This window comes from Aptenodytes patagonicus, chromosome 5 (assembly GCF_965638725.1).
Source record: "Aptenodytes patagonicus chromosome 5, bAptPat1.pri.cur, whole genome shotgun sequence".
NCBI lineage: Eukaryota > Metazoa > Chordata > Aves > Sphenisciformes > Spheniscidae > Aptenodytes > Aptenodytes patagonicus.
The window spans coordinates 13,200,145-13,341,007 of record NC_134953.1 but is presented as its reverse complement, the minus strand read 5'-3'; the positions used below and the strand labels follow the sequence as shown (position 1 = coordinate 13,341,007).

At 42.8% G+C, this 140,863-nt stretch overlaps 8 protein-coding genes across 20 annotated transcripts in view; 2 read left to right on the top strand and 6 right to left on the bottom strand.

Moving 5' to 3' along the window:
- Window positions 1-8,917, bottom strand: part of FAS (Fas cell surface death receptor) — a 14,777-nt gene extending 5,860 nt beyond the window's left edge. For both annotated transcript variants that reach the window (XM_076338723.1, XM_076338724.1), the window contains exons 1-3: window positions 8,847-8,917; window positions 782-947; window positions 72-206 (exon numbers count right to left, since the gene is read on the bottom strand). In XM_076338723.1, the coding sequence (XP_076194838.1) occupies window positions 72-206; window positions 782-947; window positions 8,847-8,876 (331 nt within the window). In that variant the 5' untranslated portion in view covers window positions 8,877-8,917. The remainder of the gene's footprint in view (window positions 1-71; window positions 207-781; window positions 948-8,846) is intronic.
- Window positions 8,918-24,374: 15,457 nt separating this feature from the next.
- ACTA2 (actin alpha 2, smooth muscle) lies at window positions 24,375-35,199 on the top strand. Its single transcript, XM_076338722.1, has 9 exons — window positions 24,375-24,448; window positions 27,068-27,239; window positions 28,943-29,071; window positions 30,432-30,542; window positions 31,039-31,123; window positions 31,216-31,377; window positions 31,652-31,843; window positions 32,814-32,995; window positions 33,795-35,199. Exons 2-9 carry the CDS (start codon window positions 27,111-27,113, stop codon window positions 33,936-33,938), a joined length of 1,134 nt encoding a protein of 377 aa, XP_076194837.1. The 5' UTR covers window positions 24,375-24,448; window positions 27,068-27,110; the 3' UTR covers window positions 33,939-35,199.
- STAMBPL1 (STAM binding protein like 1) lies at window positions 32,989-59,017 on the bottom strand. 8 transcript variants are annotated; one of them, XM_076338719.1, is made up of 13 exons: window positions 58,961-59,017; window positions 50,301-50,439; window positions 48,280-48,375; window positions 47,610-47,801; window positions 46,479-46,696; window positions 45,013-45,088; window positions 43,488-43,583; window positions 41,796-42,150; window positions 41,082-41,206; window positions 40,057-40,194; window positions 39,312-39,424; window positions 37,636-37,735; window positions 32,989-33,339 (listed from the first exon to the last, which is right to left on the bottom strand). In XM_076338719.1, the coding sequence occupies exons 4-13, from the start codon at window positions 47,688-47,690 to the stop codon at window positions 33,283-33,285; spliced, it is 1,359 nt and encodes a 452-aa protein (XP_076194834.1). In that variant the 5' UTR covers window positions 47,691-47,801; window positions 48,280-48,375; window positions 50,301-50,439; window positions 58,961-59,017; the 3' UTR covers window positions 32,989-33,282. The 8 variants fall into 8 exon arrangements, with proteins under 8 accessions (XP_076194834.1, XP_076194828.1, XP_076194835.1 ...); XM_076338713.1 differs by lacking the exon at window positions 32,989-33,339 and adding an exon at window positions 35,667-35,980; XM_076338720.1 differs by lacking the exon at window positions 32,989-33,339 and adding an exon at window positions 35,667-35,980 and having other exon boundaries at window positions 41,124-41,206.
- Window positions 59,018-61,839: 2,822 nt separating this feature from the next.
- LOC143160680 (lysosomal acid lipase/cholesteryl ester hydrolase-like) lies at window positions 61,840-74,939 on the bottom strand. The gene is made up of 10 exons (XM_076338710.1): window positions 74,856-74,939; window positions 72,300-72,438; window positions 70,658-70,772; window positions 70,201-70,399; window positions 69,301-69,410; window positions 67,634-67,770; window positions 66,530-66,670; window positions 65,861-65,932; window positions 64,448-64,516; window positions 61,840-62,926 (listed from the first exon to the last, which is right to left on the bottom strand). Exons 2-10 carry the CDS (start codon window positions 72,429-72,431, stop codon window positions 62,693-62,695), a joined length of 1,209 nt encoding a protein of 402 aa, XP_076194825.1. The 5' UTR covers window positions 72,432-72,438; window positions 74,856-74,939; the 3' UTR covers window positions 61,840-62,692.
- A 5,201-nt stretch (window positions 74,940-80,140) lies between these two features.
- ANKRD22 (ankyrin repeat domain 22) lies at window positions 80,141-91,151 on the top strand. Of its 2 annotated transcripts, XM_076338712.1 has the most exons (6): window positions 80,141-80,341; window positions 86,499-86,690; window positions 88,496-88,603; window positions 88,941-89,018; window positions 89,896-89,994; window positions 90,759-91,151. In XM_076338712.1, exons 1-6 carry the CDS (start codon window positions 80,321-80,323, stop codon window positions 90,834-90,836), a joined length of 576 nt encoding a protein of 191 aa, XP_076194827.1. In that variant the 5' UTR covers window positions 80,141-80,320; the 3' UTR covers window positions 90,837-91,151. The 2 variants fall into 2 exon arrangements, with proteins under 2 accessions (XP_076194827.1, XP_076194826.1); XM_076338711.1 differs by lacking the exon at window positions 80,141-80,341 and having other exon boundaries at window positions 86,259-86,690.
- A 1,636-nt stretch (window positions 91,152-92,787) lies between these two features.
- On the bottom strand, window positions 92,788-107,647 carry LOC143160679 (lysosomal acid lipase/cholesteryl ester hydrolase-like). Its single transcript, XM_076338709.1, has 10 exons — window positions 107,564-107,647; window positions 103,692-103,830; window positions 102,050-102,164; window positions 100,770-100,968; window positions 100,038-100,147; window positions 98,562-98,698; window positions 97,841-97,981; window positions 96,345-96,416; window positions 94,452-94,520; window positions 92,788-93,449 (listed from the first exon to the last, which is right to left on the bottom strand). Exons 2-10 carry the CDS (start codon window positions 103,821-103,823, stop codon window positions 93,216-93,218), a joined length of 1,209 nt encoding a protein of 402 aa, XP_076194824.1. The 5' UTR covers window positions 103,824-103,830; window positions 107,564-107,647; the 3' UTR covers window positions 92,788-93,215.
- Window positions 107,648-110,738: 3,091 nt separating this feature from the next.
- On the bottom strand, window positions 110,739-121,101 carry LOC143160363 (lipase member M-like). The gene is made up of 10 exons (XM_076338085.1): window positions 121,085-121,101; window positions 119,540-119,651; window positions 118,251-118,368; window positions 117,344-117,542; window positions 116,507-116,616; window positions 115,651-115,787; window positions 114,946-115,092; window positions 113,802-113,873; window positions 112,162-112,233; window positions 110,739-110,972 (listed from the first exon to the last, which is right to left on the bottom strand). The coding sequence occupies exons 1-10, from the start codon at window positions 121,099-121,101 to the stop codon at window positions 110,739-110,741; spliced, it is 1,218 nt and encodes a 405-aa protein (XP_076194200.1).
- Window positions 121,102-137,921: 16,820 nt separating this feature from the next.
- Window positions 137,922-140,863, bottom strand: part of TMEM72 (transmembrane protein 72) — an 8,469-nt gene continuing 5,527 nt past the window's right edge. For all 4 annotated transcript variants that reach the window (XM_076338705.1, XM_076338706.1, XM_076338707.1 and 1 more), the window contains 2 exons: window positions 140,096-140,235; window positions 137,922-139,905 (listed from right to left, as the gene is read on the bottom strand). In XM_076338705.1, coding sequence (XP_076194820.1) covers window positions 139,445-139,905; window positions 140,096-140,235 — 601 coding nt within the window. In that variant the 3' untranslated portion in view covers window positions 137,922-139,444. The remainder of the gene's footprint in view (window positions 139,906-140,095; window positions 140,236-140,863) is intronic.

Sequence of the window (140,863 nt, the reverse complement as noted above, 5' to 3'; positions counted from 1 at the left end):
TTGTGGAGACTTTTCAGTCAAATCCTGTATCAAAAGAGTCATTGCTCGAGTTGCTATTTCTACAGACATACCGAATACGCTGTCACATGAAGAGCATCTCAAACACTTGTCCAAATCATTTTTGTGATCTATGTACTCCTTTCCATTTTCACATGGAACACAGTGTTTGCTTTTATCTGTTGGGCAGTTGGTATTTTTAATAAGACCTGTAGAGACAGAAAAACAAGAATTAAGATTTGCAATACCTTTGGACAGAAGCCATCAGCTCTAAGACCTATGTCAGACTTTCTTTTTAATCCCTAATACTTTTTGATTTACAAATATGGACAGGATCTATGTTCTTTACGCATACATATATGCTCTTCAGGAATGTAGTATACATAAGATCTGATTATCCCCCCTCTTCCTCCAGTTTAGGACTGAAGGAGAACACCACAAACAAAACTTGGAAAACCCATGAATATATGGAGCCTTGTAGGCAAAAGCCTGTGGCTGCACTTTTTTCACCTCTTTCAAAGATGTGTATGTAATTCTTGGCTCTTTTGTGACAAGCATGTTATATGAGAACTACTATCTGTAGTGAAAAGTTACTGGTGCACTGAGCTCAAGAAATACTTTTGAAATGTCTGGTGTCCTGTAATAGAGAAAGATACAGCTAGAATGAAGCATTGCATCCAGGAAACCACAGCATGCCACTTAGCTATCCCAGCAGAAAGCAATTGTGCATGTTGTGGTTTCCACTCTTAAAGATTTTTCAACAGAATCTTATAATGATACTCACCATGTTCACATTTCTTGCAACACTGATTATCTAAATTGTATTCATCCCCGTCACACTTAATTTCCCTCTTAGCAATGATCCTCCTTGTAATTAATTTATTGTACACTATGTGTATTAGAGCTTTAGTATCATTTTTGCACTGTGTTTCAATAATTAAGACAACCACCTAGGAGAGAAGAACAGCAAGTTATAAAAAAAAACTGTCAAGGACTGTAGGTGTGTTTTACTACTAGCACAGAGTTACCTCAGTACCGTTACTCTATTGCTAATATTGATATTCACCCCCTTCAATATCAATATTGAATATTGATATTCACCCCCTTATTAAAGTTGTTCATTGCTTCAGAAGAGTTAATGGACAATGAGGACACATATTAGATTTAATGCTATCAACCCTACCACCGCAGGTACTGATCGTTTGAACATTAATGCTTGAGAACAGGGCTATACATCTGAGTTGTAACAGATGACCTCATATGCCTAATTATAGTGCAAAGCAAAGGAACTCCCATTATTTTCTTGAAGAGCTTTCTCTGCCTCAGATCACTGTGCCTAAATCTGCCCTTTCTTAGCCAGTAATAAGAATCTTCCATACAGAACGTCCTTAATTCAAATAGTATCTTTCTTAATTTCTTGCCACCCTACTGTTGCTTGCAAACTGAACAGTGTTAATGCATCTTTGAAGGAAAAAAAAATTGAATGTTTTAATCTCGGCCAAAAAGACCTGATTTCTAAACTGATCCTGTTCTCACTTTGTTTTCCAATTCAATTATTTTTGTCCTTAGTAGATGATGCCTATATATTCCTGAAAGAAGTATCACTCTCCTTTCAAATGAATTTACACCCTGATCCATTTCTTTGAATGCACTGTCAAGTTAAATTGCATAGTGCTTGTGTTTTGGTTTTTTTTTCCTGTAACTACTCAGTAGTAACTTTACTAGCTGTCACTCTCCTGCCTCTTTTCGTGATAATAAGAAACCACTGTGGACCAGAGGCCCAACCATTCTTTTTTTCTATTTTAGGAGTAAGGCGGGAAAATGAGAAAGATAGATCTGCTATAGTTTGCCTTCCTCTTGGCAATGGTTTGTGGGGAATTCTGTATATACTTTGCATACCCTAACTATGAGATGTCTATATAATGGAGCTATGTAATGCTTGTTGGCTGGAGAACTAGATTCCCTCCTAGAAATATTATTATGCAGGACAGCCTGAGGATAGCCTGCCTTTACTTAACCCAATTTCTGCTGATAGTTTGGAGTGATTTGAACATTTTCACTATTTATTTTACTTGTGTGTTACTAATTATCTGTGTGGAGCTGTAACAGAAAAAATTAAGACAGTCCTTGTCTTGAAGAGTTTGAAGTCTTAACATCTAAGCTGAGCTCTACGTTCACTGTTCTTGCTCCTCTTTAATTAAAAAAAAAATACCATTTCGTATTTTACAAAAGACTCAGATATACACTGTGAGGGATACTGAGGAAGGGGGGAAAATGATGCCTGGGAAGAAATGGAGCAATGCTATTGTCCTTGGCAAAATGAAGGAATAGGCCAAGTTGTGAAGGATAGGGGTGGCAGGGTACCTTTTTTTCAGAAAGGAGATTAGTGGGGAATGAGGTGCGATACGAAGAAACTGCCAAATCCTCACACCAATAGCACACTGCATGGACTAAAAGTCCTCCCAATCACAGATTCACTCACATTTTCAATCAGCATGCAAAACACCTTGACTAGAATTACTTATTTTTAATTTTGTTTTGGATATTTGAAAGAGGCTAATTCAGAATGGTTGGTTATCTTTGAACACTTTTGAATTGCAGCTTAATACAAATTTGACTGTATCTGTTAATGCTAACAACAAGGGACATACATATTTAAGGAATTCTCTAATAATTTGAGGACTGGTTATTTTTATTGTTACACTTTTTCTTCCTGCCAGAGGGTGATAGTTAATGGCTGATTAATTTCAATCTTCATGATTTTGTGTGAAACTGCTTGGATGCTGACCGTAACTTCAGTTAGATGCAGAAAACACTTTAATAATCTTAAATATTAACTTACTGAAAAATGGGTTTGGATTTCAAACCAGACTCTCAAGTGAAGGAAGTGTTATCTGTGGCTAATTAATTGAAGTAACCAGTACGACCGCTGTTTGCTGACTTCTACAAGTAGCCACTTCTTTTGATCTTCTAGTCTATTCAGAGATAGGAAGGTGAAAAGCATTTTCTTTCCTTAGCAGCCATCTGTTTTAGAATTTATATAATATTAGTTACTAGACTGAAATTAAGAAGGCCTTTCTTTACACCTGGAGGAGAAGCTTCAGCTGCTAAAAAAGCAGTTTAGCACTTGAGAAACAATGGGTACGGATGCTCAGCCCGTCACTTCCCCCATTCAGCACTCTGACTCTCTTCCTTTGCTGCCAAAGCTTTGAGGGGGCTCTTCTCTGAATCCCAGTGTAATGATGTTAAAAGGTTAAAGTAAAGCCTTAACAGAAGCTGTAAAATGGATGTGCCAAATTAGCATGATTTGTTTTCCTTTTGCCTGGGAGAACCGTCTTACTAAAAACTGGGACAGAAAGTCCGATTAAAAAATAATTACTAAAATGTAGTCAGGGACGTATGTCCAGTCTGGTTTGGCTTTCCCTGAAGCAGGGTGAAGCCCTGCAACTCCATCGCTCCTTTGCTGCCCCTCTGCCACGTGTCAGACTGGGCCGAGGGAGGGGACGGTCACAGGATAACACCGGGGAGACATGCACCGCCCCAGCTTTCAGAGCTGGAGGATCGTGACACCCTGACCAGCCTGCCTGCCATGAGGCCTTGGCCAGCAGAAGGGTCTGGAAGCGAGGCGGTCAGCGGGGTGGGGAGGCCCTGAGGAAGCACGATGGATCTTAGGCTGCCCCAGGAAAGCCGATGGCGCCAGAAGGCTTCCAGCCGTGAAGGCAGGTGGCGCGGCTGGGGCGCATGGCGGGCCAATGCAAACACTGCTCGTGGCGTGGGGAAGCTGGTGGGGAAATGACTCCCTCGTCTCCCCACGCTGATGGGGGAAACTGTGACTCAGCGGGGTGAGTGAGGAGCGCGGTACCGGCCCTGCCGCCCGCTCCCTGCTGCGCTCAAACGCCACAGCCGATGCTCTGACCAACCTGCCCCGGCTTGGCGGCGCTCACCCCGCTGCGAGGGCCCGGCTCCCTCCGCCTCGCCTGCCCTCACAGCCGCACCTGGCGAAGCTCTGCACCCACAGGGACACCCTGCATCCTGCTTTCGGCACCCAAATCTCCCTTTTTTAGAACAGAGAAGTCAAGCCATTTGGCGGGCGGGGGGGAAGACCCTGGGCAACAGTAAAGAGAAGAGGGAGAGTGAAGATTACCATAGCCCTAACGCACCCACAAACAGCACCGCAGAGAAACTGAATGGCACTGGCGAAGCACAGAGCACGTACAAAGAAAGAAAACGTCCAGAGAGTCGTGCAGAAAATGGTATATAATGAAAGAAGGAAACATCTTTCTAAATGACTAATGTCAGTAAAACTTGGCTGATTTTTTTTTGTGTGTGTTTACTGAACGCCTGCAATCACAGTGCATGCACAGACACAGCCTTCCCTCATGTGAACAAAGCTCTCCGCCTCTTGCTTATGCTTTTATGCAAATGAGCTATGCTGATACAGTGAGTGGGACAAAAATATAACACCTTCTGATGGAGGCCCTCCACTGTCGCTCACGGAGATTAACTTCCTGGTACGCTTACAAGAAGTGGGGATCACTTCTCAGAATTTGACAATTAAGCAGCACCAAACACCTACGTCGGTTCTGCGGACATCTGTCCGGTAAGAGGGACATCTTACGCCGCCTTCCTGTACAAGGAATAATGAGAAAACTGTGGAGATTTTTCAAAGCAACACCCTAATTTTTTTCAAACTTTTCTTCTCCTCCTGGATTTGCACCCTTGTAAAAGCAATCCATTTGCTATATAAAAATCTTGTTGTGTCTTAAAAAAAAAAGTCAATAGTCATTTAGCTTCTGTGCACACCTTAATTGCTTTCCTTGTCACTGAGCAGCGAGTGCTAATAGCGGAAAGGAAGCACTTTAGGGGCTTTTACATAGGCAGGGGTGATAGGTGCTTTTTTATGATGTGTACATTCAAACAGCAGCTGTACGTTTTCAGCCTAAAATGACTCACAGAGGCTCTCTTCTACCTTTCTCATCTTAACCTAAAAAATAGTTTTCATATCTAAACCGAAGACTTAGATGGAACTAAGCAGTCAATGGGAATAAAATCAATCAATCAGGGATATCTAACCTTAGCAGAATCCATAAAAATTATCACATGAACCCAAATTTTTTGGTTTCTCTCCTTTTGCATTGCCCAGGCATTTAAGAGAGCTTTCTACCTCCTCCCTCTCCTTCACTCCTACAGAGTCCTCCAAAATGCTTTCACCAACAGGCATCAGCTAAGGAGACTTATAAAACCTGTTTTCATCTGTGTTCCCAGGGCAGAGTGACAGGAACTTTAGTTTCTTTGAAAATTCGTGTCATTTTGGGATTCTCAGGCCTCTGATTCTTCCTGTATCAGAGTAATCTTCATAATGGGTCAACTTCCTTCAACTGAAAAGTTTCAGCAGACCTACCTTATGGGGATGTAATCTCAGCTTTGGAAGTGTGTGAACGTGTTATTTGCATACAGGACTTTTTAAAGCTTTACAACTTTTAACCCTGAGAAAAAAAAAAATGTCTCTGCTTTCTCCTGTTATCTTTAGAATACATTTTACTTTTAGCAAACCACTTCTCCCATTTCTAATCCATAGATTCCTATGAATGAGAAGGCTGATGCCTTCAGAACTTGGTGGCCGCCTTTTTCCACTCCACATTTGTTACATGGGGCAAGGTGCATGAGCTCATCAGGGGGTTTTTAAGTGTTAAAAAAAGGGGGAGGGGGGGATTTTTCTTGCTTTTTTGCCTAGTGGGAGCTGAGAAAAACTTTAACTCATTTTCTGAGTTTTTATTTGCTTCTAGTACTTTTGACAAATGGTTGCTAGAGTTAGCTCCATTTTAATACAGTTTTCTATGTAATTAATCTCCCTTGCATTAACCCTGTCAGGATAGCTTTTTCAAAGAGTAATTAATTTCACACTGCTTGTTAAGAGGATTCTCTACTCCAGTTCTTTTACTAAGATAAGTAATTTCTGCTTCCAATATCTCCAGTGTCATTTTTCCCCCACCTCTTTTTTTTTTTTCCCCCACCAAGGCAGAAGTTGATAGTTAGCACCAAAATAACCACTAAAAATAGTATTTCCTGTTCTAAAATCTTTTATGAGGACAAAAAGAATCCAGTTCCATTTTCTGAAGCCCAGCAATGGGAGTTGGTATTTCCCCACAACTAGAAGCATCCTGAGCTTCTTAAATTTCAAGTGAGATGCATGTGTTCAGTGCCTGTGAGAGTAAGGAGCCTCAGCTACTGTCCAGTGTCTTAAAATAGTTGCTGTCCAAATTCAATCCATTACTATTTCACATCTCAGCTGACTCACATGCAAATTATGGCAATATATTGGGGGTAGGCGTTGTATGGTTGGTCATTTTGTGGGGTTTTTTGTTTTTTTAATTTTGGTTTTTAGGAGTACTGTACTAGTGAACACCTAATACTATTCAATTTGGGAGAGTTGGAGCAATATTAACAGCTCCCACCTCACTTTGATGATGTTGTGGCTAAGGGCGAATAAGAGCTGTTCAGCGTAGAAATTTAGCAACTCTTCCCCCTCTTCCTTTTGTAACACAATACGGTTTTCTTGTTGACACTTTCTCTTTGTTCAGTGATTTGCCTCAAAGATAAAGGCAGTTAACTGTGGAAACGTGAGCAGACAAGTGTTTCCAGAATTGGGGCCCTTATACTTTTCACTTGAGTCTTGGGTCATCCCATGACTTTATGGCTGTTTATACGTATACATTTAAATGCGTGCATTAGTTGTTTGGGCAATGAGGAAGAAGGGTTAGCGCAATAATGTAGGAGTCCTGTTTTCAAAGGTATGTCTTCGAAATTTCCAGAAAACTGCCTGCTCTGTAGTCATATCAGATAATTACAAAATATTTAGATAACAGTTCACTCTCTTAAGATGGCCTATTCCTTTAGAGTGTGTCTCTGAGTGGTATGTGGTTTTGCCTCTTGTTTTACAGGGTAAAGTTAGATGTTTTCCAACTACGTAGGCCATTGCTACTTTGCATGACTATCCCTGCAACTGCTTCTACTTTAGTACAGCATGGAGTTCCTTGCAAAACTGAGATCTCATTCAACAAACTACTTTCATGTTCTGGTTGAATCAAATTAGTATGTCAAACACTGCCCAGGTTTGCTGATTTATAAGTAGTGGAACAACATGCTAATAAAAAAAAACTTTTTTTTTTTTTAAATAGAAAGTATGTGGGAGTGCTACAGTCTTTCTAAGGGGTACTGAAATTTGGAAACAAGTGGAAAATAAGAATAGAAATGAAATTTATTCTCTGGGAGCAGTGTGATAAGAGAAAGTATTTTTTAATTTTAATTTATATTCTGAATAGTTCCAAGATACTGAGCTAGACTGACATTTCTGCCAGTTGTTTGCTGCTCCTGTACAGGAATAGATAATACACACTTCTGTCAGCAGATGAAAATCCTTCTTTGTATTTAACTATGCTCTGGTGCTTTGTGCAGGGGCATGGATATAACCCCCTGAATCACTTTAAATAGTTTACTACCTGTTACATAGTAAATCAGATCAGAATTTGAGTAGTTTTTACTTTAACACCCGATTTTAACTTGCCAAGCCCCAAAGCAAACTGCATTCATTAGCATTGTAACCACACCGTGAAGAGATTTTGAATGTGAACTCCAGTGAGTTCTCTCTGAAATAGGTGAGAACTGGGGTTGGGGAAGCAATGTATATCGCATCCACACTCCCAGGCAGGTCCCGGCTCTGCTGTGCAGCAGGGCTTACTGCCACCCGCCTGATCCCCACTATTCTGCCTCTGGGCTCCCAGAACAGGGCTGCCTCGGGGCAGCTCTGCCAGAGCGCAGGCAGAGCCTGTGCATCTGCACCTGCACCTGCTTAGCTCTGCCGCCCAGGAGCTTGCTGCCACTACAGCTCTTTGACCTGTGCTCCTGTACCAGGGGAAATCCCTGTGCTGCAGACGCTGAAACACTTCCTTACCTTCCTTGTTGACAGTAGCCCTTCAAAATGAGTGTTTGCAAAGGTAACTTTACTGATAACAGTTAGCATGTGACCTAAGCTCTGAAGCAGCAGAGGCTCATACTTGTGCATAGGGGATGATAAAAGCAAGAAAGGAAGGCCCTGCCCCACGGCTTCCAGTAAACGCTGCACTTCATGCCACCGGACTTGGACTATTTCTCTAGCTTTTCCTGGGTTGCTGTCGGCAGTAGTGGTTCAAAACTCCTCTGCCACAGGTATTCGCTTTTATGTTGCTTTGCCAGATCACTTTGTTACAGATCTCTGAGGTGCAGTGGAAGTCAGCTTTCACTGACGCGGTCTTTGCCCTGGCAGATACCCAGCCACAGATCTAACCATGCTGTCTATGCGTGAATGCTGAACCTGCCTCGCCAGCGTCTCCGGCCAGGTCTGGGTGGCTGCAGACCAAGGCTGACGCCAGCTGTCCCCGGGTCCCCGGCAGCTATGGCATACGACCCGGTGTCCCTGACAGCCACCTGCATCCATCCCCCTTCTCTTTCCCTCTGCTTTTCCACAACGCCCACTTCCCTTCACCCGGCACCCTGAGAAGTGACTGTAAAATCATAAAGTGCCTGAACCTGAAGGTGGGATTTTAAAGGGGGGGGGGGGGGGGGAATCGCCTAAATGAATTACTTGAAATCTCGAAGAAAAGTCTGTTGCGGCCGGCAGCGATCAGAAACCAGGCAGCGCTTCTGGCACCGCCAGCCGCAGCACCCCGCGTCCCCGCCCGGCTACGGCTGGCCCCGCCGCCGGCCGCCCTGCTGCGGAGCGCCAGCCCGGCCCGCCGCCGCCCGGGCTCCGCCGCCCGCCCCGCCCGGCTCCCGGGCGCCCGTCCCGCTCACCCGCTCGGGCAGAGACTTACGAGGAGCCGGGGAAGGAGTCTCCGGGCCATCCCGCCGCTGCCCAGCGCTGTCCCGCACCCTCCGTCAAAGCGAAAGCGGCCCGCCCCGGCCCAGCCTGCGCCCTGCCCGCACCCGGCTCCTCCCATGTTGTTAAACACGGCGCGGGCCCGCCCCCGGCACGGCCCGGCCCGGCCCGGCCCGGCACGGCCCGGCACGGCGTTCGGGGGGACGGGAAGGGGCCGGCGGCCGGTGGCGGGCAGAGCTGCCCCTTCCCCGCCCTGCCCGCAGGTGCCCGCGGCGCCGGGAGCCGGCCCCGGGCAGGGGCTTCCGCCCCCGAATGACCCCCCGGGCATGGGACGGGCAGTTCTGCCCGCGGGCAGCCCCCGGCTCTCTGCGCTGAGCTCCCCTCTGTGAAAGGGAGGCAAGGGCACGCCGGCTCCTTTTGGGTGTCGCGGGCACCACGCTCTCCTCGGGGATCTTCAGTGTTTGGGCTGTGTGGGGTCGGGTGCACCCGCTTGGCAGCTTGTGAGTGCCAGGCATGGCCCTGAGGTCATGAAACGAAATGCCAACAGACTTTGGGCTGGGCATGAGGCATTTGCTTCCAGTGCTTCAGCTGCTGGGCAGAGCAATTGCCTCCCCACCAAGGGCAGAAAAAACAATTTTGCAATATAGGGAAGGACAGGCTTGGGGCAGGGAGTCCTGAATCCGTAGGAGTGGAGCTGCCATTCAGAACAGGCTAAATTCACTGCAGCAGCAGATACTGCCTTTTGCTGTCCTATTGAAAGGATTGCTCAAGCCTGTGACTTCTATTTCGTAGCTATTTCCAGTCACTCCTTGTGTTTTTTCTGCAAGCTTCCAGTGGTTTGAAATGCTGGTAGTCTGGCCTCCTTCATAGTGTTAGAAATAACATGATGGTGTCAGTTATTGGTATGCGTTTTCATCTTTCAGGTTTTGACATGATACCGTTGCCTTGGGAAGACCATGGTTGCAACTGAGCTTGCATTTTCATTTTAAACACCATTTTTCAGTGGTTTATGACTCAGATTTTCAGAAACCTTTCAGATTTTCTGCTGGTATGGCTCTTAGCTGCCATACAGATAAGCTGGGTTCATAACATCATCAAAAAATAGGTGCTGTTTTAAATATTTCAGGCTTTTTAACCACTTCCGGATAAAATGGCATGTAGTGCTGACACATTTTTAGAGATGCTGCCTTTGGAGTATCCTTTAACAATCAACTTTTTGCCTTCCCAGTGGCAGTACGGAGTATGACAAATGAGAGGCACCTCTCTTGGGTGCAGTGCCCATGTTAAACATCTGTAGTTTCTACTGGGCAAACCCAAATCAGGGTGTACCCGAGACTTAATTTTAGCGGAAATTTGCGTGCGGGCAGAGGTGGAGTAGGGACTGCAAGCAACGTTGTCCGGATCTGGACGGCTGCTGCAGCAGAAAGGTCAGTAGAGTTGTTGCCAAATTCATCACTTGGGGGATTGTGGTTTGTCCTAAAAACAAAACCTGACGTGACTGGGCCCTCAGCAGGCATCGCTTAGCGTTCGATAACACCTCGGTGTGCTTCTTGCCCTAATTATCCGATATCTTCCGCTAACGTAGCTAACGTCTATTAGGCGCATGTGGCTCTTCCCCGCCCCCCCGGAGGTGTGATGATTGCACACGTACATCTGTTTTGCGGTGGAGTGTTTTTGTCTTGGTAGGGAGCTTTGAGAGACATTTGAGAAGCCACCAGATTCTTGTCAAAACAATAGCGTCTGCCTATGACTTGGAGTCATACCTCATGTAGTTAATAACTGTAGCTGTTTGTGGTTTTTTATATATATAATGGGTACAAAGCAAGAAACAGCAATGTGTTTGGGGTATTTTTTGTTTGTTGTTTGACTATCCTGAGTTGGTATTGGTGAGCACTGTAATGCCAGTGTTTTCATCTTTGCGCTGTTCCTTGGGTTGCAGCAGCTTTTTTTGGGCTGGTAAAAGTGGCAGCCTTGACTATTTTCTTTACTCCCCCTTCATCTAAAGCTTAATTCAGGTGTCAGTTGAGGAGTGCTAAGCAGGAGTACAAGACGCTGCACTATTTTTCTTACCAGCAGATGGCCTTGCACCTTTCCTAACATGCAAAGAGGGATCAGGCTGTGGTGGGATCAAACTCCAGGAACAGTTAACACACAGGAGACTGACTTTTTAGTTCCTTTGCAATTCCACCTTTAAAAATATAAGGGTTTGGAATTAAAGTGAAGTTTTTGATTTATTTACTGTGCTGTTTTGATTTTTTTTTTCTTGTTATTGTTGTTCTATGTTCACGTATGTGCACTGGTCATAGGAAATTCTGTTCAAGATAGCCGCAAAAACACCTGAGGAATAATTTTGGACACACATGACTGCAGTGTTCTGGCTTTGAGAGTTGCTGAGTTGGAATCTGTATTCATGCCTTAACTGGCATCAAAGCTTTTCTTCCCTCTCCAGAAGCCTACTTGCACCTAGAGAAGCTGACGCCATCAGGGTATTATGACCTTATGAATTGCTAAGTTTTTGAGAAGGCTAACTTAATTAGTCTCTCCAGGTGAAGAAAAATTTTTCAAGGTGAAATAAAACATGATTGAGGGTCCAGAGGCCTGTGCATTGTATTGGTCTCATCTCAAAATATTGAATTCATATTTATATTCCAGAGGGAAAATAAGGGGGGGGGGGAGCATAAGATCTGACTTGCTTTCTACTACTTCTTTCTTTGTTAAATTGTTACAGATTTTTAAAATTTAAATACACTGTGGGGTTTTTTTTAAATATTTGGTTTAGATTTGTTTTGGTATGTTGGTAATTATTTAGCAGTTCTTTTGTACTAAGATTGGGCAATTAGTTTAATGTAGTGTAACTTAATCAAAGTAGTTCCATCAAACTTAAATTCTCCTTTGACCTATAATACACATTAGAAGATTATTGTTGCACAGAAGAATTACACTGGGATACCTTAATGTAATAAATGTAGGAGCTGTTGAATTTGAGAAGAGTTATGAACTCCTTACTACAATTGTCTTCCTGTTAGCTTTGCATTTTCTTGTCTTGTATATGTTGACTTATTCCCCTGTCTTTTCATAGATAGTAAATTTGCCTTAAAATGGAGGATTAGGGGACACAACTGTTGTATTTAGGCAACTTGATTCAGCTGAAAAGGGAGGAAAATAGGAGAGAATACAAAATATATGTTTTGGAGATACTTAAAATGAAATATTTTGTTATGTGATTCGTGTTTTGTAAATAACCTGAAGTTTAAAGGGAAGGGGAATAAAGCTCAAAGAGTTAATAACTGGGCCCAAAGTAGGGTCATTTTGTTTCACTTTCTGTCTGCATTTTGTTTTATTTTGCTTTTCTGTTTTGCCTCTCCCCTCCCTCATGCATGTTCGGAACAACCTAATTTTGACCGTTCAAGTACTAGACTGAGTAATCCATTATTGTGAATTATATGAATATATGAATAATATGCAGCTCTATTGCATCTCCTTCATCCTTGGTTCAAACCTGTTCTGTTCCGTGGCTCTCGTCACAAGCATCAGACAACCCTATTGGGAACTGATCGGAGTGGCATCAGTCCTTAAATCATCAGCTCTTACTGAGTACAGTTTTATGGTGGAATGCTTTGCTCTGTTTTCCAAATCTTCTATGAAACATTAAAATGGTGACCTTGCTCCGCTCCCCAGCTGCACCCTTTGCTTGATGGTCTTGTGGGCCAGAAATGATCTGTAACCCCTGTAACTGGCTATTTTATTGCAGTGTGATATGGCCAGATTCTGACAATTCGAGGTCACCCTTCTCCCTTTCTGAGATATGACTTATAATCACCTGCGTTAGTGGTATAGTGAAAGGTTCTTGGTCAGATGATGTAGTAGCAAAGCACTGTATCGGCCCAAACACCCCGTTCTGTGGGTGGAGAAGCTGATATGACAGCATAGAAGTGGGAAAGCAGTGTGTGGTCAGAGAGGTTTATAAACATCTCGTGGGTTTTTTTTTTAAAGGTGCTGCATGGGGTTACGTCAGATCAGATCAGGGAGTTCTGGCATGCAGCATGTTCCTATGAGAAGTAATAGTGACCTGGTACACAGGCCTGTGGAGCCATAGATGCTAGTGTTTATCTAAAAAAACCCCACACTAGCAACAAAACAGAGTGGAAACACGACAAAACAGAGTGGAACAAAACTGAGTGGAAACCAAAACTCGTAGCAAGTCACTTGTCCCCTCTAGCAGTTCTCCTCTGGAGAAGGTGATAAAGGAGAACTGGGAATAGTCCCTGTCACTCTAAAAGAAAGCTGAAACGTTACAACTGTCTTGTAATTCAACTTCTCAACACAACCCTGGATCCATGCTTTTGTTCAACACACCCAGTTTGATGACGTCAATGCATTCTTCACAGCAGGGAAAAAAAAAATCAGTTTTCAAACAAACCGAGCATTTCCTTAGACTGGAAAAGAAATTGGATGGATGCCTGGTGGCTCCTACAGCCAATCACTGTAACCTTACCATAAATGTAGATGTGTTTCTATCTTAGGGTTGATTATTGACTTTATTTTAGCCATGGGACCATGCTGTCCCAGTCCTCTGTGTGTGCACTCCACCAGTGAGTGGCTGAGATCCTGAATGCTGCATTATTTAGCAAATATTTTGCACATCACACAGGCTCACTTAAAATTTGGCTTTGTGACTTGATATATTGTAAATGCATCTCTTTTAAATGTTTTGCAGAGCTCTGTCTCCATCCAGAACTTGCAGCAGACAGCTTAGCTTCAGAGGTTGGCTGGTGCTCTTTTCTCTTTTTTTCAGGCTAATTGCTTAGTTGTTTTTTGAGGATGGTATTACTAATACCAAGGTTATGTTTTATACTTGCAAAGCTTGGTGTACAGCAAATGCTGTCAAACGTGTAACAGATGAACTGTAAAAACTCTTGAGATAATGTGCTAGGGAGGCTAGATGTTCTCTAGAGGTGAGTGCGGAAGTGTTCAAACCTTTTCCCTTCAGGCACTGCCCGGACAGAGCACGGCTGATTTAGTCTGTGAGTGGTATTAGTTTCCTGCATTTGTGGGTTAAATCCAAGGCTGAATCCTCATACTGAGGATGAGAGAGGAAAGATCTGTAGAGAAATGTCTGGAGTTAAAAGGTAAACGTGAGTACAAGGAGGTCTTTAGTTCTGCTTTTAACCTTTGATCTGAAGATGGCAGTAACAGGCACACCAGATGGCTTTATTTCCGATGTTGAGTAAGTGACACCCAAACAGTCACCCTTCAAGGAAAAAACTTTTCATAATAATTTTACAGTTAACTAAGACAAATTTTACTAAAGAAGGTGGTGGGGAGGAGAAGCTAAAGGAAACATTTTAAAAGATCTTAGCATACTGTATTTGATCAGAATTTCTGAAACTAAGAAATATTATGTCTTTTGGGATTTAGTTCCACCGGTTTACTTTGCTCTGTCATGCTCCTCTTTCTGGGATATCATCTAACAAGTGAGACTAGCACACTTAGATAAAGCGATGCCTTGTGGCTGAGACTCCGAACTCTTTTGGTTGTTTTTGGATATTGCTTAACCTTTGAAATTCTTTGGGGGGGGGGGAGGGACAGTGATGTGAAAAGTTTTATCCTTCCCACTAACATCTCAGATGCAGTTCGGCATCCTCTGTGACATCAGATGTTCTTCAGAGCGAGAACAGGATGCAGTGATCTCGCTCTGAATGTTTGTTTCCTGGGCACTGCTGCGCGCTTTTAACCAGGGCTTGTGCTTCAGGTAGTCAAGAGCTAAATTCTGGTAGAGAGGGGCTGTTGTGGTCAGAGCACGGTTTGGAGGTGGTGGGGCTGTCACTGTTCCCTGTCTTCACCTACTCACCCACTTCTACCACACTTCTGCACAAACAGACAAGAGGCCTGGGCAGCTCATGCAGCTACAGGAGTGAGTCATATCTTCTCTGTTCAGCTGCACAGCCCGCTGCATAGTCAGACTTTTATGAGCATGAAGCAAATGAAATGAGTATGTAGTACAGACTAATTTATATTTCTATCAAAATGCAGTTGATTGTTTTCTGTCAGTGGTTCCCATCGGCAGTTAAATGATGGGCTTAGAAAGCTGTGCGTCTCCAGGGGTGGTCATAACAAGAAGGGATACACTGATGTTTGCTGTCTGAAGCAGTCTGTTAAGTTCCCAGATCAGACGCTAGTGATATTTTTCAGCTGAATCATTTCTCAAATACTTCTTGGAAGCCAAGTATTTCGGAAGAGGCATCCTTTCCACACTGCGCTGTAGCTGCCTCTCCTGCTGTCAGCCAGCTCACGCAGAGGAATGGGAGACCGGATGGGGGACCGCAGAGGGATGAACAGCAGAACGCGCTTTTCTCGTTCCCTGGAATGGGCAGGAGAGTCTGGTGCCAGCTCAGGCCACAGCTTTAACAGCCACAGGTTTCCCATGCGTTTCTCCCAGCTCAGAGGTGCTCAGAAACCCCCCCTGTCTGGAGGTAGCCTGCTGAGCAGTTCCTCAGTTTCATGTGAGAAATGAAGAGGGACTCGCATCCCTTTGCTGTAATAGTGTAAGAAAATTGTCTTACCTTCTTGAAGTAGAGGTTTTGGACCAGATTCTCAGCTCTCATTGGATCACTTCAGTGATTTTACTTGAGGTCAATGGTAATTTTGATGTTGACTTGAGTGGAGCTAAGATTTCACTACACGTGCATAAAGCGGATGTAAAGATACGTTATATCAGTAACTGGGGACTTCCCTCCCTCTGGGTGGCAGGGCTGGCCGCCAGCCCCTTCTCCATCAGCCCCCTGAAGGGGCAGCCCAGTCTGCCCTGCACTTGCCGCGTGGCAGAGCCTGGAGCATCTCGGCTTGGTGCAGTGAAGGGCTGTTGCTACGTGGAGCTTGTTCCTTGCTCTCCCAGCTACTGTTCCACTATTCCTGAGTGACGTGGTACAAAACCCACATAAACTCTTTTCAGGGGGCCTACCTGAAAAACAGGATCTGACAAAAACGAGTCTACAGAAGAATAACTATAAATTATTAAAATCAAGGTAATAGGGAAGGGTTAGCCCTCATGAAAACAGTAGCTTGTATTGTGTAAGCAGGAAAAAAGAAAACAGATGTTAGCCCTTTTTCCCAAGTGTGCTTGTCCCCTGTTCTTCCCAGCCCATTTTTCTGAGAAGGCCTGGCCATTTGCAGTGCAAGTGGCGCTGAGTTCTTAATGCTATAAAATACTATAGCAACACTGTTTTGTTTAAATACGATTCAGAAAGGAGGACATGTTTATGCTGGAGACCTGCTAATTGCAAAATTTTCTCCTTTTATTAACCAATGTGTTCATGCTGTGTTACGCTGACTAATCAGAGTGCAGAGGAATGATTTATATTATGTTGAAGAGGTCTGAGCATTTGACCTTGTAAATGAATTCCCAGAGACAGCTAAATACAATGCAGTAAGTAACAGGCTCTAATTAGGAAGCGGAAAGAGTTGTATGTAGTTCTGGTATCCTGATGTGGAAACTATCCAGCCGTTTTCAAGATCCTTGGGCAACAGTGTTTTGCAGCAGTGAAAGAAGCTACTACGTCTATTCAAGAAGTTACTAGGAAGGAACTGAAAGAGAGAGAAACCTGGGAAGTACTTACAGGACTGACAACATGGTAGAAAACATAGTTCTGAGGCAGAGATATACAAAACCTTGTCTTTTATTTAGTGCTGTTGCTGACTTGCTGTCCTGGTTTCGGGACCTGAGTCCTGACAGCTTTCATCCCCCACGAGGCCAGTGGTACAACAATCGGTCTTGAAATGGGCTGGAATGAGCAGAATCTTTGCAGAATTCTGTGTGTTTCCTTATTTCTGAAGGATGGTTATGTTTGTTTCAGAAATGTGTGTCTAAGTCTCTCTTACCATCATAAAAGGAAAAGAACAAAACATTGTTCTTTGGTCTGATAGGGAATTTGAGCAAATAGTTAAAGGTGGGCATGTAAAACACATTTAGTGGAAGAGGAAAAAAACCTCTACATTTGGCTGGAAAATGCTGGCACACTTTCAGAAAACCAACCAAATTATTAAACAAAAATAGCATGTTATCTGTACTTTTCCATAGTTCTTATGACTGCCTGTAAGAAAGAGGAAGAAGAAACTACCTTACATAACTAAGATGCATCTGCAAAGCAAAGGCAAAAATCCTGCCTGCTTCAGTCTTCTTGTGAGACTCGAGCACTGTTTGGGGAGAGGTTTATAAACTGAATGTGCTAGAGCATGAGTAATAGCTGTGTGCTAAGTTCCTCCTGGCTAAGTGACCAACCGTCGTCAGCTGTCAGTCTCCTGGAGCACCACAGTAGATAACAGGAGGGTCTTCCAGGCCCAAGCAGCAGCCAGGATGTGTGCAGGGAGGCACGACAGAGGCAGGTTGACACTGCACACAGGGCAGAGGAGAGCACCAGTAAAGTCCTGTCCTTCCTGCAACCTGCAGTGCACTAGGCACCACTTTGAAGGGGGTGTTTATCTGCATCTTGTTTTCATCAACCAAAATGACAGTCTGCAAAAGTGCGATGGATGGGGGTAGGGATTCTTTTGCAGAGGTCAGAGATGCAAAGAGTTTTCTCAAGGCTTCATATTATAAACAGGATTCTGCTGGGGAGGACTCTGTTTTATCCTAGATCTATAATGTAGATTGTAGCAGGTTATAAAAACACATACACACACACACACACACACACTCTCTTTATCTGTGACATTTATCTGTGACTTATGTTATTGTTCAGATCACTGATAAAGGCATTAAGGTGCATAGCCAATGATGGGTAGGGAAGGTCCCACAGAATCGCACCCACTCAGCAGTGATTTCCTTGTGCTGCTGTACTGCGAGACTTCAGCTAGAAGGTTCTCATGCTACTCTGCATAGGTCGATTCTGCATTTGCCTTGTTTTTAATTATTTCATGTTTTAGAAAGTAAAAGGATTTAGGGGGCTTTTACAACTGAGTTTGTGATATTTCTCAAAGTTTGACAAGAAGTCATTTTTATAAAGCCTTATTCATCAGCATTTATTATATTATCTCCTTTCATTTTTTATTATTTGGATTCTGTATTGGAAGCTGTGATAGTTAGAGTGGTGTGTTCATCTGGCAAGTTTGTAATTAGTTGCTACTTGCCATTACGTGCTTGAAATTTTGTTAAACTGCTTTTCTTCCTGTTTTGGGAAAACCCCTTAAGCATTTTAAGGACTAATGAAAATAAGTGTTAATTGTTCTGGAGGCACTTTGGCCTGCTCTCTGGAACACCTGGATGGATGCAGGCTATCCAAACCTGCTGCGCTGTGCATGCCCAACTTTACTGCTGGCTCTTTTAGCACCCTGCTGCAATGGAGTTGAAATAGAAAACCCCAAACTGTTTTGCAATCCTTTGAATTGACATCTGACTTTTTCCTGGTACAGAAAATGCTATGTTTGCGTTTGCCACATTATTTTTGACAATTCCATATAACAGCATGTATTTCCATATAATAGCATGCCAATTCCTAAAAGTACGTTTCCTTTTTATCCTAAGTTTTTTTTTTCTAAAGTATGTGTTCACTTGAGTCATATAGGTTGTAGATTTCCCCTTGTATTTTTTGTACGTTCTTCAGTTTATTGCCATTGCTCATTCCTTCACTGTGCTACAGTGGTTCTCATGGAGGTTTAAAAAAAGAGTTCAGCAGTGCTCTCGGGAGTTGTTTGTTTATAGGTTGTGCTGAGTGGCTCGTACAGAAGACAAGGAAGTTGCAGGAGGGCCATGTCTCCTTGTCCTGCCCAGCAGCGACACCTAACTGCTCCGAGTGCGCCAAGCCCAGGTGCCAGGAGAAAGGGGCCGGAGACCGGGGCTGGGCCATCTGGAGAGGCAGGTACCTGCTTGTTGACATTTGTGGTGAGAGGGACTCCACAGTTTGTCATCGTCCAGAGCCCGCGGGCAAAGAAGCTGCGTGTCGGTCGCAAAAAGTGAAACTCTGGCGCTACAGAAAATTATTAAATCTGGTAGTGAAAGAAATTACCCTGTAGAGGTCCTTTTCCTTGCTGTTTGCTGGAGGGTCAGCCAAATTGGCTGATACAGGCACTTGAGCTTGTGAAGCTGTGTGATATAACTAAGCATGCAGAGTCCTCAGGTTTAATCTGTAAGTAACAGCTTTATGAAACCTGCTTCCAGCAAATTTCTCTGATGGGAATGATCTGATTTCTCATAACATGCAAGCTCACCTTGAAACCTTTCTTTCGGTGAGATAATAACAGGGCAACCACTTCCAAAAATGTGGTGGGAACTTGGTCTCCGTGTTGCTGTCAGTCTGGGAATACGTTGGTTAGGGAGCTCGGAAGTTAGTGTGGAGGAAGGACCCCCGTGCTCTGTCTGCCCCACGCACGCACCACGTAGGTCTGACTTCCTCAGGAATACAGGGCTTGTTCTTCACAGTGATATGGTGGGAAGATTTCCTTTACACTTTGGCAAATTTAGATAGCATATCACTGGAGTGGTTCTGATAATTGTCTGGGGGAATCTGTTCTCTCTTAGCTCTTAGGAGATGTGCCAATGTAACATTATGGTGAAGCCTTGTCTACAATGTCATTTAGGACAGATATGTCTGCATGAACTGTGAACCAGCTACTGAGGTGCTGCTAAGAGTTTACACACAGTGGGGCAGAGAGTAAGCCTTGGCCAGTGGCCTGAGGGCTTACCACTGCCTGAGGGCTTACCCAGGATCTCTGGTGGATTTGCAGCTCTTTGTATAAAGACAGCGTTCCTTTGACTGTGCTTCTGATATATTTGATGTTTTCTTTCTAACTTTAGGCATGTCTACACCAGCTGGAGTGTGAGCTATGGGTGCTGCCTTGCAGATAAAATGTAGAGCCTATTTCCACAAAAAATCATGGAGGGCACTCTATCTCCAAAACTATGTGTTTAAATTAGGCAAATTTATGGAGAAAAAATCTGTCTGCATCTATTATGCATGAAGATATAGGCACAAACTCCTGCCTCAATAAATCCTTATGCTGCACATAAGGAAGCAGAAAGGATATAGGAAGAAAATTATCACTGTAGGCGTCCCATTTCTTTCCTAAGCGTCTGCTATCAGGAAATCTCAGACAGGATACTGAGCTAGATGGATATCAGCCGGACCCAGCAGGGCTCATTCTTATGTTCTATTTATTTATCTAAGAAGGACGGGGAGGGAGCCATTAGCTCATTTTTACTTTGAATACGTTCCTTTGATTTTGAATGAGGGATAACTTTACCACATTACTGTGGAGGAAGATACCTTGTCAAGAAGATGAAGGAAGGTTGTGAATTAACATGCTTCATCACCCCACTCAAGAGGCCCAGGAGGCAAACACTGTATCCTCCAGCTCTTGAACAGCACTGGCAAAAACTATTTTCCAAACTTTGTAGGTTGAAAACTGCCATATTTGAGAATGATTAGAGCTGTTTTCTCTTAGAGCTGGTTTGCCTTAGTTGTTAGAGAGAGACCAGTGCAAGAGCCTGACAATCATAGAGAAAGCTAGGCTATGGGTCTGACAGCTTACGGTTGATCTGACGCTTTACAGATGCATACTGTGTGACAGCTGCAATGAATCAGGTTATTAGAGGGACTTTCTGCTCCCTAAAGCTTATTTATTCCTGCCTTTCTCAAAAGGGGGGGGGTGGGGAAGTGTAAAGCCTATCAATGAGATAGAGGAGAGGGCCTGAGGCCAGACAAACCAAAACATTTGGAGATTCTGCTAATGCTATGAAGATGAAAGGAATCCCCAAATAAAAAGGAGCCAGAGACATATTTAGCAGAGCCTCATTCCTGAAGAGCCAATTGGATGTAGGCAGGAAGGTCTCCATGCACTCTCAGAAGTTGTTTTTCCTTATAAAGTAATGGCTTGTAATGTTATGAGCAAAGGGGTTACTTTATTCCCAGTTTTCTATAGCAGTTGGGATAAGACTGCAGCTTCTACCCTCCTTTACCAAAAAAGAATGGCATCTACGAAGTGGTGCATGGCCTCTGAGCTGGCGCTCTTCAGGCCAGCTGAAGCCCATTTCCTAGGCCTGGTGGCTATACTGCTGCTGCTGCTGTGAAGTCCCAAACACATTTCGTGTCCATACAACAATCTGCACAAGTTACTGACAAACAAAGAACTTCACTTAAGGAACACGTAGCTAAGGGTTTCCACTGATATCTTGAAAGGTGCTTGAAGTCCGTGGGGAAGTTCCCAATGTGCATGGGAGCTTTGCTAGTATCACTATAAAGAGAGCAGGGAAAAGGGTATGAAAGAGGCAAAATTATTTTTTCCACTTATTTTCCTTTCTCTGATCATACTCTGGACATGCTGCTGTGATGGAGACTGCAAAATGGTTTAGCACGGACAAACAGAAGTTCTCAGGTGAAGCCAACTAAAAACCATAGTTTGTGGCTATGGATGCAATGAAAGAACTAGGACCTCGGGATATAGACACACCAGGCAAATTGCACTGGGGCGGTTTCCATACAAATGGGCGGGATAAGTGCTGAAAGATAGGCAGCAGAAAGTGGTGATGGAAGTGGCCTCCAGAGGGGAAGCTAAACTACTTTCAGAAATAGTATTGTATTCTTTTTCTTGCAAAAAATTTTATATATATTTGGGCTAAGCTGGTATGTGTCCATAGCTACAGAGGAGGGTTCAGAGGTTTGATCCCCAGCATTTAGGCTTGGCTCTCAGAAGACTTGTTCTGTTCAGTTCTCTTTATGTTCTTATTCCTGTCTCATGCCAAGTACATTCTCCCCTTTCCCCCACCCCTCTGGCAATCACTTGTGCTGCTGAGAAGAAAGGTGTAAACTACTAATGTCATTTTTTCCCATGTGTTCTTATCTGTAGTCATATCTGTGTGGTCATACCTTGAGCATGGAATCACTAGGAAGAAAAGAAATACCTATATTCTATAATGTCCCTCGAGCCGGACTGACCTAATTTCCTTGCATAGTTCACCTGTTTGCCTTCCTTCCTTCCTGCCCCGGGACCTTCCATAACGTAACGCCCCAGAGATGAGCTGCCTGCTGAGCCCTGGCTCTCCGCTGTGTGCTGGAGGCACGGTTGTGCAGCATTTCCACATTTTTCCTGTGCTGTTCCCGTGTATCCATCACTACTGCTCAGTCAGCCTCGGGGCTTACTTCTCCCTTCTAGTCTGCATAGCCCTGTCTCTAACAAATATCCTTCGTATGGTAGGTCCCTCCAAACAACTGGTGTTTCCTCTTTATCGCCGTATCAACAACTGCCTGCTCTGAACGAGACTCTGTGTCAGCCGTATCTTTTCCCTGAGCACCCTGAAAGCTGGGATTCCCACATCTTTGGTGCCCATGACAGGAAAGGTGATGTGTGATCCCCACCCAAATAACCATTCCTCATAGCAGCCAAGGGGCTGCTGCTGCCATCATTGCCACCACCGGTAATTGTGATACACACCAGGCTAAGTTTACAGGAACTGTGAGGAAGCTTAACAGAGGTACGAGGCTGTCTGTGGTATCTGCATGGCCACTGCCTCCTATAATATCCACAGAAGCCTCTTGTAGAAAACTGTTGCCTGTATTTCTAGCTATGCTGAGGTGTGGAGTGAATGGTTTACCAGTTCTACTGAAGGGTTGTTTACTTGGCTCTGCAATCTCATATGTGCTGTATGTGCTAAAGCATCATCACCAGTAAGCTTTTTTGGGAGCGTGAACCTCTTCTCATTAAGGTGAAGAGTTTGGATTCTTTTGGATTTTTGTCCCAGTCTTGGTATTTCCAAGGAGAAGTAGTAGATGATGCTTCTGAAAACCTTGGATTATGTTTCCTCCAATCTAGGAGGTAATTGATGTTTGTATCAAAATCAGACATGATACTGCAGTGAAGGTTCTGCTGTGTGAAATTCTCCTTCCCCTTGACCTGAGTTCCCTGATCTAATACCATATGTTCTATGTGAGGTACATAATTTTTCTCAGCTGTGTTTTTGAGTGTTGTTTGAAAACCAAGAATTTGGTTTTCGCTGTCCTTTCAGTGTCAGTCGAAGATATGCAAAAAAGGGTCTGTTTATATGCTCTGTTGTAGGTTGCTTACCTTGGTGGTTTTTCCAAGCCCCCCCCCCTTTTTTTTTTTTAATTTTAAATATCTCTTATCTTTTGCCCCAGTGCTGGAAGTGAAATAATAAATAGCTTTTGCATGGCTCATGTTCCAACACTTGCTGGCTTCTGTTTCTGACCCTCAAAGGCAGTTACATTCCTTAAAAGTTCCTTTCCTTAAAAGTTAAATTCCTTTTGGTCGTCAATCCATAATTCTGCCTATCTGCTATCTCTACTAGTGGCCTAATCCTTATAATCTCTACATCAGAAAAACTCCCACTGTGGTTGTATGGGAGATTTTCTTGCATTAGGACTACTCAATTAGGCAGCAAGCACTTTGTAAGCAAACACATGATGCCCCTCCCCATTGTAACAAGACTCACAAAGCAAGGATCTCACTTGGATTCTCACATCTTTCTTCGCTTGTGTGTGTAGAGCAGTTTTGAATTTGTAACGGTTTAATATTGGAGTTTAGAGATGCTGATTTCTGGTCTTTAGTACAAACTTAATGACAAAATATTGTTGACTATGAAAGGGCTGCTTCGCTAGAATCAGCCTGTCCAGCGAACAGCTGGCTACAGCTGTAAAAATCCAGTTCTGTGCTGCAAATAACTTGTACAGTGAGAACCCGTGCTTTATTCGCTAAAAATATGTTCAACGGAAAAGCTAGATGGGGGTTATAAATTTTAACAACTTTTATTATGAACAATTTGAGATGAGTTTACAACAGTCCAGGCTTGTGGCCATCAGTGGAGTAGCACTAGGGCGAAGTTGGCCCACAGGTCCTAGGGTTTTGAAAATAAGCTGACAGAGAAACAGAATGGATTCTAACCCATTGCAATCCAGAGGGGATCATAACAATCTTTTAACAGAACATTTTCGCAACCTTCAAAGACTTCACTGTGAACCCTATACAACAGCAGGTACTTTTTTCACTACCCTTAAACCTATGGGCAATATTTAGCACACAAGCAAAACACTGAGCTTTTAAAGAGACTTTGTAGCAAAATTCAGCAGCTGTTTAGCTTGCCAGAAATATTTTCATTGTTTTTGTCAAAATCTTTAATGAAAGCAAAGTGTTTCTTTAAAAACACCTTCCCTCTTATAAATGACTGCTCTTCCAATTTATCTCTCTGCCTCTTGGATGTTACTGTGGAGGCCTGGACCTCTCTTGTTTGAACACACGCTCCTCCTGCCAGAGGGTGTCTATTGTGGGCACACTCCATCTCTCTGTATTTTAGCAACTCTCCTGAAGTTTTAAAGTGTTTATCTTACACAGCTGAAAGTCTCCTCCTGTTTCATGAGCTCTACACTGGAATGCAGTGGAAGAGACCCAGGGCCTGTGGCCACCCAGATTAGAGGTTTTTGTAATAAGGTCCCTATATGGTTTTGTTAGAGACTTCAGCTCTGTCTCTGTCTGTCTCTGCTCCTTGTTTGGGAGGCCAGTGGGAGGAGAAGAGCTGAAGGGGCTATATAACCTCAGAGCTTTCAGATACAGAGTGCACCGTCCCAGGGCAGCAATCCCCAGCCAAGCACTGTCAGGGTAAGTGGCACTGAACCAATAGCATGATTTACAGATTGCTGGAGGACTTCAATTAAATAATGTCAAATGGAAGCTGTTCAGGAGGATGTACTGCCGTGCTGTAGTTTACTTAAGCAAACTTACTTATTTATTAGAGTTGAATTGATAAAACGCTTGTAATATCTATACTGAGTTGTCTTTATTTTATCGCACTTCCAAAAGGGAAATAGAAGTTCTACCTGACGATTTTGCTGATTCCACCAGCACTCCAGCAATAGCATAAAGACACAGTTTGTGTAATGCCATGGCTGGAATTATAGCTATACTAATGTTTAAATGAACCCATGTGACCCTGCGGTGTTAGTTTTGTACAGAACAGAGTTCCTGAAGGGGTGAATTTGCCCGCTGTGTAGTAGGGCTTCTCAGCAGGTTTGCTTCAGTGCTGCTAACTCAGCGTAATGTGACATGAGTGTTTTGGGGAATGTGACTGTAAGAAGAGCTGGAAGTATGCAAAACAGCAGTTCCTAATAGGATACAATGAGGATGTGTGTGTATTTGTCCTTGTCTCTATGTATATGAAACTACTGTTCTGTAAAATGCCAAACATTTAATTATGGAACAGGCTACACACAGTATTTCTTGTGGGGCAGGAGTTCTCTTGGGAGCTTGTTGTGGAGATTGGTGAGGTGATTGGTTATCTTTAGAAATAAAGCAGGTAGAAGAAAGAGGCTAAATACTGTATGAATTACTTCGGAGAAAAATTTCCTTTCTTCCACAGTGCTGAGTGACGTTTGCTGCTCTAAGGTGTTACTACTGCATGCCGTGGCAATCCTGAGCTGTAACTCATTGGCTGGCAGCAGAGCGCCCTATCTGAAATCATTCAGCTTTGATTTTTCAACTTTTTGTGCTTTATTACTAAATATGGTTTTCATTTAGAGTCTACTAAGCTCAGAAATGTAGCCTTTCCTGCCCCCTTCTTTCCCCTCCCCCAAGTGATTTTTGGCATTGCATTAGCTGCATGGGTTTGAGCAAACCCCCTGACCTCGAACTCTGTTCCAAAAACAGACGGTTGAAAAGCCTATTTCCTAATTAGGAAATGGTTTGTCCAAACCAGTCTGTTCATTCATGTTAGATAACAATTGTACTCCATTCAGTAAATGTTTGAATATAAAGAGCCTGTTTTCCTAGGAGTTTAATAAACACAAAAATTGCAACCTACTTTCCTTTCCCAATAATAATGATAAAATATCTGGAGTACATCAAGTTAGGATTTCTCTATCCTTGTCTTCTCCTGGGAGCTATGCCCAAGCAGCCTGCAGGAGCGGGGCTGCAGCCGTGTCTCATGGCTGCCTGGCTGGGGAGAGACGGAGGATCTCAAATGAAGGATTTGGGAGAACTGTCCATGCTTGTTCCATCCGATGTAGAGGCTAAACAGATTGTGGGCTCTGTTGCTCATCAGCCTTGGCTCTCGCTGACCCCATTCCCACTTTGTCCTGCGCTTCCAGTATTCCTGTGGCAGAAGCTTTCGAAGACTGCGTGCGGAGCCAGCTGGTCTGTGGATGACAGCTGTCTCCTTTAGCTGTTAACACACTGCAATTTGTTGAACTCTGCATGGAAGCCCAGGCTCAGAGCTAGCCAAGTGATTCCCTACCACGCTATAAATTGTAAGCAAATAGTTCTTCTTGAGTCCTGGTATTCAGTACTTGTTTCTGTAATTGACTTTAATACAAAGCCTTCAAAGCATTTTTATTACCCATATTATCTTCCTGTTGCCAGAGGAGGACAGCAGTTTCTTTTTACTGAGACAAGGAGCCAGCATAAATTGCTCTGCCACTCTACAAATGCAGTTTATTAGCTCCTTTGAAATGATGATAGACCATACGCTATGGCCTGTTTTTAAAACACATACTATCCCTGACTTCATTTTAAAGGCAGGTTATTTTTTCTGAGTGACTAGGGGAAGGCTGGAAAAGGCTTTTTTTTCCCCCCCTTTTTAATTGGGAACATTTCTTCTCTTTTAAAAGGTTAAATGTAAACTTAATTGGCCATCTTGACCCAGTGGGTTAATATCCGCATCAGGAAAACACCACTGGTACATGCCTAGTATTTAATGTAGTTAGTCTTTGGCAAGCCCAAGACTGGAGGGGGAAGACCGAAGTCCTCTTACCTTTGACAGCTTTCCACATGTGTCAGGATTTTGTCAGGGTGATAGAAAAGCGGGGGAAGTTGTGCTGAATCCGATGCAAAGGGATCTTTGTTTTTGCAGCTGTCAGTCCAGTGTTCTCTTTCATCTCCCACCCGCCCCCGGCCGTGGATTTTTGTGACCAAATTTAGGTAAACATTTGCTGCTCCCTGGTCTGTCTGCCCATGCCGCAGGACTAGAAGTCTCCTCTGGAATCCCCTGGATAATCTCTAGCACATATAGCCCTCCGGCAGACATGGTTGAAACCTCTTGCGCTTTCAAAAAGAAGCCCGTTCCCTTGTGTGGCCCTGCAGGCCAAACTGGTGCCATACCTCTCTTTGCTGCTGCTGGTTGCTTTCATACAGCTGCCTCTGTCTTCAAGGGTGGGTCTGCTACCTAAGTGTGGTGGGTTTTGGTTTTGGTTTTTTTTTTTAATTCTTTCCTGCTGTTTTTCATAGGGCCATTTTCTGTCTGGAGGGCCTGAGGACGTTGACGTAGAAGATGTGCGAGGAAGAGGACAGCACTGCCCTCGTTTGTGACAATGGGTCAGGGCTCTGTAAAGCCGGCTTCGCTGGGGACGATGCTCCAAGAGCAGTTTTCCCTTCCATTGTGGGTCGTCCCAGGCACCAGGTGATGAACTGCTTTGGTTATTCCATACAAGGCTTGTAGAAGGCGTTGCTGCCCTGTCCCCAGCCCTCCACGCCAGAGCCACCTTTTCCCGTGTTTGGGGCTAGCCCAGCCCTGGGTGATCTGTGTAACGCAGCATTTCCAGGCAAAATGAGTCCAGCAGTGCACTCACCTGAGTCAAAGCAGGTCTCTTGCCTTGTGAGAGGAGTCCTTCTAAAATCTTTCACTCCCTTATATGCCTTCTTCTGCCTGTCCCTTAATTTTGGATTACCCAGAGAACTTGGTGAGTAAAGCTAGTTTAAAAAAACCACAAAAGCCCAATGAGAAATATCTGGAAATTTTGACTGCCCTAATAGCTGATGATAGGTGAAGTGTGGAAAACTAAAGGAGGAAGGAGAAGTTTTCAGTCAGCTTCCTATTACCCTTCCTGACTTTATTCATTTAGCTGTATCACAAATGGGCACCTGTCTAGGGTTGAGTTTCTTTAGCTTCAAGGTTTACATCTGAGTATATGATGCATTCCAGTCGATTTTGATAGTTTGCAAAATACATATATTATCTGAGCTGTTAAATATAGAGAGTTTCTGAGCCAGATCATTATTAGCATGAACTAGAGCAGCTTGGCTAGGCCACCACAAACTAATCCTCCTAATTAGTAGATCCACCTAATTGCTTCTATGCCATCCAAGGACCTGGTGAAATGGGAAGGCGTAAGTAAGATGCAGTACTTTATATACCCAGCAAATACGTTTTAAGCTCTTCAGGGCAGAAGAAATGTGTGCCTCATTGAGGCCTCTGGGCATTAACATATTTGAAAAAAAATATTAAAATGCCAGCTTCTGTAGATAGTGTGAACGGTATTAATTGCTCAAAAGCAAGCCATGCAGCCACAGTGGAAACAAATACAGCAGATTTCTAGAACCTTTCTTTCCTGATCACATATCACGGATAGCATTAGTGCCCTGAAGGAAGGATCATCCCATCATAAATTGCAAATCCAGCTTGCTTGTTTCTAAGACAGAGCAGTTAGAGATGCTAAGGTTTGGAGTGTGTAATGACTAAGTTCTGATGAAAGTATTACGCACTCAAAGCATCCTACTATATACTATTTTTTTCCAGTATTTCTAACTTTAACATAGAGATTACTGTATATCCAGAGTAGTTTCCAGCTTCTGGTCCATGGATGATTTCTACAGGATCCATGAAAATACCTAAAAAGAAGCCTGTACCAGTAGATTAAAATTGTCTGTCTCTGATGGCAATATTATAGTGTTCAACAAGAAGATTAAAAAATGTTGAAATTTAAGCTTTGGGAAATGTAAAGTGTGTATTGCTCCGTCTTGACCCTTAGATGGCACAACATCACTTTCTGCTTTTACTCCACTTTATTATAGTTTAGCAGATAGTTCAACCCTAAATAATAATGAACATTAAAACAACCCTATTTTTCCAATTAAAATTTTGATGAGTTTAACATTGTACTTGTGCCGTTTACTTAAACTGTAGTGGAAACATGAACTCCAGAGGTTTAAGTGAACTAAACATTTAATTTTGGAAATTAAAAAGCAATGAGTAATTCTCTATTCATTAGTATTTGTGTTTTGTAACTAGTATCACTGGCAACTGGATTTATTTCACAGCTAATGTTCTATCTACTTTGTGACACCTCTCCTTGAGAGACTAACTCCATTTGTGTTATTTTATAGGGTGTGATGGTTGGTATGGGTCAAAAAGACAGCTACGTAGGTGACGAGGCTCAAAGCAAGAGAGGAATCCTGACCTTGAAATACCCCATAGAACATGGCATCATTACAAACTGGGATGACATGGAGAAGGTATTTCAGCTTTTAAAAGTTGATATGTATCACTGGTAAACAGAAATACTTGAACCAAATGTTTACAGAATATCCACTAAATTTTAGATGAAAGCGTCATGCTATCAAGTATGGTTTGACGAGAAGGTTGTTAACAGCAAAGGTTAACCTGCATCTAAAGCTGAAGTGTCACTAGGAGTACGTAAAAATAGTTATTGGGAGTTCTTTTACTCCAGTATGATCTATACATCTTTGCATTAGCAAAGGAAGGGGAAGAAAGAAAAAAAAGAAAAAAAAGGAAAGAAAAGGAATATCCTCAGTTTGCTAGTAAAGAAATGGAATTTAAGAAGGTATCTGTTTCTGCAAAAATACAAAGCATGTATGTAATTTTGATGTGAAGGGCACTGTTTACACACATACTTTTTAATACTTAAAAGATTGGCAATACTGCAGTGCAATGCATCCATTTCAGAGCTAGTACTTGGATGAAAAGCTTCCAGAACCATGTTTACAGTCGTAGTCTGTGCGGTTGATATAATTTCTAAGATGGTATTTCTATTTAGTATTGTGCTGTGGAAATAGGGCTATTTGGAACAGTCGGGACATCACAACACACTGCAAGTGTGTGGAGCCACACAGGACTTACTGACTCTCATAGCATTGTACGTTTTACTTGGAAAGACAGCGAAACCTTTCAGCTGCCAAACCTATCAACCAGTCTCTAATCACCACCAGCTTGAAAACAAGCTTAGAAAAAACTTTTTGGCCTTTAGAAAGTCTCTGGTGTTTTTACTTCTTATTGGTATATTAACCTCCCCATTGCAGTCCGCTCGGTCTCCGATTTTTACAGCTGGGAGGAATGAGCCATGAGGAGGCGATAAACACAAGTTGACTTTCAGCCTCACAAACCATTTGCCTTCATTTCTTTTTGTGAATTCTTGGGCTGGCCTCTACAAACCAAAAGACAAAACTGTTTTCAAGAGACCCATTATCTATTGAGCTCTACTGCATAGGTCTGCATATGTTCTAGAGCTGTTCTGAAACTGTTTAACTTTCAGTCATTACTGAAATAGCATTGCTGGAACCAAGTCTGTCCTGCTCTGTCTCTTCTACTGTAAGAATAACTTATTTATTCTCATTAGCTTATGTGTCCTTAAAAGAAGTCATATATTACTAGCAGTAAAACCTGAGAGTAGTGGTTTTCTTTCTTCAGTTACTTTGGTAATCTCTATGAAGGCAATAAGAACAACTGCATGAGAAACATTACTAGCCTATTTCTAGGGCTGTAAGCAGGGTGTTGGAGCACAATACCTGTCTGGAAGTGATTCTGAGCTGCTGGTTAATAGTGTTTCTTTCCTTTGGCTTCTCCCATTGTTCTCAGATCTGGCATCACTCTTTCTATAATGAGCTCCGTGTTGCACCTGAAGAACACCCGACTCTACTGACTGAAGCACCACTGAATCCCAAAGCCAATCGAGAGAAAATGACCCAGGTAAGCTCACACTGAAGCTATGGAATAATTCCAACTTTCTGAATTCAACAGGATGTGAAGTTCATCATTTCAGTTAGTCATGCTGTCCCGTAGTCTCTCTCTCTTAGTTCTGGAAGATGGAAAGTGCATAGTGACCACCTGTCATGTTTGCATATTATTACATTTACTTTAGAAAGTCGGTGCATCCCCTTTGAATGTGAGTACTTCAGTCTGTCCAAACTTTATGTCATCTTAATCTGTTTTTATGCCCAGGCCTATTACAGATTTATCTTTCATATGTGCATGTGTCTATATTCGTATGTTAAAGATACAGGTGAGATACAGGGAGATGTCTTACAGGACAAATATTTTTGGATTTAGATTTTGTATTTTCCTTCCTTGTTATTAGCAACCATCAAGAAATATGAAAATCTTGTCTTCTCCCTCTCTTTCAGTATATTGCTTCAACTAAGCTAAAACCCCTAGTGTTAAGGCAATTATTTTAATTGCATTTCAGATTATGTTCGAGACTTTCAACGTACCAGCCATGTATGTAGCTATTCAAGCCGTTCTGTCCCTCTATGCTTCTGGACGTACCACAGGTAGGCCTCTGGGGAAGATGGCATAGACATTTTGAAATAGTTAAGTGTGTTGATGTATACCTGGGAACGAATTGTGTGTTATCTTCTCAAAGGGATTGTGCTTGACTCTGGGGATGGTGTCACCCACAATGTGCCAATTTATGAAGGCTACGCCTTGCCACATGCCATCATGCGTCTGGACCTGGCTGGCCGTGACCTGACAGACTACCTCATGAAAATCCTGACGGAACGTGGCTACTCCTTCGTGACCACTGGTAAGGACACGCTGCTGACTGAGGAGCAGAGTTCTTTAATGCGCAAGAAGGACTAGCAGAGGTTCTGCAGTTGATTGGACACAAGAAGGAATCTAACAGCAAAGTCCCCTACAAGACTAGCAGAGGATTTGTTTAAAAAATGGGGGTGGGTGGGGGTGGGGGGGTGGGGTGTGTGTGTGTGTGTGTGTGTGTTTTGGAGAATGAAAGGGAATAACCTGTTGACATGTCTGGATCCTTCCCGAATGCCATTCTAAAGATTGAATCCTCTTGACAGCGGAGCGTGAAATTGTCCGTGACATCAAGGAGAAGCTGTGTTACGTGGCCCTGGACTTTGAAAATGAGATGGCCACTGCTGCCTCTTCCTCCTCCCTGGAAAAAAGCTATGAGCTTCCTGATGGTCAGGTGATCACTATTGGAAATGAACGCTTCCGCTGCCCAGAAACCCTCTTCCAGCCATCTTTCATTGGTAGGTTGAATGATTGTTCTGCCTTGGTAAACTGCACATAAATACCAAGTCCCTGTTTTCTTTTGGTTGCGTCCCATTGCTAACTCACTTAGACGTATACACGGGTATGTCCTAGCACCCATTATATAATAATCTTTTAGAACAGCTTTATTAATATGGTGGGAGGAACTTCATGTCAAACAACAAGGCAAAATGCTTTCCCAAAATAAACCCTGAATGTTTATTCCTGGCTTCTGGCATTGGGCCCATGCCATTTTGTATGTTGTGCGGTTGGCTACTACGAGAAGTATGACTGCAAAGCCACTTTTCTGAGTAGTGTGAGGATTGTAGTTTGAATGTGCTTGCAGGGAGGTGGTGTGGAGGGGAAGCACTACTTTTATTTTTCAAAAAGACTGCTCCAAATCCTGAATCCATGGTTCATCACATTTGCAGAGCAAAGCCAACACAATGCAGGCAAATCAACAGCCACAAGGCAGAATTGCAACAGGGTCACACAGAAATCCAGTGTCGGTTCTGCCAATCGGCAGAATTTCAGCTCAGAAATAGATGAAGTAGTTGCATACTTAGAGGTATTAGGACATATTTTGACTGTTCTGTCTCTGATCTGGCTCAATTAAAAAAAAAAAGAAAAAAAAAAGAAAAAAGAAAACAAATGATTCCAAGACCATATAAGGAATTTTTAGGACATTTGAGATTGCCTGCAAAAGCCTAGTGGAAACTTTACTATTCCACACCCCCAGCTTTCTTTCTAAGGAGGAGTTGTGTGCATAAGGGGGAGAGGAGGGCTGTACACCAAGGAACTCCTAAGCAAATAATTTAGACAACTGCAGAATGACTTTCCAGATTTTCACAGCTCTGAAGACTGACGTCTTCCAAAGAGACACTAAAGTTCATGTCATCAGTTCTGTGTCAACAATTTTGAGTCTCTATATGGAGTTGCTCCCTCAGTGTTCTTCTGTAACTTCCCCAGGCATGGAGTCTGCTGGCATTCATGAAACGACTTACAACAGCATCATGAAGTGTGATATAGACATCAGAAAGGATCTTTATGCCAACAACGTGCTGTCTGGAGGCACTACAATGTACCCAGGTATTGCAGACAGGATGCAGAAGGAAATAACTGCTCTGGCTCCCAGCACTATGAAGATCAAGGTATGGTGCAATTATTTGTAGACTGTTTGAGTTGGCATGTACGAAGTCCTCAAAAATCTAATGAAACATAGCAACACTTTACAAAGTAAGTGCTTTGTACATACTTTGAATCATGTCTGTACCTTCTAGCAAATAATCACCACCTGGTAACTTTGTTGCTGGAAGAAGAGAGCCTTCTCTCATTTCCTTGTTCACGGTGAATTCTGCAGACTGCCCCAACATCGCCAAAGAAGAATAGCGTGGACCCAGCAGCATAAATTTTCCTCTGGGGCTATATGTGAGCTTCCTCAGCCCTTTTTGGCTGATGGAGATGGGAAAGAGGAAATGCTGGTTTTGTCCTTGGCCTACAAGTTCAGAAAAGAAAGAGTCTCTGACAAACCAGTCTTCCTCCTGCTGCTTCAAATCTTCCGTTCCTTGCTTTGCAAACATTTTATCAGCTATACCAGTAGGAGTGCTCCACAAGTCACTCGTTCTTCCAAGCCCTCCTGGGCTATCGTTAGATGTTTCCAGAGCAGTTACCTCCCCTTTTCTCATATGCAGGCATGAATACACAAATGCACTGCTCCTACTGGGCAGACTGACTCAGGCAGAGAAATTGAGGATTTACACTCAGACTTAAATAACAACTTTTTAACTTTACTGCTTGCAGCAATGGCTAACTGTAATGCCAAGGATGACACTAGCCCATAGATACAGTGTTTTTGTTAATATCAAATATCACTGCTTTAATATTTTTGTGTAACAAATGTATTTTAGTCACAGTGGACAGTTGTACTTAATGCTTTTATTTTTTAAACAGATCATTGCTCCTCCTGAACGTAAGTACTCCGTCTGGATTGGAGGCTCTATTCTTGCCTCCCTGTCTACTTTCCAGCAGATGTGGATCAGCAAACAGGAATATGATGAAGCTGGCCCATCCATTGTTCACCGCAAATGCTTTTAAATTGCTTTATCTTTATATGTCTCCTTAGTGTATTACTGTGAATGTATTCAGGAAAATACATTCTTATAATTTCATTCCATAAATTCTTCATCATAATGACTCTAATTAATTGGATACTATGTATTTTTTTTTGAATAAATTTTAAATATGCTATGAAATTGCTGCTCCTATTTAAAAAAAAACCCAAACCCCATGCATTTGTGGAGGTACCATTACAGCTGGTTTGAAGCTCCATCTTGTGACACGAATTTGTTACTACACTATACCGGGCTTAATAGCAAAAGTGGTACCTTTTGCTCAATGATGCCAATGCTAGAAAATGCTCAGCTATCAGGCTGCATGTTGTCAAAGCTTAGCCTCAGTAAACATTTTAGTCTGGAAAAATCAAGACTGGTTCTGTTTGCAAAGTCCTGGGCAGTACCAAAGGAGCGTAGCATCTGTTCGATATCAGGATGAGCCTAGACACTCTGCTTTGTATCTGCTCTATCCAGAAATATTATCTATCCACATCACTTCTTAATTCACAGCTGTCATGCTGGAAAAGCTAATTTTTTACAGTGTGTGTGGCCCAGAGGTGTACGATGCGTACTGCAACAATGCAGTGTGTTTTCTTTAAAGAAACAAAACCCGTTCCTTTGGGAGCATATCTAAACACTAATATTAGATTGAACACATGACTTTCCTATCATATGCCCTCAGGATGAGTGCAGCCTATTGTTTTTACGTTGCGATTCCTGGCAAGGTCTAAAGGGTAATTAAGCTGGCTTAATACACTTTCTCTTCAGAACTGGGGTTTTTTTTGGGGGGGGTAATGTAATCAAAGTAGATAAAATAACTTAGGCAACTGATATTCAACTAGAAGAATATACATAGAAGCTGAAGCCAGTAATACTGTCTTAAAAGTATATATATGAATAAAGAATTCACTGAGACAGACCTGGAAAAGGTCAGTTCTAAGGAACTTGCTGCAATCCGTGTTCATTAGAGTTCAGGATAAAGGATGCTATTTATTTTTGTTACCTAGTTTCCTGTCTAAACTCAATAGTTTACCTCACGTGCCTGTTACTCGTTACCTTTCAAACTGTAAGCTCTTTGCAACAGCACCTGTTATTTACCATGTCTGCGTAACCCCTGGGTTCCAGATCTTGTCCAGCTTCTGACTGTTAGCACGTATTCCAAATTTTATTGTACTAACCTTATTATTTAAAGTATAGGTCATCTACGTTCTTGGAACAGATACTAAATAAACTCTTGTTAGAGCAAATAACTTTGTATGGTTCTTCCTTCTAACTCTATCTAGATCTTTTTATCTAACTCTAGATAGATCCAGGGAATCCCTTTCGGGATAAGAACTTGATTTCAAATAAAAATTTCTACTAGAGGGGTGCTGGAGAAGACACATTTCTCCAAGGGACGCTGATGCATCTCTGCTATGCCAAGATGTGATGAGGGTCAGCTCTCAGGTAAAGGTCTTGCGTTTTCCTAAATGTTTTCTACTTAATAACAGCCGAAACTTAAGCTATACAAAGGTGGAATGGGGAAAAGGATGAAAAAAATCACCCAAACTGATGTATTTGACTCTACTACATATAATGTAAATTCACTGAAGCAGTGAAGAGATGTACATAGCTGGAAGTCACAAAAAGGCAACCACTGTTAAAAATCCCTACTTCTCAAAGCAATTGATGCCGACAAGTGACGAAAGAAACATGGCTTGTTTCAACACAGTTACTGTTGTTTGAAGTTCATTTTATTGTTATGTTTCATAGGTGAGATTTGTTTACAGATTCAGGGGTAATGCCACTGAACTCCATCTTGACAGAGCAACAAAATAACTCCAAAACAGGCTAGAGCAATAAATATCAAACCATTCAATTTAAAATGTATAAATATAAAAGTTATTTCTGAAAATGTAGGAAAAACAGGAATCCATTTTTCTGTTTTGGCCATTTGTGTAGTAACATCGCTATCATCCATCTGTATCATCACCTCAGATCCAACACAATTATCTTTATGTCTTTCCCGACCACATGAGTACATGGCTGCAGAAGAAGTCAACCCATTACTCAGAGAAATCAGTTTCAGTAAAATAGCATATGAGGGCTATTGTTTCCTTTTAACTTTCTGAGCCTGCTTAATACTATGCCTATCTATCCAACTTTGATTGTACCTGTCACTGTGCCTGTTCACAGGCAGACCTCACTGTCACAGCTGTAGACTGCTGAATAAAGCAAGGACTACAACATGCAATCAGAAATAAATTTCTAAAGAGGATATTGCTTAGTGCTTGGCCTGTGAAACAGATTAGACTTCTGTGCTATCCTTTATGTATCACAGCACGGGATCCCTGAAGTGGAGGGGGAAGGTGTTGCGTGCTGCGTTAGAACAGGTGCATGGGGGACAGCAGTGAGGAAAGCGTCAACTCTGTTCTCTTCCTGCAGTAGCTTCAGATATATCTGCCCACATGATGGATTTTTAGAGCATTTAGGACTACGCTGTGTCTTCAGACACAGTCATGACTAAGTAACAGCTTGTTTTGGGTCTGTGGAGAAGAGTTTTTACCAGAAACCAGAAAGATGCAGATTCAAATTGTTCTAGTCAGGTTTCATGAAGCTTCCTGTATTATCACCCCTGGTGTTTTTCCTCCAGGAAATGAGGCTGTGATCTTACTGTTTTTGTTGGAAGATCAATGTGTTTTGGGGATTGTACTTGAAAGTATATTTGTGTTTGATATGTGGTACCAGCAGTGTGTCTAATGATTGTAACTGAGCTCCTGTGGCCAGTAACAACTTTATTCATGAACTAAGTCTGTGAAGGACCACTAAAAAGAGCCTATCTGGAACAAAAGTCTTAAAATTTTTCAGAGTTGGACTACGTTCTCATTATCCCCAGAGTCAATGATAAAAGAACAAAACAAAATAAAGAAACCCAACCTCTCCTGCTTTTGAGGAAAAATAATACTGACATTCTGAGAGTCCTACAACAAAGAAGTAAATTCCAATGTCTTTCAGTATTACTTCTCTGCATTCGATCATTTTATTTGGAGCTATATGAGATACTCTGTATTTGACATGAGCCCCATTTAAACAAATCTTAATTACTCAAAGGTAAAGATTGTTGTCTTCCAGACAACAGTGACATTTCTGATAATGTCTATACACAACTGACTATACTGTTCAGCCATACATACAGCATACTATGCTATTAAAACATCAAAAGATATGGTAGTTACTGAGAAAGGCTTGTGAGAAGCCGGGGGAAAATTATAGGCAATGAGGGAAATGGGGCTTAATCTACTCATAGCTGCACTTTTAGCAGCTGGGATGTTCTGTTGGGATACCACAGCTGGGGAGATGAACTGAATGCTTTGTTTAAAAACTGAAGAGCTCAGGAACACCTCCTGCTTGAAACTCTGGCTTTTGCTTCTGAAAGCAGGTAAAAGTGGTGACTGATGGTAACTGCCTCTGGTTAGCCACCATTTGAATGGCAGCGTGTAACACTCGTCTCATGGCTGCTGTCGACGATTTAAGTTATACTTCTGATGTCTACCTTGGTCAGTGAAGTAAGAGTAATGGACTTATTAAAATGGGAGGGAAAGTATAAAGGAACCTAATCTGCAACACATACAATTTCTGCTTGCAACAGAACCATGGGCAAGAATTTGAATAGTCAAAACCATGTTGGATTATATACTTACATTAAATAACCTAGGCTCCTTTGTATGTGGATGGAATCCCTTCTTTTTACAAGCAGAAACTTCTAGCATGCCAGCATTAGTAAGTCTGAAGATGCCAGTGCTGGAAAGCAAAAGATGAAACTACTGTTACATACTGCCCCATAATACAAGTCCAAGGTTTCACATACAAATTGCTTAGCTTAACAGCAGGACAACAGGATGGTACTCAGTAACCTTTGATACACAGAAGCTGAGGCTGGGTTGGATTCTTAAAGATATTTGAAATCAAGGGTGGCTGTATTCCTGTAAGAAAGAGATGATGAGGGGAAGGGGAGAAAAACCACAGTACCGTTGCTATTCCCATTAGGCAAGTTAGCCTACTAAGGCCAAGGCTAGTTCATACAAGAACAGATACAAAACAGAAACTTAGGTGTTCTGGATTGCATTTCATTCACTGAACTCTAGAGGAGCAACTTAAAAGAGAACAGCCTTTAAGCTACCAGTGAGAGTACACATCCACCCCACTCTTTTAGGTAATCAAGTAATACAAAGCACTAGAAAATGCACTGCTGCATACGTATGACCTAACACTTTGAGTACTGAATAAAAAGTTAGAATACTCACCCTTCTGTAAAGAACATTAATACCTAATAACTACAGGACAGCAGCAGATTAATAAATGTTACAGATAGGAGTAACAGGTTAGAGAGATAGGAATAACAGGTTAGAGTTAGTTACAAGGTACTACCATAAACTACGGAAGTGTGCAAGACCAGAGATTTGAAAAGGTGTGCAGGCATTGTGCTCTGAGTTAAAGCCTAGTGCTTGCGCACTTGCCACTCCATCTGTATTTACAGCTCTGCTTCCTGAATGGCCCATATAGGAAGTTAAGCAACCAGAATTGGATTCATAGAAGTCATCTAACAGGGGCAGAAGGCCAGAAAGAAAGGCTGAAGAAATGCACAGTCTAAACAATGGAGTTAGCCCTGGGGCCTTGAAACTCCAAGCACACCAAAGCAGAGTCACAAAATTGAGGTTGGAAAGAACCTCTGAAGATTGTCTAGTCCAACCCCCCTGCTCCAGCAGAATCACCTTGAGCAGGTTGCCCAGGATCATGTCCAGTCAGGCTTTGAATATCTCCAAGGATGTAGACCTCACACCTTCTCTGGGCAACCTGTTCCATTATAAACCTTCACATTAATACTTACACAGTTCCAGTTTTTTTCCAGATATTTATTGTTTGTATTTTATGAAATACAAAAATAGGACCTTATTGTCAAAAAAGTGATCTTTATCCCTCTAGTCCCCAAACTGCAACTTTCACATCATCCTAGAGAAATATAGCTAACCCCACCACTTCCTTCATCAGACAGAATGAAGATACATCTGTGGTAGGGCACTGGCAATCACGTCTCCAGAAGAACAGCTCCTGTCATTACTACTTGGTTGAGCAGAGCATAACAATAAATAAAATTTAAAACCTGGGACTGGGAGGGAGGAGGAGAGGGAAGCCAGAAACAATACTGTGCATATAGACTGACTGGAATGTAAGTCTAAACAACTTAAAGAAAACAAAGTCATAACACAATATTCCTGCCCTTCATCCCAGTTGACATGTGCTGTTTGTATTTGATCAAATTTGAAGATAAGGAGCAGGGGAAAATATCTAAATATTACTTAGAAAAATCAGAACTCACTCATTATGCTTTGGTGAACAAACAATTGCAATGGCCTCTGGCAACATTAGCTGATAAGAACAATGAGTATGAAGATCAACACTGGATAAGAATGCAGTTTGTGTTGGATGTGTCTACAAAAAGAAAGGGAAAACTCAACATCATGAAATATTTCTTACAAATCAAGGTTGACATACATTCAAGAAGGAACAATAATTTGTAACAAGTGAAAGCGTCAGTACTTCCCCAGGCCAGTTTCTTAAGTTCCTATTAACCCAGATTCTACATTGTTAGAGTGGCTTTTCATTATGAGGTTTGTGGAGGCACATTCACAACCAGATGTACAAGCAATTTTCTGATCATGGGGGAAAAAGGTGGAATGAAGCAGCACACGACAAAGGGAAATGACTTGATCGTCCAAAATACCTAAAAGTGAAATTAATGTAAAATTTAAACAACACAATACCCTCCCCCCCAAATTTTGAATATAGTAGAAAAATAAATGGCATTAGAAAGTAATAATATACCCCTAAATCAACATAAACAAAAGTTGCACTGGCAAAAGCAGGCTCATTGTGCCAACTTCATTACTAAATACACATCTGTGGATAACATTAGTGCTCATTTACATCACGACAATTAGAATTAAGTGAGCAAATTAAATTAGATTATTCCAGTTATTTCTTTCGCTTGTTATTTCCAGGGTTTCTTTCACGTAGTATGCAGAGCTGATATAGAAAAGCCAGAATCTATGAGTCATACGTACATGGATCCAACCCAAAGTGAGGAGGTCATACTGATCCTGAATACCAAATAATTCTTCCACATTCTCCATGTCGCAGTAGTCTGGTCCTGCAGATTGCTTTGGCACTATTACATGGGTAATAGTAAATTCATTATGTGTCTGTAAAACAAACGTTGACTTAGAGTGGAACAAATGAACTAATAAATAAATGCCAGATCAGAACCTGAAAGATGTGAGCGTATCAGCTGAAACAAAGTGGTATAGCTCCGCTGATTCCAGTGCAGCTGTACTGACTGCACCTGAAAATACGCCTTAGCTTTTTTGCATGAAAACATATAGGGAAGTATTAGTAACAGCATGAGACTGTTGGATTGAAATGTTCATAAAGACCAGTGTGAAAAGGACGTCCTTTAAAAAAATTAAAAACATGAAAAAAAGAGGATTGAGAATACTACAATTAATTTCTATGAAGCTTGGAACATCACTACTCTTGCTATTCTTTCTCTTTATACAATTCAAATACACTTGGACATCATCTCTAAAATTCTTTGTATGCCAGCATCAGCCATGACATCTTTCCCTGATCTGAAAGGACATTAAGTGTTATCTAGGTCAAAGGAAAAAAACAGCCTGAAAATCAGATGTTCTACAGCTTGATGGGGGGATTTTCTTCTTCTTTTTTGTTGTGCCATTATGAGTTTGATGACTCCGGTAGATTTTAACAGTCTTTATACTTCATTGTCCTGTAACTAAACCTCACTTACCTTAGATGAATGCCAGAGAAAGTACTCGAAAAAGCCTGTATTGTACAGCGTGCTGAAAAACTTGCTACATTTTATAATGACAGCAGTGTAACTTTGATTAAATGTTTCCCCAATAAGGCAAGCCCACGCTGCTGAAGTGACCACTCAGGTTATAATGTGAAGTTAATTACATTAAACACTAATCGTTTAGATCTGCTTTTGCTCTGAAATCGATGCATTATAGGAAAATACAGCACTATCAGATACACCTTTCCCCATACAAATGTGAGGGTTAAACTGTACCAGTTTTCCACAGAGAATTCCACATGTCTCTATTCCTCTTACTGTATTTGCCTCTGCTAGCAGCAAAAATTTGTGACAGAGGTCCCTGGGCAAAACGACGCCTCTGAGTGCTTCGGCCAATTGAGCTAACAAAAAAACAACAAACAAACAAAAAAAGGAGAGAGAGATAAAAAGGCATTTGCAGCTTACACAGTGAAGTTCCCTAAAATAAGGAAATATACACAGTTACAGGAAATTATTAAAAGTGAAAGAATTATACTTACCACATCACAGATCTCTAATGAGAATAAATCTACAGCATAAGGACTTCACCCTAAATTGAGGTCATGAGATATGCTCACTAGCCTGCCTCTGAGGTGACAGCGAGCTGATACTGTTTCCCAGTCCAGGGCTTTCCAGGGTGAACCACCACAGGTTCTGCTTCTGTTCCCTTGAAGTCCATGGCAAGATTCAGACTTCAGGCCACAGGAACACTAAGGCTCAATCTCTAGATCCATCTATTGGTACTCAACTGGAAAATGTGAAACTGTGCAACTAATCTCCTCTCTTAAAATGAAGGAACTGTGTGGAACTGTTGTGTGTACATTAACCTATTCATGCTTATTTCACTATGGACGTCCTCATGGTGAATAAATACATATGCATATGCAATACATGGACTGCTATAAGCAGCAAAGAAGCAGATAAGTACAAAAAAAAAATCTCTGCACTTACTCTGAACAGCACTTAAAGTAGCCGCTGGCTTTAAGACCCGGTTTACTGGAGGCGAATGTCCAGCACAGCCAGATGTGCCGCTCCTCTCTTTTTTCTCAAGCAGTGCAGTAGATAAGGAACTGTTCTCTGGTACAGAAATACAGGATAGCATACTTCCATCTACCTGTTCAGACATAACCACGCTCTCTTTGATTTTCTGATCTCGAGCTAGCTCTTGCTTCTTAAGCTGATCCTCAAAGAATTGAAACTGTTCTGATTCAAGCTGCTGTTGCCGCATATGTGCGATTCGTTTCTTCTCTGCCTCTATTAGCTTTTGATGCTCTAGTTTCTTCAGAAATTCAGTTTTACATTTGTTCTGAAACATATGCAAAATAGTGACATTCTCAGAACACTAAAAAAAGCTGCAAAAAATGAAGGGAAATGCAAACTAATTGTTTAATAAAACCATCAAATCCTGTCATTAAAAATTAAGTCTTTTGGAACCCGTTTGCTTAGCTGGCAAATACAACTATATCCCCAAAAGTAGCGTGATATGGAAGAAAATACAGTAAGTAATGAATTCCTCACACAAAGCTGCCAATCTGCATACCTGGGTGCTTTGTGTTCTTACTTCAGTAGTGATAGCACTTGCCCCATTTACCCCTTATAATAAAGTCATTACAAAAGACTTTTCAGAATAGCGATGGTGAAGAGACTAGACACAAGTGTAAGCCCTTACAATTTTCAATGCCACAAGAGATCCATGAGCACGTGGGTTTTCCGGGTGGATTTCGTAACCCATTTTGTTATCCAGTTTTGCTGTTTGTCGCTGCTGTTTGGATAGGTTTGTCAACTTTCTCCTGCTACTGTCTTTCCACAACTTTCCCTGGATTGCTTAACCTGGCTTTGGTGCATGGCCTCCCCAGCCTCAGACACGCTAGGTGCCTTCTCCACTCTGGTCTATGCCCCCTTGCCCACAAGCCACCTGCTGTTCCGCGAACCGCAGGGGAAGCTTCAGGTTTCAACAGCCCTTCCTGCTCCCTGGTAAAGGAGAGCATCAAGCAGCTCCAGAAGCAAATGAAAAAAAACAGAGCAAAGTAATTTCTTAAGTGTCATGAACAAAACAGGGCAGGCAAGAAAGCCTCAAACCAACCAGTGACAGCGATATGGGGTGTGGGGGTTGGGTTGTTTTTTTTTTTTTCCTTCTTATTTCTCTAGGTCTATTTCAAGGGAAGGAAAGAAAAGGTGTTTTTTTCTCAGATGCTCCTTCCAAGACAAGTTTTTAAAACTACAGGTCCTGTTTTCAGTGACTTCGATACACGAGATGCTAGTATTTACAGTTACTTAAAGACTCGAAGAGGATCAATTCAAACTTGAGCACATTCAGAGCCAAGGGGTCTTTTCCACATACTCATGTAAGCGTATCAACAGTATCCTCTTTATAAAACAAAGTCAGAGTGTACCCAAGACCTATTCAGATATTCGTAGACTTATTACGTAAATATCACAGCACATTTATTTCCAAGCACACACTCGCATTACTTATTTTCAAATGACCAACCAATTAGATTCTGAGAAGTCAAAAGTCATTCTAGGCAGCCCGTGAAATGATTACATTCTTGTAGAACTGGCATTTTACTGCTCAAATTTAAGAAGATTTATATGACAGAAAAAATATTCATACCAAAGATTTAATAACCATGTAAAACTTACTTTGTTTTGCATGTATTCTTGATACTCTAAGTTATATTTTTTTAAAAGATCTCTCTTCAATTCATCTGTCCGTGGAAATGCAACCTCCTTCAATTTCTTTGGGGTGGGGGAGAAAGATAGATAAGTTAATTTTTCATTTTTTTAAAGAACCACCTGGAAAACAAACTAAGCTGTAATACAGATCTCAAAAAATACAAAATAAAAAAAAAATTACTGCTCTTCTCCCAGGAAAGAAAGGAAGAAATACACACTAAATCATCAGCTTGTGAAAATCCTATAGTACACTGCTTTCAATAAAGCTGTATTAATTTGTATCAGTGAAAGTTGTGACATGACCACTTCTTATCTCAAGGAAAGATTAGTCCTTTTTCTAGCAATCTGTTATCTCTGTTTTGTTTACTAGGTGTGTGATGACTAACATTTTTGATGTAGGTGTACTTTATGAAAAAGCTAAGTTGAACTTTTAATATTACAGGTAGGATCATCACATTTTTCTCTGTGACTCACTGGACAGAAATGTGACAGCATATGCCCATTTCTAGGTGGGAAAAAAAATAGTTTATTTGCAGGGATAGCTATACAACTAGCTTCCTGTGACAGCCCTGGCAGACAAAACAATTTTTTTTGTAAAACAAAAACAATGCCCAATGTTTTCTACTGATGTAGAGGCTACAAAATAATTTAGAGGCCATAGGCAAGGGAGAGAAAGAGACCATGTGCTTAATCCTACTTAGTGCCATAGGAGGGAGCATGTTAGAGGCCCTTTCTCAACAGGGATGTTTTCCTAGATTGCGGGCCACAGTCAAAATTTGGCATGAACCATATTGGCCTTGAATATGACATTATTCAGCTTTAACAGTAGAGAAAGCAAGCAAATATGGCAGCACAAAGCAAAAGAGACACTTACGCTACTCATTGGGCAATTCCAGACTTTTTAAGCTCAGTGTTAGCCTATATTTGAAATTTCTCTTTTTTTGGGGGGGGGGAGGGGGGGAGGGAGAAAAAAAAGTGAAACTATTTTGTATATAAGTGGAGGGAAAAAAAATCTGGTAAAAATATTCGGTAATAAAGAAAGCAAAAATATACTTTGATTATTTAGCAGGGTAAGCAAATACTGCACAGACATCAATAATGCCACACATCTCTTTCCCTGTGTTTGCAAGTCAGTTTGGACCATTAGCCACTCACATAGTTGGGACCAGAATCAAACTCTAAGTACTGTTAAATTAGCATATTTTTAATATGTAAACTTTCAGACATAGATGTACCTGGGTTTCCTACAATATACCAACTTATTCAGAGACTGTTCTTGTTCAACTTTTAGAGTGATAGTTTCATTTCCAGTAATGATCGAGTGATTAAACCAAAATATAACATGTGTATGACTAGTGTAGAAAGATATCGGAAATTCAAGCTGTGGTGGCTGCCATGGGCTGTGTGTGCACTGGGGGAAAAGGAGTGCTGGGAAAGAATGGACAGATTCTGGCGGAAACATTTCTTAAAGGCCAGGAAACCATAACCCTACCTTAAAAATATCTTGTTTTTCTGGTACTGCACATTGGTGATAGTCTCGGTGACTGGGCAGCTTTTCTACAAACAACCTAGAAAATTAAACGTGCATGTGTTCGCCTCAGTAGCCAGAGGAATATCCACAATAGCTTTTATGTTGGCAGAAAAATCAGTTTCACATAACTCTTAAACACTGAATACCAGATGACTTGGAGCAGGTTTCTACACATTCATTTGTTTAAAATAACACTTAAATTGTTGTATAGACTTGTATGGGACACATAGGGTAAGGACAGGAGATTATTTTCTACATCTGAATATATTTTGGTTTTCATTAGTAGTTGGGTTGGGTTAAAAAAAGGATTAACTAGCAGCCAGCACCTACAAATAGTCCTCAAAAGCACCCTCCACCCTAGCCAGTGTTAATAAATCCTGTTTCTCCTGTCTTTATCTGTCCTTAGCTGAAATGCTGAATCTTAAATGGGAAATCCAGAATGCAGCACTGACTACCGTTAAAGCAGTTATTTTTACCAGACCAAGCTGCACAGCTAACTACAGTATTATTAACCTACCCAGACATCTAAATTATGGCAACGCTCAGCTGCAAAGAGTTTGGAATACACAGCTGCTATCATTCTTTCAGCAATTTGCGCAATGTTCACCTCCAGACCCTCTTTTTATAGATACATTCATTCAAAATTAAGTGGAATAAGAAAGATTTGGTCTAGTTTTCAGAGTGTGAGGAAAATAAGGGGGGGGGGGTAAGGAGGTCTCCTATTATATTAAAAAAAACCCTTTCAGAAGTGAGAAAACAAACTAACCAATCCTACAGCAAAACCAGGTAGTTAAGAAGTTTAAATCTGCCACTGATATATTTTTCAGCTGGCTATTTTGAGAGTTGTAATGAAAGTTGTCTGGATTTGGGTGGGGAGAATAATCATACAATGAACATACACTGTGGATTTTGCATTTAATTCTGTAAGAAACAATAAATTATACTTAATCTTTTTGGGGAAGAAAAGTAAAAAGAGGCAAAAAGCCATTTTTTCATATTTTTAAGTGCTGTGCAATACTACCATCTTCAAGATTGGCAGAAGCTCATAGGGCGTAAGTATTAAAGGCTCAGAAATCTTATCTAAACATTGCTTTTTAAGCCATGCACTGTATTTAACCAACATGCTGACAGATACAGAATAACCTGTGGGAAACAGCGCTCATAGTAAAGCCTGGCACAGTAACCTTAAACCTCTGTATATCAGGTTAGTGTTCATGCCTGGCAGTTGAAAGATGGATAGGACTACTATACTAACAGCTGAGATGAAAACTGTGGTTAGAGTAAAGATCTCCAAAGAACAAAACTATTCTGCAAGAGCACACTAAACATTTTTCTCCTAGTCTAGAGGGGTGCCCCATTTTCACTGCAACTCTTCACGTCAGTTTACTCAGAATTATAAGCTGTAACGACTACAAATGGTTTCTTACGTTATGAACTTATTATAAAAAACAAAAGCATTCTCCAGGTTTCCCTCCTCCATATATACTGATGCCATTCGCTCCATCTCTACTCCAGATCTAAAGTAACGACGCGGAGTGATATCTTCATTGATTGTGATATTGCTGCCAAGTTTGCTTAAGGCACGTACTCTCTCTTCTGGGGTCACAGAGATGTCTGTATGGTCCGGAATAGCTACTAGCTTTTTCTGAAAAGAACAGAGAGATTAGCAAAGAGAACCAGCTATTACGTTTCACTTTCAATAAGTGATCTCATTCAAGAAACTCAAGGGAAATCTTCAGCTTCTTTCTCAAAATAGGCATTGGTTTCCCCACTGCCAGCCACAGTTGAAACATTCCAACATGTTTCTCAATTGCAAATAAATTGTGATTGCAATTGCAAATAAGAAGTGATTTTATCCCCCTCCCCAAATCTTCAAACTACAAAAAAATCCCAGAAAAAAAAAATTAAGATAAAATTAAGTAAACCCCTGTAGAAATTATCAAAGGCAACACAAAGTGTGTCCTCTTTAGAATCCCCCACACATGAAATTCTGTAAGGTTCTGCCTTAAGTTATTGAAATAATTTGGTGGAGGGCCTGAATACTCAGACTCCTATTACATGATGTATAGGGTATGACTGCTGGGTATAGTTCAGCTAACAAAGAGCAGTAAGTTTCCCTGGTCAGTCAACAGTTCACTTCAGATGTTCATTTCCAGTTTCAAACGAGGCAGTTAAAGCCTAAGAAGTTAGAACTAACTCTAATGAAGAAGCATAGCCGCTTATTATAATCATTACCTTCCTGTTAAGTGGCTAAGTAAGTGGCTACTGCAAGTTGTTTCCTCTTACTCTGATGAAAATTTTTCCTCTTTCTGTTCAAAATGTTCACTTCAACTTCTTAAAAACCTGATCAGTGAAACAAGCTAAAAGCCCATAAACCACACATACAGAAATAAAATAAATTGCAACAAAACCATCAGGCAGAACGTGCAACAAACTGGCAACATGCAGGCAAAGACCCTTGTAGCTGACAGCCAACACTGCTAAACAGCTCCCTTGAGTTGTTTCCTATTTGAAAGAGAGGGTGCTAAGCCATTAAAGCATTTCTTTGTAATACATACCAACGAGCTAACAGTGAATGGTTGTTCCATGTTCTCTGTCTGCAAACCAAGGAGATTGCTCTTTTCCTCCAAAGTCTCCATCTGACTGCAAAGGGCGCTATCAATCCAGCGCTCAATATTTGCAGCCAGCTGTCTCAGGGTTTATTAGCCCAAGTGAAACTTGAACATAGATATGTTGATTGTGGTCGTGTACTGGAAAAAATATGACAGGTCATTCAGATTAGAAATACATTCAAATGTCACGTTAAGTTTGCACACCTGCACCCACTCATTACTTTGGTATCACAGTACTTACATATTTAATAACAATCCAAAATTTACCAGGCATCTAGAATTTAAAATGGGAATGCATGGGACATTACAGGACAGTTGTGGACTAGCTGACCTGTTCTAATGTTATTACAGTGGATTAGAACACAATATAACAAATTATTTTGACAATTTTTACAAAAACTTCAAAAAAACCCCAACTTTCAAGCATTAAGTGGAAAAACTCAAAGGTCAAAGACTAATCACAGAATCTGTGTTTCCTTGAGCATACGACTTGACAAACATATTTATAAAGACTGTGAATCTGGCATCTTTTTTCATGCTAAGCCTATGATTAAAAATAAAACTTAGCACACAAACTCAGATCAGTAATATGAAGCAGAGAAAATATTTCAAGCACCACATGTTCCACCTGCACAGCTTGCTGACTTCAACAACACTCAAAATACAATGAACTCTGATGAATCAACTGATAGTAATTGCTTCTTGCACAGCTCTGAAAAAGTAAAGACAAAAATGCAGACATGTTATGGTCATCAGCAAAAAAACCCCCAAACAACTCCTAAAAGGGAAATGAATTATTTAAATTACACTGAAAATATGAAAATGAAGTTCCTAATGTGTTTTTTCACTTCTGTGAACTCAATCTAAACAGATTTGATCCTGAATGTCGAAGGCACTTTATATATTACAATAAATGTGCTTTATGCTTTTGTAAAAGCATAAAGAGTGGGTTCAGCAAAGATATTTTCTCAGCACACCTCTCTCTAGAGGCCAGAAGACTCTGGGTTAGAGAAAAACAACGCTAATGTTTTTAGCTGGCTGCATTTCTCAAGTACGGACTTCTGTATTTTTGGGTCTTCATTTTTTTCCCCAAAAACTAACAGTATCTATTAGATCAGTCTTTAATTTTAACAATTAGTGCAAGTATTACAGGAGACATCAAATTTATTTAAGTAACAGATTTTCTTTAAAATAATCAGAATCATTCTGTTTTACTTGTAAAAGCCCTTACTGGTATACTCATTACACCTTATTAATTCAATCTTACTCTGCTTTTACATATGACCTCCCAATCTCAATGAATATGTTCTTGCTTGACTTTGTACCCATGTTTTCCATTTTCAAGATTTTTATTCTCATCATCAGGTATGTCACAGGTCTCTGAATTCAATTTCAAGTCCTGTTTTTTCAAATTAAGGTATTCAAAACGCTTGCACAATTTGCGACAAAAAAACCCCCAAACAGAGCATGGCTTATACACCCAAGACATCAACATTAGTTGTGGTTGCAGCACTAATGGAAACAGTTCGCTAAACAATTTCATTTTACATACATGGAGCTCTGGTGTAAATGATCAGCTTGGCAGGAGAGCCTATTCATTGCCTATTCACAGACTGCAGAAAGGCCCCATGGGACTACAATAATTTAATACTTTTGCTTCAGCCTACACCAAGAAACATACTGCCTTATGGCTAGTTCCACCTGAACCCCTTCTTCAGCTGGACCACTGTAGATGTGGTAGACTGTGAAAGGAGAGGGCTAAAAGCTCGGCAAGCACAGAGCTCATGTTAGCCTTCTGCCCCTGCAGCTCAGATTCTAAGCAGAAATACAATCTTCAGTAAGAGACTCTGCATTCTTATGCTCTGTGTGGCTCAGGAATAACAATTAAAAAAAAAAATCTGAGCACTAAACCCCATATGTTTTAAAACCATTTATTCACTCACTCACCCATCACTTGTGGATTTTTTTTTTTATTTCCCCTAGAAGCAACTGGGAGATCTATGATAGCTGAGTGGAAGGCTGGTTTTGGTCTAAAGTATGCATCCAAGTATGACAAACTGCAAAACATTCTAGTCATTCAGTTTATAAAAAAAAAAAAAAATTGTTCAAAATTAAGGGGTGCAGAAATGTATTTCTCTTCAATTCCCTATTTCAATTAGCAGCTTTTGAGCAAGAAAACTGCTTTTCAAGCACTTTCTCCCATACAGACTTTCTCCAAAATCTAGTGAGGAAATGGACACTTAAGAGAATGCTTGAGATGCTTCCCTGTGGAGGACATGGGATATGGATCATATGGTTCTTTCAACTATTACCACACCTTGAAGACCTTTCAGCCTAGCTGGCAGGCAAGTGGAAAAATGTTAGTGCAGCAAGTGGGAAACACAAAAGCCAATAACTGCTGTTTTGGTTTTTTTTGGGGGGCAGTATTCCCAAAGAGGTCTTTGTTAAAGAAGCCTCTGGTATCCTCCAGCCAAAATCTCTTTGGAACTGGTACAGGGAGACATCATGGAACCCTTTACTTGCAAACATTTCTCATCATGGTTGCCTTTAGGAGTATTAAAGTTATATTTATAAGTTATTTCAGTGATTTTTTTACCTAAAGAAGCATTAAAAATAAGACAAAAAAATGTGTAATACCAGGTATTTTGAAGAGGAGACATCTGGTAACAGCAGAAACTCACACTTCCTCAAAATTGTGTCTGAGCTTTGAAAGGATGAAGAAGGTCTGCAGAAAGCACAAGTCAAGCCATAGTGCAAAAGCTTAGCAGAAGAATCACTGCAAATAAAAGAGGAAACTGGCTTTTGAAATTTGGTTTCAGGAGCACATTAAAAAACAGACACTGTAAATAAAGAAGAACTACTAGGATGAGTTTGTATCACTTTTACAAAAATGTCAAATAAGACTCAAATTACAGGTGGCAGCATAATTAAAAAAAAAAATCCTAAAAAGAATGTGGGCTATCTTATGACTGCACTCCAATATATTATCCTTAACACGTGAACACACTGGCCAGAATTATAAACGATTAAAATGCAGAAGGTTAAGCTTTACTAAAAACACCACCACAGGCATGTCTGCCAGTTCCCTGGAATGCCTCTGCGCATAATGTTCCTCACGGTGCAGCTTCACAATCACCTTCAGCTGGTCCAAGGCCATGATACTGCCAAGGGGCTCCCCTCACCCCCACCATACTTCTTTGTACTTTCACTTTGTTGACACCAGTGACTTCAAGGCAGTTGTAGCTGATCCAAATTAAAATCAAATGGACTTTTAAAATTTATTACTTCCTTCTCAAACTCAGAATGCAAGGGAGGAGGCAGAAACATGAAGCCAGCAAAACAGACAGACTTGCCCCTTTCCAAGGCAGTGCTGTCCTAGATTGATATGAGGTGGCTTTGAAAATGCACCCTGAGAGCTTGTACAGTGCCTACAAGAATTGCCTGGTCCTGATGAGTGACTCTCTGTCTTCTGGAAATACACTTAGATTTCACTCTACAAGAGCAAAGAGAAATTCAAATATCAAACCTCTCTGTGTAGCTGAAACTAATTATATTCAAACATACAAAATAGTTATGCTAATACAGTGAACTACACTCCAACCCCAACCACAGGGGATAAGTAGCAAGGCTAGCTTGGAGCTGTCTTAGTCTATTAGAGTGTAAAGTGCTCTAAATTCTAAGAGCAGAGATGCATTTTCTGCTTTACAATTTCAGGCACTCCAACTAACTTAGATGGACTTAGGTAACATTTGATTAAGAAGAGATGTCTGGACATTTAGCATGCAAATCAAGCTTTTTCTAATGATGAATTTTCTGAGAGTCATTATCAGAATACAAGAATTTAACATCCATTCAACAGTTCAGAAACTTTTCTTGATTTCATTGGTAATGGCACTCCTCACCAAATCCCATTTCCTCCTCAAAGCCCACTTGTTTTCCTATATGATCCAGCTTATTATACTATGCGTTAATCCTTTGTAAAATCCAGCTTTATTAAATCAAAGGCCTTCAGCCACAGGAAATCGAGCAAAGCGAGAAAATCAGCATTTTAAATGGCATTGAAAGTCATTCTTTCTCTTCAGGCTAACAAGCATGGTACCAAGTACCAGGGAAGTGAAAAGCAAAGAGAGCAATTTTAACTTAAAAGTATATGCAAATAGTAGTACATGAAGACAGAATAAGTATACCAAGACATATCAAGTACCTCAAGAGTAGGCTAATAAGACAGAGGTGGTATGAAAAGATCTGGAGAATGCATACACAAACTCTCAGGGTTTTCTGAGAGGTATAATATCATAACTCATCACAAATTCTCCAGTGCCCTCACAGTTCACTGCGCGCTGGCATGTTTCAAACAATTGCCAGGACGGATGAATGTGGACAAACAAGAGCCCCTCTGCCCGTGCTCAGAGCCCAAGAGGCATGACCCAGCTAAGTTTGCAAGCTACGGAACTGTGCTCTGTGATAGCGAAAGATGGTACACATGGCTGCACAGCAAGGCTTATTAGCTCAAGTGCGGTATGAACTATTTAAGTTACACAGTTTGTGTTTGCAATGCTTTGTGCGGAGCCAGCTCATGGTCTGGGCAGAAAGAGCTTGTATCAGTCTTCATGCATTCCTGTGACGGGCTCTGAAATGTCTATTTAGTATGATATGCCCTTCACTGATATAACCTGACTACGTGAGATGACTGTACCAGCAAAGACAAGGAAGCCAGGCAGGACCATGCTCTGCCAAAGGATGCACACGGTGACTGGCGGTGCCCCAGCAGGAGCTGCGCTGCTCAAACTTCCCGGAGAAGACACAGCCACAAAGAGGAGCTTAGAGTACCAGTACCTCCCAGAAAATAGCTGACTACAGCTATGAATTTCAACTCTTTATCATCATCTTCAGGCTGCTTTTCCTTCTTCAGTCCTTCAGAAGAGGTTTTTAAATGTTGAATGAGCTTTTTAGATTTATAAACAAGTAACTGCCTAACTTCAGTATTTGTTTAATCATTAGTTTCCACTTTGTAACATTAGTTACTTTGAAACATTGTCATTAGTTACTTTGAAACATTAGTTTCCCCTTTGTAACATATTTTTAAGTTGCAAGGGAATTAGTCATAACACACTGACTTCCCTGCTGTCAGCAAGATTTGTCAATATTTTGACTACCGGTCTTACTAAAAAGCTGCATTAAAGACATCACTGGTAAAGTTTTCCAAAGCACTTTTTTCTTTGAAAGCTTAGGTTCTGTTAAGAATAACAGGGACTTGGGGCATTAGCAAAGATTTATTCTTTGCATATTTTTTAATAGTGGATTATTTCAGAAATACTCATCCTTTTGTTTGATATTTTGGTGAAATGTAAAGCCCGGATGTGGTTCCCATCAAAATCATTCATTTCAGTTCATTGGGATCAGGATCCTTACAGTATATCTAGAAATATTTGCTAATATAGGAGCTAAAATGTGGCATAGTTCCACTTCTTACAAACTACTCTTGAGAGCACTGTTCTGCAGTCATCCCCTGGTAAGAAAAAGCTTACTTTAATATTGTCATGAGAAATCAAAACACTAATACTCTGTTTTACCATACTAGGAAGTGTGATGATTATAGAACCCTAGAATAAAAACGCGTCTCAAACCATAAAGGGATCAGTTCTCATTAAAATAGCCAAATTAGCAAGTGCAAAAAACACCTTTTAATTACCCATAATGGAACTAAATCGCCTCAGCAAACTTGAAATGGGGCACATCCAGTGATTGCCAGATGAAGATAAAGGACTGTTTCATGCCAATAAGTTACCCATGATGCAGATACTTGTACTTCTGTACTTTGAAGTGAATGTTCAAGTGAATTTGGTGAAAAATAGGTTAGAAATACAGGCACCTAACTCATCCAGCTCTTTTTGAAATGTCAGGCCATATATTGTCACAGCGTATAATCATTTATACACACACTTGGGTTTGATATAAAATATGCTAAAACCCAGCCTAAATAGCAAACTGCCTTCTGTTGGTTCTCTCCAAAAAGAAACAGCATGTTCATCTGTCAACATGTTTTTTCAAACAACCGTTCACTGTTACAGCAAGTGATTCAGCTAGTATAGTAAGTAGTCTCTTCTGGAAAAAAAAACCAACAAAGCACTGAATATCACAGCAAGATCATTCTCTTGTGCAGAGAAGAAACCCAATCAACCAAAACCAACAGAACGGCCTTTCAATGAAAAGAAGCACTGCAAGGAGCCGCTTGCTGAGAACCCCGCATCTTTCAGTGGAAAAGTTGCTCTTCATAGTAGGAGCTACTAAGCTTGGCTCTAGAAAAGCCTGTCTCAGTAACGGTTCATAATTTAACACTGCTCCTTAGCTCCACGGCTCTATTTAAACAGCATTGCCAAGACCTCCTCCCAGGCTCCACTAGGTCCCAGAGGCAGCTGCTGAGCTATACAATCATCTCTTCTAGAAGCGGGTCAAGGTTATATCCTCTTTTTCACCCCCTGCGAAGGACCAGTCCCACCCACCTCCCAGCACACTGCCTAGAGGTCTCTCTGCAGACTGTGTCAGTGGCGTACAGACAGTAGCATCTTCACCTGCTTGGGTACTGAGAGGGAGAAATCACGTGCAGAGGAGATCCTCCACGCACAGATCTGCCAAAACCAAGCCTTGCCTATATGGTTATGCCATGCAGTGCTGTATCTTACATCACAAAACTGAGCTTTATTTTCATCTAAAGAAAATGTGGGTGACACAAGGGTCTGTTTTCCCACAGTTGAAGTTAAAACAATTATTTGAAGACTTTTAAAGTTGTTCTGCAAATATTTGGATGACTGCAGTTACTTAATGTAGCTACTTGAATATCGACTGGCTGTTTTCTAGGGACAGTTTTCCTTTTGGAACAGATACAAACACTACTGCATTAAGAAGCTACATCAATAAAATTGGATTGCTGCTGGGTCTGCTAAGACTCTGATAAACCACTACAATAGGCAGGTAACGTCCAACATGACACATGCAAAAACCTGACTCTTACTCCCTACAGAGAATATGAATGTAGAACCTACAGGCTTTTCCCGTTGCTTCAGAGCACAGAGAAGAACTCTGACCTTCACCTGTTTTCTCATTCGTTTTTATGCAGACTATTCTGAAGTCAAGATCTAGTATGTCCATGCTACTACAACATAACCCTATGCATTTGAGCTGTATACACAGGTGATGGCTCGCTACCAGATTTATCAATATGCTCTGTCTACAAAGATATTAGTCACTTTTAAGAGAATGTGCTGAAAACCAGACTGGAAATATTGAACATTGAAACATGCATCTGTGAACTGCTGACAGTTTTCTCTTGTGGTTTCTTGTGTCAAAACAAAACACAATCCCTCTCTTTCTCCCTCTCCCTTTTTTGGTAACACTATTCAGTTTCAGCAGAAAAGCATTTTTAACATAACGGATGGAGTATCACCAATGTTAGAATGCCTTGGATTACAAGCAATAGCCTTCTTAGGCAGTCACTGAAATATACTCATGCAACACAGAACAGCATCTTTCCAGTGACCCACTAAAAGGATGTTCTAGATGTGGTGTAGAAAAACAGTGCCATTTCCTTCCTTTAGGGAATCCACAACAATCCCCCATCATAATTAGTGTACCAGGGCACATTAAGCCAGAAGAGGGCAAAAATAAAAGAAATAGCTGTTGTTATATAATTTGTTCTTTGATGATTCAGCTGAAATACTGAAAAAAGAGATACCTGCAATACATAACACCACTGATAAAACTAACTTCCACCATGAAGACAAGAAGCTGCGTTGCTAAGGGAAACAAATGAAAGGCTAAAATCAGCACAGAGGTCTGCAACACTTCATAGACTTCCAAGAAACAAAGCAAACATGATTCCTTGCAAATCCTCAGACTTTTCTGCCTGCAGCCCTATTTCTCTCAGAGGCAAAGTCCCACTAGGATAGAAGGGTTAAGAACCTTCCTGTTCTTCCTATAAAAGGTAATGATTTTTCTGGCAATATTTGCTACTTAATTCTATAATGCTCTCAGACTCCGTAACCTCTAATATGGACATTTGTTAATTGGGTGAGTAACTGGTTGCAACAATCAAATTCTGTTTCTACCTGATGACAAATTCCTATTCTGTCTTACTCCTTACGGTTCATAATGTAGGTAACAAAAAGAGGAGAATTAAATTTAATTGACATTTCTGACATACAAATTCACAGTTCTTCTGAAGCCTACTAAATTGCCTATAAAGAATGAAGCTTGTCTTACAGCCTCAAATCTAGAAACAAATAATTTGGGGCATTAGTTCAATGGATTCTGACTATTTTGTACACTAATGGTTAAGTAAGCAAAGTGCAGGTAAAAAAATGACAGTGATATCTACAGGATGGAGTGTGGTCAACCAGTACAAATAACTACCAGTTAATCTGGCATGTTTCTGCAGTACGATGCTTATATTAAGATAATACAGTTAGTTGATTTCATTATGAAGTCTTTGACCTCCTGCCCTATCCTAGATGATTCAGGATGTCTCATGTTATGAGCAGATGGGGAAAAAAAACCAGGAATGTCTGGCTCTACAAGAAGAATTCAGTGTGCTTTAGACCATTTTTTCTCCTTGGATAATTACAATATTTAATTTCTCTTTTGTAAGTTTGCTAAGATTGACAATGGCAAGCACATGTTTTATAGCAGCACTGACTGTAACACAGTCAGCTCACAGGGCTGCTTGAAAGTCAGCTGAATTATCCAGGATATCAAAGCTGAGCACAATGATTTGCAGCTAACATTTTATACATTTGCAGGCCAACAGGCTATTCATCCCAGTGGAGCTATGCACAGACTACCTTTGAGCCTATTCCCAAATTATTTGCTTTTCCCTTCAGGATGAGCCCAATGATCTTTGCAGCCTATCCAAGCTCCTTTCCATATCAACGGAGAGAGCTAGACATCTCTGAAGGCCTTTTGACAGTGGTTCAGAGATGCTAAAAGAAGAAGATACTTTCTACGCTGATTGTGTAGTGAGCCCACAGCTTGCCTAATGCAATTCCGTATGTTGTGCGCTGAACTGTGAGTCATCTAGAGCTGCCAGTAGGAAGTGGTAGGCAACGGGTTGTGTCTGAGCAGGTGCCTGACTCACAGCATTACCGTCAGGTATCATCATCCGTGTAAGACTGAAAATGCTGGATTTTTATAGAAGGGATGCCTTATGCAACAACAGTACTAAGCCACTACACACGGATCATTCAGGAACTCTAGAAGCAAGATCATTTGCATTCATGGACTGATACTTCTATTTATAATGGAAATTATGACCAGAAAATATGTTTTCTGGCATGGCAATCTAAATCTTAAATATTTATTAAAATGATATAGACGATGACTTTCATCACACAGCAGCAAACTAAGTTTCAGAACACAAACTGGAAATGTAACCTTTGATACAGAAATAAAATCTCAGGAGTCAGATATGAACAGAAAAAAACCACTATGCATACAAGTCCAGCAAACAGAGAGCAAATATTTATTTTTATACAGCATTTGCTCAGTGTCTTCATGCGTAAGTCACCTTGCCACTCCCTCAGCAGTTGAAGATTTCATGATACCCCTCACCTTGAGCTACACTCTTGCTCAGCTTCGTGATTAACTGCCAGGAAATGCCTTAAGGCCTGACCTTGAGCATATTTCATGCACGTAAAGAAAACCACATGAGAAATGCCTTCACAGTATCCCCATAGCAACATCAGTAATACACATGATTGCAGGACTGATCAAGACACAGAACACCGTTTTTAAACATAATACTACAAAATATCCCCCCTGCACTTACAGCCATTTAAAATACTATTAGAAAACCATAACTATGAAATTTGCACCTACAGAATTATACAGGGTTCAGGAGGAATGCTTCTTACACTCTCCTGAGATCTGTGAAACTCTGGACTTGTCAACACTGGCCTTTGGTTTAGTTATTCATACCTTTAGCACCTAGACATGCAATATACCAGACAGAAATGCATTTAGCACGTCAGAAAATCCAGCTGTTACAGAGTGACACAATATATTGCCTCAGCAACACCCACAACAACAAAACTGGACTCCATTCTCCTAGGAATGTTTCATGAAGTTCTGAGTCTGTATCCTATTTTCAAGGACCTAAGGCAATGGTCAGGCAATTTATCAAATATATGCTAACTACAGCTTTGGACAGTCAACCACTTTAGCCTGCAAAGAGGAGAAAACCCACTTCTGTGAAGACAGAACTTTCTCAAAGCCGGTCTTCACCTGAGGAATGAACTCCCTGGGAACTACAGTCCATCCAAGACCTCATAATCTCACCACTTTCCATTCTTAGTAAAAGGTGGTTTTTTTCCTGCCCATGACTTCTCAGACAAGCATTCAGAACCGTGTACATATTAAATAAAAAGAATTCCAAACCAAGAGGCATTCCCCCAGAAGAGACTTTTTGCCACCCTTCTGAAACAGGACAGTGCATCCATGTGTGAGAGATGTGAATTAACGTTCCTCGGTGCACTTTGGAGGGACATCTTGGATCCTACAGAGGTCAGAATGAGGTAGGTACAAAATGAGGTACATGAGCAGAAACAGCTTATGGGAGCGTTACAGATGCCCAGCAAACACAATTTCTTCTTTTTTTACATTCTTTCACTTTCTGTTCCAATGATAATCTTTCACATGTATGTGGAAATTATTTAAAAACAGAGTACTGTTACAAGTTTGGTTTCTCTCTGCACCACGATAACGTTCTGAACTCTGCTCCCCACCATACTATAAGCACCTATTTTTGTAGACGCGGTGAAATCAGCAGCTTTACCCGGCCCAGGCTCGCTGCTCCCCCGCCTCCCCGCACACCCAGAAGCTGCCAGTGACACCATGATGCCCACGCCGCATCCACGCAGCAAGAGCTGCTCCCTCTCTCCTCCTTGCCCCAACGCGCACCCCGCCTGAGGCTGTTCATACTGAAGTTCCGCCCAGCCCGGAGGAGGGCGATTTCCGACAGGCCTCCTGGGATCGCGGCACCTGACAGCCGGGGCGGGGGCGGGCCGGGCCGGGCCGGACCGATCGCTCACCGGGGACGTTCTCCAGGGCGGCGGAGCTGATGGAGGTCGTACCGGCCACGGCTCCCACCGCTCCCCGGCCGCGCACGGCACGGCACGGCGCCACCTCTTTCTCCCTCAGCCCGCAGGCAGCGTTGGCGCAAAGCAGCGGCATGGAGGCGGGGAGGCAGCGCCCCGCCAGCTCCCTGCCCCGCGCACCCCAGACCGGGGCAGGCGGCGGCTGCTTACCGGGTCTCGCATCCGTGTGAGCGGCCCCGGCGGCCGGTGCTGGAGACAAAGCGAGGAGCGCCCGCCCCGCCGCGGGGCGGGGGGGGGGGGGGAGGCAGGAGCGGCGGGGCGGCCTGGGCCTCCGCCGCCCGGCCTCGCCCCGCCGGGACTCCGGTGCCCTGGGCGCCCTGCGCGGGAGCGGCGGGCGGGGCGGGGCGGCAGGTGCCGGCGGCGCCGCGGAGAGGAGCCGAGCCGAGCGCCTTGCGCCGCCGCAGCCGGCCCAGGTTACGGTGCGGGGCGAAGGGAGGAGCCTGCGCGGCGCCGGGGCGAGCGGCGTGGCCGCGTCCCGCTCTGCGCCGCGGGGTCCGCCGCCGCCCGCCCCTACAGCCCAACGGCCGCGGGCGCCGCCGCGCGCACGGGGCCGCCGTTGCAGCCCAACGGCTGCCCGGGAGGGCGAGGGGAAGCGGCGGCGAGCGCGGGAGGTGCCGTGCGTGAGTGGAGGCGGGCGAGGGCGGAGGGACCTCAAGGGGGGCTTCCGCAGCGTGGCCCGTACTCACCTGGCGTGTCTCCCCTCCGCGTTTCCCACGTTCCTGGTGTCGGTCCGGCCATCGCTTGGGTACTGGCGGGCACACGTGCCTCACCTGGACTAACCTACACCTGGGATGTGGCTACCTGAGGGGAAACACAGTTAGCACTGTTGCTGGGGAAGGTGTCTATGAGTAAGAAGGAAGAGGAGGAAGGTTTAAATGAGGGTGCAGTGGTCAGTATGTGGTACCTGGGAAGAGGGATCGCTGGAGGGGAGGGGACTTTCTCCCCTAAGGCAGAGGAGGTAGGGGGTTGCAGTAGGAAGAGAGGCTGTCAGCCTGGGTTTCCGAGGAGGCCGTGCAGTGCAGTGCTCTGAGCTGGCCCAGATCTCTGCTAGGAATGTCTAGCCAACACAGCAGTTGCTCCATGATAAGTTTGGATGACCTTTTTGTGGCCTTCTGCTGAACTCGCTAAGCAGATATTGAAATGTATTGATGTCTTTCCTGGGGCACAAACCTGGACGCCGAAGCCTACATATGGTCTAAGATACCATATGTAGCTAAGTATTTAGCTCATCCTCCCCCTCCCCAGGCATGGTAAGGGCATTTCTTTTCCTTCCTTTCGTTGTGTGCATGGCTCTTCTGCCTGCTTGGCATCCCAGCCTTGAAGTGCCACTCTTGGTGCTGATGGCTGGGGTAAAGGACAACAGGTCTCAGTCCTGGCTTTAAGAACAGGAGGGGCTGATTTGGGCAAGCAATGAAAATCCTGTTTGTATGAGCACTCCCCTTGTTTGCTTGTATTCTTCATGTGACACCGGTGGTTCGCTGAGTTTGGCTGGAAGTGTTATAAAAAAAAGGCTCCGGTCCGTGCCATGGAGGGGTTTCTCTGTGCTCAGTGGGGCTGTTGAGCTAATCCCAACCTCAAGCAGATGTGCAAGGGGACCCTTACAGTGCTACAAGCATGTTGTCTGGGTAGCTAACAGTCTTCCGAAGGGAAGTGTAAGGGATGGGTGTTCCTCTTGTCCAGACACTGGCCATTCTAAGACTGCATTCCTGATGGATGGCAGTAAGAAGATAACATTTGGTTGCAAATGTTTGGTCTCTGGCAAATGGAGAGCCTATCTAATAAGCATTTGGAAATTGTTGTCTTCCATTAGAGAATTTGGCAATCCTTTGTAAAACTCAGGTCAGAGGTGATGTTAGGTTGAACATTAGGCTGATTTAGGTGTTCAGTATGGAAGTCACTGCGCGTTGCGTTCTTTCCCAAGCAGTGTTGGTCACTGACCTGAATGCTTCCCTGTAACCTGTTGCAGGGTGTGTCTGTGGCTGGTTCTTCTTGTACGGCACAGGAAGACCCTCTAGAGAAGTTTGAACTTGATGTCCTGGAGTGCCCCTTGGTGGCTGCTTCCAAGCTGAGTGAGCTTAATCTCAGACCTGTGTCCACACAAGCAGGTTTTGAGGAACTGCTAGATCCCCCTTCATTCATCTCCCAGAAAGGGCAGTCCCCAGTGTCTGCCATTTGCTTTCTTCAGTCGGGCAGAGCCATGTGCTCTGGTTCATGGAGTTAGTTCATGGCTAGCTCTGATGCTGTGGCAGGGAAAAGGCACCACTGGTGAGGGTAGAAGGAGTTTGGTGTTGCGATCCTTTGTTTTCCCTCCCTTCCATCGTATGTTTTGTGCAGTGTCATGCTGTCAGGTTCATCGTGTACATCTTGTCTGAACGTTAGGTGGTGTGGCAGAAGTGTGAGTGAGAGCAGAGGTGAAGGGCTTTGCTGCCAGACAGTTCAAAGAGGTGCTCGCTTCCTCTTTACCTGAGCTGGAATTTTGGTCCTGCTCCCCCTCCCTTCAGACCTAGAGCTCATGTTTGTATTGGGTGTAATGTTTGATGTGCCTGTGGCCAGGTCTGCCCTGTTACCTTGTGGAGGTGGGCTAGGTCTGTTTTGAGTTCTCTGGGGCAGTCAGGACACTGGGGTTTACAAATAATGTGGTGTAAGTGAGAGTAGTCACTTTGCAATCTCTGTGTCTTGGACTGCCAACACCCCCAGAAGGGAACCCTGCTGGGAAGGTTGCTGCTAGAGAAGGTGTGTCATCTCCTTAGCATGTGTTTTCTATATTGCATGAGACAAACATGTTTTGCTTATATATCGATGTCTATCTCCCAGATTATCATCAAATGGGTTTCATTTGCCACAAGTCTTGATTGAGGAATGTGGGCTTAAGCCTCCACCCAGAAACACCCACAGTGCTTGAGCTACCCTGTCTTGGCCTGTACTGATGACCCCTTTGATGTGATCTTTCACCTCCTAGAATAATCTTGTAGGTGAGCAACTGGGACATGCTAACACAATGAACTGAGAAGCTAGAAGAAATTGAAACAACTTCTTTACTGACAGTACCAGGAATAGTTCTTGAGAAGGATGCTGTTGTCCTTTATGTGCAGGCTGCTGCTGTGTCTGCATCTCCTCAATCCTCAGTTGCCAGGTTATGAGCATGAAGACAGTTGTGCTCTTTGTAGTAATGGGGTTAACAAACCATTAGTTAGTGTGAAGGTAAGCGAGTATCTGCATCTGTCCAACAATCAAGTGATTTCTCTCTGACATAAGTTTTCTGATGTTGGATTCCTTGGCGTTTGGGCCATTAAAGCCAACTACTGTCTGCTTAGATGTCAGGGTAGTCTTACAACTGAAGGTCTTCTGGGTCTGGCTTGCTGCTGTTGGTAATGTGAGGAGAGGAAAACAGGCAAAACACTCTATCAAGAGGATAGATGATTTAATTTAAACAAAGATCAGTAATACTCCAACAGAGAAATTAGTATCTCCAATTTTGGGGTTTTCATGGGGTAACACCTCTGTCTCAGGTGGAATATGTGGTATTGATCTACAAGGGAAGAGATAATGAAATCTTAGCTGTAGCAAAATCAGTCCTATAAAAGGTAAAATCTTCCAAAGTAAGTGATCCCTGAAGTGTTCCTTCTAATATGTTTGTATTTTCAGCAGTCATCCCCCTGTACCTCAACTTCCTCCGAGACACTGCAGTCACCAAAATAATGTAACACCATGGAAAACAATGTAAAAAAAATGGCAAACCAATCAACAGTGGTTTGCATAAGCCATAGGGTAAACCCATTTACCATAGGGTAAACCCCTATGCCAATTCCTATACCCATATTCTACTGCTAAATAAAAATCTTAGGGGTTTTTACTGGATGAATGAATTCCCTGTGTGAAGCTTTAAGGGTGTTTTGCTATTAGTTCAATGATTTTCCGATACATTTTCTCAGTTGCATCAAGGCCCCAGATGAAATCAAGATGTCCCCAAGCAGGAAAATGCTCATGGTAAATGAGATTAGTAATCCGAGGAAGTAGCTTTGCCATGTCTTTCGGAACTGCAAATTTGTCACGTCCACCACTCCAAACGGCAATTGGTGTGCTTATCTTCTCTATCTCGTACACAGGAGGAGTAGACTGCAAGAAAGAGAGGAGACCTGAGTGAATGCTCTTTTATCAGAAGTTGTGTCTGGAGAAAGGATTCTGTGCGAGCATCGCTCCCTCCCTTCTGCACTCACTACAGTAAAGCAGTAAGGATGAAGGCCACCCTCTTAGTGTTTGTTTCCCTAACCCCGTTCCTTGTCTACCATGAAAAGGAATGATCCACCCTATTCCTGTGTCTTTCCTTAATGCATGGCTAGGAGTTGTCCTGCAGTTTGACACCTGCTTGTGCCCTTCAGAGGTGGGGATATGGAAACAGCAGTGTCTGTGTTTACCAGGCAAGAAATGCAGAGTTGTTGTTCATGTGTGTCCCATTTTTGGCTTATGTAGGGTCCTCTTCATGCTTTTATGGGGCATGAAGTGAAAGACTTTCAGTTGTATTGCTCCAGACTTCACTTGACACTCTCTTTAGGTCACACTGTTGCTACTGATGGAGTAATAGCCCGTGAACATACTTGCCTTGCCTATCCTCACAGAGGAAATCAAAGAAACACGGAAGAGTAGAATGGGGATCTTCTGAGACCTAAGCCAAATGACTTAATGCAGGATGTTTATTTGTCTACGGGGTGGTAAGGGACCATGTACCAGATGCTTTTAAATTGACCCCTACTATCTAAAGGTGGTTCTGTTGTTTTTCTCATTGACTGCTTTTTTGGGCAGTTTCCTAACCAGCCAAAGTATTGGGAATAGAACATTGCCTGTTCCTAAATTTAAACTTCAGTGTTTAAAGACCTTATGTGTGGATGGAAGGTGTCTGAGAAATCTTTGGAGTCTTTCTCCACCTGTAAAATAATGTGTCACCCATAAAATAATCTGCCCTGACTCAGAAAAGCTCACTACAAGTCAACTGATCTGATCAAATCTCAGAAAACTGTCAGGCAAGTTATCAGTGTTACAGGAGGAGCGCAGCGTTTCTGAGTGTTGATTAGGCAGTAACCAAAGCTCCTAGTGACCAAGTTTTGCCCATTTCCTTTTTTCCGTACAGGCTACATTCGTTCACCACAGCAGTAGTCTCCACTGTGCTGTACTGAATCATGCCTTCTGTTTTATTTTTGTGGTAAGTAGCTTCCCAAAACCAAGGTATACATTTCCACTTTTTTTTTTTTTTTTTTTTTTTTTTTCCAGCCTAGTGTTTAACTGAAAGGCAGACCTTGAGGATTTTTGGGGGAGTGAAGAGCTCCATACTCACCCAGCCCTAGGACTTGGGTGTGGCTCTTAGCCTTTTGGGAATGGCAGGTAAATTGACATGTCGTTGGACACATCCCTGCATCAGTAGGGGAGGCAAAAGGAACTTCTGTTACCTGTCTGTGAGGAACTGTCTACGCCTTGTCTGTCAATAGACTTTTACACGTGTGAGTATTAGATTCAGGTGAAACATTATCTCAGACCACTCTCTCCCTCTTTCTGTAGCACTCAAGGTGCTCAAATCTGAACTTTTCTGTTCTTAGTTTTGCCAGGACCTGAGGATGAGTTCTCAGGGAAACCGTATTGCCTTACCTGGTTGTATTTCTTCATGTTTTCCTTAGAGCCATAGTCATAAGCTTGAAATTGGTCTGCACGTGTTAGCTGTTAAAAGAACAGATGAAATGTAAGTGTTGAGAGACCAAGCAGCAGATTGCAGGAGGCGTTTTCCTGCCTGTGATTGAAGCCAAGGCTCAGGCAGTGGACAGTGAGTTACTCCCACCCCTTCCTCTGGTTGCAGGCTTCCAGGGGTACTAAGGGTGGATCGTAGGGCGAGTGGCTTCATTGCCTTTGCTCTTGCTAACTTCCTCTCCGGATCGTCAGCCGCCACCCTTGGTACGTTTTGTTATTAAAATTTTGCTTGACTATCTTAGTTAGCTAAAGTTGGGGTCCCTGTTCGTGACGCGGAGGTGTGTCAGGGCTATTACTAGTCTAGTGTAATATACAATCTCTCCTTACACATCTTGTCTTTTGTGTGTCAGTTTTGCCTGGTCTGCTCACAGTAGTGGCAACATGTCCAGAGGCTCTGTACTTCTTACAAGAGTTTGGCTATTGGGAGCAGTGTGTGATTAGCTTAACACTAAACTCTTGTCTTCTTGAATGTGCTTTGTCTAAAAGGGAAAAAAAAATAATAAAAGATGAATCCATCTTACTGAAGACGTGTGCATTTTTTTTTTTATCCAAACCTTTAAGTAACTGAGGATATGCTAGAAATCTACTAGCTTGTCTATTTTCTGGCTCTGGGTGCTGGTGGTCTGCATCCTGGGAATTTTAGTCAGGGGTGTGTGCAGGAGCATGCATATATTTAAGTGTTGGCAGAAGTGGCCACAATTTTGTGCACGTACAGTGATGTGTTTCTGAGCCGATGCTCTCTTGCCCTGGTCTGATTTGGATCATAGGCAGAACAAGCTTAGGTCTGAGAGTGGCGTAAGATGCCAGCAGAAGAGGCAGTTCCCCACTTTGCCATTGTGCCAGCAGAAGTGTTTGTGTGATTAATTGGCTTTGGGAGGTGATCCAGGCTGCAATTAATTCTCCTCCGGGAGAAAAGCTTTAACCTGGATCACTTCTTTGTCTGGATCATCCCCTGGCTGCTCAAGTTTCCACTATCCTCCTACTGCCTGCCAAGTGCCTAGACCACGCTTGCGTTCACTTCTGCAGCTTTCAAGGCATAAATAAAGATGAAGGCTGGAAGCCATTAGAGCCCAACATGCGGAGAGCCCTGGTGTGCCCTGGGGAAACCTCAGTGCCTGATACCAAAGGGGCAATTCAGGTAATGGTCTGGTGAGCCATGGGAAACAGTGCTCCCTCTGTGGCAGGTGCTCACAGCCGCATGTGAGAAGATGTGATGGGCAGTTTCCCAGATCCACCGCCTCTGGACTTCCCTGGAGGCTGTCAGTTGCATAAAAAGCAGTAGTAAGAGTCTGTTTATATGTCAGTGCGCAGTTATACCTGATGCCAATGAATAATGTTCTGTACTGATGTTCCAGCAGGGGAATGTCCTACGTATGCATCTGTTCGACTCTGGAGAGAAAGCAGAAATGTTATAAAGGCATGGAACCCGTGCTGTAACAGAATAAAGCTGTGAAGGACCTGAGCAACATACTGCTGCTGTGTTAAAACCCCATTTTAATAGGATATTCTTCAAATATCAAAAAGAAAGTTGAGGAGAGACTCAGAAATATGTGAGTTTACAGTAGGAATGAGTATGTAGAATTTTATCCCTTTGGGAGAGTCTTTCCCATGTTAGTGCTTAGTCATATGGAAAACATCACTTGGGGAGTGTGTATGGCCTTTGTTTTTCCCAGTTTCTACAGTTTGTGTGATGCTTTTAAATAGTGCTGTGCTTAATTGGTAGAGGAGGATTGTTAATAGACTGTCTGCTCAAGCACAATGAGGCTACATGTGTGGGAGCTTTTTATGGGAAAGCTTGTTAAATCGTCTGAGTATGACAGATCAAAGGCCTCTGGAGAACAGACATGTTCTAGTTGTCATTACTGGAAAACCCCAACACATTTCTCTATGTCCCTGCAACTGTATGTAGACATCAGACAGAAAAGTTGTTTTCCTTCAAAATTACTTTAGCTTTACTTGTATTAAAGTGTTCTTGGACATGCTTACCGTGTTCAGATTTTGTATCCTGTCCCCAGCTATGTAGCAGAAGATACTGCCGCAAACTTTTCCCAGAGATCTGCAGATCCATGTTAGAGGCCCTTTCAGCAGTTCATTCTGGTGAAGAGCTCCTTTGCAGCCAAGTAGTAACTGAGGTGAGGAAAAGTGCAAAACTTTTTTTTTTCCTCCTTGTTGCAGGATTATTTTATGCAGAAAACTGTCACTCCCTCTTTTCTAATAGCCTCGCCTCTTAACTAAGATTGCTGAAACTGCTTGCCATCCCAGTATCCTTTAAAGTCTGTTCTTCCTAAGAGCACACCACATGTTCTTCCTGCTTCTTATTATTAGGCATGAGTCCTGGAGGTCACTATCCATCTGGTTTTAGTGTGCTGACCTCGGTGAGAAAGGACCGTTGGCTGCACTCATGACTGCAGAGTATAGGAAGTCCCTTTTTGCCCTACTGTTTCTTCCAGGCAGGTGCACAAACTGTACTGTGAATATTGCTACTAAGTAGAGAGGGACCAGACAAATGAGAAGGGTGTAGAGCTGGAGGCTCTATAGTCACGTAATGGGTACAGCTTGGACAGAAAGAACATGTGCTCCTGCAGTTTGACATAAAGTATAGCATGCAGGATTTCCACCATTCCCAGCAAATTCTATTAAAATGGCAAATTCTGGTCTGAAATAGGAAACTTAAAGGGAAATACCTTTATCATTTTACAAGTATTTCACAAGCATAAAGGAACTGCATGTCTAATAAAATTGAGATGTGCAATATCTTATTTGTGGTTTTCTACTAGTGCTTAAGGCTAGATTTAGTAGACTATGTTAGACTCCTTTTATTCTGGTATTTGTGAGCTTCCTTCAAAAATATTTGATTTAAACAAATAATGGTGAAAGTATACCTGTTATGTTAAAGAAGTTCCAAAAGAGATACCGTGTCAAGCCTTGCAGCTTAGCTCTGTGGAAAGTCTGAAGTCCGCCAGCACTGTCAGAAGTCTGATACACTGAATTCATTCTTAACTCATCACCCCCTTAAAATCAGTTCAGGTTGAGAGAATCCAGTAGAGACAAAGCAGACAGTTATGTCTTTTAGAAAGAGGAATGACATACCCTGATCAGTGATTGGGGAAGACGTGCAAATGTTACCAGAGGACTGGTAGCATGTGTGATTGTGGTTACTGGTCCCAAAGCAAAGAACACTTTAACCCTTTGAGCCAACTCAGGGTAAGTAGAAAATGCTACGAAGCCTGCAAACACAGAAGACACAAGTCCAGTTAGTGAAGAGATCTCTACAGACCAAATAAATAAAAAAGGAGTAGGCAGCAAAGAAGAGAGACTAGATTGGCAGCCCATTGGTTGTTGTCCATTTCTGTGCTGCAGACCTAAGGAAAATACTTTTTTCTTGAAACTTTTATTTGGGAGGCAGAGTTCATTCTAAAGATACAGGTTCATTAGAGCATGTCCAGATATTGACTTTCTAAGAACTGATAATTTTGCATTAAGGCCATTTTTATGGGAGAAGATGCATTAATCAGATTTTCTTAATACAGGTTCCCTCTAAAGTTCCCCAAACTGTAATAAAATAATGAGTTTTTCACCTTGCAGTCTCTAAAAGACTGTATATGTTTATGCTGGCATGCAGTAATACAATAATTATCTGAAAGTTGGTAGGTTAAAAGCAGAATTTTTTATTTGTAACTACGTGCAAACTCGGGTGAGAGTGAATACACACATAAAAGAAGCATGTGGGGAGGAAAGGAAAGGAAAGGAGAGGAGGTGCATCCTATCCTGTTTTCTGAACATGTCCAAATTTCTCCGCCGATGGATTTGGTGAGAACTTTAACTGGTTGCCTGAAACACAGGTATCTAAAGATAAACAAGGTGTTGTCTTGGCCTGAATGATTTGTTCTGCCAAAAGACCCTTAGAATACACTTATGAGAAGAAAGGAAAATAATTGACTAAGAATGTGGCCACATGCCACTTCCCCCCATTTTCTGCTCTGTTTCCAAGTTTATTTTTGTAAAAGGGCAATGGCACACCATGGTGTAAACCCCAGTATCTACTCATGGATCTTATATGTAAATCATAGATACTAACAACATTCAAAGACCGTAAGTGAGTTGATGTTTATACGCAGGTGCTAATAGCAAAGAAGTTTTTGGCATTGATCTTTCTTTTCTAATTTCCAGTGTCTGGTAATTTGTTTTTAAATAATAATGTGGTGAGTTAGTCATGTATATGAACTATGCTTTAAATAGTAAGTCTGGCATTAAGTTATGAGACTTAGTAATTTTATGGTTTTTGTCTTCTGTTGTTTGAACTGTTTCATGGACTGTTGTGTTAGTATTTACATCTAATCCATGAGGATTTGACATATACATCTTAAAAACTGAGATTAATAAAAGCTCATTGTTACTGAAACTTTAAGGAAAACATCAAATTGCTGGAAGACTGAAAAAACAACAATAAATGCTTAGAGTGTAATGAGAAAAGATATTTAGCAAACTATAGTACAGGGTACCTGGTAAATAATAGCTTTTATATATCAGTAATCCTTACTTACAGAAGTTAAAAGTGGTTTTGGATCATCTATTATTTGCTTGTTTCAGATAGAACAGTTCTTAGAAAAGTTTCCCATACTTTGCAAGTGTCAGTTTAGAAAGTACTTCTTCCTCTAATAACTTTTTATGAGAAAGAAAGATAGTTAACAGAGAGAGACATATTCCAATCAGGTAGCGATGTTAACTGTTTTGTACCCAGGCAGTCCTAACATTACCTGCAGTTGAAGCCTCTGAGTGACCAACATAGTATACATCCTTCTGCCCAGTTTTATTCATGATGAAGTACAGCTCTGCTGGAATATCGTATTTACCTATCTCATCGAAACTAAAGGGGAGAAACACAAAAAGCTAGCAGACAATTCGGCTATCACAGGGTGAGTTACTGAATGTCAGTTTTCATTGCACCGAGCAGGACCCATTGAAAGACGAGGTTGCACACTTTGTCTGTGTTCTTGCTTGAGTTGAGAAAGGGGGCAGAGAGACGCAGCTGTACTGCCAGGCTACCTGATGCCTTGGGCTCTCTGTGGAGGAGGTGCCAGTTTCGCCTGTCAGCTGCAGCCCTTGGGGACCTGAATTTAAATATTGCTCTCACCAACATGGGTTACAAAAAATATTTCTCTCTCAGTTAAGATCAGTTGTGATAGATCAGGTTTCTAGATTGAGCTGAGCAGTCTCCTCTCTTGTCCGCACTTGGGACATGGTATCTGGTGGGAGACTTCAAGGTTACAGATGCCTCCCAGTTTTGGAAGTGTTTTCCCCAAAGAAACCAGCACTGTGTATGGACAAAGGTGGCCCGTGTAATTCCAGCTTTGCTTCTGTATGTGCTGATTCCAGAAGGGCCTGTCCAGATCATGTAGCCAAGTCCTTCTTATGACCCCCCTGACATGCCCAGAAGTGGCTGCATCTGGGGAAAAGAGTTGGTCTAGTATCCTTAGATGTTGCGTGTCCCAGTAGAAGTCAGATTATATGAAAACCAATAGGGTTCTCATATAATCCAGAAGGGGATTATTTCATGTAACCAGAAGGAGAAAGGTTCTGCATCCCAATATTAACTACCCAAGCTTGCTAGTCCCCTGAAAGTTGCTTTCTTCAGCAGTTCTTTCTCCATGGACTACCTGAACTGCCAGAACTCTTTCTGGCAGGGCTTAAGGGTCTTGTGTTTTAAAGACCAGGTGTCCCCTCGGCTGTTTCCCATCCAGACGTCATAGCCGGCATCTGCGAGGATGAAGCCTAGGCTGTTGTTGGGCAGGTTGGAAATCCAGTGAATAGAATCTCCTAAAGTACCATGGTGTAGCAAGACTGCAGGCTTTTTCCCTGTAAAAGAAGAGGGTTTTCTTATGCTGTAGTAGTAAGTAATGTGTAGTTAAAACTGGGGTGCAGAGCCTGGTTTTGCAGGAGTTTTTAAACCTATATACAGAATTCAGGCCACATTCCTGACTAGGTGCTCTTGCTGAGATGGAAAGGTGTGGAACATGCCATTGCATGTGCAAAGGGGAAAGATAGGGGAAAGATGGGGGACCCATGTAAGAGTAGGCTCTCAGACCTTCCTTACGTCCTGTAACTATGTCACACCTGTATTTTGGCTGTTCCTCCCAGCGGGAATTCTGAAGACACCAAGAATGTATCCATCCTCCGTAGTAACTTGATATTCCTCACTGGGGTATCCATGATATCTGATAATTTCACTCTGTGGGAAGCCAAAGGAGAGCTTGTTAACATGCACTTACAGCGTAGAGATGAGTGGAGAAGGTGTCTAGAGGCTGCTTCTGGCCAGGAATGTGAAACTAGCCCAGAACATGCTGGGAAGATGCGTGTGATAACATATCGCTGGCTTTTTCTCTACTGCTCTGTGTTGTACTGGTAGGAAGGGACCCAAAAGGGATTCCTGCAGGACAGCACAACCCGTGCCTCTCTCTTTTGGGGATGATCAGATCTATGCTATACCATAGCCACGGAGGCTGGAGGATGCAAACGGCAGGGAGAGCGGTTGAGCTGTGTTTGTGCGATGTGGTTTGTGTATGCTCTTTAATGCTGTACCTCTCAAATTGAAATACCAAGAGCTGCGTTTGCTCAGGTAGAAGCACCTAGTTATACTTGGAGCTTGCCAGACATAGCCCATGTTGCTTAGGTTTTGGCTAGGTAGTAATTGCAGTGGTACCCAAGCACTGCACAGGCTTGTAAGAGCAGCAGGACGACAGAGTTCACCTGCGCAGTAAATGAGACTGTTCCTGGGCCCTGCGGCTTGGTTGTACGTGCTGTCATGTGTCAGGACTGTCCCGGGAGTAGCTTTTCCCCGAGCATCCCAGTGCTCTCCACCACTTTTCCTGGATGCATCTTTGTTCTTTTAGACTTTGGGGATGATGCTGTTACACAGCTCGGATGAAGCCGTCGTGCTTTGGAGGGTAACCAAGCTGAGCGGTGTGGACGTAGGCTGTTCTGTGGTGGTAGCGCAAGGCCCCTGGCCGCAGGGACCATGGCTGGGAAAAAATATTACAGGTCTTGTAAAAAGATGCATCACAAGTCTTCTTCAGACCTGCTTAGGGGGTAGTTGTCTGGTAGTTGACCCCATATTATGGGACAAAGCAGACCTGTACTGAGCGACTAACCTTTGGGAGGTAGCTTGTCCTGCTGTGCAAGGCTGATGCAGCTCATACCTTTCTAGAGAGTAAACATGCGGCAGTATCTGTATAAGACAGTGCCAAAAGATGTGGGGTTTGGGCCATAATGAATCGTTTCTCGCCAAAGTGTGGTTAGGCAAGCCAGGGAGGGTGGGTCTCCTATTACAGACTCACTCAGAGCACCACCTATTACATTCTTGCCACTATTGTGAGGAAATCTTTGGTGATTCAGAGCAAGGGGTCTTGGATCACTTTGTGTTGTGTGGATCTGCAGGTTGAAGAAGGGATTCAACCTGCCTTGCCACTCTGCTGAGCAAGCAGGTTGTTACAGAAGGGGAGGGCTTTGCTTCCCTTGAGACTAGAAACCGGGCTTTGCCTCCACCGCAAGGGAATTCTTCTCTCTGGCAGCTCAGACTTTTTGGATAGGAGCATCAAGGTTTCTTCTAGGCCGGTGCTCCCTACCACAATGCTGGAGGGACCCCTTTGAAGGGGTCCTCCTTTTAGCCTCCTGACAGGGACTGATAGTGATGGGGCGGTGGTAGTGGTACTGGGAGAGACAATTTAGGAAGAAAGGGAGAGAAAGTGACGCAACTTACAACGTTCATAAAGCATTCGGGGTTGCGAGTCTTCCTGTACTGGCTTTTGTCTGAATTCAGAGTGGAGGGTGCTGTGAATCCTGCTGAAAAGGCAATTCCTTGGGAGCAGAGCAGCACGAGGAGGCACCACATCTTGGGGCTGTGTGAAAGAGCACATGCCGGGGTGTTTGCTTTAGGAAGAGAGTGCAGTGGAATTCCACATGAAGACCCAGGTGGGGAGTCTCCTGAAGGTTGCCCAAGGTCTGTTCCTCAGGGGGCTGCCAGAATAAGTACCTGTGTGAGGAGGGACTGTCCACAGCTCACGCCATGTAGTGGAGACCAGGAGTGAGTGAAGGGCTCCAGGAAGATGTGGAACAGACCTGGGGGAATGTGCTTGTATGATATCAGTGCTAGTGTGTGCCATGAGTTCGTTCCTTTCTCATGTATGGTCCTCCCTATTGTAAATCTGTGCCTTGGCCACCTGGAGGAAAGACTGCATTTTCGTGGGATTTTGGGGTTGACTGTTGGTCCCAGGGAAGCTTTTCTGAACTGAAATTGCAGAGTGAATTCTATCTAGTTAGTGCCCTGCTTTTTAGCTGTAGCCACCTTTGTAATCAGCATAGAGGAAACAGGTCATAAAAACAGAGTATATTTTCTGACGTATCACGGGGAAGATTTTTAAGATTTGGAGAGCCTGGAAAGGATAGCCAAGAGATTTGTTCTCTCTGAACTTCTTCATGAGGCAGGGAGTTCTCAATTCTTTTCATTTTTGATTAATTCTGTCATACCCTTTGAGTCACTAGAACATTTGGATTAAACCAAAACTGGGATATGTCCTTGATTTTAGTACTGGCATCCAAACTCACTCTAGTCTATCCACTTTGTAGGTGAACACTTCCATTCTTCTTTCATGTCATGGTTTAACCCCAGACGGCGACTAAGCCCCACACAGCCACTCGCTCACTCCCCCCCAGTGGGATGGGGAAGAGAATCAGAAGAGTAAAAGTGAGAAAACTTGTGAGTTGAGATAAAGACAGTTTAATAGGTAAAGCAAAAGCCACGCACACGCAAGCAAAGCAAAACAAGGAATTCATTCACTCCTTCCCATCGGCAGGCAGGTGTTCAGCCATCTCCAGGAAAGCAGGGCTCCATCACCTGTAATGGTGACTTGGGAAGACAAACACCATCGCTCCGAACGTCCCCCCCTTCCTTCTTCTTCCCCCAGCTTTATATGCTGAGCATGACGTCACATGGTGTGGGATATCCCTTGGGTCAGTTGGGGTCAGCTGTCCTGGCTGTGCCCCCTCCCAACTTCTTGTGCACCCCCAGCCTGCTCGCTGGTGGGGTGGGGTGAGAAGCAGAAAAGGCCTTGACTCTGTGTCAGCACTGCTCAGCAGTAACTGAAACATCCCCGTGTTATCAACACTGCTTCCAGCACAAATCCAAAACACAGCCCCATACTAGCTACTGTGAAGAAAATTAACTCTATCCCAGCCAAAACCAGCACATGTCAATAGAACAGAAATCCTCCCACCTGTGTGCTCTGGAAGCAACAGTTTTACAGTTGATACTCCACTGCTTCCTGCTGTTTTATTCAGTTCAAATAGAAGTAAAACATGTTTCTCTCTTTCTGCATGTGGAAACATCATTTGGGAACGAAACTGAAAAGTTCAGCTTAAGTCCAGTTTGTTTTTGTACTAATGGGTGAGGCAATGGGGTAGCTAGATTGTTTCCCTTTTTAGGGTATACTTTTTTCTATGTACTATGTTGTCACCTGACTTAGCTGGCATGTTTTAAGGCACTTCCAGACGAATTCTTTGTAAATCAGAGAGAGTGTGCCAATTAAGTCCAAGGTTTGGCACGCGCTGTCTCATTAATTTCAGTGGCAAAGTCTTGACTGTAGGAGCCTTGAACAGCCACCTACTCTTTTTATCTAATGAAACAACACCGAAGAGCAGCATTTACCATGGCAAACTGGAATTAATGGGAATATTTAATTAAAAAAAAAAAAGTAGAGGAAGAGACCACTTGAAAGATACATTCAAAAGGCCATTTCTGGAGACTTCTGATATTCAGTGAAAATAAGCTTTAAACCTTCTAGAAATTAATCAATGTACTCTTGAGAGAGTCATAATATTTTTTTCACATACACTGTAAATGAGACAGAAAGGCACCGGGGCAATTAATGTGGCTAGCGGGTACCAGAATCTCCTGTTTAACTTACAAGGAAAGCTTAAATGCATTTGAAACTGTGGAAACAAAATGTCCAATTTATGCACGTGCTTTCAGTACCAGGATTTTCATGCATCCCCAGTTACATCCTTAGAAAAAAACCCAACACAAGTAGAACAAAATGAAACCATCAGTTACTCCTTTTTCCCATTGGCACAGGTCAGAATTCTTCCTCTCCTCAACTTTAGCAAACATGCACTTTGATGCATAAAAACAGCCTTGCAGATCAGAAAGGATGCAGGCTATCTAGTCTGACAAGCAACTACACAAAAGCAAGACTGCACATCCTTATGGAGACAGGCAACAGAGGAAGAGACCATGAACACATTTGTACAGGCAGCTTACCTCTGCTTTGACTGCCTTGCTTGTGCCTTCTGCCGCAGTTCCTAGCCTGTCTCCACTAGCAGACTGATTCACTGGCAGAAACCTGCACCGATAAAAGGAAATAAAAATTCACTTACAAGTAGCAGTAGAGTGCTGTGTGATGTCTGCACATATAAGAGAGCATGTTTAAGTGCTGATTGGACAGAATTTAAGGAGTGGAGTTGTTTTATGATAAACAGCACTGTTGCATGACATTCTGAAAGACCAAATTGCACCATGGAGCAGGAGAGGTAAAGAGGCGTCTAACCTGTGGTTAGGATATTTAGCAGGAACCTGGGGGATCCTTGTCACCTGAGGCTGTGACAGATCTCGATCTGTACTGCTGCCTGTGTTGGGGAATGCTGTGACCACATTATTTTGGGATAAAGAGGAGGAACAGTTCAGTTTTTCTCGACACTTTCTACCTAAGAACATGGTCCCTGCTGCTGTGGTTTGTACAGAAGCTGGCGTGGTCACTGGTTCCACACCTGTGGCTTGTTTTCTGAACTGCTGTTTGCAGATTGACTGGGGCAATTCTTCTTCGTTAGGTAATCCTAGAATAAAAATACACGTGAATTGAAAGGTGTGTATTTAGCGCCATGCACATGTTCCTAAATCTGTTGTTCAGTGAACACCACAACACGCAATGACCAGTTTGCTCTGAATTAGCCTACTTCTGTAGGGATTCTCAAGTATTGAATTAAGTTTGAAAATACCATGTAAACTTTGTCTCAGAGAGGATGCTAACAAGAATTATTGCTTCTTCCAAGTGATTTCCATGAACTCTGTGAAAACATAGTATCTTTGGAGCCTCTGCCTAACCACTGAATTGGTTGTAGTCAGCCCAAGGGCTCAGTCCTCACTGAAATTGTCCTGGTGCAGCAAATTCTTTGGAATGTGGGTGTTAATCATCTGTTGTCTTGTGTGGGCTAAACAGAGTGAAGTAAGTCTTTGTTAGTAAACAGAACCTGAGAGTAACCACAAAAACAATTCTGCTTTATAAAGTAGTGTGCTGTCTGTGGAAAGACCAAAAAAGTGATTTCTCAATGAAAAACATCAGAGCTTGTCAAGTCTGACATCCCTGCTTAGTGAGAGATACAGAAGACCTTTCTCTGCCATATTCCCAGCTAACACCATGTTACATTTTTTTTGTTTTACAGAATTGTCAGCCTGCAATGATCTGCAAGATTTTACCTAGTTTCACCTCATGCCAGCATATGGGATATATGATATTGTTTCTGATATTGTTAGTAGAAATCAAGTGAAGAGCAAAAGACAGGTAAACCCACCTGAATAAGGGAAAGAGGCAATGGAAATAATGCATATAAAAAGAGCATAGGAAACACAAAACCTAAAAGGTATACAGAAACTTCCCAGGACGTGTTGCTATGTTGTCCTTACTTAGAGAACCATGCCAGCTGAGATAGAAAGTATCCTGTTTTGAAAATGCTATAGCAAAATTTTGATGCCCAGGTGGTCTAGCCTACAGCTGGACATAACATGAGATGCCCAAGTATGTCTTAACCCCCAGTATCAGCCAACTCTCTTTCAGGTACCCCCTGGTTATCCTCTGCCTCTGTACATCCCTGATGATCCACAGGCTTAGAGGGAGAGGACAAAGGGGAATACGTGTGTTCCTTTCTCCTTTGCAAACCCTGTAAAACACAAAAGTAGTGTTCTTTTAAGGAAATGGTCTGTATATGCTCTTCTTTTTGTCTTTGAACCCTATTCCTCTTCCCAAGTACTTTTGTGGTTCTCATAAATTTTATCCCTACTTTTGCCAGTTGATTACTTGTTAAGCAGGCATGTATGGGAATGGAGCTAGTTGTTTATCAAATGCTTCAGCCTGCTGAGTCATCACGCAGTCATTATGCTACTTGGCCAATTTTAAATTAAGAGTTATCATACATGATAACACTGATCATGAAAATGCATGCACGTGTCAGCAGGTTTGTGCAGATGTACAGCCCCACTCACTTTTACAGGACTGATGTGTTCCACATTGTGCAGTATTGCCTGTGAACTCTTTATGGGGAATGGGATCTTGGGCAGGCCAGGATCAGCCTGTACAAATGATGAATCCTAAGAGTGATGCAAAAGGGAAAGATAGACAGAAATTCAACAGCCCTGCCTACTGTATTCTCTCTTTAGGATACACTGTGAAGTGGGAACATGTCTGTGTCCTATTTTCTAGTACTTGCTGGTGTTGGGAGGATTATCAAATGCACTGTACCCTGCAGGTATAGTCAATCAACAGCTTCAGCCTGGGGACAGAACTTTCTCAAAACTAGCCTGAGCCTGAAGAAATGGGTTTCCTAGAACCAGCCGCCCAGTCCTCATATCAGTTTCACAACTTTTAGTTCTCAGCACGAAGTGTATTTTTCTGCCTTTGATGTCTCCAGCACATGTTTAGAACCAAGTATGTAGTAAATAAATTCCAAACCAAAACTCATACCTTTCCTCAAGAAAGAGAGTGTACGAGCATGTGAGAGACGTTAGCCATGTTGCTCAATGCACCCGAAGGACATCCCTGGAGGTAAAGACATGTAGATGTGGTGCTTAGGGACATGGTTTAGTGGTAGGCTTGGCAGTGTTAGGTTTATGGTTGGACCTGATGATCTTAAAGGTCTTTTCCAACCTAAACGATTCTATGATTCTATGATTCTGTGACATGCTTAAGCAGGAAGAGCTTATGATGGAGCCTAAAGCTCTTTGGTTACTGTGTGTCCAGGTAACATAATATCCTTTTCACCTTCTCAGTTTGCTTTCTGCCTTTTTGGTAATTTCTGACAGCCCTTTTGGGTTCAAGGCATGACATTTGACAACTGGGTTGGAGATGGAACAGATCAGTAGTGCACTGGGTGAGTTAAGGAGGGCAGCTGAGCTGCTGCAGCTTAGCCACAGGATGGGCTGTAACAGAAGTAGCCTAGGAGTGACCATATGAGCATCGGGAGGCAGGGGGAGGGCTAGGAAGCCCTGCACCAGTGATTCACTGAGTTCAACTTAAAGTGTTACGAAATGCAGGCTCTGGTCTGTGCCTTGGAGGGGTTTCTCTGTGCTCATGGGGCGGTTGAGCTAATCCCATCCTGAAGAGGTGCAAGGGACCCTTGCAGTGCTACAAAGATGTTGTCCGGGTAGCTAACAGTCTTCTGAGGGGAAGTGTAAAGGGTGGGTGTTTCTCTTGTCCAGGCACTGGCCATTCCAGGATTCTTGGGAATTTCCATTCGCGTTTCTTGGGAATACGTGTTTCTGAAGAATGTCCTGCACACACACCTCCAGCAGGCCACAGATTTCTTTCCTGAGAGTAGTGTAACTCATCCCATTTGGAGCAATATCATCTATAGTGCTTGGAAATTAACAAGATAAATTATCTTCCATGCCTTTTTTTGAAGGTGCTGTTCTGAAGTGTAATTGATATTTAGTCTAAAAAATGAGTTGCCTTTATTCTTTCTCTGGTGAAGGCCCTTCTGATAAACTCTCTGTTCACTTCTGGCTCACATGAAACTTTTTAGATGTTGTTAAATTCTTTCAGGAAGTAAGAATCATGTTTCCTACACAGACTGAGTAGGTGACAGTTTGCCTATGCACTGAGACTTGGCACCTTTTGGAGAAAAAAGACTTCTTCAGCAAAGAAAGATTAAAACTTTCTGGATTCAAATCCTCACTTACAAGCATGGTAAAGAACACTAAAGCAATATATGAAGCAGAAGTGAACCTGTGACTACATAAATTTGCATCAGTCTCATACCTCATCACAGCTGGGTTGCTTATCTGTTCTCCAGCTAAAGCTCTGACTGCAGTAGTCACTTAAGTGATTTTCAAGAGGGCCAGAGGTGTGATGCTGGATTAAGTAGTAATTTACACTATCTTGGGAAAGGTGATGCCTGAAGCTATCGCTGTGCTTTGTAGAGGAGTTTGGGGTTTTTTTTCTGTTGTTTGTTGTTGGTTATTTTTTAAACACTTTTCCTTGTTACCATGCATTTGTATATTGGTGTTAGGAGAGGATTAAGTAAACTACTAAGTTGTTATATGGAACAGCTGAGCAACTTGAGATTTCTTTCAACGAGTTGTAGTTTATAAATTCTAACAGCCTAGCCAGTTGGTGTAGGAGGATGTCCATTCCTTAGGATCTGGATGTGAAGAAATACTGGCAAGGAATACCTTTTCACCTTTGAGGTGTTACTTGCTCCTCCGTGTCCTTCATTCATATTCACCACATGCTGAAAGATCAAGGTATTGGGAGGATCCTAGTGAGGTTTGTCACAGGTAGGTGTAGTTTGTGTTTCTGTTACAAGCCAACCTAATTTTCTTCTGGTAAACAGCCATTGAAAGGGTCAGAACTGGTGCCAACAAACTAACACTACAGTCAATGGAGCTATACTACCTTAACCAGAGAAGGATAGAGGCAGTATGAGTAATTTTATATGGCCTCCCACCTCACTGGAGAATAAATACGAAAATTGCATGGAAATAAAAATTCTCAAATGTAAGGTTGAGGGCTTGGACTTAAGATGGACAGTTACATGCATATGTTTTAAAACTTGTTTAAAAATATGCTTGAAACATAGGAAACGTGGATTCAAACTATAAAGGGAAAAGAGATTTTGGGGTGTCTGCAGACACTTGCATGCCTTACTTGGAAAGACTGTACGAGTGTAGTACAGAAATACTATCAGCATCTTGTCTTCAGAGCCATGAATGCTCAAAGGGGATCTTGACATGGACAATAATTCTCTTCCCAAGAAAGCTGTACTGCAATTAGCGTATAAAATTAGCAGGTTAAACATGAACCATATTCATTGTTTGGGCTGGGCTAGGACGAGAAGACTGAGCAAAAAGTGATGAAAGCAGCTGGCCTACTTAATAAGAGGCTGAAGCTAATTATACTGGGAACTCTCATTAAAGGTGTGGGATCTAGTTGCTTCCCTTTTCCTGGTAGGTGTCAGAGGTGTTCTTGCAGAGGGTTTGGGATATGTTTTAGTCAGAAGTAGCTTGGGTGGCAAACTAGCTACCATTCACAGTTACTTGTTTTAAGCTTTAGGTTTCATGCTTTTTTTTTCTCCCCCCCCCCCTCCCTTTCTTCACTTGTGAAATTTTCTTCCTCTCTCTCTCCCTCCTCCCCTCCTCAGCCTGTTTTGCTGCTTTCCTTTTTAGGTAACTGGAGGCTGTTATTGCAAAAATGACAAAGGAAAATGCTCCTCTGTTGTAACTTGTTCTGTCAGTCTCCTGTAAGCTGCTGTTCTCATGTTTACCTCCCTGGGTTGGGTTTCTGAAGACAATTGTTTCATGCTACCAAGTAGAAATCACTTAAAGGAAATGTAGCTTAAGAAAGAGTGATACTTTTAAGTTAAATATTAACCAGATTCAAACAAGCTCAAGAGCATTTCAAGTGAGGTTAACTTCTTGGGCTGGTGAACAAGAACGAACTCAAGCAGTGAAGAATAGGCATGGGGATACTTTATTCAGAGGTACGTGACCATTTTCTGCACAGTAATTGAAGCTATTGACGATAGGGATATTCACTGGGTTTGGTTGGTTCTCTTCTCAGCCTCCCAAACACAGCCTTATACAGACCTAGAAGTTCTTTGGAAATGCTATACTTCGGCTATTACAAATTGACAGAAGTACTATTTGTAGGAGTAAAGAAAATGCAATAACCAGTGTAATTATTGTGACTTCACAGAGGAAGTACGTGTTCAACATTTTTTGTTGTTGTGTGTTGAGATCAGAATGATTCTGAGCATGGTGCAAACAACAAACAACTTTGCAAACTGCAAGCAATTCCTTGGCTTATGTTGAATATAGATAATAAAGCTAATGCCTAAGGAAACGTTCCCCCCCACTCCACAATTGTTTTAGGAATGTGATTTTTTTTTTTTTTTTTAGCTCTTATCTTTATGGGTTTGTCCCCAGACCACGGTCCATTTAGCATACCCCTGGATTTTAGCATAAATACTACTTAAACATATTCATTATTTTATAAACTTTCCATTTGTACACTTGGGAACAAATGAGGATTTTGGTCCTTTTTGACTGTGAATACAGTGGATTGCACTGTTGTTTCTTTTTCTGGAGATAGCATTGCATAGCTGTTCCTTTAAAAGGTTACATTTCTATGCTGAAAGCCACCCTTTTATTTTTAAAAGGCTATTCAGTGAAATCAAGTATCTTCTCCTCTTTCAGTGTTACAGGGAGCTTGAATCTGTGCATTCATAAGGTGATGGGCTGGGTAGACTGCACCTTATTCTGAAAGGATTTGTTGCCTCTCTCCAGATCTACTAGTCTGGGATAGTATTGTACAAGAAACCAGTGTCATCTAGCTTAATTAAAGTGGTGTTTAGAGAATGTTCAAATGCTGCCCGTATCTTCCATGCTTATTAGTTAATATTTTCATACACATTAGTTCTCTTCCTTTAAAAATTTTGAGTGAGGTATAGTTTTCTGGGTAAAGTATGGTTCATTTATACAGGATAGAAATCTAGAGAAGTGCTAGTAAGAAAGTGTAAGTTACCTTTTCTGAGGAGTATGCATTGGATACTAGTGCATTCCTCAGCATCACAAACATGATTTAGACTTTCCTGTTTAGTTTGTAGCATGCCTCTGGACGAATTTTAGCGCACAGGAAGAGGCTGGATTGGTTCAGAATATCTGGACGTTACAAAGTGACTCCTTTTTGTCTAAACAACTGCAAAGTGTTGATGTAATTTAGGCAATCCCCTGCAGTTCTCAAAGGAGGAAGCAATTATAATCTGAAATTGCTCTCCCAGTTGCAAGACCGGTTTTGCCTTAGCCTCCTCTCTATTGGTTGAATGCTTTGCCCTTAGTGCCATGCCTTTAACCTTTATTCATGCGTGGTAGGACTTGCTGAATAGCTCATGGTTTATCACTACCTCAGCAAAGCTAAGCAGAGGGAGATGCAAGAAGCTCTGAAAACAAGTAGACAAATTCAGATGTGGCAGTTCATCTGGATCTGAGTAAACTACCAGGTCCTGATTTCAATCACATGGCCCACAACTGATTAAAAAAAAAATTAAGAGAACAGTTGTATAGAGGTATCGTTCTTCTTCCTGACGGTGAAAGTTTTTTTACTTTTCTTGCACCCCTGGTCTGGTGATCTTGTACTGAGTGATCTCAGCCATGAAAACCCTTACCTGTCCTATGACTACTTCTTACCTTTCCTGAAGCCTCAGATAGTGAACAATGAAATCCTCTTTTGAAGGGCTTGTAGAACAAGTATTGTAGAAAGAGAGATTCTAATCTAACTATAGAGGGTTTGCTTTAAAACGGCACTTTCAATTTTCCTTTGAACACCTGACTTCGGTGAGCATCACTCAGTCATTGGCATATCTAATCTTCAAACTCTAATTTCCAGTCCCCAGTGTCTGCCATTTGCTTTCTTCAGTCGGGCAGAGCCATGTGCTCTGGTTCATGGAGTTAGTTCATGGCTAGCTCTGATGCTGTGGCAGGGAAAAGGCACCACTGGTGAGGGTAGAAGGAGTTTGGTGTTGCGATCCTTTGTTTTCCCTCCCTTCCATCGTATGTTTTGTGCAGTGTCATGCTGTCAGGTTCATCGTGTACATCTTGTCTGAACGTTAGGTGGTGTGGCAGAAGTGTGAGTGAGAGCAGAGGTGAAGGGCTTTGCTGCCAGACAGTTCAAAGAGGTGCTCGCTTCCTCTTTACCTGAGCTGGAATTTTGGTCCTGCTCCCCCTCCCTTCAGACCTAGAGCTCATGTTTGTATTGGGTGTAATGTTTGATGTGCCTGTGGCCAGGTCTGCCCTGTTACCTTGTGGAGGTGGGCTAGGTCTGTTTTGAGTTCTCTGGGGCACTCGGGACACTGGGGTTTATAAACAATGTGGTGTAGGTGAGAGTAGCCACTCTGTGTCTTGGACTGCGAACCTCTCCAGAAGTTGTGAGCTCAGTTCCCGCTGATGCTCCCTTCAGGGTTTTTTGTTGTGGGAGCACTGGCCTTTGTTTCTCACACATGCCTAAAGGAGTTGTCATAGACTTTACGTCTGTGCTCCAGTTGCCAGTGCATCTCTAACGAGGGAAGCTGCAGGGGTTCTTCTGGCTGTCCTACACTGCCGTGAGACTTCTGCACTTGTAGTCCTGCTCCTCTCCACAGCCGAGCCTGAGTCTGAGATGTGAACTTTGGATTCTTCTGATACTGCTTCCATCTTTCATGTGATGTCCAGTTATTCTGAGTATGTATCTCATAGGTTTATTTCCTTCTTGTGTATGATGGGTGGATAACAATAATGTAATAACCATAACACAAATCAGAATCTGGTTGTTAAACTACATCATTGCTGAGGTGGATCTTCTAACACTGTAGAAAACTGAGTGAGGCTTTCCAGACTTTTAGCCTCCATGCTTTTCTGTAGACATAAAGGAAATGTATTTTGGGGGGTTTTGGATGGAATCTACTGCTTGTACATAACATTGTCCTAACTCTGTAATTGGCCTCACTGCTGATATTCCAGCCAGGTGCTGTCTAACTGTATGTATGTGAGAAACTGCATTAATTGTCTTCTGAGCAAAGTTTGGAGAATTGTTTAAAACAGTCTTAGGCACAGTTAGTCCTAATTTAGATAAAGCTGCCAGAGTGGCAACCCCAAAAAATGAAAGGTGGAAGAGGGGTTTGTTGCAGAGGCTTCACAACCACAGAAATCCTCGCACGCTTCTCAAGCTCCAGCCTGGAGCCAGTCAGGTTTTGTGTCCATTCTGCTGCTACTGGAAGCCTGTTTTGGAACTTTACTCTGCACATGGCTAGAAATCTCTTTCTAATTTGCATGCTAAACTTCCTGGCCAGATATATCACCTTTTTTACCTTGTCCCTTGAAATTAATTGGCTCTTCTTCTCTAATACTTACCCTTTAATTTATTTTGGAACACTTACAGCCCTGTCTCTTTTCTTCCTAGCCATGCTAAGCAAATCAGTCTTTCTTCAGGCTCTTCATATTCCTCAGTTGTGTAGAGGTTTTACGCTCCTGCCATAGTCCGATCTCATTTTTGGACCCAAATGACAAGAACTGTATCCACTATCCCAGTTAAGTGCCTTCTATAACAGCTCTCTTCTTTTTCTGTGAGAGAGACTGCCTAATATAACTTTTGCCACTGGTTGCTGTTTCTGATGCCTTTCTTACACAGGTGACTGATTGCCATCTATTTGTAATTTTTCTTACCTTTATTCTTTCCTAACACATTTTTTCTGAAGTCCTATTGTTATTGATATCAAAATAATGAGCTTATAGTTGTTTGGATTGCTTTGTTCCCTTACTGAAATATTCTGCTACTATGTTTGCTCCTCCAGACATGGAGTCATGTTTGTCAATTTGGGAGGTATATTACAAGTCTGATCTATGGGACTTTTCACCTTTCTTTGACTAAAAGAGGCATTTTCTAGAATGCAAACCAGCAGAGTGAGCCTCAAGAAAATCCCATAAAACCAGGAAAAAAGTTTGGTTGGTTTTTTTTTAATATGAATGGAACATATTAATGTGTGAAAGAATCAATTCTACAAAGAACCCCCGCTCCAGTGGAATAATAATAATAATTTTAAAAATACTTTAAGTATGTCAGTTACCCATGTATTAGCTGTTGGAATGGATGCAAATTGCTTCCTTACATTCTCTGTGCCCTGGATGTTTTCTGAGAACAGCCGGTTTCAGAAGGTAAAAGAGCACATGTGATTCTTGTGTGCCGGTCTCTGTGCATGACTTCAGTCCCAAATAATGTAGTCTCTTAGGGAGTGGTAAGTGCTTCATCATTATTCATGGCTCTAGAACTGGGTTCAACGGTAATGTAAGGTTTAGGAAAAGATCCCATGGCTCAATGAGAGTGTCAGTCAGAAACACCTTGGGCTTAATAGCCTAGCAAGTAAAAGTCTTTGAGGCAGTACAGAAGGAAAAGCCAAAAGCATATATTTGTAACACGAGCTGCTGAACTAGCAAGAATCAGACTAGAAAGGAGTAAAGTTGTATGGTAAATGGCTGGGACTTGAGCAGGTGTTCAACCAAACAGCAAATCTCCTGCATCTTTAAATAAGCAAAGCAATACTTAAAAGCAAGAATAGTAGGGAAATCAGAGGTGCAGACAGACTCCACTTGATCTTCTCTTTCCTGGACGTGAAGATACAGTACTAGACACCGACATGACAGAGAGCGAGGTTCTAGAGCAAACTGGTCATTTAGACGGCACCAGTGTGCAGGTCACTTACACCAAGAGGGATTTAAAAGAGGGATTTCTCCTCAAAATCATTAAAACGGTTCTGGTTCTGGAGGAGCGTATAACAGCAAATGACACATGTAGGCTTTTAAAAGAATATAGACAGATGATGCAAATTTACAATGTTGCATGTATTCTTTGTAGATTTTTGTCTAATATAATAAAAAAACAAGAAGTGGTGCAACGTCTGGTAAGCATGTAAATAATTTCTCTAGAAAGGAAAATCACTTCTCTTATGCAGGTGTCAAGAAGACTAAGCAGCAATGATGCTGGTGGTAAACTTGTAGATCAAAGTTTGTCTGAAATGAAAGTGTATATAAGATGAATCTTTTTAATGTGAAAAAAAAAGATAACTGCAGGGGGGGTGAGAAAAGGGCTCAGAGTTCAGGGCTAGATCTTGTTCAGGTAGTGTACTTAGGATGTGATAAAAGGAGGATGGGAAGGAAAAACTGCAGATAATATTTAAAGAAAATGCCTATCTTGGAAAATGATGAATAAAACCCTCAGCATCGAAGACAGAAGAAAAGAAAAAAACTTATTCTCTTTTTGACTGGAGAACTTCAAATGCTACCAGCCTGCCAGACTTCCCACTGTTATTTTCTGCCTGTATTAGGCCATTAGAAACTTGTAGTACTCCTGTCATTCTCACCCTCTCCTTAGTCCGAGTTCTTGCTGCTGGAGAGGGAAGGAATTGCAGGTCAGGTCAAGGGTGAGTAGAAATACTGAGTGAAGACTTGAACAGCAAGCAGTTCTCAAAAGCCAAGCAGGACCTGAGCTGTGGGCATACAGGCATGTGTTTTTTAGGTATGAAGTTTAACTTGAAGCCCTAGAAAAGAGACATTGTGGAGGTTTTAGGTTTTAGTGGGGTTTTGGTGGGTTTTTTGGTGTTTGGGTTTTTTTGTGTGGATTTCTTTTTACATTTCTAGCTCGGCTTTCACCTGAAGTGTGGTTCTGTTCTAGGAATTGATGAGTCAGAAGTGGTACCTCTTGTTCAGCAGTGCTCATCCAAAGGGAAAGCCTGCTGTAAACTTAGAGAGGCATGGGCTTGTCAGCGCTTGCTGCTTAATACAGTGACCAACTCCTATGAGATCAGAAGCCGTTTTTTTTAATGGTTGCAAATGAACCGGATTTATTTCTTGGATTATAGACACATCGTCCAAACGGGACAGAAAGTCCATTCCACTGTGCGAGGGCTGTGACTTCTCAGGCTGAGGGCTGAGAGCTGTTGTGTGGCAGCTGCAGGAGTATCTCTTACCACCATCTTCTGGAAGTCACCTAGAACTACAACCTCTGTCAGGAGTGCTTGGCAGTGTCTTAGGATGTGCAAGTAGTAAGTCAGAATGGGCAGAATGGATGTCTTAGGGAAACGTGTGCTGATGAATATTATCTTCTCTCTTCAGCCCATTTGTCAGGCAGCTTATAATAACGATTTCAATGAAGTTCAGCTCCTTTTGGAGCGCAACAGCAACTATCTGAACATCCAGGACAGCTTCGGTGGAGACACCCCCTTAATTTGTGCATGCAAACAGGGAAACAACAGGATAGTTAGCTATCTTCTAAAAAGAAATGCTGATGTCAGCCTCAGAAACAAGGTAAGTGGACACTGACTCTTCCTTTGCAGTGACTGTTCTTTCAGATTCTTGGAGCGTGTGTGTGGGAACACTGGCAGTACTGCCAAACCTGAGCTTTGTTTCCAACTGAGGTGTAAGTATAGCCCCCAAATTTTAATCTAATAAACCTTTATATTTCTATTTGCCTCCTCATTTGTCTTCCTAACTTGCCATTGCACACAAGATAATAAACATTGCCAACCTGAATTTCTCTCTGTGTTCACGTTCCCAGTTTAGGTAATACTGCATGCCGCCCCCAGGGGGTTCTGCCTGCTTCCCCATGCAGCACTCGGCATTCATCTTGCCCTCCAGCTTGTATCTGTCTCTTCTGTAGCTTTTCTTTTCCCTCTGTCTTCTTCTTCACCCTGGTTAAAAGGAAGGTCTGAAGGAGAGCCTGTCCATCTCTCACAAACGTATCCCTGAGGAGAGACTGACTCTATGAAAACCTTCTTTATTCCCTCTGCAGACCTGCTTTTGTCACATTGACACATAATAGCGTGCTGGGGGGTGAGGAGGGAAGCCTTTGTCTGTTCTTCACCTGTTCCCTATTTTAAAAACCTACCTGCCTTGCACAATAGCTGTGACCAGCTATTTTCCCTAAGGTGATGAGGAAGAGTGTTTTTGTGGTAGATTTCCTTGTAGGTTACAAATAAAAAGTAGTAAAAAGATGCGTATTTTGGCTTCATTACTAATTTATTCTTATGATGTTAGGGGTGATAAATAGCCAGGAACCCCCCCCCTCCAACATCGTCAATTCTATTGTATCATCTCATACTCCAAGGCAGTGTTTAGCAAGTTCCTACACATATGTGGGCTATCTTATATCTCTGGTTTCCAGTGCATTTGTTTATTTCTTAGGAGGGCAGCAAATGTTCGTGAGGTCATAGGCATATTCTATCCTATCTGTTCTTGATGCAGAAGACTCTCCATCTTGCCTCAAAGTCCCTTTGAAAAGGGTTCAGTATTTTGCAATAAGACCATTCTAATTGCATTGGCAGCCATTTGCTAGCTGTGCCTGGCTTTCTTAAATGCTTCTCTGCTTCAGCTTCACAGATGGAATCAGGCCCTTGGGTGCAGAGCTTGACTGTGGTGCTCAGGACTGAGAATGGGGAGCAGAGGATGACAGAAAGGCTTCTCTGCTTATTTTGGACCCCAGTGTAACACTGTAACCCAGTTTGTCAAACTCCAGTTTGACAACCTGTAGGAGGTTTAATACGAGTGTTCTTTAACACACAAGTTAAAAGCTCTACCCTTTAGTTGCTTTGGTATGCTCAGTATTCAAACATTTTTTTAAACTCTCTTCTCACTCGGAATCTGCTGGGGGTGTTGCTACTTGCCTGTGTTTCTCACGTGTGCCGTAAGGGAGATGCCATAAACTCTTTTATGTCTTTGCTTCGGTAACCAGCGCCTCTATAAGAAGAGCTGTGAGGATTCTTCCTGCTGATTTAACTTGCTGGGCCGCAGTAGTAGCCACATGAGATGTCCACTCTGCCCTCTTTCCCTCTGCAGCTATGTCCAAGTTTGCAGACATACACATGGAATCCTTTGGATCCCACATCCTTCTTGCACATGTAGCCCAATTTCCATGAGCCTGGATGTGTTAAATGTGCTTCTACTTGAAGGAAGCAAAATGCATCTGTCTGTTTCTGCTTGAAAATCAGAGAAAAATTTCTGGTAGATAACCTAAAAGAAAGCTTGTGAAATATACAGTGGTCTACTATTGTCAATATTAAACAAATATAATCAGATCACTGAATCTGGTACTAATCAAGTTATTTTGTGTTTAGAAAGACCGCACATGTCTGCATTATGCTGTGAGAAAACGGTTTACCTTCCTTGACTATGTGCTTATCATAATCCTCATGCCAGTTATGCTTATTGGATACCTCCTCATGGTAAGTTTGGATGAAAACAGGAAAGCCCCTGTACCTTTCCCTTTTCCCTTATCACCTTTCTCATGGCAGTATTTCAGGCCAGTAACTTGAATAGAATATGGATTGCTGTTTTTAAAGCAAAGACTGATGGAGAGCAAGAGAAGAAGCAGGGATTTTGCTGTGAATATAGCTAGTGAAGGAACAGAATTGTAGCACTGCATCAGTCTGACATTTGCAGAAGCCAGACACTCTTCTTTTTGAGAAAAAAAAAAAACCAACAGTATTTAGCCAAAATCTACTGAGTACTATATGCAGATGAACTGTCTTACTGTGTTACTTTTTCCCTTGCACCAAACAGGTCTCAAAGACTAAACAGAATGAAAACCTGATCAAGATGTTGCTTAGAGCTGGAGTGGATGTTAATGCTACAGACTTTGTAAGAGGCTTTATACAAACGCAAATGTGGTTTGTATGCATGCAACATTGCTAAAAACAGACTTCAGAATCTTCTAGCAATATAGTCCTGCTTTCAGAGTAAGATTGGGGACTGAACTGACCATGATGTAGCAGGAGGATTCAGTGTTTCCCCTTGACACTTAGGCAATAGTTTCATAATGTACACAGAAATAATTCTCCACTGATCAACTAATTCTCCCTTTCTGACCATTCTCTTAAGAGAATCCAGGCAAGCTGGGTTGAGATACTTATGTATTAAATACCTGATCCTATAAAGATTCTAGTGATATAAGGGTCTGAGTTTATCACCATTTATGAGTTCTTGGACCGGAGCAGATTTGTGGGCAAAGGTCATGCCGCAGTGCTAGAGCCTATGTCTTCTCTTGATCTTCAGAGTCCGCTGATGTGCCATGTGTAGAATTCTGTAGCCACTGGCCTACTTGGGTGTGGTAAAGAGCTCCTCTCCTCTAAGGTAGAAAAGGAGAAACCCCAATTTTAGCAGCACCAAATTCTAAAACACTGAAGTGTGAGCAAACAGTATTGCTTAAGACATAGTTGTTGAGATCAAGATCATGGAATCTTCTGAAATTAGTAAAGAATTATTGGCTTCCTGATAAAGGTAACAGACCTGTTTTAGCAGCTGCATCCTGGGGGAGGAATGATTTTTTTTTTTGTTCCTGCTGCTCTTATGAGAATGTATTTATTTTACTGTGTAGCGTATTGTGACAGGAAATGATATGTGTCTTTTGCATCCAGCTGTTAGGGGGAAACTGATAAGGCTACAGGTAGTCGTATTTGCCTAAGGTCTACTAAAGAAGTAATAGAACTAAAATTCATCTGCCTCTCTTTCCTTTCAGTCTGGTAGCACAGCCCTTCACTATGCTTGTGAAATGAAAAACCAGGCAGTCATTCCTCTACTGCTTGAAGCTCACGCAGACACTTCTGTAAAGAATCAGGTAAGAAGGTTAGATTGACACCTGTATTTCCTTATCATGATGGTGAACCAGTATGTGGTAGGCCTTAGCTGGTGTGCAGCAGTTTAAAAAAAGCGTGCACAGCTTCCTGGCAGCAGACTTGTTCGCTCTATGGTATAAAGCAACGTTTGCTCCATTGCCTTTGTTAGCAAGAGCATCTTTGAAGTCCAAATCCTTCACTGCTGGATTTCTACCAGTAAACACTGCCTGTGTGTCCACTGGATTGGCAGATCTCTTAGCCATCTTTACGGTACCTCTTCTTAACTCAGAGCTGCTCTACAGTTGTTCCTAAGATGCAGGCTGCAGGGGAATGGTAAGAGCCTTCCTAGGTGCTTTTTGTGCCACTGGACATCATTCTTTTGAGAGGGGCTAAGTCAAGCTGCTTCTGTCATCAGAAAAGCGCAAATTTTGTCCAAATAAGTATTGACCTGGGAGTATCTGCGTTACTGAGTTGAGGTGAGCAATGTATTGCCCATGTTGCTCTTGAAATCAGCTCTTAGCTTAGCTCTGCACTGACTTTGGATGTTAGCCCCAGGAAACGGTGGAATGGCTGTCACTACTGGAGGGGAGGACAGGACTCTGCCCCTGGCCTCAGTGAGAGTAGTATTAGACCCAGGACATTCTGAAACCTTTGTTTTGGAGCAAGGATGTGACAGTGAAACTTATGCAGGAGAGCACTGCATCTGGGTGGCAAACTGGGGAAAGCTCTTTGTATTTGACCTACATCTATCATCTGTTTCTTTCAGGATGGGGAGACTCCTTTGGATATAGCAAGAAGATTGCAGTTCCACAACATTGAAAGCATGCTAAGGAAAACTTCCTAGTCATCAAGGACTCTTGAACATGCAGAAAATTACCTCATCTGGGAATACACCTTGCACAGCAGCAGGAATCCTGCAGAGGGTTGAGGGCTGTTACTTGATAAAGACTTGGTCCAAATCCACCCATTCCTTGCTGCAGACTGACTATTTTGTGTGACACTTGTTAGTACCCCCAAGGCCAGATGGGCTAAAAGGAGTTAATTTGATTTTACTAAGCCGTGAATGATTACAATAGTGTTCGAAATATTGCCCTTCCCATCTGCTTCCCCAGTTTTATTACTTGACTTGTGCAGACTGTGGATTTTGAAAGCTTCCAGAAACGCTATAGTTAGCTTAAGTGTTGCACATGATGGTTGGCAGCCAATGCAAAGATAAAATATCCTTTAGAGTGTGGGTTACTTGTTTTGTAGGGGATACAGTTGACAGCTGAACAATATGCCACAGCAGCTTATAAAAAGTCTGGCACCCTTCTTCTGTATTTCTCTTCCTACAATGTGAGTGAGTCGGAAAATAGATCTCTCAGCTTAGCACTTCCTCCTTCCATCCCGGCTACAAGTTTCACACACCTTTATTCTCACTATGTTGCTACAAGGGAAGGATTATCTTTTTTTTTTTTTTTCCCATATAAGAAACAGCAAAAAGAGATTCAATGAGTTGTTGGAGACCACAAAGAAAGTGAATTCCCAGGTCACTTTAATGCATTAAGAAATAATAATGAAAATATGTTTGGAGCAGAAGAGAAACAAGTCTCTTGACTACCTTTCCAATATTAACAGTATGCTAAAAAAAAAAAAATAAATGAAATGTTGTTGATGGGAACCAGATGTATCATTTCCAGGGGACTGGACAGGATAGCACACTTTTCAGTGGTGCATGCAGCAGGGGATGCGTATACCAAAATAATAAAAATATTAATTTTTTTATTATTTATTATTGAACCTTCTCTTGCATAGATGAAGGCAGAAGAAAACCTGCAGTGGTAAGCAAAGTATTAATGTGGCCTGGCGCTTTGTAACTTAATAATGCAGCAATAAAGGGGAATCTCCTTTCAAACGCTGCTGTATCTGGCTTTCTTGGTCTAATGGATCTTTATTTTTGTTGGTAGTTTTGGCCATTTCCTGCAAGCCAGCATAAGTTCAGAAGATAGATGCCATGATCAGCACTGCTAATGGCTGCTAGACTAGCTGCATGGACAAGCTAGTGTATTTTTCCTGTGTTGCAGAACACAGATATATTTTTCAGTGTAACTATTCTATTGGATGCTGACTCCAACTACAAAAGGTCTTGGTTGGGCAATGTGAGCTTGGGGTCCCACCCAGAAACATCCCAGGAAACAAAGCTACCCTGTCTGAGCCTGTAATAATGAACGCTTTGGGACAGACGCTCTTACCTACCAGATCAACTTGTAGGTGAGTAGATGTGAGCCATTTGCATGGATAATGAAGATGCTATCTCTTTGGGCTAATGGCCGGAAAGGGAAAACAGCTGACTGCTTTCCCATGCTGTAGAAATTGCTTGAAAAAAGAATGGTCAAGACACAGAGTTATGTAAAAGTCAAAGCCGATAGCTCAGAGTGCTTGCAACAACTTCATTGCCAGTGTCAAGAATAATTCATGGGGTGGAAGCTGTATTGGAGTGCAGCTTGCCTGATGGGTCTACATCTCCTCATTCCTCAGCTGCCATCCATGGTCTTTGAAGTTGGGGGGTTTAGAGTGCGTGAACAAACCTTTGGGTGATGTGTGGGCATGGAGGGCGGGAGAATACTTCTATGAGTTTTTCTGAGGTTGGATGCCTCGATGTTTGGAAGTCATCTATTGCCTGCTCAGTTTCTTGTGTCTGAAGATCTCTTGGTTGTGTTGACACTGTAGGTAAATGTGAGGAGGGAAAAAGAAAAAAAGCCAAGTTCTCTGTCAAATAGATAAATGATTTAATTTAAACAAAGGTCAGTTGTACTTCAACAGAGAAATGAGCAAATCCCACTTTTGGGTCTTCATGGGAAGACACAAATTGGGTATGGGCATGCCTCTGTGGGGTAAGTAAGATATACACGAGAACAACAGAGTTTAGGCTTAGGAAAATCAGTCTTGTAGAAAAAAAAGCTGTCCAAATTAAGTGATCCCTGCAGTGTGTGCTCAAATATATTCATGTTTTCAGCTTTCATTCCTTTACACCTCAAACTTCTCAGGAAGACAGCAGTCACAGTAACACCATGGAAAACCTCAAACTATGAGGAAAGCAAGAAACAAACAAGTGCAGATAAATACCTATACTCATATCCATTATGTGTGTGTGTGTGTTTACCTCTTCCCCAGGTAAAACCCTTATTGCCAAATAGAAACTTTGGAGGTTTTTACTGAGTGAATCAACACCCTGCCTGTCATTTCAACAGTATTTTGTTATTAGTTCAATGATCTTCCGATACATTTTCTCAGTTGCATCAAGGCCCCAGATGAAATCAAGATGTCCCCAAGCAGGAAAATGCTCATGGTAAATGAGATTAGTAATCCGAGGAAGTAGCTTTGCCATGTCTTTTGGATCTGCAAATTTGTCACGTCCACCACTCCAAACGGCAATTGGTGTGCTTATCTTCTCTATCTCGTACGCAGGAGGAGTAGACTGCAAGAAAGAGAGGAGACCTGAGTGAATGCTCTTTTATCAGAAGTTGTGTCTGGAGAAAGGATTCTGTACGAGCATCGCTCCCTCCCTTCTGCACTCACTACAGTAAAGCAGTAAGGATGAAGGCCACCCTCTTAGTGTTTGTTTCCCCTAACCCTGTTGCCTGTCTACCATGAAAAGGAATGATCCATCCTATTCCTGTGTCTTTCCTTAATGCATGGCTAGGAGTTGTCCTGCAGTTTGACACCTGCTTGTGCCCTTCAGAGGTGGGGATATGGAAACAGCAGTGTCTGTGTTTACCAAGCAAGAACTGTGGAGCTTATTCATGTGTATATTTAGAGTGGGAAGATCTTTAAGTTTTGTTGGGGCATGGAGGGCAATTGTTGGTCTTAGTTGTTATGCTTGGGACTTAAGTGGCAAGGAAATAATTTGGCCATTTATAATTTCGTTCCAGAAAATTTCTGAGACAGTGTGCATGGGTAGAAGTGACTGACTATATCTCTGGAGCCTTTCTGTCTGTGAAAAGCAGCCTACCCTGGTACAGCACAGGACACCGCAAATCAAATATGCCAATTAAAAGTGAAATGATTGTCAGCCAATTGGAGAGGTCACCGTAGCTGTGAGATTCATTTCCTCCCTTAACTGAAAGGCAGACCTTGAGGATTTTTGGGGGAGTGAAGAGCTCCATACTCACCCAGCCCTAGGACTTGGGTGTGGCTCTTAGCCTTTTGGGAATGGCAGGTAAATTGACATGTCGTTGGACACATCCCTGCATCAGTAGGGGAGGCAAAAGGAACTTCTGTTACCTGTCTGTGAGGAACTGTCTACGCCTTGTCTGTCAATAGACTTTTACACGTGTGAGTATTAGATTCAGGTGAAACATTATCTCAGACCACTCTCTCCCTCTTTCTGTAGCACTCAAGGTGCTCAAATCTGAACTTTTCTGTTCTTAGTTTTGCCAGGACCTGAGGATGAGTTCTCAGGGAAACCGTATTGCCTTACCTGGTTGTATTTCTTCATGTTTTCCTTAGAGCCATAGTCATAAGCTTGAAATTGGTCTGCACGTGTTAGCTGTTAAAAGAACAGATGAAATGTAAGTGTTGAGAGACCAAGCAGCAGATTGCAGGAGGCATTTTCCTGCCTGTGATTGAAGCCAAGGCTCAGGCAGTGGACAGTGAGTTACTCCCACCCCTTCCTCTGGTTGCAGGCTTCCAGGGGTACTAAGGGTGGATCGTAGGGCGAGTGGCTTCATTGCCTTTGCTCTTGCTAACTTCCTCTCCGGATCGTCAGCCGCCACCCTTGGTACGTTTTGTTATTAAAATTTTGCTTGACTATCTTAGTTAGCTAAAGTTGGGGTCCCTGTTTGCGATGCAGAGTTGGGTTCCATTGCCACATGGAAAGAGGACCTGAATGTCTAGAACGTGTCAGGGCTATTACTAGCCTAGTGTAATATACAATCTCTCCTTACACATCTTGTCTTTTGTGTGTCAGTTTTGCTTGGTCTGTTCACACAAGTGGCGGCATATCCAGAGGCTCTGTACTTATAAGAGTTTGGTTATACATGAGTTGTGCTCTGACAGCAGTTTTGAGGTGGGACATTAGACACAAGACATTAGGCTTCCTGAGTCTGTGTTGTCTAAAAGACATGATATATGCCCTGCAGGACTGATGAGTGAAGAGTTAAGTACACATTTGTTTGGGGTTTTTTTGTTGGTTTTTTTTTTTCATTTTATTTTTATTTTATTTTTTGCACAAACCTGACAAGTAATTTCATTTGTGAGTGGCTGTATGTAATACAGGTTGAGAGAAAGTCAGTGTCTATCAGTTTAGAAAACCAAGGCTTCAAGTAGCTGGGAATGTGCTAGAAATCTGCTTGCTGTATTGCCTTTGCTATTTTCCTCTATCCTGCTGTATCTGTGTTTGCTTTGTAGCCACTTGACTTTGTTAGAGGCTGGCAAAATAGGCTGTAAAGCCACTGGCTGTCAATGGTTTGTCCCCATGGGTGTGTGTGCAGGGTAGGTGTATCCTGCAGGACTGACTGCTGGGAATTTTTGTCAGGGGTGTCCTCAGGAGCACACCTATATTCTAGATCATATAAAGTGTTTGCAGAAATGGGGGTTCTGCCTATAGGATGTATGTAGATATATCCTGGCTCAGCAGGTGCACCTGGACACATGCAGTGATGTCTCTTGGCTGGAGCTGTCTTGCCCTGATCTGATTCAGACTATGAGCAGAACAAGCTCAGATCTGGCAATACATAAGTAGAAACCCACCTTTAGAGAACTGGAATCCAGGATTTGGACGGTGGCAAGAGTGATTAAAAGGGTTTTGGAAAAACCTGGCTGTTGGGAACATCCCTGTAGAGCAATGTTGCTTGTCATGTACTGTAGTAGTATAAGGCAGTTCCCGACCTTGCCGTTGTGCCAGCAGAAGTGTTTGTGTGATTAACTGGCTTTGGGAGGTGATCCAGGCTGCAATTAATTCTCCTCAGGGAGAAAAGCTTTAACCTGGATCACTTCTTTGTCTGGATCATCCCCTGGCTGCTCAAGTTTCCACTATCCTCCTACTGCCTGCCAAGTGCCTAGACCACGCTTGCGTTCACTTCTGCAGCTTTCAAGGCATAAATAAAGATGAAGGCTGGAAGCCATTAGAGCCCAACATGCGGAGAGCCCTGGTGTGCCCTGGGGAAACCTCAGTGCCTGATACCAAAGGGGCAATTCAGGTAATGGTCTGGTGAGCCATGGGAAACAGTGCTCCCTCCGTGGCAGGTGCTCGCAGCCGCATGTGAGAAGATGTGATGGGCAGTTTCCCACCGCCTTTGGACTTCCCTGGAGACTGTCGGTTGCATAAAAAGCAGTAGTAAGAGTCTGTTTATATTTCAGTGCGCAGTTATACCTGATGCCAATGAATAATGTTCTGTACTGATGTTCCAGCAGGGGAATGTCCTACGTATGTATTTATTCGACTCTGGAGAGAAAGCAGAAATGTTATAAAGGTATGGAACCCGTGTGGTAACAGAATAAAGCTGTGAAGGACCTGAGCAACATACTGCTGCTGTGTTAAAACCCCATTTTAATAAGATATTCTTCAAATATCAGAGAAAACTGAGAAGCAGACTTCAGAATAGCTGGCTAATAGAATGCATCTGCACGCTTTCTCCATGAAAGTGAGTCTGTTCCATGGAGATAATACTACTGTGGGATCCTGTGGTTCAGCAACAGCAGGGAAAAACCCTCCAGTCCTTTCAAAGTAGATTCCCCACCTCACACCAAACCCCCATGCATGTGTAAGCCTTTTGAATATTTGTTTTTCTCTTGACTTTACTCCCAGTGCTAAAGAAGCCAGCTTACAAAACAGATTGCTTTTTCTTCTGTTTGCATTTTTACAGTTCTGTTAAGGAGATGTTCAAATTCCATCTCCCCGGATTCCTCCTCAGTTTTGTTATCTTGCCCTGAGAACCACATTAGTGACTTAACCCAAGTCAGGAAAGATCCTTAATGGTTAGCTCTGCAATTCAAAAGGGCTGCAATGCCTCTAATTGCTTTTGCACTGAACCTTTGATTCTCACTGCTTTCCCATAGGTGCTTTTACAAGCAGTTATAGATGGAGAAAAATGGACCCCAGGCTTTACAGATATTGCAGTAATAAACATTACACAGGCCAGCTTCTGCATACTTTGGCCACTGTAAAGGGGATTTAAGACACACGACAGTGTCCATATGTTGGCAAGCATAGGGACAACTCTGCTGTCCCCTCTGACTGATGCACTAGTCCTTGTGAATCCCACTGTAGGTTTGTTGCACTCCTTAGGCACAGTGCAAGGACTTTCTGTAGCTCTGTGTTGTGGATTGAGCCCACTTCTAAGGACAACAAAAATGGGAAAACGACCCTTCTTACAATAGTTCTTTGGGACCGAGTTCTGGTGCAAGTAGTCAGAAAAGTGGGAAGAGAAAAGGAGTTTTTTCCTGTCTCTTAATTATTCCAGTGTTCAGAGGACCTGGTGTCTGCATGCTAAGGAAGGAATCTGGGAACTGTATTAACCATCATCCATTGGCTCTTTTTAAAAAGCATCTGTGTATGACCTAAATCTGGTCAGCTTAGCTGCAAAAGGGGGCACATCTATTGACATGTGCAATATAGCTCCAGGCTGAATTCAGTCCGTCCTTTCTGGGATTGGAATGTGCCTAGTTGTTGGTCCCATCCATCATTAGCTCTAGTCCTGTTTGGCACTGTTCACACCACACAATGTCCTGGCATTCCCTCAGCTGCTGAGAACTACGTTGTGGTTTATGTACGTTTACATGCATGGCAGTTCTAGATAAGGATAGAGTGCACAAATGTAACTTCCAAAATCACCTTAGTTTTGAGTAGGTGTTCTTGCATATACTTACCGTGTTCAGATTTTTTATGTTGCCTCCAGCTATGTAACAGAGTACATGGCCACAAAACTTATCCAGGCTTGTACATAACTGTATCACAGGTCCTTTCAGAAATCCAATTTGGTGCATGGCTCCTTTGCTGCCAAGTACTAACTGAGGGAAGGGAGAAGCGCAACACTTTTTTTTCTTGTTACAGGAGCATTTTATGCAGGAAACTGTTGCTAATAGCCTAGCCTCCTAACTCAGCGTTCAAAGATTGCTGAAACAGCTTGCCCTCCCAGTACCCCTTAAAACAACTTCTTCCCCATAGTGCATCACATATCCTTCCTTCTTCATATGACTGGCATCAGTCCTGGAGGAAGCCATCCTTCCATTTCTAATGTAGTGACCTCAATGCTCACTCATTTCTGAAGTCCCAGAGATTGTCATGGCTGTTATTGCAGCTCTGGTTTAGTTCCTCCTGCATGAGGCCAGCAAAATATTAGTCAACAGCAAGAGTCCTATGACGATACAGAGCTTCACAAGTCTCCTACTTCACTGGGACCTGCTGCTACAAGCCCTATATCTCCAGTATTTTCCCCACAGAGTTTGGAAACAGATTTTTCAAGAGCACTCGATTCATCCCAAGCTCAGTATCAGCATGTCACCTGTTTGGGAACATTTCGTCTCAGGTTGGGTGAACCCTGTGAAGGTAAATCAGGCATTGGGCCTCTTAGAAGGAAGAATGACATACCCTGAGCAGTGCTTCAGGAACATTTGTTATCTTAATCAGAGGGCTTGCAGCATGTGAGCATGTGGTCACTGGGCCCAGAGCACAGAATATTTTCACCCGTTTAGCCAGCTCAGGGTATGTAGAAAATGCTATGAAGCCTGCAAACACAGGAGAGACAGGCTGAGTTAGTGAAGACATCTTCCACAGACAAATAAATAAGCAGTAGGTAGCAAACAAGAAGTGAGACTAGATTTGCAGCCCATTATCTGTTGTCCATGTTTGTCTGTGCTGCATGTTTTACCTAAGGCAAGTGTTGAAGCTAAGTCCTGAAATGAATTTTATTTGGGAGGCAAAGTTCCTTCTGAGGTTAAGAGCATGTCTGGACATCATTGCCTTTATCAGAACAGTTTTTGTAGGCAACATGTCAATGAGGTTTTCGTGATAAAATCAATTTCCTCTAAAGTTCAAAAAACTCTCATAAAAATGAGTTTTTCAGATTATAGTCTCTAAAGGTCTATGTATGTTTATGCTTCCATGAAACTGTAGAATAATTAGCTGAATACTGGGAGCTTTGAGTGTTTTCAACTGATTGTTTGCATCAAAGGCAGCTGAAGAAAGCCTAGGTGGTTAGTTTGTTTTGCCATGAGGGTCTTTAAATACTCTTACGAGAGGAAAAGAAAGAAAAGGTCTGGAGCCGTGACAATATATGATATTCCCACATTTCCTTCTCTTTTTTTCTGGGTCGTTTACACTAATGAACTGGCAGTTGCTCATTTCTAATTAATGTCCATTCATGGATCTTACACATAAAACATAAACATCAGGAACTTTCAGCTGATGCTAAAAGAAAGTTAGTTGCACTCAGAGGCCATGAAGTGAGTTAGTGCTAAAGGCTGGCACTAAGAGAAAATAAGTTATTAATGTTTTTCCTTTCCTAATTTTCAGTCTCTGGCATTATGTTTTTAAACAGTAATGCAGCCAGTTATAGCCACTCATGAACTACGCTTTACATTGTAAGATTGTCATTAAGTCACATGACTTAGTAATGTTGAGGTTCTTTTTCCTTGTCTTCTGTTATTTGAAATTATGTATTATATGTGCTGTTTTATCTTTTTAGTTTTTCCTTCCTGTTCACAAGGAAAATAATTGTATGTCTTAATACAAAGGATTAACTTAATGAAAATTCTGTTGCTGAGAATTTAAGAAAAATACCCAGTGCCAGTACCTGAAGTACCCAGTAAATAACCACTTTTATGTCTCTAATTATTTAAAAAGTTGAACCATATTTGGATCTGCTATTAGGTTTCTTTGTTTATTAAGGGTAGCCAAAGCTGTTTTTAGAAAAGTTTTCCATATTTTCCAAATCTCAACTCCGAAGGTACTTCCATGTTTGCTAGCTCTCCACAAACAAGAAAAGCAACTGAATCAATGGGGAGACCCACGTACTGATCGGATAGGAACACGAATGGTTGTGAACCGTGACTGTCCTGACATTACCTGTTGTTGTGCCTTCAGAGTGACCAACATAGTATACATCCTTCTGCCCAGTTTTATTCATGATGAAGTACAGCTCTGCTGGAATATCGTATTTACCCATTTCATCAAAGCTACAGGGGAGAAACACAAAAAGCTAGCAGGCAATTCGACTATCACAGGGTGAGTTACTGAATGTCAGTTTTCATTGCACCGAGCAGGACCCATTGAAAGACGAGGTTGCACACTTTGTCTGTGTTCTTGCTTGAGTTGGGGAAGGGGGTAGAGAGACGCAGCTGTACTGCCAGGCTACCTGATGCCTTGGGCTCTCTGCGGAGGAGGTGCCAGTTTCGCCTGTCAGCTGCAGCCCTTGGGGAACTGAATTTAATCAGTGCTTTCACTAGCATGGGTTACAAAACACATCTCTCTCTGTTGAATTCAGCTGTGAGAGATCAGAGATTTCTACACAAGGCTGCTCAGCCTGTTCCAGCTGAGGTTCTTGCTCTCCCTCTCACAGTACTGTCTCCCTTTTCCTCAGCATCCCATTTCATTTCCCAGTGTCCAAAATCTCTTCCCCATTGGGAGCCAGTGCTCCCACCTCTGAGTAGTAGAGAGCATCCTTCTTCGTCTGGTTCTTTACTCTCCTTGGTTGGTGTAGACCCTGTCCTGATGCTGGTTTAGGTAAAAACCATCAGGCTGATGCTATCTAGTCCCCTTGGAGTTTCTGTCTTGGGTAATTCTCCGTCTACAGAGTACCTGAACTGCCAGAATGCTTTCTGGCTGGGATTAAGGGTCTTGTGTTTTAAAGACCAAGTGTTCCCTCGGCTGTTTCCCATCCAGACATCATAGCCAGCATCTGCGAGGAGGAAGCCCAAGCTGTTGTTAGGCAGGTTAGAAATCCAGTGGGTAGCATCTCCTAGAAAAGCATGCTGTAGGAAGACTACAGGTTTTTGCCCTGGAAAAGATAAAAATATTCTTATATTGGAGCAGTAGTTAATGTGTATTTAAGATAGGGGTGCAGAGTTTAGTTTGTGAGAGGTTTTAAATCTTTCCTTCTTCAAGAAGCTCCCAGGAGCACTATGCATAGATATTGGTCTGAGAAACCTGAAGGGTTTGTTCCATGCAAGCAGGAACTGTTTCATGACATTTCATGACCATTTCATGACAGGACTGGCAAATAAAGAATTTAATGAGGAGGCCTGTCCCCACCTCCTCTTGCACTGGACAGCCAACTTACAGGTCCCTATATTGAAACCATCTACCCACAGCTGAAAACTTCTGAAGGCATAACAGTGTATGGAAGACAAAGAATAATTCATCCAAAGAAGCATATCTACCCTTAGGTCTATTCAGTAACCAACTGAGCAGGGCTGAGAGGCCCCTGATCTAACTTTGGTTAACCTTATTTTGAGAGTAAGGCTGGTCCAGATGACCTCCAAAGGAGGAGATCCAAATAGGTGGAGGCATTCAAAATAAATTATTCTATAATTCTAACAAGGAGTAATAAACAAAGTAGCAGTATCCAGGGTACCTCGAATTCCAGGTAGAAATTTTTATTCCATTCAAAAAATGTGATGAAACAGATGAAATGCATTTGCTTTTCATTGATGACCTGATTTCTTATCACCTTCCTTAAGAATACCTCTGTCCTTCAGAAGACTGGGAATTAATATTCATATGCCTAACCTGAGAGGCTTTGTTGTCAGGCTTCTGTTTTAAATGTAAATTACTTAGGGTGTTAATGCAAAACCTCCCCAAATCCAGATTACCAAACCGTCCCCCAACCCACATGAGGGAAAAAACATAGGATATGACAAAATTATTAGAAAAGTCTGAAATAAGGACAGAGACATTGAATGTGTGGACTTTAGATGGATTCAGAATTCAGGCCACATTCCTGACTAGGTGCTCTTGCTGAGATGGAAAGGTGTGGAACATGCCATTGCATGTGCAAAGGGGAAAGATAGGGGAAAGATGGGGGACCCATGTAAGAGTAGGCTCTCAGACCTTCCTTACGTCCTGTAACTGTGTCACACCTGTATTTTGGCTGTTCCTCCCAGCGGGAATTCTGAAGACACCAAGAATGTATCCATCCTCCGTAGTAACTTGATATTCCTCACTGGGGTATCCATGATATCTGATAATTTCACTCTGTGGGAAGCCAAAGGAGAGCTTGTTAACATGCATTTACAGCGTAGAGATGAGTGGAGAAGGTGTCTAGAGGCTGCTTCTGGCCAGGAATGTGAAACTAGCCAAGAACATGCCGGGAAGATGCGTGTGATAACATATCGCTGGCTTTTTCTCTACCGCTCTGTGTTGTACTGGTAGGAAGGGACCCAAAAGGGATTCCTGCAGGACAGCACAACCCGTGCCTCTCTCTTTTGGGGATGATCAGATCTATGCTATACCATAGCCACGGAGGCTGGAGGATGCAAACGGCAGGGAGAGCGGTTGAGCTGTGTTTGTGCGATGTGGTTTGTGTATGCTCTTTAATGCTGTACCTCTCAAATTGAAATACCAAGAGCTGCGTTTGCTCAGGTAGAAGCACCTAGTTATACTTGGAGCTTGCCAGACATAGCCCATGTTGCTTAGGTTTTGGCTAGGTAGTAATTGCAGTGGTACCCAAGCACTGCACAGGCTTGTAAGAGCGGCAGGACGACAGAGTTCACCTGCGCAGTAAATGAGACTGTTCCTGGGCCCTGCGGCTTGGTTGTACGTGCTGTCATGTGTCAGGACTGTCCCGGGAGTAGCTTTTCCCCGAGCATCCCAGTGCTCTCCACCACTTTTCCTGGATGCATCTTTGTTCTTTTAGACTTTGGGGATGATGCTGTTACACAGCTCGGATGAAGCCGTCGTGCTTTGGAGGGTAACCAAGCTGAGCGGTGTGGACGTAGGCTGTTCTGTGGTGGTAGCGCAAGGCCCCTGGCCGCAGGGACCATGGCTGGGAAAAAATATTACAGGTCTTGTAAAAAGATGCATCACAAGTCTTCTTCAGACCTGCTTAGGGGGTAGTTGTCTGGTAGTTGACCCCATATTATGGGACAAAGCAGACCTGTACTGAGCGACTAACCTTTGGGAGGTAGCTTGTCCTGCTGTGCAAGGCTGATGCAGCTCATACCTTTCTAGAGAGTAAACATGCGGCAGTATCTGTATAAGACAGTGCCAAAAGATGTGGGGTTTGGGCCATAATGAATCGTTTCTCGCCAAAGTGTGGTTAGGCAAGCCAGGGAGGGTGGGTCTCCTATTACAGACTCACTCAGAGCACCACCTATTACATTCTTGCCACTATTGTGAGGAAATCTTTGGTGATTCAGAGCAAGGGGTCTTGGATTACTTTGTGTTGTGCGGATCTGCAGGTTGAAGAAGGGATTCAACCTGCCTTGCCACTCTGCTGAGCAAGCAGGTTGTTACAGAAGGGGAGGGCTTTGCTTCCCTTGAGACTAGAAACCGGGCTTTGCCTCCACCGCAAGGGAATTCTTCTCTCTGGCAGCTCAGACTTTTTGGATAGGAGCATCAAGGTTTCTTCTAGGCCGGTGCTCCCTACCACAATGCTGGAGGGACCCCTTTGAAGGGGTCCTCCTTTTAGCCTCCTGACAGGGACTGATAGTGATGGGGCGGTGGTAGTGGTACTGGGAGAGACAATTTAGGAAGAAAGGGAGAGAAAGTGACGCAACTTACAACGTTCATAAAGCATTCGGGGTTGCGAGTCTTCCTGCACTGGCTTTTGTCTGAATTCAGAGTGGAGGGTGCTGTGAATCCTGCTGAAAAGGCAATTCCTTGGGAGCAGAGCAGCACGAGGAGGCACCACATCTTGGGGCTGTGTGAAAGAGCACATGCCGGGGTGTTTGCTTTAGGAAGAGAGTGCAGTGGAATTCCACATGAAGACCCAGGTGGGGAGTCTCCTGAAGGTTGCCCAAGGTCTGTTCCTCAGGGGGCTGCCAGAATAAGTACCTGTGTGAGGAGGGACTGTCCACAGCTCATGCTGTGTAACAGGGAGGGTTGCAGAACAGGAGAGCAAAACACTTGGGGATACCAGGCGAGAATATGCCTGATCACTCTGCAGATGACAAGAGAGCTGTCGTTGGTAGACAGGGCCAGCTCCTTGCATGAGTCTAGCAGAAGCTTGACAAAGAAGCATGAATACCTGAGATGACCATCACCCAGCTTGTCTGCCTTTATCTGCCTCCACTTCTCTGCCAGCAAGAGAGGTGAAAGGAGAAGAAAGCACTGCTTGTTTCCTGTCTCCTCAGGAGTGAGGTGAGAGAGGTTTGGGATGGGCTCTCTTTCCACCCGTCCTCTCCTCCTTTGGGATCAAATGCCATCCTTGGTGCTGGTCAGTGGTGCTGCGGTGAGAGATCAGTCAATGAAGGGTTGTGCAGGGGCCAGGAGTGATTCAGGGACTCTGGGAAGAGACGTAACGGTCTTAGGGGAACATGCGTGCACCAGATCAGTGCCAGCTTGTGCTTTCACCATGGGGTGATGTGCCCCAGACCAGGTTCAAGTTCTGTTTGAAATTAGTTCCTCTGAGAATATGAAGCAAACAAGGTGACCATGTGTGGCTCCCCAGAAGCCCCGTGAGTCAGTTCCCAGCCAGCCTTGCCTTTCAGACTGAAACTGAGTCATCTAGGTCTCCATTTACCATCCCATCGGGTTTCTTCACCAGCCCCTTCTGCCCACTTCTTCCAAGAACCTGCTTTGCTATCCCCAGATAATTGCATTTTTCCTACTGCTACTTCTGAGCCCAAAGTTTCTGTCTCTCAAAATCGATGGCTGCCACCAGCCGAGAAACCATGAAATGATTTGGTTTTAGAGCAGTGAACAATGGATCTGAGACTGCCTTCATGTTGCCAAGGGCCTGTCTCCTTCATCTCTTAGAAATGGCTGTCCATATTGAAAATCTTGTCTTGGTCATGGGGAGGTGAGACCTTGCCCTTTCCTGGGTTGACTGATGGTACCAGATTAGCTTTTCTGAATAGAAATTGCAGAGGGCAGCCTATCTAGCACCAGTTTATGCCGACTCCACCTACAGTAGATATGCTTCCAGGTTTTAGACTTAATTTTCCAGAACCCAGTCAATGAGTACAGGAACACTGCTCTCTGTGAGCTTCCCAGACCTTTTTTTCAACATGCAAATTTTGACTCAAATGCTCCCTAGAAAAGGGAAGAGCAGGTTCTGTGTCCCAGAAAGTTACTGGGTGTGAGACTATGAATTAAAACTGTTTGGAGAGCAAGAGAAGTGCTGACATCTTCAGTGCTCCTTGCCTACCACAGAGCTGCAAGTAGGTAGGATAGGGTTTTTCTTTCCAATCAGAAGAACAGTACAAAAAGGATTCATACATGAAGCTCAGGACCGTGCTCACACATTCTGAAAAAGCCCTTATACATCTAATTGTTGTTGTATGCTGTGTCCGCATGTGTGAGGAGAGAACGAGGGCTGTGAAGGGAAAAGTAGCAGCCATTCTGCATGTGGATAAAGACCATAAAAATCAGGCAGGCTACTTAAATGTTCCACAATAGAATCCGTGGAACAAAAGGGACACGTAATGCAATGTAAGGCTTCAGCTCATCAAGGCGCCTTGTCAGATTGCCTCACCAGTAATGACTGGCGACATTACTGCTCTTGTAGGCTTGGTTCCTCAGAAGAAGAGGGCATGCTTCTATGACCATGGTGTGTTTATGTTAGTCCACCTTTCTGTCCATCCTGTAATTAACTTTTGATGTCATTGGTAAATATCTGCCAAGCTCAGCACTGAGATACAAGCCTGTAAGGTAATGGGGTTCGCAGGAGCTCCTGAGAACTGTTTGCTGGGGAAGGATTATTCAGAGGGGTTAGTGCCTTGCTGGGGCGAAGGCAGGGCAAAGGCAGCTGTTGTATGTTCTGCAACCAGCTGAGCAGTCAGCAAGAGTGAACTAGCCAACTAGCCAGTGTCCGTGTAGCTTCAAAGCAGCCACAGCACGCATGGCTGGGCATCAGGGTTTGTGAGAGAATTTCGCAGGAGGCCTGCCTGTGTTATAGTTTGCATTAGGAAGATAAGCAGACTCAGGAAACAAGTCTTTCTGAAACCAGGCATTGCTAGGTCCAATAGACATGGAGAATCCAATTTTTAATGAAGAACAGAGGTTCTCATGCAGCCACATGTTTCTGAAGTCTGCAGCATAAGACATCTGCTATGACAAGACATGCTGCTCTATGAAGTTTATTTGGACTTGGAAATGGACCTACAGATCAAGAGAAAATAAGAGAGTATTCCTTGGCAAGTAATAGGGAAGATGAGCAGGATTTGTGGGAGTGAGGGAGGGGTAACAGAGAGATTTTTGCACTCTCTGAATCTCCTTATAGGAGAAGGAGTTTTGAATTTTTCTGATCTTCAATTTAACCTTTAAATTCGACTGAACAAATTTAAAGAAGTCAAACCTCATGAGTCATCGGACAGTTGGAATGAAGCAGCATTTGGAAACACCCAAAACTTTAAACTTGGCATCAAAACACACTTCGATTCCCTTTGTATATCAAATACTTCTTAATTTTTGTTGTCAAAACAGGAAGCCTCACAACTACATCCTCAGTCAGCACAACACTCTTTTTTACTTTCTGCTGGTTTACTTTGTTCTAGCGGGAGTAAAATATGCCTCCCTCTCCCTGCACAGGGAGTCTCATTTGGGAGGAAGTTTTGCTAATGTCTCAGCTTGTTTTCAAATCACTACCAAGACTAGTTGAGGCAATGCAGAGGCTAAATTATTCCTCTTGTTAGGTCAAACTTTTCTCAATGCACTCTATGATCACCTGGCTTAGCTGGCATGGCTCATGGACTTCCAGGTATTTGCCTTTTGAATCAGATACAGCGGGCTAAGTAATATCAATCCTGGCAAGCCACTGCTGACTTAAGCTTCAGGAATAAAGACAGCTAGGAGACATGAACAGCTGTTTTTATCTAGTGAGATGAAGTCATAAGGAAATATTGGGCATGGTAAACTGTCATAAAAGAACATACTCAGAAGGAAAAAAGGTCAGAGAGAGAAATGCCCTTGCAAGTTCTTTAGGTACTTTTAAGATTTAGTGAAACTAAGATACAAGCCCTTCAGAAATTCATCCATTTATCCTTGTGCTTTAAGCAGTCTAAAATTTATTTCATATAAGCTGTAAGGCATACACACACCATCCAGAGAAGCAACTGTGACTAAATGCATATGAGAATCTGCTGCTTTACTCACTAATAAAACATACAAGTGCATTACACTGCAAGAGCAGGAGGTCCAGTTTACACACACTGTTGCAATATGGGGACTTTCATTCCCTTGTTCTCAGACTGAAGAAAACAAGTAGAGAAAAATGAAGTAATTGCTTTTTTTCTTCCTTTTGTGCAGGTCAAACTTCTTTGCCTTCTAACTGGAGCAAAGAAGCACTTCTGTGCATAGCAATAGGCTTACAGATCAGAAAGGCAAAAAGCTGTCTATTCTTACAAGAAACTGCACAAAAGCAAGACTGCACCTCTTTATGGAGACAGGCAACAGAGAAAAAGACCATGAACACATATGTACGAGTAACTTACCTCTGCTTTGACTGCCTTGCTTGTGCCTTCTGCCGCAGTTCCTAGTCTGTCTCCACTAGCAGACTGATTCACTGGCAGAAACCTGCGCCGATAAAAGGAAGTCAAAACACAATGAGCACTTCAGGGTAGCAGCCGTGAGTGTCATGAGTTGGCAGCATGTATTGTAGAGCGTGTTTAAGTGCTGATTTGGCAGTGCTTCAGAAGTAGGGAAACCTTTGTGATGAAAAAGATCTTCTGGTTAAATTCACAAACCCAAAATGCACCATGGAGCAGGAGAGTTTAAGTACCTACAAATCAGTGGTTAGGATGTTTAGCTGGGACCTGGGTGTTCCAGTTCCCTGAGGCTGTGGTAGACCTTCACCTGTACTGTTGCCCAACGGAGGGGCTGCTCCAAATGTAATCTTTTAGGATGAAGAGGAGGAAGTGTCCAGCTTCTCTCAACATACTCTCTCAAGAACAGTGTCTCTGCTATTGCTTTTCATTTGGTTTATGTTAACTTTAAGTTTAACATTATGCACAGACTCCTAAGTCTGTTTTTCAGTGAGCAGCACAACTCATGAAACCCATCTTATTCTACACGAGTCGCTCAAAGTTGACATGGTTTCTGTAGGGACCCTCTGGTGCCAAAGAAAGCTTGAACACATCTTATAACCTTTCTTCCAGTGAGGGAACAAACAAGGGTTCTTGTTTCTCCCAAGCCATTTTCATCAACTGTGAAAACAGTATCTTTGGAGAACCCTGCCTAACTGCTGAATTAGTTGTAGTCAGCCTGGGGGCTCAGCCTTCACTGAAATTGGCTTGATGACCAGGGGCAGAAGGACACGTTCTGTGTCCTTAGGCAGCTGGGCTGCAAATGAAGTAGAATCGTCCTACATGAGGACCAGCCTTTTCAGCCAATTAACTCATAAGTGTCTTCAGAAGAACTTGTGTTTCATCATGGTCTAAGGAGCATTTAGAAGAACACCAGATGAAAGGGATGTGTTCTTGGGAACACCGTTGCAAATAATGTGATGCCTTTGGGTGGTGGGGGAAGGAAAGGAGTGAAATAAGAACAGGATATCAGTGAAGCCACAGTAACAGTTCTGCTTTACATACAAAGTAGAGAACACTGTTTGGGATGATGAAAAAGGTAATTGGTAATTTCTCAGTGAAAAGCATTATAGCTCGGCTGCTCTGATGTCTCTAAGTGACAATAACTTTCATGAAACCATAAATTAATCACTCAGAAGGGCTTCTGCAGCATGATGTCTAGTCCCTCCTCATGTCCCGAAGTGGGATCAGCAGTCCCCATGATGTTTCCAATGCTGCTTGCCCAACCTGTTTTTACTGATTTTCCAGAAAATTCAACACCCTGCTTCCTCTGTGGTCTCCCAGGTTGCAAGATAGCTGCACAGCTGCAGTCTCTTTCCTAGACGAATTTAGGGGATGCTCTGGCTTCTTTCAGGTATATTGCTATTTAATTTCTTATCTTAAGTATTGAAAACTCATAAAGTAGGTCTCAAGTCCTCATAAGTTTCCCCTACAAGCAGTGAGTTAGTTGAAGGTCTGACTTTCTGGCGGGTATTTGTCCCCAGGAATTTGTATTGGGTGTAAGGAATATTCTTGTCTGGAGGAGAGCTGTTTTATTTGGATCAAGCTCTAGTTACATTTGTGGAGCACAAGGAAACAGGATAGGCTTCAGCAGTGGGCTCAGGAGATGAAACAGGCCTGTTGTTTGTCTTGGAAGGGAAAGGGATAGAAGTGGCACCAGCCATGGTTAACTTGTTCGGCTAATGAATCATTTTGCAGAGTGAGACACTGACCCTTTGGTCATATAGTGTCACCAGTGAACTGTCTTAGTGTAACAGCTGTACCTGCCCTGGTTAGCATCCCAGACCTGGCCCACGTTAACATTTGATTCAAATGGAGAATGAGAGTGTCACGCTGAAAGGAAACCCCTAAATGCACTGTGTTTCTTTTCACAGTAAAGCTAATGGCATTTCATTGTGGAGGGACAGTGACCCATAATGCTGTAACCTAATAACCATGGGGGCTACCCTTCAAGTGAGTGCCTTTGTGCAATAACTACCTATTTGAAACAAGATTGGTAGAGCCAGAGTTCCCCCAGGAAATTAAATAGGATGACAGTTTCTTCAGCACTGTTTTCAAAGCAGGCCTTCCCACTAATGGGCAAAGTGCTCTAAATACCCATGGGATGGAGATAATGGATCCTTTCTAGCGATGTTTGGGTACTTTTCATTTTAGTGTTTAAACTCCAAAGAGGCTTCTCAGAGCCATGATAAAGGTTAGAACAGCTCAGCTGTAGTTTCCATGTGAAATAGCAGGAGATGTGAGGTTCCTGCTGGGTTCAGAGTGTAACTTTGAACCAAAGTGCCCCATTGAAGTGCTGTCATTGCCAAGATGAAATCAGGTCCTTTCTCCCACCCTGGAGAGTTCAGGTACACAGATCCTGAAAGTGTTGTCAGCAGAGATTGAGTCAGCCAAGATTTCTCTATCTCAGGGTGGGCCTTGAACCCAAGTTTCCCATCTTCCAGATGCATGCTTGAACCACGAGACCGGCTACTCTTTTCTGCCGGGTCTACCCTCCCTGCGTCCCTTGCTCTTCCTCATGAAAAAAGTGAACAGCCCTGTTTCAAATGAAGACAAGCCATCTTCTTTTCAGGAGTGAGCTTTTTGGGTGAACTCATTTTTTTCTGGTCATTGTCTCATCCAATAATAAAATTAATCAATACCATAACTGCTAGAATTAGTCTTGGCTTACACTACACCTTCCAATAACTGCCACCCCAATAAACTGAGAAATAATATGAAGAATGGAAAACGTCTTGAGATCACTGACCATATCCAGAGAAAGTCAGTGCTTTCATTACTGTTAGGGTCTAAAGAAGAGAGCAGGCTGCAAGAAAACCCTGTCTTCTGGTAGCAAAGTACGGTTATTGCAGAAGCTAGGCTGTATCAATTAAAAAGTGATTACTGACTCACGAGATTGCCAGAAAATTTGAAGTGCACCGTCAGGATGCCAAAGGCATTGCAGTGACATGTGGTGTGAACACAGCGTCAGGAGGAACCCTTTCTCTGACTGAAGCAGAAACCATCTAATGCAAAAGAACATTTTGTTTGTACGCAGTGAAAGCAAGTGTCACTGAACGAGTCAGGTATGGCTACTGGTTGTGGGTTAAGGATACTTCTGCATCAGATCAATAATTTCATTGTACATGTGCAAAGGTGCATCCAATCCCCAGATGAAATCCAGGTGTGCCCATTCAGGAATCCTCTTGTGATAGATGAGCCTCTTAATTTGAGACAGTAAAGCAGCCGCATCCTTGGGATCTGCGAGTAAGTCTTGTCCCCCAGTCCATACCGCAGTTGGTACAGTCATCTCTTCTACATTGTAGAGAGGAGGGGTAGCCTGGAAAACATGAAGCAGTACAGGAATAAATGTCCAGGAAAGCACAGCAAAATTCAAACATGCATTTGGGGCTTTCTTCTGTCACTGTTCAAAGTAGAGGTGCCTAAACCAAACAGGAAGGAAGTGCCCTTGCTTGCCTTTTCTGTCTGTGCTTGCAGGGATGACCCAGCTGATAGCACAACCAAAGGAAAAATGCCTCCTGAGTTGGCAAAGAGTTACTGTTGAGTCTTTGCCCTCTCAGCTAGTTATTCATAGGGCAGGAACCTGGAACAAGACAGAAAATGTGAGGATGCCTCTGGATAAACCCCAATCTTGGTCCTTTTGGAGTACTGGTCAGCCCTAGAAGACATACATGGTCTGGTTAGAAAACACAACATGTGACAAGGATGAAAAGGAGCATGGAGTGGCTTCTGTAGGAGAAGAGAGGAAGTGGCTTAGGGCTCCTGAGTTTGAAAAATAGAGGCCAGAGCAGGGACAGGAGACAGGCATATACAATCACAAATGGTATGAAGAAAGAGCACAGGAAGTAATTATCCCATTACTTCTCATAATACAAAACCTAGAAGGCATCCAGTGACTTCCCAGGGGCAAGCAAATTCAAGACAAACCAAAGGAAGTTGCGTTTCATGCAAGCCATCATTAAAACATGTAACTTGTAATGATAGGCTGCTGTGGAGACCTAAAGGGTAGGAAGGTCAAGGATGGGATTAGAGTCTTGAATGGAGGAGAGGTTCTTCAGGGACTGCTTGGGGACAAAGTCCTTTTGTCTCTGGCTGCCAGAATCTAGGGGTAGCTATTAGTTGCCCTCTTCCTAATATTGTTTCCCTGAGCTTTCATACATTGGCAACGGTTTCAATCACACTAGTAGGCAAGATGCCTCTTTGGTCTTACCCACTAGACATACTCTTCTTTTTCAAAATTCATTTTCTATCTTTTCTACCCTTACCTCCTCTTATTGCTATTGATCATTTAATTGAAGTTTTGGTCTTCCTCTCTCTCTCTCTTTTCTTTTAAAAATTTATTATTGCCATTAGTGCTTGCATGCTTTCTCTGTTGACTTCCAAACTGGAAAGTAGTAATACTTTCATCTACTTGTATTCTGAAAATGTGTCTCCTACTACATCCTTGTTCTCTTCCTATGTGCTTCTGTGTTGTCCAAGGGTGATAACATTGTTTCACCAAAATATACCTGTTGGTATTTTTCCATGTTCTTCTTTGAACTGTCCCAGTCATAAGCTTGGAACTTCCCCGAATGGGCCTCCTAAGAAGATAAACAAGAGAAGGGTAGTTACAAAGCCATCATTCAGGAAGTTTGTGTGTTCTTTCCCTGCTGAGCCTCTACTCCAATCTAAAGCCTCAATGGAAGCTCTTCTAAAAGCTACGAAAGAGCCAACAGTAAATTAATTAAAAGTCTCAATCAGTGAAAAGGAGTCAAATGTTTTTGTCAGAACCAAAAAAATCACGCCTCCTGCAGAAAGACCCAGGGATGCTCTTGCAGGCAATTTGTTCTAGTTTGTAAAATTGCCATTAACAACTGCCTCCACCAAGTCCCCCTCCCTGCTGCTGCTGTGTTCTCTTCTGACAGTCGTGTTGCCATCACTCAGCTTTGTGAGTGGCTCCTTCTTATGTTTTCTCTTCCCTCTCTGGTTTGAATATGGAAGTCACCATTTCTAATTCTTCCCTTGTGCTCCTTGGCTTTCCCTACAGCATGGGATGTTACTACTGTGAGAGACACCGTCAATGGGATCTTAATATTGAAGGTGAGGTGTCTGTTAACTCCTTTAATAGTAATAACAGCAATGACAACGAAGGCTTAGGAGTATTACTCCTGCATGTTTGTACTTGCCAGTCTGTGGCTAGATGCTGAATTAAACCTGAGTCAATTTGCAGACCTCCCCCCGCCGTGCTTTTGTAACCCTTTTTCTTTACGGGTCTAGGCCATGGTTACAAAAGCAACTTAATAAAACCTAATATTTTATGTAAATTCACGGCCAAAAGTATTGTTTGATTTTGAGTAAATGCCTGTGCAGATGTCGCTCAAACATATCCATGTGTTTGCTGTGTTGAAAAGTGCATTAACACCCTTGCAAGCTCACTGTGCTCGGCAGCTGCTTCCTGCTCTGCTCCAGATCCTGCAGTGCTGCCAGGAAAACTGCCTTGCATGCAGCAGCTTCTGTGGCTGAGCCCAGACTTTGCCGGTCCTGAAAGTGTGAGCCCAAAGACAGAAAGGCAGCTTCCATCAGCACTGCTGCTGAGGATGTACTGTGACAGTACATTGTAAGTAATGGATATAATGAGTCTACTAAATAAAGAGTTTATTATTTATAGTTCTATTGCTGTCCAGACACTGAGACCTTTGAAAGCAAGAGATGAAAATATAAGGGCTTTTACTAGTAAGATTTGATACTTTACAAAGCAGCCTATGTCTTGCTCATTTCTTGACTCCACGCTGGAAACATAACTAATTTCTTAAGGTAAGCTCTGTACAGAACTGTGGACATCATTTATAAAAGGTACTGGATACACAATAAGAAGAGTGATATATACATCCGCATACACAGCTTCCAGCATACGTGTTTTTACACAAATACAGTGTTTCATTGTTGGCTTCAAATGTACCTGTATCACATAGGGTATTTCTATCCTGCTGGCAAAAGAAGGATCAATGAAAAATAGTGTTTTGGATGGAGATTTCAATTGTAAACCACAAGTTGCATGTGTTTCCAAAGAAGTTAGCAATGGCTTCACAGCAGGATATCAGCTATACCCACTCTATAGCGTTCAGCCAGAGGTGAGTACCTATTTTGCCTTCCAGGAGTTTGCTAGTACCTGACTCCAGTGGACTATGTTCTGCACAGAAGTTCCAGCGGTGGTTTGTGCAATATACACATTGATTCGGTTCTGAAAGAAAACATTCAGTGAGTATTCTCTTCCTTCCTTCTATTCAGATGTACATCAAAACATCTGCCACAGCAGTGTCATGTATCAATAAAACCAGCAGAAATTGGAGTGGCATGATCGGAGGCTCCCTCAGAGTTACTCCAGATGTGGCGATGTGTCAGTTTTGGAGTAGCACTGAAAGAACAGCCCCCAACCAGAACATTTTCCAGGATGACTGAGAATCTAAAAGAATCTGTAGATGGAAAGGATAGAATAGAAAGTCAGCAATTTAGACCCCAAACTAGGTGGGGTTTTTTTAGGAGTCCTGTGTGAGAGAGGATCGCTGTTGGACAGAACAGCAAAAGGAACTGCAACTGCCTGAGGAATGCACAACTATTTGAAATAAAACACACCCCAGTCCTGCAGGGGTTTCTTAACAAGTTGCTGTGTGATCCTTCCTCAGAGAACATGCTCTAAGGTATTATTTTGAAAATGCTGGAGCAAAATTTTCATGCCCAGGTGGTCTGACCTACAGCTGTACATAGCATGAGGTGCCCAAGTATGTCTTAACCCCCAGCATCTGCCTACTCTCTCTCAGGTAGCCCCTTGGTATCCTGTGCCTCTGAGCACATGCATCCCTGATGGTCCAAGGCTTGGAGGAGGAGAAGGGGAAATAGGTGTGTTCCTTTCTCCGTTGCAAAGAGCTCCTGGAAACATGAAGCAGGTAGGGGTTTTATTTCTCCTTCCGTGGTGTGCCAGCATACTGAAAATCTCCGACAAGACCAATAGTCACAGTATGAACCAGGAGATGGTGCCCTAGGTGAGGTCTGGCAGAAGGCAGACTGCAGAGTTTTGGGGGGCTTTGAGCAGCTGTTGATTGTAGGGGTGGTGCCAAGTGCTATTCTGAGGAGTGAGGCAGCGGTCCCCTGCCGGTGATGGGGCAACCAGCAGAAATTGCTGTCCGCTAGTGGGGACTGTTCCCTGCAATGTGATGCTGACTAATAGAAATTTAGGATTCACACCACAGGATAGAAGGTAAGTTTTGGGAGCAGAAGCTTAAACTCTCAGTAGAGCTGTTAAGAATTATACATACCATGTCAATGTTTTTCAGGTTACAGCCACCCAGACTGAAGAAGACACTTCTACAAAGCCTGGCAAAAGCTTGGTGGCTGCAGACAGGGACTATTAGCCTTCTTAGACATTCGGTCTGGGGAAGGAATTCTCTTTTGCCAAGCAAACCCTGTGAAATACAAAGGTAACATTCATTTAAGAATGTACACTTGTACATTGTGCTGTTGTTTTTAAAAGTTGTTTGTGTCCTGTTCCTCTTCTCCAGCACTTTCAGTGGTTCTCACTTGCTTTTTCTTCATTTGCCAGATGATGTTCTCACAAACAAGAAAGAAATTAGGTGTTTCTCCATTGCATCAGCCTGCTCAGGCATTACTCAATTTGTGTTACATCACTTTTAATGAAGAGATATGTTAAATGTTAACTCCAAATTGTATTTTAGCTCTAAGCTTGCACATCGATTGTGGCTTTGTCTACAGGAATCTTGGAAACCTTTGAGGATCTGCATTTCTGTACCTCTCTGGGTGACCTGTCCCAGTGTTGCACTATTGCCTTAGATAAAAAGTTTTTCTTAATGTCCAGTCTGAACTTCCAAAGGCTTCAGTCATAACGTAAACCTACCCACATGCAAATGGGTAGACGTCATAAAGCCCTATACTTTCTGTTTATCCATTCAAGAGCTGAACAAACAAGTATATGGTTAAACAGTTGAAACCAAGATATGACATACCCTGAGCAATTTTTCGGGAAGGTAGAGGAGTTTTGTTGCTGGGCTTCTAGCATACTTAATAGTAGTGACAGGTGCCAACGCAAAATAGAGTTTGATTTTTTGAGCCAGCTCTGGCATTGTTGAAAATGCAATGAAAGCTGAGAAAACAAAAAAGAGGAGTTAAGAAAATCATCATTTGTACATTAGACTGTTTTCAGTATTTATAAATGCTGTTCTGCAATTCCAAACCCACAAGCAACCTTGTTAGTTGTTCAGAGACTATCATTCAGCCTAGATTTGTGTGAAATCCCTCTTCTCCAAGTGTTACCAGCCTGTAGTTTTATTTCCCTCTTCAGAGAGAAATGGCTTTCTATGTTTTGCCTTTGCAGCTTTCTTCCAAACCCATTTAAACATAAACACACACTTCTGATATACATTCATGCACTTCATATACTATTGGGAGGAGCAGTTGTTTTTCTTCTGGTCAATCCAATTTCATATTTTCTTTTTTTGTGTGTGTGTGTCCTGTCCAAACTGGCCAACTTCTCTTTCCGTACTCTTATCTTCCTATTTTGTTTATTTTGGTCAACTGACCATCTGCTGTTGGGCACACCCATGCATCTTGGAAAGAAACAATGTGCATGGCCCACAATAATTTCCAGTATAATTCTAAGTCGACAGACTTACAGCAGCAGTGCATTTCGCCCATTATGTTTTATTGTCTTTATAATAAATTAAAAATGCCTACATGCTGAAAATAGCTTATCCTGTGTTTTTCACACCTGCAAAGAATTAATGAAAACCCCAGGTTTTCAGTATCTCAAATCACATTTTACTCCTGTTTTCCTGAAACATTGGTCTGTTGTGTGTAACTTACCGATGGTAGTACCTTGTGAATAGCCAATATAGTACAACTTTTCCTGTCCTGTTTTCTCCACAATGAAATTTATTGCCGCTGGAAGATCAAACTTTGCCATCTCATCAAAACTACAGGCAGGAGATTGAAAGAGAGGCATGCATAAATTAAAAATCCATTTGAATTCACATTTTTATTACACGCTTGTCAGCAAAGAAACAACATGAACCATTTAGTGAATCATTCAGCTATTTTAGGTTCTGTGTTTTTCTAGTACTGGATATGGAAAATACTACTCAAGGTTTTCTGGGGTATTTTCTCCCTTGACATCAACAGCAGGACTATAACTTCAAGAAGTGTCAGGTTGAATTGTAACGGTCTGCACAGAAGGAACAGGTGGTGACATAGTAACAGAGCTCTGTCCATGGAATCACACATTTTATACAATTTGGCGTTAAAGAAAAGGTCTTTTTTAAAATGTTCATTAAAATAAGTGCAAAAATTATTTACATTTTCTCTTTCTGTGATCTTAGTGTTATTGTAATATACAGACTAGTGTTTCTAAACAGCCTCCAAAATTGCCTCCAGAACTGAGGACTGGCTTGGACATGACCTGTGCAGGTTCCTCTGAGTTGCTCTGCTGCTATATCTCTAGTTTGAAGAACCTTTTCTAGCAGTAATTAGAGGAAAGTAGTCTCCACCACTATTAATGTTCACATGCATGTATAGGGGCACCTCGGGAAAAGTGAATGTAAAGAATGCTTTCTAAAAGGTAGCGTATGTAAATCCCTGATTTAGCCAGCTTAAATAAATATGTAAAGGTGGGCAATGGAGAAGCCCTTCAACGGTTCAGTCTACCTGAAAGCCCAGAATTCATCTTGATCAATGGAATAATTTTGATGTTTTCTGGACCAGCGATTCCCTCTGCTATTTCCCATCCAAACGTCAAAGCCAGCATCAGCTAGTATGAAACCCAAGCTGTTGTTGGGCAGGTTTGTGACCCAGTTACTAGCATCTCCCAATAATCCATGTTGGAGAAATACAGCAGGTTTCAAAGCTGAAAAGCAAATCCAAAACAAAACAACAGTTTATAAAATGTCTTGATTTTCTGGTAGTTCAGGGACTTTCCTGTCCTGTATTCAATACTGCGATTTGTTCCTGCACCAACTTAAAGGGACACAACTAATCATAAGAACAAAACATCCCTTTCTGTAAAAAGAGAACAACTTCTAAGCTTCTGTAAGGATTTATGGAAAGATCTGCCTGACATCAGCAAAAACTAGCTTGGCACCCTCCAGTCATTGTTTGTATAGCTCTACCGCATTAGCTTGAGATCCTCAACACTGATACGTAGAATGAAGGTGTGGGATTGTTTGCAGAGGTTTCCTTTACCCGAAATATGAATCAGTCAGTGATATTAACCAGGTGTAAGCAAAAGCAAAGCAAAATTAGAAGCCGGAACAGCTTTCTCAAAACAGGTTGATTGGGTAGATTACAACCTTTAGCCTATTTTTTTTTTTTTTATTTTTACTCATCAACTCTTATTATGAGGCTATATGCTTCATATTATAGTGGATTTTTATTATAAATAGGTGCGCTTGACATATATCATGTTGATCTTGCAGGCTGTTCAGGGCAGCCAGAATTCTCTACTAAAATTTCACTCATGTGTACAAGCTTTGATGCACATTTTACAAAGATAAGGTATCTCTTTCCAGAATGTGCCCTATCTAGGCTGGTTTTGTCTCATATGAAAGAACTGTACCTGGGTTTCCCTGATTCTGTGTACCATAAGGGATTCTGTTAATGGTAATGATATAACCATCTTCTGTCGTCACTTCATACTCCTCACTGGGGTACCCTTTGTAAGTAATAAGCTCATTCTAGAAGAGAAATTACAAATACATTTGCTTGCAGAAATCCATTTCATATACTATATGCAGAAGATATTCGCAATGAAGAAATGTTAGAGGGCAGACACAACTGGCGATTTAGTCTACATATAATAAGCATCTGAATAGCAATATCAGATTGGATATTGTAACCCTAAAACTACAACAGATTTCCTTCATTCTTTGTGTTATATCCAGGATTTGACTATTCAGTTAAAATCTGTTATAAAAAGACTGTGTTATACTACCGCCATACAATCACAAGCCCTTGCATTCTGGTGATAGAAGAATCACTATAACCTCACAGCAGGAGCTCATGATTCCCATAGCTGAGGTGAGGAGCTGCCTGGGTGCATGCTCCTGATCTGCTGCAATGCAAAGTGAAACCAGTTTATTTAAACTATCATCTTCAGAGAAATCCAGAGCGCTTCACAACTGCGCTTCTGTGAATGGCACATCTGCAATGAGTACCACTGAAAAAATTGACTACATTATGGAAAAAAGAGGATCTGCCACTTGCATAGTCACAAGGGAAATCACTAGCACAGCCAATCTTAAGCTCTGAAATAAATACTACTACTAAATACTACTTTTGACCTGTAACATTCAACCTGTTACAAAAGAGGATTGTTTTTTATAACTTGTATTCAGAGAATTACTCAATGTAATTTGTCACACAGGGCAGAAAACCCAAGATTTTAACAAGTGACTAAAGATCTAAACAAGCTCGCTTGGCAAGAGGCGCTATTCTGAAAAGCTAGCCATTTCTGATCTGTGCTGGTCATTCAAAGAAGGAGGGAACATAAGCTGCTAGTTATTTAGAGTCGTCTTTGACGACGAAATACTGACATTCCAGATGGTCGTTCTTTCAGATAGGGGGATAATGCCAGCAATACCAAACTGGTAACATATTTAAAAGGAAATTAACTCTGGAGATTTACTAAGGAAAGGTGTTTGCCTTAATTTCTGTCAGACTTAAGACGTACTGTTACACATGCAGAAAGAAGAGAACAGAAGAGAAAGCGGTAGCATATAGAGTGATTAGAGAGGATGGGTTAAGTAACGGCAGCTTATCTACCTTGTTATTTCCAACACCTAGAAAGCCCTCAGCTGTGAGACATGCATTCCTTCCATCCCCAGGTCACTCTATCGAGCAACTTACAATATTCATAAATGCTTCGGGATCCACAGCTCTCTTCATTCTCCTGAGTTCTTCTGAATAAGTCATTCCCTGAAACAAATATGTCACAGCAACAAACAGCCATATCTTCTCCCTGGATAAAACAGTATAGTCAACTGTCAGTAGTCCTGCTCTGCACTTGTAATCCAGACAGGTTCTGTGCTTTTCTGATGAGGGAAGTGCTGTCTAATACTGAATGGAGCTAGTCTGGTACTCCCTGCTTGTTAATTAAACGGAACAAAGCTGACTTTAAACACCTATCTGAGGGAGTCTGGCAGCAATCTGGATTCTTTGCTAAGGTTTGGACTAGAATGTTGCTTTCAATTAGGCCAAAAGTATCCGTGAATCCAAGGAAAGGAGCAAAGCTTTCAGAGAAATGGATTTCACTTGTTCTTCTGAGAAGCGAGTCACTTGCATTACCATGTTCACGCATTAATTAGGAAATATTTCCGGCTAACTCTGGGGGACACTGGAGTTATTGGGCAACTCGTAACTAAATCAATCAATCATTGTCACAGTGAAGTTTTCAAAGTGGAGACAGCCAAGTTGTTGGATAGTTAACTGAAAAAAACAAAAACAATTGAAAATAAACAAATTAAAATATTTATCATTTAATTAAGAACTTAGGAACCTAAATAAAGCACTTATTTCTAGTTGCCTAGCATAATTTATACAAAGCGGCTCAATGGCAAAATTTATCCGCTCCGTAGGGTGAGGATGGAGAAATGAAAAGAAAACTTTGCTAAATGTAATGATAGGTAGAGACTGAGCGCAGGGATGTCCAGTTTTGTTCAAGAAATGAGGAACAAAAAAACCAGAGGAAACTAGCCTGCTTAGCTGCACACACAGCAGCTCCACAGTCTGTGAACACCTACATACTCCTAGCTTGAAGAAAATGCGGAGTGCTTGAATTAGCATTCTCTCTATGCCGTTCAAACGCCTGGAGACCATGTCTCAACCTCCGTTGTCCCAGTGATAGAGCTCTAAAATAGACTGAATTAGCCAACAAATCTACTGCATTTATGGTTTTCCCAATCAACAAGACCTCGTAACTTTTCCCCAAATAATATGAATAGCTTATTTTTTCTTATCATGGAACAATTCATATTCTAACTTTCTAACACTACCTTCTGATATAATCCATATCTTGAGCATACTTGACTCCTTTTGCAGTAAAAGGAACAGACATTTTAAAAACTTTTTACTTAGCTTCAGACTCCTTTCTTTTGGTTGAAAGCCAATGGTATCTTATTTCCACACTTTGCATTTTCCCATGCCTCTCCAGTTATCCCAGAGTCACCTAAATTCAGGCTGGATGAGTCATACTACTCCTCTTTAGCCAAAAGGAATCTTTCAAGAAATAGCCATCCTTTCACCTATGTGAGTTACAAACAAAACAATTTAACAATATATCTTTGTTCTCAAATAATAAAGCAACTCCTCAAGCCTAGGTTTGATACTGTCTTTTGCAGGTCCCACAAAGTCTTCACCAGTTTGGGGTCAGAAAGAAGTTAAAGCGTTACCAACCTTGTGCCAGAAATCATGTGTTTGACCGGGTAACTGAGATAACAGAAGAATGGAAACTCAATTCCCGGGTGTTTGGAAGCAGTGCTGGGTAAAGACGGCAGTGAAACGATGGTTATGCACCGTTTTTTCCCCAATCATGCAGCACCTTGACAATAAGCATCTATTTCTTTCCCACTCCTCATTCCTTCTGCTATCACTTCAGCTTTTCCCTAGGGTAGCATCAGAGAGGCGCGACTCCTTTTATTCTCAAACCTCGTGCTTTTCATCTCCTTCACCACCACAGCTATAACAAGGCTCTTTTTACTATCACAGATTGCTGGATTTTCAAGGAGAATACCAGCCTCTGTGGAGTGGCAGAGCAGGATCGGGAATTTTGAAAACAAATATGTTCATAGATACACCTTATCATACCTAATGAAGTTGTCAGTAAACCTGCAACAATTTTCTCTTTTACTAACAACCTGCCAATTCCAGCTTTTCGTGTTACGTGGAAAGGATGGAAGGAACTCGGACTCTTTGATACTTCTATAGATGTTATTGCACATATTTTTCTTTTATTGTTTTAATGCTCATGTTGCTGTTCTGTAATTCTACATTGTTGCAGTAGAGATTTTCCTTTATTCATATTTCATCTCTAAAACAGCCATAGAATAAAATGGATATTCCCTAAATGAATAGTTAATGAAGCTAGAATGCTTTTCCATAATCTGTATGGACTCAGGAAATATTACCGTAATGGCCACTTGTCTCAGTGGTCTCAAGCACACCGGGAGTTGTCCAGTATTGCCCAGCAGTAGAAGTTAGGTAGGTTTGAGTAGATTGTCAGGTCTTCAGGACAGTGACCTTTGTGGGGCTCTTCTTTTTGTGGAGTACAAGTGTAATGCAGCCATGTTCCCTAACTGGTGTCCTAGCTGTTACTATAATACAAACTTTGCAGAAGTATGATTGAGGCTTCCCCCCCTGCCCCCCACTTGCATATTCTGGTATGAAGCTGGTGGAGTTTGCATTCTGCCTGTTCCAGCTTGGTATTTTTAAACCTTGAAACTAATTATTCTTTCTTGTTCAGTTCCCCACGCTTGTTCCTCCAAATATTCATTCTGTCTCACAGATACTGTTTGTCCACATGGAACAGATTAGCTTATACACTGAGATGAACATCTACCAAGGTTTTGAACAGGCTTTGATATTTCTATTTATATTCTAGCTTGCATACTTTCTCCTTGCAACACTGGCTCTGGTTAGGACCAAAATTATTTAATATCTCCTCAGAAATTATTTTCTTTCATATTTACAGACCAGAAAGAAATATGAAAGAAAATCTCAGAAGAAAACCTGTTCCTACAATATTTGCTAGCAGGCCTTCAAAGAGAAATATAAAGGTCTGAGTTCAGGTTCTGGCAGGGAATTAGCAGAGGAAATGCTTTTCAAAGAGCTGGTTTAGAACATGGAGTGTTTCCAAATATTGACTCTACACATGGGGTGGGTTTTTTTTGAATCTTCTCTTTATTTCCTTTCATATACTTTAACATCTTCCATCTTCCCTCTAAGAAAACCAGGTTTTCTCCTTTTTAAAGTCCCCATGTCTTTCGAAGCTCAGCATGAATTCCACAAGTGAACTGTTTAAATATGTACTTGCCTTAGAGTACCTCATACTGTTCTAACTCATTAAGATGTGCTGTTAACTCGCTGTGAACAAAGCCAGCTTCATTCTTTAGTGTAATGCAATGCTTCATTGAAAAAAAGAACTCAATAAAACAATATTGAGTAAAAGGACAACGTATAAATGGCATAGTACCATAAATAGCAAACTAGTGGATAAAGTCATCATTGAAGGTTATTGGCAGCACGTGTTTGAAGTGAGTGTTTGAGATGAGGAAAGAAGATGAACAAGGGTGAGCGTTAGGCTGATTTTTTTTAAAAACATGCACACTCTGTTGTAAGTTGACAGGTTTCAGGGGAAGTTACAATATAAACAGGTGTAGAATTCAGTGGAAATGCTTAAAGGTTGAAATGTCTCTGTCAGAGGTGTGGCTGCAGCTTCATAAATGTGGTCATACGCAAATGAACTTTAAACTGGTCAGTCTAGGTGCCCTTATATAAATAAGTGGCTTTGTATAAATTGTTGACTGCGTGCTTGGTTTATATAACCTCAGCTCCTTCCAGTGCTCTTTCTGGATAAAAAACCCCAGCAATGCACAGGAGATATTCCCTAGCATTTTGGTGTTTTCTGCAAACTCTTTGCTCTCCCATTCCCTCCTGCTTCAGGAATTAGGTCTGCCTCTGCCTACAAGTGGCTTAAGAACGGAAGATATTTGCAAGCAGCTGAATACAGCAGTTCTTCACGGATCAAATATGTCCTTTCGGCTTCTTCACCCAGCTAGTGTACGTAGTTATCAGAAACATTTGGCTATTTTGAGTATGTTAAGGAGGGCCTTTAGCGGAAGGTATGCTTTATTGAGAGACAGACTTTGTGCGAGTTGCCAGCCAGTAGTCTCCAAGGGAACACACAGCAGCAAAAACAGAAGGAACCCCTCCATGCACTCATATGGCTTTAAAAATATTTCATACGATAACGGTGTAAGCAGTTGTTTCTTGAGAGTGAGCAAAACACTGAGATCTAAGGACAGGGTCTAACAGTGCGTTCCCCCCGGCATCCCTGGGACAACACCTGGTTTCTGGCGGCGTGGGTGCAACGCCTGCCCTCAGCCACCCCACCCCACACTATGGCCTTGGCTCCCGGCACAGGCATGTCTGGGGGGTTGAAGGCAGAGCCGCCCTGTCCAGCAATGGCTCCTACACCTCCGCACAGACAAGGGAGTCCTTCCAATGGAGTCCACACACAAAGAGCCACAAGTGCAAAAGCATAAAGCACTAGTGCGAACTGGTGCTGCTTGGGTGAGAGATTCTCCTCAGCTCTGTCAGGCCTGCAGAAATATTCGTGGTGCTCATCATCAAGATAAATGGCATGGGCTTGCCTGGAGGATTTCCAGCAACTAGGCTGAGCGGCACGCTATTCTTAAGTGATGAGTGAGGTAGCTCTGAGTTGGCACTTACATAATTATGACTCTTTAGTGTGACAAAGGTAAAGTAAGAAGTGTCAAAAGGAAGGGCTCAGGAGGGACAGAGAGGGGTGCATGCCTGTCTCTTCTGCTCACACTGTTGACACCTTGTCTGGGAATGTCCCAGGCAGCGCTGCCCTCCTGGCCATCTCAGTCACCCATAGAAGGGGCAGCTTGCAAACAAAAAGCTCGGCACCATCCCCTCTGTTGACTTATCCAAAGGAAACACAACTTCTGAAAACAGGATTTCTTCACCTCCGAGGGCAGATGAAGGTGAAGTCTCTGCTGCAATTCATGAGCTTTGCGTAACTCTTTGCTCCACAATCCACTGGTAATTCTTTTTATCCTTCTGCTAATTTTGTAGCAATATATACAGCAATATCTCCTCACCCCCGTATGAATCAACTGTAATTAGAAAAAAAAGGAATTCACACATCTGCATACACATGCATGGAAAGCTGAATTAAGCACAGTTTATTTATCTTGCACTTGTTGCTACATGAAAGTTTTGGGAGTGTGAACTCAAATCTTCTGGCAGAAGAACTGGAACCAGTACGAGCACTAAGCAGGGGTTATACTCAGTGTGCACCAGTCAGCACTAGCCAGTGTGCACCAGTCAGTCCCGGTGAACGTGTGCCATTAAGCACCGGTAAGCATGGACTAATGAATGAGGCTGGGGTTGGGTCAGGCAATTTGCTCAGGTCAGCTTTGTGTTGGCATCAGCAGGAGCTACCCAGCTATTTTTAAGGATGGGTCAGGGGGTCTGTGAGCAGAGTAGCTTGTGTTTTTCTTAGAGCTTAGAATTAAAGTAACGGGTTTGCTCTGAGACAGGAGGCGGCTGCTGGGGGGGTTAGAGATGGCATCTCAAAACCTCTGTCCTCTGTTCAAACTGGGATTTTTGCATACCCGTAACTGGGTTGGGCTGGGGTTGACCTGGCTGTAACCCGGAGTGGGCAGTGAGCTGAGGTCAGGGCTGGGCCATGAGGTGGCTGGCAGCTGGGACCGCCGGCTCTTTCCCCGTGAACACCTTTCTCCTTGCAACTTTCTACTGAAAAATTCTCTTCAAATGTGAACTCTATTACTAATCATCTCAGTCTTGGTTTGTTGAATTTTCTCATGCATAAAAAACAACTTCCCACTAACTTTTGCTAGGTCAACAGCTTGGATAATCATAGCTCTGTCTTTCCAAATTGTACAGCACTTGTTTTTTTTACTTTTACATTTATACACAGTAGGAATTTCTTTTGAAACAGCGAAGGTATAGCTAACTCATAGATCTGGTCCTTTTTCTTTAAAAAGCGAAGATACAGTTACCAGTACAAATTGCTGGTCTGCTCTGGGCATCACCATTAATTTTCCCACATTAAATAGTCCACCATAAAATAATAAAAAATGAAATAAAAAATAATTACAAAATTAAGACGATTACTTTGCACTTAGGACTTAGAATATTGTTTTGAACTTTTGTAAGGAAAATGGAACACGATAAAAGTGTTTTAACCTTAGCTATAGAAATGCACTTTAAATAGCAAAGTTGCTTATCAAATATAGTCTGTGTTTTCAATAAAAGCTTTCCCTTATAAAGACAAAATTTGTCTGCTGACCCCAAAGTGATACTTTTCAAAACCAAATGAAGAGTCTACACATTCTATTTTACTTATGTCAACAATATTTCATTCTCTTGCTATGTGAAGGAAGTTTACTTCTGAAACGTTAGTGCCAACACATAGTTTCACAACACTGCACAGAAATAGGACAAATGAAACTTATGGACCACTTTCAAGCTCTGCTCCATTTGATGTTGAACTAGACATTCAAAGTTTCCATAAAACAAGGGAATATTCTTTCATTAAGTTAAGTAATATCAGACAAGGGCATAATTCTTACCATCACAAAGGAAATCCATGTCTTTTTTATGGTCAGGATGACCTCTTTGCTTTGGAAGCATTTTGTGAAGTGCCTTGAGGCAGGAAGATCCCTTTGCAGAGTGGTCTCCCAGCTGTTTCGCTCCCCTGGAGCAGGTAGCAGTGGCCATCTGAAAAGTGGTGAATTCCCAAGGTCTGTGTAGGAGCACGACATGTCCCTCAGCAGGGATGCCTCGTGGCTCCATGCTCTCTGCTAGTGGGACTGTCAATCTGCAGCAGAGAAGCTCCAATGTTAGAGGAGAAACAGGTCTGAAAAGCCGGTAATTTGTATTTTCCTTTTGAAAGCCTACAGGAAAACTGCTCATGTGTTCACTGCCCAACAAGTTGTGGTGCAGTGATCCTCAGGCTGATTCTGATCTGCGCTGGCGACATCCCTACAGAGCGGCGTATAGAGATACCAGCTCAGACCTGGCTCTGGCAGCACCACTTTTAGGGTCCATACCCCTTGCATTGCAGCCTGCCCCTCAGCTGGCAAAGCCCGGCTGGCATCTCCCTGCTGCATTCCCCAGCACTGCTGCGGCACTGCTCAGCCAAACCGCTCTGCGCTTGTTGTATCCAGTCTTGCTCAGGTCATCCTGGCATCTTGAAATAACTGGTGTCCAGGTCTAACAAGTAGGACGTTGAACCACTTGTCACTGTTGTGCGATTCTGCTCAAGTCATTTTGACGTCCAGGGCTTTTGTTTCCTTCCTGTTGTCCAGCTGGCACCTCCAGCTATGAGGATCTTGTGCACAGACTGTCCCTAATACTTGTCTGAACAGTGTCTAAGGGATATTTCAGTTCAAGCTGCATTCCTGTTAATTGGAATGAATGTTCAGATAAGCAAGTGAAAATCATGGCTGAAATCCTTACTTTTGTGCCCTAAGGGATGTCAGATTTCATTCATATAAGCCATAAAGACAGACATGTCCTTATTACAAGTTGTATTGACAGGGACTTAAAAGAACGGACTACTGGAGATAAAGAAGTCACTGATGAGTTTTTGCTTTGAAAAAAAGAAAGGAATATCTGAAAGAAAGATTTAAACATATTTTTAACAGGCAGGTAGATTCTTGGAGCTAGCAGTGCTGTCAAAATTTTCATTCGATCCAACCAGAATTCTTCTGGGTTTAAAAAATCGTTCCCTGAGCACTAGATGTAGCAACACTGGTGTCCTGTCAGTTTGTACCTTACCGTTGAGTGCGAGCTCCAGTTAAATATTTCCAATGACTGGGGTATTTCTCTTGCTCTTATTCTTCCTCTTCTAATCTCCTAATCATGCTGCAGTGTTTACTGGTCAGGACACTTGTAGTCTTTCTCTTCTACTTGGTCATCTTTTTTTCATGAAACACACAAAGTCTTAATTATTTTACAGAGGACTATGCTGCTATCAGTGAAAACTGGACACAGGGCTCAAAATTTACCAGGGAACGTACAGACAGGCACACAGATAGCATAATCTCCCGAGCGTTTTTTCCTTAGGAAGCCATCTTAACCATCCTCCCTTAAGCCTTTGAATAAAACTACTGTATGGTTCTGTACTGTTGCTGGATTGCTCTTGTCTTCATGTTTTGAAAAGGGATTGTGCCATTGCAAAACAAAATGATTTTTTATACGGATACAAATATTTTGTAGAACATTATTTTGTATAATATTCTTCTGATATTGTAGACCCTCTGATGTTACAGACTCACCTTTAGCCTTACGGGCAATGTGCAGCATAAAACTTGTACATGGTGCATATACTGGGTACCCACCTTTTTAATTTCATAAGAAAGCATTTGTTTTCCACAGAAGGCACTAGCTTAGGTAGCACCCTGAAGTTAGCGCCATTGCATTCTGCACGGCTGTGCGTGGTTCAATTTCAACGAGGGAGGAACTGAAATTAGACCTGTTCAGAGAAAAATTCGTAAGGCTCACCTAAAAATGCATGGGAGGTCCCAGTCTCCAAGGGTTTTGGCACACAGACAGAAAGATACATTACTGTTTTGCGTAGTGTGAATTCTCACCTGGCATGTTCAACACCTTGGAGGTTGTTCCAGATTGTACAGACGTGAACCGTGTCACCATGTCATGTCCGTATCACACCTTATGTCCTAGCAAGGGACATTGAGGATGACCATTGTGATGAGCCAGGCTTCCCTTCTCCACTGCAGGATTGCCTAGCTCAGCAGATCTCCCACATGATGCCTTCCCCACGTGCGATGACTTTCCCATGTGCGATGCCTTCCCCACGCTGTTTGCTGCCACCGGCGCCAGGGAGGGGGAGCAGCATCAGGGGCAGGTCAGCTCCGAGATGGCTTCTGTGACCACTAGTCTGTAATTTTCATTTGGGATTGCAGAGAATTACAGCCTTGGAGTTTATTTATTAGAAATTAAAATCAAAGCCAGAGCTAGATAATTGCTTATGGCAAACTGACTTCTCTACGTGGTACACCAGCTGCCAGCTACGAGTGGGTGAAATCATAAATACAGGGTGTATATGCATACAGGGTGTGCATGTGCAACCCTCTACTCACAATGGCTATTTTTTCCCTTAGAAGACAATTCACCTCAGAGGGAATTTGGGGGAAAATTTTTTGGCAGAATCACAGAATTTCAGCCACTAATCTGCCTTTTTTTTTTTTTAATCTTTGGCCACTGCTACCTATGGGACATTGGACAACAAAAAGGAGTGTAGCAAGGTAAGGGGCTACTCAGGGCACCAGTAATCAGTCCCTGGATCCATCAACAAGAAGTAACCAAACATGGGTTTTAGTGCCGTTTGAGATGTCCTTGGGCATCCTGCCTGCCTCTGGGATTTGTCCTAGGCTTTGTGTGTGTTCATTTTGGCTGAACCAGTTTCTTGCTGGATCATGTCTGGAGGGTGTGAAGTGTTTTATCCTTATCTGTTAAAGATCGCTTTATTTACAAAAATATTAGTAAATAATGAAGACTGGATTTACAGGTATCCTTCACTTGGTTTATGCAAAGCAGCAGCCAGATTTTCAGACGTAGAAGAAGCTTTGCATCTGTGATGACTGATGGGCACAAGTTGGTTGAACTTGTGAACATCTGTTGTCTGTAAAATATTCACTATTGGTAGCTGAACATTATAGAAAAAAAAGGATGAATGAAAAGTGGGAGGTTGTTTACAAGAGGAATTCTAAACAGTTTTCCCTTTCACAGGTGCTGCAGACTAGCCAGTTCTCTGCATTCAAAGCCATGCACGAGCTCTCCAGGATCAGCAAGAGCTCCCAGTTTTCAAGATATTTCTCTATGACTGAGGCATCTCTTTGAACAGGAGCTGAGAGTCTGACATCCTCACATGACTCCAGGAGCAGCAATTTTAATGGAAATGCCAACCAAATTTTCAGTAAGATCTTAGCAAATTTATTAATTTATAACACCATTATAATTTAAATTATGGCTTTTCATAGCTACTGCGAGCATGACAAGTATTAGTATGAACATATAGGGCTTGATATTATCCTTGGACTTCAGAATACATGATAGGTAATTTGATAGTTTTTTATCCAGTTTTTTAATGTTGTGCAGGTTAGAGGTTTTCTGTTTTGTTTTGTTTTGTTGGGTTTTTTTCCCCATTACTCATGTATTTGGTGTTGGTATTAACTCTGGTGGTAAGGCTACTTTATGCCCAGACTTCTCTAGTCATGGTATGTTTCCTTACATGCAACAGGCCATTGTGCTTGCACAGATCTGTACAACACATACTGAGTGTGTGTGTGTAACTGAAAAGCATGTGCTGCAGCGGTTAGCTAATCCCAGAGGGTTTGCTGCCTTTGAAACATCAAATGCACTATGCGTCAGCTACCCAGCGTGCACACATGCATTTCTGTCTGGGAGATCACAGTCAGAAATAGTGTAAATGCGCCTAATTGGGGACAATCATCCTGATATTTCCCATCAAAGCAATGTGGATTTACCGGAGTGACACAAAATGAAATAGCAGGCTCTTACTATGCAATGCACATTTGTCTTCTTTATTAGTAATAGATAGGGAAGGTCATTTAGGATGAACCTGGTTTGCTAAATACAATCGTAGCCTGAAGAGGTGTGGTATCTTCCGTATAAGCTGAGGAAAAGCTGGTTAGCTGCAATCACGATGATATAAGAACGTGCCATTCCCATACACACCCTGGTGCGCCATGTCTCTGAGTCCCATCCAGTTATCTCCATCTGCACTGCGAGGTGGCGTACATTGTCCCGCTGTTCCTCCCACGAAACCACACAGCTATGCTGCAAGAAGCAGAGTATTGCACAACGTGTTCAAACGATCTCAAATTAAGCTGATGGAAAAGTTATACAGAGTAATTAATTATCATGTATCCACATGTTTGCTTATATTTGCTATGTGTTTGATTTTTTTCAGTCTGCTTTCTGGTCTTTGAAGGGGAAGGAACCACTCCTAAAACACATGAAAATTTCGGTTCCAAATTCAGCTATATGTTGCAATACTTCTGCTCAGGATGGATGAACAAATTTTCATTTACCCTCTCCTTGTTCATGAGGTGAGGCCAGCTCCTAACCTAGCCAGTGTCCTGTCCCTTGCCTACTCTTCTGTACTTCAGTCTTCTTTGCAGTCCTGTCAATGTCCTCTATTTCCACTGTTTTCTTGCATGTCCCTCAGCACCTCCTGTCCCTGTTGTTTGCTTTTCATTTCAGTGTCTTGCCACCTGTCCTTTTTCAGCTCTTCAGCCTTTCATAAATTCCTCCTGTTTCTCAGCTTTCCCGCCCACCCTTTTCTATTCTGCCTTGATGATCCTCATGTGTATTTTCTTGCCTCACAGCCGTTTCTCTTCTGTCTACCATACACCTCTACATCCCATCAAGTGCTCAGGCATATCAATACCCCAAGTGAAATCCCAGTGCTTCTAGTCATGGAATTTCTTCCACTAAATCAGATTACTGATCTGAAGAAGTAACATTTCACTGTCATACCATTGGTCTCTTTCTCCAGACTATGCAGCAGTTGGCACGGCCTTTTTTAGTTTACAGAGGGGACAAGCAGATGTGGGAAAAATGTACATTTGAGAAATTATCATAATTTTAAAACAGAATCACTCCTTACCTTTGGACTTCAGCCCTGGTCAATCAATGAACAGCCCTCAGCAATTCCACTTTTCTAGTAGTGGTAACTTGAAATTACACCTACATTGGAATTACATTTCTATTAGCTGAAGCTATTCCTTTCCTTTCCATTTCAGTTTAGTCTAGTCTAGTCTAGTCCATTCCATCTACTGTATTCCCTGACCCATGTATCCTCCTGATATATTCTTTCTTATAGATGAGACTATAATGCAACCTGCTGTCTCAGGTCTTTTTCTGAATATCAGGCATGTAGAGTAGATGTGATTTCTGAGATGTTGCCCATAAAACTATTCCCTGACTGCTTTTTGTGCACATCCATTTGTGAGCCATTCAACCAAGGCAGAATAAATTTATAGACTTGTGAACTCAGAGGTCTGTTAAAGTTTCTCATGACTATTTTGAATAAATCAGATTTTAAGCATGATCAGACAGATCAAATGAAATATAAACCACAGTACAGTAAAACAAATTCTACTCGGCTTCAGTGCAACTTCTTCTTAGCAGCTATCCTGTGCAGGTATTGAGCCATATACACACCTACTCAGCTTCATAAGAAAACTATTCGAAGATGTCAGACTTTTTCCTAAAAGGATAGAACAAAGGCAAAATGCTATTAATAAAAATATCTTTCATCTTAGTAACTACAGCATTAAAAAACATTGAGACTGCCAAAAGAAATGAATGTTTTCAGAAATATGATTTATCTTGTAATTTCTAATTACTGTTACATGAAAGCTCTGCAACACTTGATTACAAATTACCATTAATGATTTTCTACTTGAGTCTAGCTTTGATTGCATCCCATTCAACTTGTACTTTTCACTGCACTTGCCTGAGATGTACAAGCAAGAAAAAAACTCCATCTGAATGGCTCATCTGAACGCCAGTAACATGGGAGTTACAGTCTTATAAAAAAGGTTTAAGACATTCCCTAAGCTGATTTTACCTACACTTTTTTTATTGTTTTACTGACTTAGCTGCTTGTGGAGCAATAACTCAAATAATTACTTTTTTCAGTAAAACTACTGAGTAACAAAACTAAGCTTTTGCATGGTATCTCCATGCAGTCCTGGGTGGCTGTATGACTGTTTCACAGGTGTCAGCCACGCAAGAGTGGAAACCACAGAAAATGCTAGGGTGGGCAGGCAGCTGGAGCTGGGTATGTCTCTGCCGTCATTTACAGCTCTAAGCAAGTAACAAGAAAGGAGAAAGTCTGTCCAGAATGGCATGCAGGACGCTGTTTCAGGGCAGAACCAGCACAGTGGCTGCAACAACATTTCCATGGCAATATAAATTCTGCATGGTATGTTTTCCTTTGCCTTTTCTGGTAGTCTGTATCGCGTGATCGCTCATGGTACCTTTTCTAAAAACACAGTGTTCACTATTGATGGAGTAATTCATACATGTGGTGCTGTTTCAGGAAAGAGCAATGCTGTAATTAATGGGTTTGGGGCATTCTTAATTGTAGCTGCAGGACACAAAGCAAAAAATATTTTGCCATTTTGTGCCAGCTTTTCCATGGTTGAAAGTGCTATGTAAGTGGAAAGCAAAGACAGACATACAGTAACAGCAACCTTATGAATAATATCAGGATACAAAACCTAAAGATAGTTTGTATTTATAACTATCTGATAAATATATTAGCAAAGGGTCTATGTTGTGCTTTCACTTGGAATTTTATTTTAGAAGGAATCAGCTTGAATGAGGGAATGTTTGTGCCTGTGACTACTAGTTGGAAGTGAAGAAATCATAAAATGAGTTAGCAAGAGGTTGATAAAATAATTATAGCAAAAATGCGATAGTTTAGTACTGGGTAAAAGCCAGGAGAAGTAATGACAACAGCAGAGCCTTCTCCATTTCCAAACCATGTTTGCAATTTCCTTCATATGGCACTTCCACATGAGAGATGTTGGCAGTAACATTGTCATATTTTTACACTGTGACCACATGCAGTCCCAATGTGAAACACATAGCGTGTCTATTGCTGGAGAAGACACTTTGTTTTCCATTTATGCAGCTGATGATTTCTTCTGAGTTTGCAGATGCTTGCATGAGAAACAGATGTTGAGAGGGAATAATAATTAATTTGAGAGGCATAAGATGGAGTTCACTTTCATGCCTGGGCCTGGGTTTTTGAGGGGAAGGTGCGGCTAAAAGGTGTAATTCCCTTCCCAAGCCCTTCCCCTCAAGAACCTCCCAGATCAAGCTTCCCTGCCATGCTGTTACAAATGTGTATGTCCAGGGAAGAACTTCAGGTTGCCCGGCCCATCCAACTTCACCCACCAGAACTGGGAGCATGGAGAGGATCCAAGTGTTGTAATACACCTGCACCTTCATTGGCAGCCTCAGTCTTCCTGAGCACATGATATGGGGACGTAGCTCTGCAGCGTGACATCAAATGGGATGTCATCCCTTCACCTGATCGGGCTGGGAGGCAGGCTTGCTCCCATGCTGGGGATTGTCTCCTCAATAGGTACAAGAGTGAAAGAGGTAATAAAGAACGCGGACAAAGCCTTCCCACCTTGAAAGGGAGGAGTGTAGTGCTACTATATCAAATTCAAAAGTACTGTCGCTATACCGAATTACCCCAGAGAATTCTTCTTGAGTGTGGCTGAGAGAGTAGCTGATGTAGAAGAGCTTCTTCAGCTCAGTTTTGTGCACAGTAAAACTCTTTTTGTATACTTCTGTTTTCTCATGCTATTGAAGGAAGTAATACAGTCTGGCACAAAATGTTACTGAAAAAACAAACTTGCTTTTTTATGGTGCAAAATTTGTAGCACATCAGCAGGCATCAAGAGTTGGAAGGTGAGGTTTGCCCAAAAACAGCAGAAGAACTTAACAAGTTAGGGCTGCTACATAGTCTCCTTTCGCTGGGCACGTCCCCTGTGGCTGCCGCCTTCTTTCCTTCTAGGCACAATTTGGTAGGTGTTACCTCCCTCTGCAGTGTTGAAAGCCTCACCCACAGCTGCAAGTGTGGGTCTCCAGGGAGAGCAAGCGTAGGTGCAGTGGGCGATGCACCAGCCGGGGAGCAGGGTGCCAGCAGGGAGCTGGGGGCTGATAAACAAGGTTGGGCATCTGGGTGAGTACCAAACCCAGCCCCTCTTACAGGGGAGTTTCGGAGAGGGAGGCAGTGGAAGGAGAGTTAGGGCAGGGAGGAACTGTGCAATCATGTCACAGTATGTATAATTTTGTTTAGCATGGATTGATCAAGGTGGTATTTCTTTCTAAATAGCTCTTCTGAATGAGGCCAGCTCTGGGGTGGAAAAGGTTGGGGTGGAGGAGAGGCTGGGCAGAAGGAAGAGATGAGAGTGGGATGGGGATTAGTGTCAAGATGCTGTTCACAACTTCCTCCTGTGCTGTATGAAGTCACCTTTAGGTACAGGCTGGGATGAGGAGGAGCTGCCAGGAAACATTACTCTTCTGTTGGTTTTTGGTGTTTGGTTTTTTTTTTCTGTCTGAAACATGGACTCCCTCTTTAGTCTGTGATCCAAAGATCTGGGTTGGAAAATCAGGTTCCTGGTGTTTTGCATAGAGCCTCAAAACAAGATTCAGTAAAGTCACATGCTGAGTGAATAGCTGCCTAGAATTAGTTTCCTAAAGGTACCTTAATCATTCACTAGAATGTAACCTAAGTGCAGTCATTTCACCAGTGGTATGCAAGCTGATATATGGCGGCTGGAAGCCAGATTCCTGCTTTTGCCCACCCCATGCCAAGCAGATAAGGGAGCTGACAGCTCTGAGGAATCCAGGCAGGTTTGGGACCTGGTTTCTGGTTCCTGTAACTTCCTGCACAGCACAAAATGCAGGAATCCAGCCAAAACAGAACCTGCATTTCTGGTCCAGCACATGGGATAATCTTCTGAATGGGATGAAAGGTGCAGGGCTGAGGAGTGGTAGGGTTGCAGGTTTGTGAGCATGCAGTATTTGGAATGGAGTGGAGACAGGTCCTCTCCTGCATGTGGATATGACTCAATATTGAATTAGGAGCTGCCCATGCCACTGATGTCAATACTGCTGTTAGCTGCCGCGAGTGTTGCACATGCAGATATGAGCAGTGCATTTCTCATTTTGAGTACTGACACTGCAGAAACTGAACACTTTTCTCTCCAAATGTACCTTATTTTCCTAACACTGCTGTTGTATGGGTAAAACATTCATACCCATGTTTTAAACAGGGAACAGTGATCAGAGAAACTGGGGCCCAGAGTCCCCTGGGGGAGCTAGGGAGTTTGGAGGGCGACCATCTAAGCACCTGGTGTGAGGTGGGAGCACTGTGGTGGGGCAGGCAGTGAACCTGCCTTTGGGGCTGTGCAACAGCGACTTGTACTAGTGTGCACTGGAGGCAGAGAGCAGTTGTAACCAAAGCCTGCACTGAAATCTGTTTTAGCCTTCATATAAAACTTAAAATGGAGTAATTGTTTGCAACATACTAGTTCACTAAGTTGTGATGGGGGCTGTCAAGTAGCATTGTAGAGTGTTTCCACCGCACATGTACATGCAAAGTATGCAAATTTTTCCTCATGTAGGGAAATCTTTGGAGGAAATTTTGAAGGAAACAGTTTCTGCCAGGATTACCTCACAGAGTTTTACCTTACACATGTATTTGTTTTGGATAATTCATCTTGTTTCCTTTCAGTATGTGAATCCATAGGAGTTTATAGCTTTATGCACTCTAACTCAGTGGATTAATCTCAATGGATTAGCTATATCATGAATTAACTGTAATGCAGGCAAAAATTATATAGCAGTGTTCATGTAGTGCTGTGTGGACTTACAGTTCAGACAGCTCAAATTCAGATATCACTGGACTGCACAGTTAATGGTGTCAGGTTCTTCCTCTTTTTCTTTTCCAGCAATTACCTTGCATATATGAGAGTTTTTCATATACAGACGCCCCAACAGCTCTCTACAGCATCTCTGGTACTTTCAATAGCCCCTGCAATGCCCCTCACAGCTAGATGTAGGGAGAGGGGCCAACAGAGAAGCGCACACTTGAGCGAACAATCTCTGAGCTCTCTGCAAAGTCATCTGACACCCCCTGAGGCTGAACGTTTCCTCTGCACTGGGATTTTAAAGAAACCCTGAGGCTGCATTTCTTTAAGCAGTTGAGCTGCTCTAACAGCCTGCTGCCTCTGAAAGGGGTGCTTTTATCCCCCATCCCCTTCATTTTGTGGCTGGCCCTTCCTTCCATGAATTTATTTAGCTCATTACCCAAGAAGATAGCCACCCGCTTTCTTCTTCCTAATTATTTTTCCTCTGGGCTAACAAGCTCTGTATGCTGATGGAGCTGGAAGGTAGCACCGGGGGTGGGATGGGGGGTAAGGAGCAGAGCAGGGGATGTACAAATGGACGCCTTGGCAGGGGCAACCCTGGGAGCAGCTCAGCCCCTGGGGTGGGATTGCACCCATCTGGTGCTGTTTGGGGCACAGCTTGGCTGCCTCTGGAGGAGCATCTACTTCCCTGGCACTGGTGCAGGCTCTTGGCAGACTCCAGGGTGAGCCAGCCACGGACCTTAACTGAACAGGCAATTTAATACCACAGAAAAGACCAGCAGCTTTTTTCCAGCCTTAATCTCCTGAGCCAGCTAGCTGTGGGGCTGGAGAAGAGCCAGGCCAACACAAGGGAGCAGGCAAGAAAAGCAACCAGGTCCAGTGCTGTCTCCAGGAAGGCTGAACAACCACCTCACCTGTAGCTTCCCCAAGTCTTGCTTCCTAAGGGAAACCTGTAACAGACTTTCAAAAGATGAGCCTAAAACCTGAAATACCTAATTCTGCAGACTCTAATGATTGCAAACTCATTTTATGCATTTCACAGAGCAATGAAATTCGCTCCCCACACACTGCAGGGTGCCACATGTGCTCTCACCGCATTGCTTCTGCCCTTGCCAGCTGGCCCTGCTGCCCCACCGGTACGAAGTGTGGGGCCGATTGAGTAAGGGCTGAAGGATGAAATTTGTTGCAGAGCAGCTGTCCCCACCCAGGCTGCCCTGGAGCTTTGCTCAGGGCTAGAGAGGAGGCTGCAGAAATGTGGTCTTTCTCTCGTCAGCAGATTGCTTGATGTATTGGGAGCAGTGCCTTTTCAACAAACCTTATCTCTGTGTGTGTAATTAGTTATGTAATGTTCAAAGAAGAGCCTTGGATGATGCAGAAAGCTGAGTTTGCTAATAAGAGTGGGTCTAATTGCAGAGCAGATGTGTGATCGAGTTGGGGAGCCAGCTCCAAGCACAGCCTTTTGGGGCAGAGTTGGCAAGGGTGGGTACCCTGTTAGCATAGCTGGGTCGGGGCCTTTGTTGGTGCAGGTATGCTGTTTGATCACCAACGTTAGAGGAAAATAGTTTTATTTTTATTTCTTAATGTGATGAATACACTAGCTTGAGGGTGGAGCTGTGGTTGGATCCTGGGCTTGCTGCTATCAGTCGTGCAGCATTAGGCTGTAAATGGGCACAATTTTGTGAAGACATTTTTGCAGGTGCAAAACCTCCTTAAAGGCACATGTGTACGTGACTCTTCCCCAGCATGCAATTATGGGGTGGAGGGTTAATTTGTGCAGTCAGATGGAGGAGGTCTCTAATCCATGTATCGTGTTTAGAACAGATTGATACCAGCTATCATTTTAAATGTTGGTGATGCAACAAAAAGCTTGTTGGTTATGTCTGACTGTAGGAATGATGAGTGCGTGCAACAATTCATAAGCTGCTCTTGAGAACAGAGTTTCATTATCAAACACAGGCAGTCAAATATTGTGAGTCAATATCTTCCACCTTCTTCCCCATCCATCTCCCAAATTACGAGTCACTTAAAAAGAGTTTATTAAAAAGTAGCCCTGGGTTCTTATCTCAATTGCCTCTCATTTTTGAAAGCTTACACTTTACATTTTCACACTTCACTTCAAACTACACTGCTTTCCTAAATGAACATGGTGATTGTGATTTGGAAAGCCGAGATTTTAAAAAGAAGAAGTAACATATTTTGAAGAAAAACAGCCACCCCCACTGTCTTCTACCCTACAAATAGTCTAGCAGGTCTCAGGGATCTTCTTTCCTTACCACCACCTCACCCCAATGCTGCATGTCTGGGCTTAGAGCAGTTAAAACTCTTCATCCCAGCAGTGGTGACAGTGTGGCCTCATGTCCCATGTCCGAGAAAACCCAGCCACCCGAGTTCTTTCCCATGTGCAGCCAAAAGAGTTGCCTGACACTGATGAGAGGGTCTTGGTGATGGTATCTGCAGGCACAGATGGCATTTGCCATCTGGAAGCAGTCTTAGTCCTCAGGTGGGAGAGAGCGAAGGGGATGAGTTGAACAGGAGAGAAATGCCTGATTATAGGTGAACGGTCCTCAAAGGGCAGAAAATATGGTAGGATTAAGCCAGAGGTGAGGGATTCAGGGAACAGCTGGCATGGAGAAGACTGGTGGGACAGCATTATAACTTTATTATTACCTTTGCTCTCTGTGGCCCATTAATTAACACACATAGGGAGTTACACACAGTCTGCTGTGCCAGCGTGGTGCTGCATGTCATGACCTGAGCTGCCACATCATCCCAAAGCTCTTCTAACTCAAGAGGGCTGTCTGGGCAGGGGACACCAGGAAGCCCCAGGGTTCTCCCCGCTCCTGCGTAGGTGTCCCCAAGGCCAGAGGTGATTTCCCTGCTGGGCTCAGAGTGTGTCTCAGGGGAGGGCACGTAGCGGGTGCCAGCCCCAGGGGTGTTTTTGGTCTCAGCCCACCTTTGAAATGATGTTTTGGATGCCCTGGACCTGCTGCAGCTGGTGCAGGTGCTGTGAGGGAACCTGCAGGCTGCGGTGCCCTGTGCTGAATGTGTCCCAGCCCTGAGCTCTTCAACATGCAGCGAGGGCAGGAGGAAGACAACTGCCCTCAGCAGAGGCTGCTCTGGGGGCATGGCGGTCTCCCCTCCTCCCGCCTGCTGCTGCCTCATGGGAGGCACACGCTATGGCTGTGTTGTCAGGCAGGAGCAGCCGCTGTGACGTGTAGTGCTGTAACAGAGGGGTGACCCACACATGAGGCCATGGGAGCAGAAACCTTACTGTCCTGGCACTACCCTGGCTGAACCACCACCTGTCCCCTGGGCACAGCGCTGCAGGGGCTGGGGACTGCCACTGGCCCTGTCGCAAGGTGTGGGACCATGTAGTGCGGGCAGCCCCTTGAAGAGGGGGTGACACAGTTGTCACCCTGGAGGCAGGGAGGGCAAGGAGGGCCACCTCTCGGGGCCCTTTGGCTGCTGGAGTGGCAGGGAGAGATGCCAGTGCCAGGGGTAGCAGGTCTCTCCCATCCTCGTTCCTGCTGAGGGCTCAAAAGAGGCCCGTGGAGCTGAGGGGAGCAAGGATGATGGGAGCATCGGGTGGGGTGAGGATGGGTGTCGTGTCCGATGTGGTCTCTTCAGCCTCGCTCTCCATGTCCTCCAAGCTCTCGCTGACAGAAGGGATGATCTGCACCATCTTCTCCTGGAAGTGCACTTGCTTGCGTGGGGCTGGCGCAGCTGCTGTTTGGGCAGGAGCTACTGGGGCCGGGCTCCTGTCCTTGCTGCCCTTCAGGATGCTCTTCATGTGGCCCAGCAGCGAGTGGTGCTGCTCCCTCTGGGCCCCGTGGAAGGTGTAGGTCTGCTCAGTGTCACCAGCGATGGTTGGGGCTGCCACGGTGCCTGAAGGGTCCACGTACTGTCCCGCCTGGGTATGCATCTCTTTGTGCCCTGGGCTCTTCCTCCTCTTGCTCAGCAGGAAGTAGGCCAGGGCGGTGACCACCAGCATGGACCCTGGGGAGAAGGCCATGTTGGCTGAGGGCTGGGGCAAGGTGAATATCTTGCCAAGCAGTGCTTGGTCTAGCTAGCTCAGCACCATCTGCAACTGGTCGAGCACCCCACACATCCCCACCCTCTCTGGCCTTTGACAGACCATGCTCCTCTTCCATCTGCACTACTCCCCACCCCAGCATGGGCTCCTCACCAGGGATGGTGACGTGCCAGACGAGGACAGGATGCAGGAAGCAAGCCACTGAGAGCAGCGTGTACCCCAGGAATTTCTGGAAGCTCCCTGGGCGTCTAGCTCGCTTCCAGCAGGCCTGTGCCAGGGAGTCAGGCTTGTATCTGGAGAGAGAAACAGAGATCCTTGTGGGATGGGGCACCAAGCACATGGCAAGATTTGGACCTAACCATCACCCATCTAGATGTGCAGATCCTCATTCTGGTTTTCCAGGAAACCGGTGTGTTGGTCAGGGAAGGTAAGCAAAGCCTGAGCCTCTCCCACGGGGAGAAGAGGCCAGGGACTACATCTGCCAGAGGTCAGCATCTCAGGCCATCTCTCCTTGGTGTTTGCCCACTTGGCCACTAGTCGAGTGCCTATTAGCTGGAGTAAGGTGTTGCCTCTAAGCTATCAGGGCTCTTGAGTTTATGCTAAAAGACAGCAGAAGTGCTCAGCCTCTGAGAAGCACATAAGGATTTTCTACATTTCAACTTAAACTTCTGCACTGTCTCTGGGAGGGAGCTGCAGCTCACCCTGGGGATCTGGCTCTTCCCTCAACCCCGGTCCCTTGTAGGGCTTCATCCTGTGTTAAGCAGATGCTGCAGACCAGGGTTTGTTATGCTGATGCTCAGCAAATTATGGCACAAGCTTGAGTTAAAACACAGGTTTAATTGTCTGTGGACATGGCCCCACTTACCTCCCTCCTGCCTGAGTGCGCTTGCCATGGCATTAGGGGCAGGACCTTTAGTCTGG

Coding starts and splice junctions, on each gene's coding strand:
- ACTA2 (XM_076338722.1), top strand. CDS start 27,111: ATGTGCGAGGAAGAGGACAGCACTGCCCTCGTTTGTGACAATGGGTCA. Junction 27,240..28,942: donor TGGGTCGTCCCAGGCACCAG/GTGATGAACTGC, acceptor GTTATTTTATAG/GGTGTGATGGTTGGTATGGG. Junction 29,072..30,431: donor ACTGGGATGACATGGAGAAG/GTATTTCAGCTT, acceptor CATTGTTCTCAG/ATCTGGCATCACTCTTTCTA.
- STAMBPL1 (XM_076338719.1), bottom strand. CDS start 47,690: ATGGAGACTTTGGAGGAAAAGAGCAATCTCCTTGGTTTGCAGACAGAG. Junction 46,697..47,609: donor CATTCACTGTTAGCTCGTTG/GTATGTATTACA, acceptor TGTTCTTTTCAG/AAAAAGCTAGTAGCTATTCC. Junction 33,340..37,635: donor AGGAGCCTAGGTTATTTAAT/GTAAGTATATAA, acceptor CTGAACTTGTAG/GCCAAGGACAAAACCAGCAT.
- LOC143160680 (XM_076338710.1), bottom strand. CDS start 72,431: ATGTGGTGCCTCCTCGTGCTGCTCTGCTCCCAAGGAATTGCCTTTTCA. Junction 70,400..70,657: donor GAGGAACAGCCAAAATACAG/GTGTGACATAGT, acceptor CTTCTTTTACAG/GGAAAAAGCCTGCAGTCTTG. Junction 64,517..65,860: donor ACATTATTCATTGGCATCAG/GTATAACTGCGC, acceptor TTCTTTTAACAG/CTAACACGTGCAGACCAATT.
- ANKRD22 (XM_076338711.1), top strand. CDS start 86,439: ATGGGCAGAATGGATGTCTTAGGGAAACGTGTGCTGATGAATATTATC. Junction 86,691..88,495: donor ATGTCAGCCTCAGAAACAAG/GTAAGTGGACAC, acceptor TTTTGTGTTTAG/AAAGACCGCACATGTCTGCA. Junction 89,019..89,895: donor ATGTTAATGCTACAGACTTT/GTAAGAGGCTTT, acceptor CTTTCCTTTCAG/TCTGGTAGCACAGCCCTTCA.
- LOC143160679 (XM_076338709.1), bottom strand. CDS start 103,823: ATGTGGTGCCTCCTCGTGCTGCTCTGCTCCCAAGGAATTGCCTTTTCA. Junction 98,699..100,037: donor CTCTGAAGGCACAACAACAG/GTAATGTCAGGA, acceptor CTGTGTTTGCAG/GCTTCATAGCATTTTCTACA. Junction 93,450..94,451: donor ACATGAAGAAATACAACCAG/GTAAGGCAATAC, acceptor TCTTTCTTGCAG/TCTACTCCTCCTGCGTACGA.
- LOC143160363 (XM_076338085.1), bottom strand. Junction 118,369..119,539: donor CCGAAGCATTTATGAATATT/GTAAGTTGCTCG, acceptor TTTCTCTTCTAG/AATGAGCTTATTACTTACAA. Junction 117,543..118,250: donor ACAGAATCAGGGAAACCCAG/GTACAGTTCTTT, acceptor TTTGCTTTTCAG/CTTTGAAACCTGCTGTATTT.